Source organism: Nicotiana tabacum, chromosome 20 (genome assembly GCF_000715075.1).
Source record: "Nicotiana tabacum cultivar K326 chromosome 20, ASM71507v2, whole genome shotgun sequence".
Lineage (NCBI taxonomy): Eukaryota > Viridiplantae > Streptophyta > Magnoliopsida > Solanales > Solanaceae > Nicotiana > Nicotiana tabacum.
In genome coordinates this window covers 21,434,170-21,578,348 of record NC_134099.1, presented here as the reverse complement: position 1 = coordinate 21,578,348, position 144,179 = coordinate 21,434,170, and the positions used below count along the sequence as shown (strand labels likewise).

The window sequence follows — 144,179 nt, the reverse complement described above, 5'->3', positions numbered from 1 at the left end:
AAAGTCCAATTTCTCAAGCCCTAGCTCTCAAATTTTAGGCTTAGTTTTCATGATTTTCTAGGTGGAATTCACATAATAATCGAGTATTGAGTTCAAAAATCTTACCTCCAGGTGTTTCCCCTTGAATCCCTCTTCCATTAGCTCTCCCAAGCTCCAAAATCGCTCAAAAATGGAGGTTCTTAGCCTCAAAATCGCGGAATAGCCTATTTAAAACATTATGCCCAGCACTCAAAAACCTTCTTCGTGATCGCAGCACTAGCCACGCGATCGCGTAGCAAAATTTTTAAATTCCCCAAAAATACTCTATGCGAATGCGACAAAGGGCCCTGCGAACGCGATGCTTCAACCCTTTACACTTACGCGAACGCGATCTCATCCACGCGAACATGATGCACAAAGACCCTCAGACCCCAAATTCCTCTACGCGATCGCGATACACAATATCCAAGCCTTCTGCGAACGCGAAGGCTAAATTCCTTGCCTTCCAAAATCCTTCTACGCGATCGCGATACACCCTACGCGATCGCGAGGGGCAACTTTCTCTGCAACCTGAACCTGCATTTTCTGCAATCTTTTAAGGCACAAAGTGGTCCGATTGACCACCCGAAACTCACCCGAGGCCCTCGGAACCTCAATCAAACACGCCAACATATCCCATAACATTATTCAAACTCGTTCCAATCATCAAAACACCTCAAACAACATCAAATTACCCAAAACTCATCGAATTCAAGCCTAAGTTTCCAAAAACTTCCGAAATATACTTTCGATCAAAAACCCGACCAAACCACATCCGAATGACCTAAAATTTTGCACACACGTCCCAAATGACATAACGAAGCTACTTCAACTCTCGGAATTCCATTCCGACCTCTATATCAAAATCTCACCTATCTACCGGAACACGCCAAAATCACACTTTCGCCAATTCAAGCCTAAACCTTCCATAGATTTCCAAAATGCATTCTGATCACGCTCCTAAGTCCCAAATCACCTAATGGAGCTAGATCAATCATAAAAATTTCGATCCGAGATCATATACAAACAAGTCAAATCTTGGTCAAACCTTTCAAATTTCAAGCTACAAACTGAGAACTGTTCTCCCAAATTCATTCCGATTACCCTGAAAACCAAAACCAACGATTTACATAAGTTATAATACATCACACGGGGCAAGTCATGCCCAAGAACTGGCGATCAAAATGCAAAAGCTCAAAACGATCGGTCGGGTCGTTACAGTTCAACAACTACCTAAATATGCATTCTCTCCCGAGTAATACACACTAAATAGGCACAGTCGATTGAGAGCTCTTCAACCAGCCACAATATAAACGTAGTTGAACAAATAGAGAAAAAGCTACAGCAAATCTATATTAACGTAATAGGAAAATCATCCTTTAATAGGTTCCATCAAAACCCTAGATAACAAATTAGCTATTCATAATAGTATGCATAACTATAATATTAGAATTCATAACCAATAATGGAAATAGGAAGAAGGAAGTGAAAAACTCGTAGAAGAATTCTCCGCCTTGCTCCTAGTGTGTTCTTGCCTCCTTAGGTCGAATCCCCGGTCTCCTGTCGGTCTCCCTAGCCTCCTTAGGTCTCAATTATGTCAAAAGTATGTTCTCGTCCTTAAAATAGCATTTTTATATGTATTTATACCAAGTAGAGTCGGGTCTATATGAAAATACCTTCTCCCCTGCGAAATAGGACTCTGGCTCTGTAAAATATGTACAGGCGTGCCACATGGGGCAACGCGCCACGCGGTGTTCTTGTGGGGAACTATAGAGAGCTGATTCTAACAGGCTGTAGGAAATTTCCACAGGCGCGGCGCACCGTGGTAGTGGGAATTCGGGAAAACGTAAAACATGAAAGTTATACCACTTTTAAATATCTTTTCAACGATATATTGTGGAACCCAAATGGAGTTCTGAGCGAAAGGTTATGTGCATTTTACTAGAGAATGTGTCGTATACCCGCTTGATTCTCCGTTTCGTTCTTAATTAACATATGTTGATCCCCAAACACGATCCCAACTTGATTTTTTGGGCTTTTATTCAGACTTCAAAACTCCAAATCACTTGAATTCATTCCATAATATCTACGTAGTTCGGAATCACTCCTACAAGGCATAAAATACACAATTTAGTGCAAAACACTAGCGAATAAAGCTCAAACTCAATTAAAATGCAGTACATTCGAGTATAAAAAGCGACTAAAATACGTAATTAAAACTTATCATCAAAACTCTCGATAAATAAATTGATCTTAATAGATATTGGTTTTTGGTTTCAAGTTTGATGAATAAGAGGAGACAAATTTAACTTTTCAGTGTAATGATTTGTTACTCTAATTAAAATATTTCTAAGTTCTTGCAAATAGGGTTGTTCATTCGGATCGGATATCCGAAATTCGAACCGATTCATTCAATTTTGAATTTCGGATTGAATCGAATTTCGAATTGTATTTTTTAAAATTTCGGATTTCGGATCGGATTCGGATTGGTATATTTTAATTCAATCCGATCCGAAATTCGAAATTATTAGGGCATGTATAAATACTACATTTTAATTTCGGATAGTCAATACTTCCTTTACATCAACCTCCAAGTTATTACCTTTACAATTGGTAGATTTAGCTATATTGGCACCATATATATATATATATATATATATATATATATATATATATATATATATATATATATATATATATATATATATATATATATATATATATATATATATATATATATATATATATATATATATATATATATATATATATATATATATATATATATATATATATATATATATATATATATATATATATATATATCCGATCCAAACTTTAAAATCCGATCCAATCCGATATAATTCTGATCGGATTCGGATTGCATTTTCAAGCATCCGAAATCCGAAATTCGAATCCAAAGTGTGCTAAATCCGATTCGATCCGTACACAGCCCTACTTCCAAGAACTCTATACCTCCTCCCTCCCCGTCTTAGAATGGCTTATCCTCCATGTGAGCACCTAATTTTTGATAATATTTAATTTTTTATCACTTCGTCTATGTAAATATTTTAGGGGTTTTAACCTACAATTTTTAGCTTTGTTACACTTTTTATTATAGGGTAAAAATATAAAATTTAAAAGGTGAATTATTACTATTAATATTATTTTATTTTTAATTTTCAGGAGTGATTTAAAAAATAAGAAAAAGAAAAGTATTGAATAAAAAAGAAAAATAAAAGTAAAAGTAGGTGGAATTCTCTTTTAAAAAGTAAAAGCAAGTAGAAAACTAAAAAAATAAAAGTAAAGTTTTGCGGAAATTTTAAAACAATTTAAAGTAAAAGAAAGTTGGAATTAAAAAACAAATATAAAGGTATCTGAAAATTAAAAAAAATTAAAGTAAAAGAAAGTAGCATTTTTAAAAGAAAAGCAAAAGAAATTGGATTGTTTTATTAAGAAAAATTAAATAAAGTGGAATTCTCTTTTAAAAAGTAAAATAAATGGGATTTTAAATAAGATAAAAGTAATTAAAGTTGGAATTTAAAAAATAAAAGAAAAGAATGGTGGGATTTCTTTTTATAAAAAAAATAAAAGCAATTTGTAAGTGAGATTTCTTTTAATTAAAAAATAATAAAATAATAAAATATTTTTTAAAAAAAACAAAATCTGAAAAATCTCGAAAATTTTTCTATAAATAGAAGAGAAAATTTAAGAAGAAAAAGAAAAAAAAGAAGAAGAGAAGGGGAGGAGAGAAATTTAGGTTGACAATTTTCATTAAATTTTTCTTTCAATAGTTCGGGCCTTGAATCTTGGGTTTGAAGAAGAGTTGATAGAGATTTTGTTGTTGATGTTGTATTGACTCTACAACTTTCAGATTTTATTCATTTGAATTCACTCTCTTGTAGGTATGTAATTCAAGCTCTTGAGTTAAAAAATTGTTGGAGCATCTTTATTGAAGCAGAAGCAAATTGATTTGGTTCTTTTGATAAAGTTTCTTTTGTATTTAATCTGTTCGCATGAATGATGTTTCTTTGATTGAGTGAATTGAGATTTGCAAATGTTAACGTTATTTTAGTATGTTCATGACTCTGTCTCGTTTTTTTTTTCTTTTTCTTGGCTCATGACTTGTAACCAGCATGTATTGTTTTGTTTACATTTAGATTTCAAGCTCATGTAGCACCATGTTCATATTTTGAAATTTAAAGAAGTATGGGAAGTTGAACAATTTGTCAACATTAAGTGTAAAAAAAAATAGATTGCGTTAGTGGAAGGATCTTATCTTCAGTTTATGTTATTGGCTGCATATTTTCTTAAATTAACCATGTGAAGATTCAACTTCCTCTGCTTCAAAATGGTACTGTAGAAGTTATAGTGGTGATACTACAACTTTCTCTTTAGCATAGTGTTAAATAAATTAATTACTTTAAGTGTTCTTTGTTAAAATCAAGTTTAAAATGCATTTTTGTATGTCCATGTTTGTTTTGTTCTTTCTGGTTCATCCGAATAGTTCTCAGCATGGTTTCTTTTTTCTTTTTGTGCTCATATGGTCATTTAAGATTCATTATTTTGTTATAAAATTTTGTTAGTTTCTTTCTAGAATTTGAAAACGAAAGTCGGTCTTTTGAAGATGATATGGAGATGAACCCAAAGCTGGCACCTGTCTTTTGTTATTTTCACATAAATGTCAACTCTACCTTTCTGAATTGTTGTATGCTATTACAAAAGGCTCCAGTGATATACATGTAGCTAACCCATTTCTTTAGGCCTTTTGTACTTATCAATTTATATCACTCCATCCACAACAAAACATCAAAACTCATGGCCCTCATTTAATTAATTTTAAATTCTTAGAATTCGAGGCATGCCATTTAGCGAATTTTCTATGGCCCTCGCAAAGTTGAAAAAATGCGTAGTTACTTTAGCGCATAATTTGAAATTACCTTCCTAAACTCGGGTGTGCATTTCATGTGACCCAAATCCAAATTCCAACAACGTTAAATAAAATGTGTCGTGGACCGCGAGTGCATTTATGTGACGTGGTTCAAGACATATTTTAAATAACGTTGCAATCTTCCTAAAAATGAATAAGAGCGATTAATATGTTAAAATTGAACCATAGGCTAAAACATGTATTAAAATCAGATAATAGACCAATTTAACAGATGAGCGACCGTGTTAGAACCACGGAACCTGGGAATGCCTAACACCTTCTCCCGGGTTAACAGAATTCCTTACCCGGATTTCTGTGTTCGCGGACTGTAAAACAGAGTCAATATTTTCCTCGATTCAGGATTTGAACCGATGACTTGGGACACCATAAGTTATTCCAAGCGACGACTCTGAATTTTTAATAATAAATGAATCCCGTTTCGATTGTCACTTTAAGTTGGAAAAAACTCTCTTATACCCTTTCTAGGGTGTAGGAAAAAAGGAGGAGTGACAGCTTTGGCTACTCTGCTGGGGACGAGAACCCAGAATTTTTGGTTCAGGGTTCAGAATTCGAGCTTAGATGAATTGTTATATTTGGCTTTATTTATTATCTGATTTTATTCACATGTTTGGGCCTGGTATGCTAAATGTTGCTTTTACCACTTTGATATTTGGTTGAATTTTATATAAACTGTTACGAAACCCTTCTCTTCTCATCTTCGGGGATGTGCTCGCTGGTTGAGACTCCCTATTTTGTTAGTGTCATACCTTGAATTAAGAAAGAGGATCGGACAAGTTACTAAGCCGGATGGCCTTTTGGTTCCCGGTATGTAGCCCCTCCTCGGCTCGAGTTGTCCGCTCGGGTACACAGTCTAGAACACATACCCAGGTTTTGAACCTAGAATAACTCAGCCTCATGCCGGATCCCTAGTAGGAGCGCTTGTTTGCATCATGTGCATTTTGACTTTGGGGACTCAACACAGGGGTTGGGTCCGTCTAGGACAGGTATACCCAAAATAACCGACCATCTTGATGCATCCTATGTGCTACATGTTGCATCTATTCAGGGGTAAAAGGGTCATTTGGCGGACCAATGATAGTTGAGGGCATATGAAAAAAAGAGAAAAGAAAAAGAAAAAGAGAGGGTGAAATGTGAAGATAAAGCGAGTGGGGCCTAATTATATTTTCTGTCACATTTTTGTTAAGAAAAAAAGAGAGCTTAAAAATTGAAAGAAAAAAAAGATTTTGCACTTTTTTCATTATTTTTCGAAAAATCAAAAAAAAGAAGGAAAAAGAAAATCCAAAAAAAAGATGTTGCATGTTTCATCATTTTCAGGGAAAAGGAAAAATATATATTCTCTAAATTAGTTGTTTTTGTTTTAATTCTCGCCCGTATCCAATTTGCCCGAACTACGCAAACCTAATTCTCGTCTTTCGGGGCAGGATACGTAGGCAACCTACATAGGGTCCGATCTTCCTAGTAAATCTTAGGTTCTTGGCTTTGCGGGTCATAGCCAAATTTTGCACTTCTAGCCACCTTTTGGCCAAATAAGTCAGTTTGCAAAAATAGCCTCAACCATGTCTTCCATGTGTCCAGTAGGGAGTGTTATTGTCTCACATAGTGTTGATTTAAAGTTTTCTCATACAGGTGTGGATTTATTTACCAAAGTTTGAACATGACAGATACCCCAGGATCACTGCATTCAGGAGCTGCTCGAGGAGCCATTTTATGTTTTTGAGTCAATTGTTTTTATTTATTTTTCTAGTCCTATATAGTAGTATTTAGTATTTTAGGTAATGTTAGAGTTTGTATTGTCTAGTTAAGTTTGTATAGTCTTTTGTTACTGTATTTCTTATTTTGCATTTGGAAATGTGTTACAAGTAAAAATCCAAAAAAAAAGAGATGTTGCATTTTATATTTCGTTATAAATTTTCTTTAGAATATTAATTCTAGAAATGAAAAAAAAAATTCTTTTAATACTTCTTTAAAAGCTTTCTTTAAGGTGTTAATTCCAAAATCTAAAAAGATTTTCTTTTGAGGTGTTTCTTCGGGAAATTAGTGAAAAATGAAAAAAAACATCTTTTATTTTCATTAGAACTTTAGGATATTGTACAAAAAAAATACTTTATCTTTTGTTTATCATTGGAATTTTTCCTTTAGGCAATCAAAATTGGAATCCAAAAACATTTTGTTTTATCTTTTTCATTGCTTGCTTCGAGATCTTGCGTCAGGATATCAAATGAGAATTCAAAATGTCTTTCTGTGGTTTATTTCTTAGATTTCCTTCAAAAAAAAAAAGAACCAAAAAATATTTTTCTCTTTTAGGGGGTTTCCTTGATAATTTCTCATAGAGTACCTGTTTTAAAAAAAGAAAAGAAAAAAAAGAAAGAAAAGAAAAGAAAAATGGAAGCGTTAGTTTGTTTACTTTATTCCCGATCTTCCCAGAACTATGCAAAGATCTGATTCATGCGGGGTCATGATACTTAGACAACCTACATAGGATTCGATCGAATCATTTTTTTATTATTATTAAAAGAAAAAGAGGAAAAAAGAGGGGGGGAAGGAAAAAAGGGGAAACGAAAAAAAGAGGTGAAGTCATGGGATGTGAGAAATGAGAAGGAAGAAAAAGAGCGATAATCAGAAAGAAAAAGGGAAAGGAAAATGAGCGAGCTAAGAAGTGCGAGGAAAGAAAAGAAAAGAGAAGATTCAAATGAACAAATTGGGATGATGCCAAGTGACCTTATGACCTTCGAAGTCATTCTAGAATCATTAATTGTTGATAGGTGCATTGCACGCAATGTGATATTTTTGTTGTTAAATGCCCTAACGTTAACGGGATGACCCCATTTTGTTCCTTTTGATATCTTCATAGCAGAAAGGTGGTTGATTTATGGTTCTCGAAGTAGTAAATCCTCTCCACAGCATAAAGTCAAAAGGCAATGGTAGACAACAACAAAACTGAGTTGGTTGATACAGGTGCCTAAAAGCAATTGGTTGAACATGACAATGAGTTGGTTGAAGAGGTGAAGATGTTAAGACAACATATGACGGACATGTATCAGGCCTGGATGACTGGGAAGGCACCACCCCCGCCACCACCTAGCTTCTTAAATACTACCCTTACCCAAACACCGGTCACAGTACCAGATGATCCCCCATACTCTCCAGATCCACCCGCTTATCATGGCTTTCCCAACCACCCTAGTAGCTCCATCACTCATCTTCCAATTACCTTTCCCAAAAATTGCCCTCTTGTCTTATCCACCATCCCCAATAATGAACACCCACTCAAAGCTCATGATGCCCAATATTACCCCTAAGAGGTTGCCTACAAGGTTCCCAACTCATACAAACAGGGCCCGCGAGATGAGCCTCATGTTGAAAATGAAAAGTTCACAGGAAGAAAAGGGCGAGATGGGATACCCAGGAGGCTGAAAGGCATAGAACAGTCCTTAAAGAACAAGCAAGGAATGGGAGACCAGGGTAGCATGGCTTACAAAGAACTGTTTGTGTCCCCTGACGTTCGTCTGCCCACGGGGTTCAAAGTGCCAAGATTTAACTTGTATGATGGGTGTGGAGATCCGGTAGCCCACCTGAGGGTTTATTGCAGTGAAATGAGAAACGTTGGAGAGAAAGATTACTTGTTGATGGCATATTTCAGTAAGAACCTGACTGGGGCAGCTTTGGACTGGCATACTCGTCAAGATGTTGGTAAGTGGCCTACATTGGTGACATGGCTCAAGATTTTGTTCGATACTTTCAATACAGATCAGGTGTTACCCCAGACCGCTCCTCCCTATCTGAAATGGAAAAAAGCTGGAGGAAAGCTTTAGAGAATTTGGACTCAGATGGAGGGAGCATGCTGCTCGAGTCAATACCCCGATTGGGGAAGAAGAAATGGTTGAGCTCTTCCTAAAAGCTCAGGGGTCCACCTACTTCACTCATTTGATCCGGCCTTGGGAAAACCTTTCAATGTTGTGTTAAAAATGGGGGAGATGGTAAAAGAGGGAATCAAATCAGGTAAAATCATGAGCTGTTTGAAAGACATTTAGAACATCCCAGTAAGCTCGGATGGAAGAAAGAGAAACCGAAAAGATGTCCGATGGGCTTTCCCGATCAACACTTCTAGCCTCGACATCGTCCCCGGGGATATCCTTATGCACCAGATGATCCTCCCCAATGCCACTTCTCTCCACAGAACTCCCAAAATCATACATCACTCTCTCAGTACCCAGCTCCACAAAATGCCTATCCACCCCCACGAGCCTATCGAAAACCCTCTGGATCAGGTTTCTGCCCCAATCAAGCATTTAAGAATGAGAGGTTGCTGAAAAAAGAAAAAGCTTTCACCCCATTGGGAGTGTCATATGCTAGTTTGTTCCAAAAGTTGAAGCAATTGGACATGTTGAAGCCGATTCATATAAAAATGTCAAACCTTCTGTCAAAGAAGTTTGATTTTTCTCAAAGGTGCGCATATTGCTCAGATGCCCCGGGGCATGACATAGAGAAGTGTTAGAATCTGAAGAAAGCAATTCAGAAGCTTATTGATGCAGGTAACATTGTCGTGCAAAATCCAGATGCAGCAGACACTACCCAAAGTCCATCGCCTGCTCGCAATGAGACGCATATGGTGAGTATGATTTGTTTTGAAAAGGAATATGAAAATTCTTTTGAGATCCTCGAAGGTCCACGCACAGTAAAGTTTTCAGTGCTATTAGAGGCTGATCTTAAGAACGAGCCAGCAAAGAGAACCCAAAAGCAATTTGTTAAGAACAATGTGATGGAAGTTTGTGAAGGTCCTAGTAATGTTGATGCAGAATTCAGTGGCTAAGATGCCGAGCTTGGCAATTGGAAGGACGCTCCTGTCTTGGTTAGCCAGGGGGACTTTTGGTGGTTTATTTTGTCATTTCTATTGTCCGGGTTATTTCAGGGTTGTAATCCAGATATTGTCTTGTGACTCAAACCCTTCTATCTTCTTATTTTGCCTAGTTTGTTTAGTCTAGTAGCCTGCTTAGTGTTTTCTAGGTTTGTTCTAGGGTTGTAACCCCAGTCTAGTTTGTCTATTTTGTTGTCCAAACCCTTTCGCCATCTGTCTAATGCAAGTTTCTGTTTTCTGTTATTTCTAGTCATTTTTGTTTAGTTCTCTTTTCCTTTTATAGTCCTTTTCCCGTTGACTCTAGTGACGTGACATGCACGCATAATTCTCAGTCTGGTTTTAAAAGTCAGTTTAGTCACGAAGCAATGAAACAATGTTGAAGATGTAAGGACATTTGAGGGAAATAAGTAAAGGCATTTTGAGATCACTTCAAGCCCGAATTGTGTGAAACTAGGGCAGATAGAACCTAAAACCCCTATTGAAATGCATCCTGCCGCATCAATTTGAAGATAAAAGTAAGTTTGCCCCAAATTTGTAGGGGCGTTCGCGGTAATGAGAGTGAGAGTGTTGTCCAATGGTGCTTTGTATATAACAAATGTAGAAGGCGAATGTGTGGGTACGGTCATCAAGTCTGCCGCAACCAAAAAATGTTACGAATGTTTTCCTTGATTTGTTTAATTTTGTTGTTTGTACTTGGCAGGTTTTGAAGGTTGGAATGACGAAGGCATTTTGTTCCTCTATCTAAATACTTTATCTCTCGTCACCCCTTTTGAGCCTTATTTATTTTCTTTCATACTCCTCTTTTGGAATCAGTAGCGAATATTAGAAACACAAGCATGAAAGATAAGAAAAGGAAGAAAGAAAGAGAGAAAGAAAAGGAAAGAGAAAGAAAGAAAGAAAAAGAAAAAAAATAAAAAAGAAGGAAAGAGAAAACAAGAAGAAGAACAATAAAAAGAAAAGAGAAAAGCAAAAGAGAAAAGAAGAAAAAGAAAAAAGAGGAAAAGAAGAAAGAAAAAACAACAAAACAACAAAAAGAGAAAAAGGAAGAAAGAAAAGAAAAGAAAAGAAGAAAAAGAAAAGAAAAATCACAACAACAGAGCAATTCCTATGTCATGAACTACGTTCGACCTGATTCCTTTTAAGGATACGTAGACAGCCTCACGGTTCGGTCTCATCAAAATAAAAATCCAAAAGTCCCCAAGCTAAGAAACTGGGGCAGAAGTGGTGGTTGTGGTAGGAAATCTGATTCCGAAAGTTGTAATTTTGAACCCATTCAAATTGTTTTGGGCCTTTGATATCCTTTCTTTCTAACCCTATCCAAAAACCCATATTACGGTCCAAAGAAAGACCTTCCGATCAGTCTTCGAGAGATGCCAAGTCAAGGAAGTGGAGGATTCATATCAAGGGCAACACTCTGGTCCAAGCAGAAAATATTGAAAATGAGAGTCTTATTGGTGAAAACCCTCACGGGCACCGTAAGGATACGGGAGCTGAGAGAAATAAAAAATGAGAGAGTCTTATTGGTGAAAACCTTCGCGGGCACCTTGAAGCGACAGTGAGTTGAGAGAAAGAACAAATGAGAGAGGCTTGATGGTGAAAACTCTTCGGGCACTACAAGTCGAATAAGGATTGTGAATCAGATTGGATAATTGGAGCATTGAAGCCCAGTTTCACGTTTTAAAGGTACAACAAGAGTCGAACATCAGACTTGCTCAACATAATAGGCTACAGGTGCATGTCACGGTCATTAGAGTTGGTATCCATATCTGATAGGTTTCTACTTTGTAGTTTTCTTGTTAGGAGTCATCTCTTTCCTTTGTCCTTTACTCTGTTCCTTTTGTCTTGTTTACTTCCTCCTCCTGAGTCTGTTTGGTAAAAATAAGTGAGAAATGACTTCAAAATTTGCCACCAGCTTCCCAATCGCACAAAACGGGATCTGGCCAGCACAACAAAGTGGCATAAGTTAGGAAAGAACAACAAGCGCATTGAGTTAGTAGCAATCAACATGATTTGGGGTCCATGAGGAATACAAAGGTTTGGTATATTTCAATTCGTGAACAGTGCAATAGATAGAGGATGTTGGGTAAACGAGTCAAAGGTATTCTCTGTGATGAGATCAACAAAGAAAGTGGTTAACCAGTGACAAGCGAGGTCTTCCAAGCAGAAATCAAAGTTATCGTGATGAGTGAGGGAACAATAGACTTCAAGGCCAAGGCAGTGATTTAAGTCAGGAAAGAACAACATGCGCACTAAGTGGATGGAAATTAACGTGCTTTGGAATTCATGAGAAACACAAAGGTAAAGTACATGTCAACACAAGAGCACGATGCAACAGATGGAGGGTGTTAGGTGGACGGATCAAAGGTATTTTCTGTAAAACCCAAAGGTTGGTAAATGTCAGTTCATGAGTAGTGCAACAGATAGAAGGAATTGGGTCTGAACAAAGAAGGGGCATTTTCGGTGATAAGGATGACAGAGAAAGTGGCTAGTCCATAAGCAAGCAAGGTCCTCGAGGGGAAATCAGTTATCATAGGAAGCAAAGGAGCAATCGCCCGCAACGTCAAGGCCACAAATCAACCACCACATTTTAAACTAACAAGATTTTTCTTTGATTGAAACAGGGGCAGAAATGTTTGTTTGTTTCGGAGAAACCCTCCGTGGAGAAAGGCAGTCACCAAACAGGTTTGATTTTTGATTTTCAGGACCCTCCTGGAAAATGGGACCTAGTTCGAAGTTCAGAAATAGTATAATCTAGCATAAATATATCCCAAAGGAATATAAGTCGGTTTAGAAGTTTGCATGTTCGATATAGGACGCAATTAGGAGTTTTCAGGACCCTCCTGGAAAATGGGACTTAGTTTAAAATTCAAAATACACGACTGAGTAGCAAGATCTGGCATAAATGTACCCCAAAAGAATATAAGTTGGTTTCAAAATTTTCATTCTGGAGATAGAATTTAGTTAGGAGTTGTCAGGACCCTCCTGGAAAATAGGACCTAGTTTAAAATTTAAAACAGTCATGAGTAGTAAAATCTAGCATAAATGTATCCCAAGGAATAAGATGGTTTTAAAGTTCGCATGTTTAAGATATGATTCAATTAGGAGTTTTCAGGACCCTCCTGGATAATGGGACCTAGCTTTGAGATCTCCATTAGATAACAAGGTTTAGCATAAGTTCTTGTTGTAGGGTAATATAATTTAGCCGTAGAATTGTCACTCTTAATATAAGACTTGATTTAAGAGTTGTCAGGGCCTGCCTGGATAATGGGACGTAGTTTAAAACTGGTTTGAATAACAAGATTTAGCATAAGACATACCCTTCAGTATCTATAATTTAGCTCTAACATTGTCTTTTAATTAAGAATTGTCAGGACCCTCCTGGATAATGGGGAGTAGTTTAAGACATCCTTAGATAACAAGATATAGCTTAGATTTAAAATCGTCGTTTAGTTAAGAGTTGTCAGGACCCCACCTGGAGAGCAAGGGAATACAGTTCAAGTATTGGCAATCAGGAGCCCACCTGGAGAACGAAGGGAAACAGCAAGGTTCAAAGGAGTTCAGAAATCAGGAAACCACCTGAAAAACGAAGGGAAGCAGTTCAAGTTTCGAGGAAAAGCAGCACAAGTGTTGGTAATCAGGAGCCCACCTGGAGAACGAAGGGAAGCAGCAAGGTTCAAAGGAAGACAACAATCAGGAGCCCACTTGAAGAACAAACGGAAAGCATCTCAAAATGCAATTCAAGTCAGCAACAAATGAATCTCACTCAGAGAGTACAAGTCAGCAGGGCAGCAGAAACTGCAAGTTCAAGATATAGATATGATTCTTGTAATTCGTATATCATAGTTTAGTCTGGCTTCTTTTATTTTGTCACGGTGTAATAAGGAGTTCAGTAAGCAGAAACATCAGCAATAGCAGCAAAATCACAGCTCTTCGGTAGTACCAGCTACCAAAACTTCTTGAACTACGCAACCTGATTCCCCTATAACCCGGGATATGTAGGCTGTCCAAAACCAAGACTCGGTTGCACCCTTTCTCTTTTCTCTTATCCTTATTTCTTCCCTTTTGAATAAAAATATGTTCAAAAATTAGTCACATGGCTCACCTTATCTTTGCTTGAAAACTCTTCATGTTTCCAAACAAAGAGGGGTAGCTGTGAGCACCTAATTTTTGATAATATTTAATTTTTTATCACTTCTTCTATGTAAATATTTTAGGGGTTTTAACCTACAATTTTTAGTTTTGTTACACTTTTCATTATAAGGTAAAAATAAAAAATTTAAAAGGTGAATTATTACTATTAATATTATTTTATTTTAAAATAATAAAACAAATCCGAAAAAATATTAATTTTTTTTTTAATTTTCAGGAGTGATTTAAAAAATAAGAAAAAGGGAAGTATTGAATAAAAAGAAAAATAAAAGTAAAAGTAGGTGGAATTCTCTTTTAAAAAGTAAAAGGAAGTAGAAAATTAAAAAAATAAAAGTAAAGTTTTGTGGAAATTTTAAAAAAATAAAAAGTAAAAGAAAGTTAGAATTAAAAAACAAATATAAAGGTATCTAAAAATTAAAAAAATTTAATGTAAAAGAAAGTAACATTTTTAAAAGAAAAGCAAAAGAAAGTGGATTGTTTTTTTAAGAAAAGTTAAATAAAGTGGAATTCTCTTTTAAAAAGTAAAATAAATGGGATTTTAAATAAGATAAAAGTAATTAAAGTTGGAATTTAAAAAATAAAAGTAAAGAAAGGTGGGATTTCTTTTTATAAAAAAAAATAAAAGCAATTTGTAAGTGGGATTTCTTTTAATTAAAAAATAATAAAATAATAAAATATTTTTTTAAAAAAATCTGAAAAATCTCGAAAATTTTGCTATAAATAGAAGAGAAAATTTGAGAAGAAAAAGAAAAAAAAAAAGAAAAAGAGAGGGGGAGGAGAGAAATTTAGGTTGAAAATTTTCATTAAATTTTTCTTTCAATATTTCGGGCCTTGAATCTTGGGTTTGAAGAAGAGTTGATAGAGATTCTGTTGTTGCTGTTGTATTGACTCTACAACTTTCAGATTTTATTCATTTGAATTCACTTTCTTGTAGGTATGTAATTCAAGCTCTTGAGTTAAAAAAATATTGGAGCATCTTTATTGAAGCAGAAGCAAATTGATTTGGTTCTTTTGATAAAGTTTCTTTCGTATTTAATCTGTTCGCATGAACGATGTTTCTTTGATTGAGTGAATTGAGATTTGCAAATGTTAACGTTATTTTAGTATGTTCATGACTCTGTCTCGTTTTTTTTTTCTTTTTTTTTCTTTTTCTTGGCTCATGACTTGTAACCAGCATGTATTGTTTTGTTTACATTTAGATTTCAAGCTCATGTAGCACCATGTTCATATTTTGAAATTTAAAGAAGTATGGGAAGTTGAACAATTTGTCAACATTAAGATGTAAAAAAAATAGATTGCGTTAGTGGAAGGATCTTATCTTCAGTTTATGTTATTGGCTGCATATTTTCTTAAATTAACCATGTGAAGATTCAACTTCCTCTGCTTCAAAATGGTACTGTAGAAGTTATAGTGGTGATACTACAACTTTCTCTTTAGCATAGTGTTAAATAAATTAATTACTTTAAGTGTTCTTTGTTAAAATCAAGTTTAAAATGCATTTTTGTATGTCCATGTTTGTTTTGTTCTTTCTGGTTCATCCGAATAGTTCTCAGCATGGTTTCTTTTTTCTTTTTGTGCTCATATGGTCATTTAAGATTCATTATTTTGTTATAAAATTTTGTTAGTTTCTTTCTAGAATTTGAAAACGAAAGTCGGTCTTTTGAAGATGATATGGAGATGAACCCAAAGCTGGCACCTGTCTTTTGTTATTTTCACATAAATGCCAACTCCACCTTTCTGAATTGTAGTATGCTATAACAAAAGGCTCCAGTGATATACATGTAGCTAACCTATTTCTTTAGGCCTTTTGTACTTATCAATTTATACCACTCCATCCACAACAAAACATCAAAACTCATGGCCCTCATTTAATTAATTTTAAATCCTTAGAATTCGAGGCATGCCATTTAGCGAATTTTCTATGGCCCTCGCAAAGTTGAAAAAATGCGTAGTTGCTTTAGGCGCGTAATTTGAAATTACCTTCCTAAAATCGGGTGTGCATTTCATGTGACCCAAATCCAAATCCCAACAACGTTAAATAAAATGTGTCGTGGACCGCGGGTGCTTTATATGACGTGGTTCAAGACATATTTTAAATGACATTGCAATCTTCCTAAAAATGAATAAGAGCTGTTAATAAGTTAAAATTGAACCATAGGCTAAAACATGTATTAAAATTAAATAATAGGCCAATTTAACAGTTGAATGACCGTGTTAGAACCACGAAACCCGGGAATTCCTAACACCTTCTCCCAGGTTAACAGAATTCCTTACCCGGATTTCTGTGTTCGCGGACTGTAAAACATAGTCAATCTTTTCCTCGATTCGGGATTTGAATCGGTGACTTGGGACACCATAAATTATCCCAAATGGCGACTCTGAATTTTTAATAATAAATGAATCTCATTTCGATTGTCACTTTAAGTTGGAAAAAACTCTCTTATACCCTTTCCGGGGTGTAGGAAAAAAGGAGGTGTGACACTCTACTGAAATCCGAGGATATTGCCTCTCTCAGATTCAACAAACAACAATTGGAATGTCTCTAAGGGATAGTGAAATTAAGAATGTCATTTTCTCTTTCAAGTCTTTCAAAGATCCTTGGCCAGATGATCTTCACCCTTTCTTCTATCAAAAATACTGGGATATAGTGGGTAAGGATGTCACCTTTTTCTGCAAAAACTGTTTCTCCACATCAACTATGGACCCAGTCATGAATGAAACCCTTCTATGTCTCATTCTAAAGTGCCCTCAAACCACAATGATCAAAAATTTCAGACCCATAGGCTTATGTAACACTGTCTATAAGACAGTAACAAAAATCATTGTCAATAGAATCAAGTCTTACCTATCTCACATCATTGGGACTAGTCAGGCCAGCTTCCTCTCCAAAAGGAAAGCTTCAGACAATGCCATCATAGTCCAAGAGTACATCTCCCACTTCGGGAAAATGAAGGGAAAATCCAGTAGCATGATCCTAAAGATTGACCTGGAGAAGGCTTTTGATAGACTAGAATAGTCTTTCATTAAGCAAATCCTCCATACTTTCAAATTTCCAAACACAATCATCAATCTTATCATGTCATGTGTCAGCTCCTCCACCATCTCTGTAATTGTCAATGGAGAGCAAACCACCCCTTTCTTGCCCACTAGGGGCATCAGGCAGGGTGATCCCCTTTCCCCCTACCTGTTTATCATGTGTATGGAAAGGCTTTCAAGAGACATTGACAATAATGTCCTCCAAGGGAAATGACACCCAATCAGCATTAGCATAAGTGGCCCTAAAATATCCCATCTCTTCTTTACTGATGACTTAACTCTTTTTGCAACAGCTAACCATTCAAGTTGCAATACAATCATGAATACTCTTAATTCTTTCAATCTGGCATCTGGGCAAAATATCAACCTCTCTAAGTCCAAAGTATGCTTCAGTGCTAACTGCCAACCTCATCAAATGGAGCTCATTTCAAACACTCTCTCCATAAAAGCCTCAATAAACTTTGGGAAGTATCTAGGGTTTCAAATTTTTCACAAAAGACCCACTCATAGTGATTTTCAGTTCATTATTGACAATCTCCACTCAAAAATGGCAGGTTGGAAAACAAGCATGCTTAACATGACTGGAAGGACCACTTGGGCAAAAGCATCACTAAACTCAATCCCAAATCATATCATGCAATACATCAAGCTGTCATAAAAAACAACCAAAGAAATTGATAAAGTTCAGAGGAACTTCATCTGGGGCACTACTACTACTAAAAAGAAAATGCACCTAATATCTTGGGACACAGTTACAAAGCCTAAGGATAAGGGGGTGGGGGGATCCAGAAAGCTGAATTGAAAAATAAATCCCAGCACTCAGGCCTTGCTTGGAGACTATACCTAAAACCCCACAACCCTTTGGGCAAAAACTCTTATTGCAAAACACTGCAATTGGAGGAAACCTCCCAAAAAAGCAAAGTCCCACACCTGGCAATGTACCTAAAAGGATGGGAAACATGCATGCAAGCAAAACGATGGGTAGTTCATTCAGGAAACAGAGTTAGCTTCTTGGATAAACAACCTCCCTACTATAAGGTCTCTAATTCATGGTCCTCTGACAAGAGAAGACATGTCCAAAACAGTTGCAAATGCTCACCAAAATGGTATTTGGAATCTCTCTACTCTCTCTCTCTCACCATCCCCCAAAATTCCATCTACAACACTTTCATTCCATCCAACCCAGTTAAAGAAGATAGAATGATATGGGGAGCCACACCAAATAGTCTCTACTCCACAAAATCTGCCTATTCAATACTGGACCAAGGTCAGAAAACCATGACCCATAATTTTGCATGGATGAAAACTGAAAGTACCCAAAAAAAATCTAATCCTTCCTCTAGTTACTTTTCCATCAAAGGCTCCCCACTGGAGCCTATCTCCATCATGTTGGGGTACAATCAAACCCCATTTGCCATCTATGCAACCAGGCTAATGAAACATCAGCACACATCTTCTTTGAATGTACCATTTCACATACCTTCTGGCAAGACATCATCTCCCTAAGCAATAGGGAAACCAATGCTCCTATTCCTACTTTCACTACCACAGATTGGCCAACCACTTGGGCATCTCTAAAGAAAAAAGCTTACAACAGCATCATTACTTGAGAAGAGCTTCTCCCTTTCTGCTTTTGGCAAATATGGCTAACAAGGAATAACAACCTTTTCAATAAAAAAAAAGATAAGCAAATTCAAAATGTGCAATAGCTAAGGCCACTGAATATGTTACAATGATGTTGGATAAAAAACCCAAAAACATAAAGAATATTTGGGTAAAATGGGAGCCACCAAACAACAACTCCTACAAGCTTAACACTGATGGAGCTGCAACAGGGAATCCTAAAAAGGGAGGATTGGGGGGAGTCTTCAGAAATGCAAGTGGAAACTAGATAGTGGGCTACATGGGCTCAATCCAATACACCACTAACACTCAAGCAGAACTACTAGCTCTCCTAAAAAGACTGCAAATTGCAGAAGAAAGACAATTCACACCATTGGAAATAAACATTGATTCAATAGAGGTAATTAGAATGTTAATCAATGGAAACCTCTATTTGACTCACTTATTCATGAATGCAGGTCAATCGTCCAAAAACTAGGCGTCGTGGTGGTGAAGCACAATTACAGGGAGACCAACAAAGTTGCTGACATGCTGGCGAAGGAAGGGGCAAGGAAAACTTTTTTGAAGATGTTTTTGTAACAATAGTTCCTCCGGTGTTTATCAATCATATATTTTGGGCAGACATCGCAGGAACTGTGTTTGAAAGGAAAACAATGGATTGTAATATTGCTAACAATAGCATGCTAGATGGGGGTATCATCTACCCACCCATAAACACTCATTTTGTACACTCCAACGGGTAGTTTGTTTAGATATAATATGCATCCGCTTAACCAAAAAAATTCAAAATATTTAATCATTGGTATTTGAAATCTATTGATTGATTAACCCGAACCACTAACATGGTAAATCTCTAGTTAAAAGGTAGATGGATCCTAACTATCCCGCCACACCTCTTGGCAGTCAAATTAATTTAAAATTATTTTCTTTTCCTATTTACCTTATGCTAAATTTCAATTAATTTTCTTATTCTAAAAGAACCTAATTAGAGTAAAAATAATTAGAAGAGCTTTTGGAAAATTGTAAATTGAAATCTAATTAAATATTGTTAAACTCTCTTTCTGAATCGTAAGAAGAGGAATTCTAGTTCCAAATATGACTATCCATACGGACTACAAGAAATTATGCTGGAGCTTTACGGGACCATCCGTTTAATTTTAACCTCGGTAAGATAAATTTCAGGAGAATTGCCTTCGTCCAAAATTTTGAAAGTACGTTTGGCGATTGCCATATTTTATGGCAAATTCTAGTGATTCCATATGAAAATTTCTGGCGATTGTCATATTTATGCAAATTCTGGTGATCTCCATATAAAAAAATCTGGCGATTGTCATATTTTATGGCTAATTCTGATGATTACCATATCAAGAATTTTGAAGATTGCCATATTTTATGACAAATTCTGATAATCACCATATAATAAATTTTGACAATTTTTAGGAACACTTCCGAAAAATTTAAGCGAAGACTATTTTCTCAAGACTTTTCTTACCGAGGTTAACATATAAATAATGGCATGGAATAGGAGTGGCAAACGGACGGATCGGGTCGGATGTGGTTCGAGTCGAAAACGGGTAATTAAAAAACGGATCAATTATCCGACCGATCTATATTTAATACAGATAAAAAACGGGCTAACCGACAGATAATATGAGTTGCTCATATTATCCATGACTTCTTGTATATGATCACTTTTGGGAGAATTCTTAGTCTCCATAACTTGTGGAACCCCCAATTTGAGGCTTTATAAATGTAAAAGTTAGACTCATTGGTTATCCACTGGTTACTCATTGGTTATCCATTTTCTAAATAAATAATATAGTTCTTATCCATATTTGACCCATTTTAAGAAGTTCATTATCCAACCCATTTTTAATGGATAATATGGGTGTTAACTGTTTCATTTTAACCATTTTGCCACCCCTAGCATGGAATGATCGTATTTGTGCAAACCACCTACGGACATGGCATGGAATTATCCTATTGTGTAATCCACCTACGGACCTGCAAACCTTTTGACTAATTCTTTTTTTTTTTTAAATTACAAAACTAGTGTTCAACTTCTTTTACAAAGAATTAAATATTTTTATGGACGACAATGATGGAAGAAACTAGAAATGGCCACTTTTAGCCTCTGTTATTAGAGTTTAACCAATATTTAAAAAGTTATTGTAAGCACGTGATTTTTGCCCAATATGAGAATTACTCTCAAAAAATTTTAAAAATAAAACAATTTTCTTTGGTGTGCAATTTTGTGATATTTTTGTAATATTTTTGAATAATTATTTGTATTTGTCTGTGCATGTTTATTTGTTAAATTATTAAAAATACAAAAATATGTCGCATTTTGCATGTAAGATTTAATTCTACAATAGTTAGTAATTAAATGTGTTTTACAAAAATTAAAAATTACAAAAATAGGCATCGTTTGCATTTTTAGCATTTAATGTCCAAATATACAATTTTATGCTTAATTATTATTTAATTGTGCGTTAATTGATATTGGGAGTTAATTTGCGCTTTTATAACTTAATTTAGTTCTTAATAATAGTTTAAGTATTTTTATAATTTAGTTTTAGAGAAATAAAAGAAGAAAAGAGAGCGAAAATATAAAGAAAGTCGGAATTGGACCTCTTTTTCAAATTCAAGCCACAAGCCCAAAAACTGGCCCAATCTTCCCTACGACCCAGTCCATTTCGAACTGGGTCGACCCAGTCCATAACCCAAAAGACCCAAACCCCCTTTGTCTTTCATTTTTTACAAAACAAAAACAAAACAAAAAAGGGAGAAGAAAACCCTAAACAAGCATAGTCATCCGCCCCCTTCCTATCTTCTTCTTCTTCCTCAAGCTTCACCAAGCTCCATCAATGGCTGCCCTCCTTCTCCTTCTCCAAAACACACACATACTTACACACACACACAGAAACGCAAGCACACACACGCACGTCGTCTCCAAGTTGCCCTCCCATGAACGACCTCAAAAAAAAACCAAGAACAACCCAACGCGAAGCTCGTTTCAGCCGCGTCGCCACTGCTGCTGCTCGACACGCCATTGCTGCTGCTGGCACGCGTCGACACTGCTGCTGCTCGACACCCCACTGCTGCTGCTGTTCGACGTCGACCAAACGCTATTGCTTCACCATAGTCCGTTGACCAAGCTCCTTCGTCGCCGCTACTTCTCCTCCTTCCTCCGCCGCTGCTTCTGCTTCCTACGTCGCGCCGCTGCCGGGGCATCTGCTTCATGCTGCTTCTCGACGTCGTGCTGCTGCTGCTCGTCGCAGCAGGTGTTGGACAGACTGCTACGGCTGCTCGTCGCGGCAGTAGCTGCGGGCTGCTTCTATTTCTTCTTCGTCTTCGTCGTCCTTCGTTCGAGCTTTGGTCGAGGCTCGGACAGATTTGTTTACAATCAAAGTTCGCCGTTGATTCATCTCCGGTTAGTTGTTTTTGAGTTTTATTTTTGTCCATATTTTTGTTTGATATTTTTCGGATCCAAAATCGTTAAAGAATTCAATTCTTGTTTTGTTCGTTGTTCATCGTTGAAATCATTTTTCTAGTTTGTTCATGTTCATGTGCTTTGTTAAAATTAATTTTCAGATTTCAAAATAGAAGTTTAATTAGTTGTTTTCATATTCATTTCATGTTTGTATTATTGTTTAAGTGAATATTTGTTAGTTTGATGTTTGTTAGATTCAAATTGAAATTTAATTAACTATTTCTTCAATTTGTTTCATGTGTTTATGTATTGTTAGAAATTGTTAATATTGTTAAGTTCAAGCTTAAGTTCATAATTGTTCCTTCGTCGATCTTGTTATTTGTCTAAAAAGAATTTAGTTGTGTTAAAGGAAATATATTGATTTAATCGTTTGAATCCGTCATGTTTGTTGTTTAATATAGATTTCATTCATGTTCATACTTTGTTTGTTTGATCTTGAATCCGAAATTTGTATAGTTTGATTTTTGTTTACCATTTATGATTATTTCTTGAATTTGTCTCATAATCTTGTTTAAAGTTTAATATAGGAATTGTTGGTTGTAATGTTGTTAGAGTTGATTTTAAGTTCAATATGATTGAATTTAGAAATCTAAATATACTTGTTTGTTGTTGTTGTTGAATCCGAAAATAGGATTGTTTGTTGCTAAAATATTGTTCAATCAAATTTTAGTTGTTCTTTGTTGTTCAATTTGTGTTCATGTGATTTGTTGTTGAAATGTTGAAGAAATCATGTTCATGAAATTTGTTGTTTGAACATTGTTAGAAATTAATCATATTGTCTATATTTTGGTTAAGTTTGATTAATTGATGTGTTATAGCTGATGGGTAGTTTGGTAATTTATAGTACTTTCGGGGGTAAAATAGTAATTTGCAATAGGGTCGGAGGGGTAGTTTAGGAATTGTACATTTTGTAATTGTTTATATGAAGCATGGGGGACAAAATGAAATGGGGTGGGTTGTGATATATTTGTTTAATATAAATGGGGGACAAGACAAAATTTAGTGGGGGGAATCTTGTATTATTTTATGTTAGGCATAGGGGACAAAATATAATGGGGTGATGTGATATGTTTATTTAATGTAATGGGGATGAGTGAGAAGATAATGAGTTGGGTAGAGAAAAAGTATTGATTTTAATTAATTGAAAGATTTATGGGGTGAGTTATAAGAAGTCTTGAAATCAGAATAGAAAGGGAACGAGAGAAAAAACACACATACAGATAGAGAGAAAAAATGGACAGAGAATAGAAGAGAGAAAAAAGGGCTGAACATTTAAGAGAAAGAAAAATTTCGAAAAATATTTAAGCTTTCAAAATAAAAATAAAAACTAAAAAAATCTTCTGCTTTCTTTCTTTGTTTGAAAATAGTATTAATGGTTGTTGTTTCATTCAAAGCTTAAAGCTTTTGTTTTTGGGATTACTACTCCACCGGTCTGTTACTGGGTTGTTACTGTTGCTGGGCAGTTGTTGCTGTTGTACTGTTATTACTGCTGCTGAGTCTCATCTTCATTTTCTTTTGCTTCCAATATCAGGTATATATTTTAGACTCATGTTGTGGAAAGCATCAACATTGCCAAATAAATGAAGTTCGGAACTATAATTATGTCTTTTACTCGTTTAAATGTATTAGTTTATATTTCAGTTTTGTTTCAGCTGGTTAATATAGTAGCTTACATTTGATGTGAGAACTGTTAGTTAATCATCCTTTGAAATTCGCATAGGCTTTGTAATAATGTTATTTATTTCAGAATTTCATTAAGTATAGCTATATTCAAATTATAAGATAGGGAACATGGCAGAAAGCTAGCCATTAATTAAATCTTATGATATTGTTGGCTAAATATGGAATAGTATGGAAGTATCAAGAAACTACATTACTAGCATATTTTGTCACAAAAGTCCGATTTTATTTAAAGCTAGATTGATGAAATTTGTATGTTGTTCGTACATGGCGTGATAACAGTTACATGTATAACCATAAGTGAAAGGTGAGTTGATATAATTCGTTACGAGTTTAGAATATTAGGAATGGTTCAAACGTACAATTATATTGCATGTGATGCAATTTTGTTGAATCAATTTGTATAATAGTTCTCTTTCTTATCAACTTGATTCTTATCTACCATTGTAAACAAATTAACCAAACAATTATAACTTTGGACTAAAAACAAGTATATGAGAAGGATATGAGATTTATAAGCACGAATTGCAACATTTTATGTCAAGGATATGTAGAAATAGAGTTCGCATTAAATATAACAATAAAAATTCTTCAGAAACTATTAATTTGTTTATCAAATTAATTCTTTTTCCAGTTTTATATGCGATTCGATTTTTGGATATATTAATGTTGTATCCACGATAAAAATTGTAGTATTTTTAGTTACATGTTGTTTGTTTCTTTTTCATATCATTAATTCTTTAAAATTTGAATAGTTTTGAGGTATATAATTCATACGCGTAAAATAAGACTTGTAGCAACGCCTAATAAATTTTGAATTCTTTGTCAAGAAATTTGGTGGCATCCCAATCGGTGATTCTCCATGACTCTTACATTTAAAAATAGATGGAAGCAATAAACATTTGTAGAGAATTTATATTACTGTCAAGAATATTTGCATAATTAAGGATGCGTTCGTGTGACTTGATTATACTTCTAAAGGCAATTCGGATTATGCGTTCGCGCAACTTCGAGCAAATTTTTATTAAAAAGAGATTCGTCGGAGGATCTTAAATTAATTTCATATAACCCGAGATGTGCAGTTCGCTATTTAATCATACAAGAGCGACAGACATTCTTAATTTTATTTTAAGCACAATTTCGAACTTAAGTCTATTTTTATAATAAAAAACAATTTCGAAAAAATAATTATTATATTATCAATATCATTGTGTATACGTACGCGTGACACGATTTTTCACGTTAAAAATATATATAATATATAAAACGGATACACGTATGCGTGATTCGATTCGAAGAAGGGTCTTTAATTATAAACAATCTAAACAGAAGCGATAACAAAATCATGCAATAAAAAATGTAAAATCGAGATAATTAAGCCAAGAATAAAAACAGTTAAGCGACCGTGCTAGAACCACGGAATTCGGAAATGCCTAACACCTTCTTCCGGATTAACAGAATTCCTTACTCAGGATTTCTGGTTCGCAGAATAATAAACAGAGTCATATTCTCCTCGATTCAGGGATTAAAATTGGTGACTTGGGACACCTTAAAATTCCCAAGTGGCGACTCTGAAACAAACAAACAAATCCTGTTTCGGTTGTCCTTCAATTGGAGAAAACTCCCCCACGCACCCTCGCCGGGGCGGAAAAAGGAGGTGCGACAACTCTGGCGACTCTGCCGGGGATAAAATTAACCCAGAACCACTGGTTCAGGGTTCAAGAATTCGAGCTTAAAATAACTGTTATAGTTGGCTTTATTTATTATCTGATATATGCCTAATGTGCTAAATGATGCTTTTACCGCTTTAATATTATTTGAATTGTGTATATAAAACTGCTACGAAACCCTTCTTCTTTCTGAGTCTTCTGAATTTATGGTGTACACGTGCGCGTGGCCCACCTTTCTGTTAGAAGTCATACCAAATGAGACGAAGTTGAGACAAGTAACTAGGCTGGGCAGACTTTCGTGCTCCCGGTACGTTGCCCCCACTTCGGCTCAAGCTGTCCACTTGGGTGAGCCAGGGCTAGAACAATATGCCTCAGGTTTTTTTTCACTTAGAATAACTCAGCTTCATGCCGGATCCCTAGTAGGAGCGATTGTTTGCATCACGTGCATTTGACTTTGGAGGCTCAACACAGGGGTTGGGTCTGTCTAGGACAGGTGTACCAAAACAAAAAATGAAAATGACCATCCTAATGCATCTTACTTGCTGCTACTTGCGCATTTATCTGATCCGGATTTGTGTGTTGACTGGCTTTTGAATATCAGGAATAAAATCTTGAAATTAGAAAAAAAAAAAAGAAATAGCGGTTAGGGAATTGATTGTTTATTTTTAAAAAAAACAATGCCCAAATATTGTCAAAACTCTGCCAAAATTTCGAGAAAATAAAAAAAAATGTTTTATGAGTTTGTTTTACTAAAAAAGCAAAGGAAAAAAAATAAAATAAAAAAAAGTCGTTGTTCTGTCTTATTTTTTAAAAAAATAAATAAAAAATATAAAAAGAAAAATAGTTTGTCTTCCCCTGAAAATGACAATGAAAAAGAGTCTTACTTTTAAAATAGTTTTATTTATTTGTTTCTGAAAAATTCAAAATGAAAATGAAAAGAGTCGTGCTTTGAAAGTGGCTTTGTTATTTGTTGCTGAAAAAAAATCCTGTTTTAAAATAGTTCGGTTAATGGCCCGAACTACGCGGGTTTGATTTTCACCGGATGTGAGATACGTAGGCAACCCTCATCGGGTCCAACCCCCATTTTTACTAAATAGCCAAAAACCAATAAATAAATAAAAAACATGTCAAAATTTTAATTTTTTCATAAATAAGTCGGGCGGTGTCCAGCCTCCACTTTTTGCTAAAACAAAATAGCCAAAAAAAATATGTCAAATTTTATTTTTGTCATAAAGAAGTCGGGTGACGCTATTTTATCAAGACATAACCGAATGTTCCCGAAAGGGACGCCGGAAGGCTGACTTTGCATAAACAGCCACCTTTGGGTCATTTTTTAAAATTTGGTTCAGTTGACCCACACAGCCTTAAAAAATCTTCGTCCCCGAGGCGCTGAAGGGCCGTGTTGCAACACCTGGTTTTTATTGTAATTTGAAAAAAAAAACAAAGAGTCAACGGTCAGGTGAATTTTTTTTTTTAGTAAAAAATAAGCCGAGCTAGCTTCGACAGTGTCTTAAACCGTTCTTGCCGAAATAGCCTTAGAGTATCTTTCAGTTGTCGAAAGTCTATTTTCGTAAAAGAATGGACAAGTTTTTAAAGTGTCATAAAATAATCCTCTCCGGTCTCAAAATTTGGAAGGGGCCACATTTGCAAAAATAGCCGTTTGGTTGCATTTGTCAAACGGGGAAAGGAAGCTGGCCGTTTATTTTTGAGTTTGTAAATCTTTTGATTAAAATATGTGGGTTGTTTGATTTTCGAGTTTGTAGGTCATCTTCAAACCATTGAAACCCAGTTTATTTTAATATGAAAATTGAAAAAAAATGATTAGTATTGTTCATCTTTTATTGGTCCAAACTACGCAAGGTCTGATTCATGCGGGGTCATGATACGTAGGCAATTTCCATAAGATTCGACCACAACAAAAAATGAGAAAAAAAAATTGAAAAAAAATCGAAAAAAAAAAGTAAAAAGATGTTGCTAGTAATAAGAACCGACTGAGTCCATTCTAACATGTTTTGTTTTGAATTGTGAAGAAAGTTGAGTTGGTCGGTTTGTTCAGAGGGTTCAACAAGAGTCTACTGTGCCGGGAAAAATAGAATACTGAAACAGCAAATGACCGGAGGGTGTCAAGCATGGGCCAGTGGGCAAGGACAGCCTCGTCATGAGTCACAATTTGCGACACAACAAGAGCAGTACCACTCTCCTAAGTACCACCCGTACTCGTTTGATCTTCCTGCAAAGATTGAAGAGCCTGCCCGAAAAGATGGTACAAGAAGAAATGACCCAAAGAGTGAAAAACTTAGAACAATGGTTGAAAAATAGGCAAGGGTTGTCTGGTCAAAAGAGTGTTGCCTTCAAAGATCTATGTATGTTCCCCGATGTCCACTTGCCGCCTGGTTTCAAGACTCCCAAATTTGACAAGTACGATGGACATGGAGATCCCATTGCCCACCTGAAAAGGTATTGCAATCAACTGAGAGGTGCGGGAAGAAATAAAGAATTGTTGATGGCTTATTTTGTGGAAAGCCTTACGGGAGTAGCTTCCAAATGGTTTATGGATCAAGACACGTCTCGCTGGTATGTCTGGGACGACATGGCACAAGCATTTGTCAAACAGTTCCAATACAGCATCGACATTTCCCCAGACCGCATTTCCCTTTCAAACCTAAAAAAGAAATCAAGTGAAAGTTTCAGGGAATATGCCATTAAATGGAGAGAACAAGCAGCTCGAGTTAAGCCACCCATGGATGACCACGAGCTAATAACTGTCTTCCTTCAAGCACAAGAGCCAGATTACTTTCAGAACATGATGTCCGCAGTTGGCAAATCCTTCTCGGAAGCAATCAAAATGGGAGAAATAATAGAGAATGGTCTTAAGACAGGAAAAATTATAAGTCAAGCAGTTTTTAAAGCTGCAACTCACGCTGTCCGGGTTGAGTCTAATAATTTTTGCGACACAAATGAGAAGATTGAAGAAATCATGATGACATCAGGGTCAAGAAGAGGTCCTATGAGAACATCTCGAAGGTATGAGCAGCCTCCTCAAGTTTTCTATGAATCCCCTGAGCAATATTATCCCCCTCAGAACCCACAGCATTCTATTGTTCCACCTCAGTATGTTGCCCGGCCACCAAAACACCCCAGAAGGCGAGCACGAGCGTCACAAAATCTCCAGAAGCCTCCACATAACTTTCAGGTGCCCTATAACCCACATCCAAGCCAGAAGTATAAATGGGAACGAAGGTTGAAAGATAATTTTACACCAATAGGAGAGTCCTATGAAAGATTATTTGAGAGGTTAAAGCATCACGACATGATTGCATCTATTCCTCCAAATCATGTAGACCCACGTGCAAGAAGCTTTGACCCTTCTAAAAGGTGTGAATACCATTCCAATGCCCAGGGGCACAATGTTGAAAGTTGTCGGGATTTGAAAAGAGAAATAGAAAGGATGATCCAGGAAAATCTGATTGTGATCCAAGGTAATGACACCCAGAATATCGCGCAGAATCCTTTACCTGCACATCATGATGCACACTTTATGGGGAGGATGCCTGGTGACATGGGATTTTAGAGTCATCCCGGGAAGCCGCTAACTGATGATAATGATATTGAAGTTGGTAACGGTTTTGGCAATGATGATGCAGAACTTAATGGCTAAGACACCGTGTTGGGCAATTGGAAAGGCGCTCCATCTCCTGGTCAGCCAGAGAGGAGTTTTGGTGGTTTATTTTGTTGTCATTTCTGTCGTCCGGATTATTTCAGGGTTGTAATCCGGATATTGTCTTGTGGTCAAACCCCCTTATCCTTTTATTTGTCTAGTACCTAATGTGGTGTTATCTGGTTTAGTTTTAGGGTTGTAACTGTTTATTTTGTCATTTAAACGGTTCTACCTTTTGTCTAAAAGCAAATTCCGGTCTTTTTTCATCTTCTTTGTTTAGTTTTCTTTACCCTTTTGTTTTGCTTTAGTTCAATGCCGATTCTAGGGACACGACATGCACACCCAGTTTGGGCCTAATCTTAAAAGTTAATCATAAAACCCTCGGAAGGTAATCGAAGCATTTAAAGGAAATAAGAACGGTTTGAAATTACTTGAAGCCTGAGTCATGTGGAACTGGGGCAAGTAAAACATAAAGAAAACCATTAAATTCAAGATTCGCCAAATTGGCATAAGGGTCGTTCATGAGAATGAGAGTGTCACCCAGCAGTGCTTTAGAAATGACAAATAAAAAGCAAGTGTTTAACATAATTGTCAAGACTAGCACCGTCGGAAGAGACTATAAATCTATGTTCAATTGTGTTGTTTGCACTTGGCATGTTTTGAAGACTGGAATGACGAAGGCATTTTGTTCTGCTACCTAAACACTTTATCCTTCGTTACCCCTTTTGAGCCTTATTTATTTTCTTTCATGCCCCTCGTTCGGAATCAATAGCAACGACTAGGAAATACGATCTTGGAAGGTAAAAAAAAAATCAACAAAAAACGAAAAAAAAAAGAAAAGAAAAATGATAACAAAAAAAAAACACAAAAACAAAAGAAAGTCAGAAGAAAATAGAGGAATTGGGAACTACGTTTGACCTGATTCCTCAAAGAGGATACGTAGGCGCCTCACGGGGTGCATAGTGTGCATAGTGTGCATGGTGTGCATAGTGTAACAAAAAAAAAATTAAAAAAATATAATAATAAATAATCCCCAAGCAAGAAACTGGGGCAAGGGTTGCGCTTGTTGTAAACAAATATGATTTCGAAGGTTGTAATTTTGAACCCCAAATTGATTTGTTTTTGAGCCTTTAATACCCTTTCTTTCTAAGCCTATCCAAAAAACCCACATTACGGTCCAAAGAAAGACCTTCTGGCCAGTCTTCAAAAGATGCCAAATCAGACAAATAAGAGTCTTACCGGCGAACATAACATTCTGTTCCACAGCAGAAAGAACTCTAATCTCCAGCAGAGAGAGTCATACCGGCAACACTCCAAATCCCCAGCTGGAAAGTGATATAAATGAGAGAGTCTTATCGGTGAAAATCTTCACAGACACCATAAGGCGATGAAAGCTGAGAGAAAAACCAAAATGAGAGAGACTTGATGGTGAAACCTTTTGGGCACTACAAGTCGAATAAGATTGGGAATCAGATGGAGGATAGTCAAGGGAAGATCTTGAAAGACGATTGACGACGGAGGATAGGCCACATATGCATGTCATGACCATTAGAGTCGGTGTCTGCGTTTGATAAGTTTTTATTTATAATTTCTTTTGTTAAAGAGTCATCTTTTTCCTTTGTCTTTTATTCTGTTCCTTTTTATCTTTCTCCTTTCATAGAAAATTCCCCAGTAGAGTCTGTTTGGTCAGAACCAGTGGGAAATGACTTCAAAATAGGCCATCAGCTTTCCAATTATGCAAGATGAGATCTGGCTAGTACATCCAAGTGGTATAGTCAGCAAGGAACGAGCATAAGGCCAGTGTCAAGAAAGATATCCCTAGCAAAAGGGAATTGACAAAAGGATTGACGAGTGTCAAGAGGGATATCCTTGCCGAAATCAAAGGTTATTAAACCTCAAGGCCAAAGCCCGTGGACAAATCAAGGAGACCAATGAACATGATTTGGGAAATTCATATGAGACTAAAAGGTCAGGAAAATGCAAGTTTCTGAGCCATGCCACGAAAGAAGAGGGATATCCCCAGCAGAAAAGGATTATCCCCAGCAAATAATACCATCCCCAACAAGTTTTGGAACCCAGAGCATGGAAGGAGAAAGGGAAAACCAATCCCAGTAGGAGTATCACAACCAACCACCGGGTTTTAAACTAACAAATTTTGTTTGATTTAAAACAGGTAAAGAAAATGGCATTGATGACAGAAATGCATGCCATAAGGAAGACTGTCAAACTGGGGCAGAAAATTTTCATTTCATTTAGAAAATTTTCTGGAAGTCAGGTACCCATTCGAGGGAGAATAAAGATAACATCAGTCTCAAGGGAAGTGGTGTTTGAACCAGTGTTGCCCCAACATAATAAGTTTCAATGGAGGAAGTATTCCCCAGCAGACAGAACAAATGGATGACATTTGTGCTCAGAAAAGCAAAAACCATTATCATCCCCAGCAGCTTCCAGAAGAATGAAGCATCGATTTGAAGGGATAAAATTCCCCAGCAGCGTTATCCTCAACAACGTTATCCCAAGAAGATAACACTTTTATCCCCAGCAGTGTTGAGAGAAAATAAATTCTGAAAAAAAAAAAAAAAAAAAAATTTGAAGGAGGGGAAGAAAGGAGACTCCCAGAGTGGTATTATCCCCAGCAAGCAAGAACAAAGCAGAGCGAAGGAAGGAGAAAAGAAAAGAAGAAATTACGAAGGTAAGTTTCTCAAATCATTGATCTTTACATTTTCCTCTTAGGATAAAAAGTCCTAATCTGATGAACTTCCCTCCCGATACAATCTTGGTCCGATGAAATTTTTCTCCCAAGATAAGATATCAAATCTTAGTCCGATGAATTTTCTCCTAAGATAGAAATCTTGGTCTGATGAAATTTTTCTCCCAAGATAATATAATAAAATCTTAGTCGGATGAATCTTTCTCCTAAGATCACAACAAAATGGACCTAGTCTGACGATTTATCTCCTAGAGTCAAAATCTTGGTCTGATGAAATTTTTCTCCCAAGATAATATAATAAAATCTTAGTCGGATAAATCTTTCTCCTAAGATCACAACAAAATGGACCTAGTCTGACGATTTATCTCCTAGAGTCAAAATCTTGGTCTGATGAAATTTTTCTCCCAGGATAATATAATAAAATCTTAGTCAGATGAATCTTTCTCCTAAGATCACAACAAAATGGACCTAGTCTAACGATTTATCTCCTAGAGTCAAAAAATCTTGGTCCGATGAAATTTTTCTCCCAAGATAATATAATAAAATCTTAGTCGGATGAATCTTCTCCTATGATCAAAATCTAGTCTGATGAATTTTCTCCTAGATTAATTTGAAAAAAAAAAGTTTGAATTGAAAAAAAATGGTTGAAGTCAGGAGCCCCCCTAAAGAATAGAATGGCGATTCATTGGTTGAAATCAGGAGCCCCCCCTGAAGAATAGAATGGCGATGTAATGGTTGAAGTCAGGAGCCCGCCTGAAGAAAGGAATGGCGATTTAGCGGTTGAAGTCAGGAGCCCGCCTGAAGAGAGGAATGGCGATTATTTTCAAAGTTGTTGTTGAAGTCAGGAGCCCGCCTGAAGAGAGGAAAGGCGTTTTTAAAAATTGTTGAAATCTTGCCAACCTAAAGAAAGGAATGGCGATGTATTGGTTGAAGTCAGGAGCCCGCCTGAAGAGAGGAATGACGATTGTTTTCAAAGTTGTTGTTGAAGTCAGGAGCCCGACTAAAGAGAGGAAAGGCGTTTTTAAAATTTGTTGAAATCTTGCCAACCTAAAGAAAAGAATGGCGATGTATTGGTTGAAATCAGGAGCCCGCCTGAAGAGAGGAATGACGATTATTTTCAAAGTTGTTGTTGAAGTCAGGAGCCCGCCTGAAGAGAGGAAAGACGTTTTTAAAAGTTGTTGAAATCTTGCCAACCTAAAGAAAGGAATGGCGATGTATTGGTTGAAGTCAGGAGCCCGCCTGAAGAGAGGAATGGCGATTATTTTCAAAGTTGTTGTTGAAGTCAGGAGCCCGCCTGAAGAGAGGAAAGGCGTTTTTAAAAGTTGTTGAAATCTTACCAACCTAAATAAAGGAATGGCGATGTATTGGTTGAAGTCAGGAGCCCGCCTGAAGAGAGGAATGGCGATTATTTTCAAAATTGTTGTTGAAGTCAGGAGCCCGCCTGAAGAGAGGAATGGCGATTTATTTTCAAAAGTTGTGGTTGAAGTCAGGAGCCCGCCTGAAGAGAGGAATGGCAGTTTATTTTTAAAGTTGTTGTTGAAGTCAGGAGCCAGCCTGAAGAGAGGAATGACATTTATTTTTAAAGTTGTTGTTGAAGTTGGGAGCCCGCCCATAGAACAGAGGCATACATTTCAGTCTTTAATTTTCAAGTGTTGAAGTTGGGAGCCCGCCCAGATAACAGAGGCATACATTTCAGTCTTTACATTTCAAGCATTGAAGTTGGGAGCCCGCCCAGATAACAGAGGCATACATTTCAGTCTTTAATTTTCAAGTATTGAAGTTGGGAGCCCGCCCATACAACAGAGGCATACATTTCAGTCTTTAATTTTCAAGTGTTGAAATTGGGAGCCCGCCCAGATAACAGAGGCATACATTCAGTCTTTACATTTCAAGCATTAAAGTTGGGAGCCCGCCCATATAACAGAGGCATACATTTCAAGTCTTTAATTTTCAAGTATTGAAGTTGGGAGCCCGCCCAGATAACAGAGGCATACATTTTAAGATTAAATCAGAGGACAATAAAACAGAGGGTTACAATAGGAATCCCCAGCATGAAACAATAAAATTCCCCGGCACCGGGAAACAGAAGGTTGCAACAAGAGGTCACAGTACAAACTCAAGTACATCTGTCAAAAGAGGAAAAGCACCGGAAGAAATGCAAGCAGACAAGGAAGCAAGGCAACAAAAACAAATTGTACTCTAGCCTAGCTTCTTGTTTTCTTTTAAGCATGGTGTAACAAGGAGATCGGTAAGCAGTGGTAATAGCATGCAACAACAGTAACATTACAGTCCAACGGTAGTCCCAGCTACCAAAGCTTCCCGAACTACATTGGCCTGATTCCTGTTTAGCCCAGGATATGTAGGAAACCTTTGAAGCAAAGGTTCGGTCAAATCTTTTTCAAAAAAATGCTTCACACGGAGTACTCGGATGGGCAAAAATCGCTCGCTTTATCTTTGCACGAAAACCCTTCGTGTCTTCGGGCAAAGAGGGGCAGCTGTAAGCACGTGATTTTTGCCCAATATGAGAATTACTCCCAAAAAATTCCAAAAATAAAATAATTTTCTTTGGTGTGCAATTTTGTGATATATTTGTGATATTTTTGAATAATTATTTGTATTTGTCTGTGCATGTTTATTTGTTAAATTATTAAAAATACAAAAATATGTCGCATTTTGCATGTAGGATTTAATTCTACAATTGTTAGTAATTAAATGTGTTTTACAAAAATTAAAAATTACAAAAATAGGCATCATTTGCATTTTTAGCATTTAATGTCCAAATATATAATTTTATGCTTAATTATTATTTAATTGTGCGTTAATTGATATTGGGAGTTAATTTGCGCTTTTATAACTTAATTTAGTTCTTAATAATAGTTTAAGTATTTTTATAATTTAGTTTTAGAGAAATAAAAGAAGAAAAGAGAGCGAAAATATAAAGAAAGTCGGAATTGGGCTTCTTCTTCAAATTCAAGCCACAAGCCCAAAAAATGGCCCAATCTTCCCTACGACCCAGTCCATTTCGAACTGGGTCGACCCAGTCCATAACCCAAAAGACCCAAACCCCCTTTGTCTTTCATTTTTTACAAAACAAAAACAAAACAAAAAAGGGAGAAGAAAACCCTAAACAAGCATAGTCATCTGCCCCCCTCCTATCTTCTTCTTCTTCTTCCTCAAGCTTCACCAAGCTCCATCAATGGCTGCCCTCCTTCTCCTTCTCCACACACACACATACTTACACACACACACAGAAACACAAGCACACACATGCACGTCGTCTCCAAGCTGCCCTCCCATGAACGACCTCAAAAAAAAAACCATTAACAACCCAACGCGAAGCTCGTTTCAGCCGCGTCGCCACTGCTGCTGCTCGACACGCCATTGCTGCTGCTGGCACGCGTCAACACTGCTGCTGCTCGACACCCCACTGCTGCTGCTGTTCGACGTCGACCAAACGCTATTGCTTCACCATAGTCCGTTGACCAAGCTCCTTCGTCGCCGCTACTTCTCCTCCTTCCTCCGCCGCTGCTTCTGCTTCCTACGTCGCGCCGCTGCCGGGGCATCTGCTTCATGCTGCTTCTCGACGTCGTGCTGCTGCTCCTCCGCCGCTGCTTCTGCTTCTCGACGACGTGCTGCTGCTCGTCGCGGCAGTAGCTGCGGGCTGCTTCTATTTCTTCTTCGTCTTCGTCGTCCTTCGTTCGAGCTTTGGTCGAGGCTCGGACAGATTTGTTTACAATCAAAGTTCGTCGTTGATTCATCTCCGGTTAGTTGTTTTTGAGTTTTATTTTTGTCTATATTTTTGTTTGATATTTTTTGGATCCAAAATCGTTAAAGAACTCAATTCTTGTTTTGTTCGTTGTTCATCGTGGAAATCATTTTTCTAGTTTGTTCATGTTCATGTGCTTTGTTAAAATTAATTTTCAGATTTCAAAATAGAAGTTTAATTAGTTGTTTTCATATTCATTTCATGTTTGTATTATTGTTTAAGTGAATATTTGTTAGTTTGATGTTTGTTAGATTCAAAATGAAATTTAATTAACTATTTCTTCAATTTGTTTCATGTGTTTATGTATTGTTAGAAATTGTTAATATTGTTAAGTTCAAGCTTAAGTTCATAATTGTTCCTTCGTCGATCTTGTTATTTGTCTAAAAAGAATTTAGTTGTGTTAAAGGAAATATATTGATTTAATCGTTTGAATCCGTCATGTTTGTTGTTTAATATAGATTTCATTCATGTTCATACTTTGTTGGTTTGATCTTGAATCCGAAATTTGTATAGTTTGATTTTTGTTTACCATTTATGATTATTTGTTGAATTTGTCTCATAATCTTGTTTAAAGTTTAATATAGGAATTGTTGGTTGTAATGTTGTTAGAGTTGATTTTAAGTTCAATATGATTGAATTTAGAAATCTAAATATACTTGTTTGTTGTTGTTGTTGAATCCGAAAATAGGATTGTTTGTTGCTAAAATATTGTTCAATCAAATTTTAGTTGTTCTTTGTTGTTCAATTTGTGTTCATGTGATTTGTTGTTGAAATGTTGAAGAAATCATGTTCATGAAATTTGTTGTTTGAACATTGTTAGAAATTAATCATATTGTCTATATTTTGGTTAAGTTTGATTAATTGATGTGTTATAGTTGATGGGTAGTTTGGTAATTTATAGTACTTTCGGGGGTAAAATAGTAATTTGCAATAGGGTCGGAGGGGTAGTTTAGGAATTGTACATTTTGTAATTGTTTATATGAAGCATGGGGGACAAAATGAAATGGGGTGGGTTGTGATATAGTTGTTTAATATAAAGGGGGGACAAGACAAAATTTAGTGGGGGAATCTTGTATTATTTTATGTTAGGCATGGGGGACAAAATATAATGGGGTGATGTGATATGTTTATTTAATGTAATGGGGATGAGTGGGAAGATAATGGGTTGGGTAGAGAAAAAGTATTGATTTTAATTAATTGAAAGATTTATGGGATGGGTTATAAGAAGTCTTGAAATCAGAATAGAAAGGGAACGAGAGAAAAAACACACATACAGATAGAGAGAAAAAACGGACAGAGAATAGAAGAGAGAAAAAAAGGCTGAACATTTAAGAGAAAGAAAAATTCCGAAAAATATTTAAGCTTTCAAAATAAAAATAAAAACTAAAAAAATCTTCTGCTTTCTTTCTTTGTTTGAAATTAGTATTAATGGTTGTTGTTTCATTCAAAGCTTAAAGCTTTTGTTTTTGGAATTACTACTCCACCGGTCTGTTACTGGGTTGTTACTGTTGCTGGGCAATTATTGCTGTTGTACTGTTATTACTGCTGCTGATTCTCATCTTCATTTTCTTTTGCTTCCAATATCAGGTATATATTTTAGACTCATGTTGTGGAAAGCATCAACATTGCCAAATAAATGAAGTTCGGAATTATAATTATGTCTTTTACTCGTTTAAATGTATTAGTTTATATTTCAGTTTTGTTTCAGCTGGTTAATATAGTAGCTTACATTTGATGTGAGAACTGTTAGTTAATCATCCTTTGAAATTCGCATAAGCTTTGTAATAATGTTATTTATTTCAGAATTTCATTAAGTATAGCTATATTCAAATTATAAGATAGGGAACATGGCAGAAAGCTAGCCATTAATTAAATCTTATGATATTGTTGGCTAAATATGGAATAGTATGGAAGTATCAAGAAACTACATTACTAGCATATTTTGTCACAAAAGTCCGATTTTATTTAAAGCTAGATTGATGAAATTTGTATGTTGTTCATGTCGCACCTCCTGTTTGCCGCGCCCGCGGGGGCGCGTGGGGAGTTTTCTCCAATTAAAGGACAGTCGAAACGGGATTTGTTTATTTGTTTCAGAGTCGCCACCTGGGAATTTTGAGGCGTCCCAAGTCACCAATTATAATCCCTGAATCGAGGAGAATATGACTCTGTTTATTTTTTTTCTGCGAACCAGAAATCCTGAGTAAGGAATTCTGTTAATCCGGAAGAAGGTGTTAGGCATTTCCGAATTCCGTGGTTCTAGCACGGTCGCTTAACTGTTTTTATTATTGGCTTAATCATCTTGATTTTATTAAATATATTGATGTTATCTGATTTTACTACCGCTTATACTTATTGTGATTGAGAACCCTTCTTTGAATAGAATTGCGCGTACGTATATTCGTGTTATAAATTAAAAAGATACGGAATTGTGTCACGCGCACGTGTACACAATTACTTTTGACAATATATTTATTAAGCACATTTTTTCGAGATTGCGTTGAATCAAGAATAATTATTTTTCTTGAATAATGAACCGTACATATCGAATTTTTATAAAATTGATTTAACGCCTTTAGAAAAATCCTTTTATTAAATATTCGCTCGAAATTGCGCGTACGCATAATCCGAAATTTTGCTTTTAAAAGTATAATCAGGGTACGCGAACGTATCCCTAATTGCGCAACATATTTGTAATGATATTATGGAATTTCCAAAAAAAATGTTTGTTATATCACGAGAAATCTCGTTTTAAGATATTCTTTAATTTTTGGAAAATAATCCACAATTTATTAAATATTGACCATTGATTATAATTTCCGAATATAAATCATATTCATTCCAATTATTCAAATTCAAAGGACAGAATAAAGATATGATTAATACTAACTTTAAAACAAATATGACATATATATATATATATGCCAAGAAATAAATTACATATGAAACTGAAAATGAATGATTTATAAAGGAAGGAAATATTTTCCAAGAATTTTCATTATTACTTAATGCAAATTCTATTTTAATTACCATTGATTTAAAGTGTTGCCATTTGTGTATATACAACTCAACTTATTCTCATATACTCGTTTTAATCTTAATAGATGAAATTAACTTACTTAGTTATGCCTATGATTGAGTTAGGATAGATATAGATATAATCAAACCAATTTGATTCTCAATCTATGTGAATTATTACTAACTATTAATTTTCACATTGTATAAGTTCCTAAGCCCTTTATTACTAAGAAAGAGAATAAGTCTTGTTGACTTAATAAAATGATATTGCATACAATATATTACTTACTATATTTGACACTTTTGAACATACGGATTATACTAATACATCTTTCAACTATAAATTATGAACACCACCAATGTTATGCCAAAAGATGGCAAATTGCAGCTAATCATCATCTAGCTTTAAACAACAACTAATTAACTAACAAGATAAACTTATAGCATATTTTCTTTGATAATGCTATATTATGCTATACCTATCTAACAACACCATGAAGTGTAAATAAAAACCAACTTTCTGCCATGCTTCTTATTTACACAACTCATAGATAACTAAACTAATGAAATTTGACATGGATAACATTATTACAAAGTTTTATATGAATTTCAAAATAAGACAATTTAACTCATGGCTATCAAATTGAGTTCACTACTAATTAATTAACATAAAAAATGAAAATAATGAACTTGGACAATTGGAAATAGCATTTCAATTCAAGCTTCATTGATGGGTCATGCTGAAATCTCTTTCCAACTTAAAATTTAAAAGATATATATACCTGAAAATGGAGGTAGAAGAAGTAAGTTTCAGCAGTTACAGCAGTAACAAATTCAGTAGAATATACTGATAACCCAGTAAATCTGAACAAGAATAGGATTCGAAGAGCCCAGATGCACAGTAAAGTACTTTTAAGAAACACTTCGGATTTTAACTGAACAGTGGAATCACATAAAGTTGAACAGATTCAACAAAAGAACAACATTTCAGATTTCAGTTTTTCTTCAGTTTCAAATTCAGTTTGTTTCTGATTTTCTGTTTCTGCTGCTGTATCTGTGTGTGAGTGTGTATGTGAGTGTTCTATTTTCTGTTTCCTTCCTTTAAAATCTCAGCCCTCAAAATCTCTTCAAAAATTCTCTCTTAAAAATTCTCTCTGTCTTCCCCCCTTATTCCTGAAATCTGCCCCTGTATTTATACAGGTATGCCTCCTTCCTTTTTGTGCTGCCTGGACCCCCTTTTATCTTTTAAAAATAGAAAATCATATCTAAAATCTGCTTTTAACTACTTTAAATCCCATTGAGTGAACTTTTTCCTGATTTCCAGCATTCCATTACCCTTTGTTTCCCATTATCTCCTAAATTATAACCACTAACATTCCATTATAAGCACACTATTATTATTATATTACCCTACTGTTTCATTTCTCAAATAATCACTGAAAATCCCTTAATACTGTTGTTATTACTGCCCCAGACCAAAATTGCTTAAACCTTAACCAAATTATCTGAATTAAACCTGTTTAGCAGCTAATAACCAAGTCCTAAATCAAACAAACATTCTGTCTATTCAATGATAGCTAATTGATCCAACACCCAATGTCTAATAGCTAATGAACAAAATTAAATTCAGATTTGAACACTGAACTTGTACACAAACATTTTAACAATACGCAGAACTTAACAGAACAAAATCTGAATTGAAATTGAATTTAGCATAAGTGCAGGGGTATTGACAGTATATGCATTACCTGAAACTAACTACCCAGAAATCAATACATACACAACATCCATTTGACGGACTCACTGATTTATAAACAAACATGATTTAAAAGACTAATTAACTAACTATCTATAACAATTGTCAACAAACAATAGGTAGATAAATTGTTTCAATTAGTATTTATCATAAACGAGAATTCATAATATAACTAATCGACGAACTTAATCGAGTCGATTACATACATTGTAAATAATCACAACCAATAGAAACAATTCACATTCGGATCAAGTAAATAGGTAGGAGACAGAAATGACAGAATTGATCAAAACAAATATGAAAAATCAAAAAGCTATTGACACAGACAACAATACACTTAGAATACACAAAAATAATAGAAAAATACCTCTGAATTTTAATCAGACTCGAACTCAACTCGGCTTCGGATTTTTGTTTGAAATCAAACAGACCTTAGTCGAAGTATTTTCCACTGAAAATACTTTGACTAAGGTCAATTGAACCTCAATCTTTTACTTGAAATCGGAAAAATTCCAAGATTGGAAATTTTTAGGGTTTCAGGTTCTTGGATCTTAAATCCGAACATTTCTGGGCAGATTTGAAGGGAACCAAACATGATACAAGGGTGAGGGTAGCCTAGGGGTTATTTCGTGTTAGTTTGAAATGGATCTGAGTTTGTTCTTGTTTGGTCCGAATCTTCAAAAGAAGATTCGAGAAGTTCCGGACTGATTCGAACCAAACAACCAACAGATCCATACTCAGGATGACTAGGGGAAGCTATGGTGTTAACTAGGTGTTGTTTGGTTTAGATCTGAACTTGGCTCGAATCTTCAAATGAAGATTCGAGAATCTTCAGGGAGATTCGAACCAAGCAGATAACATATTTGGATAGAGGAGGCTCAGGGGGTTCTGGGGTGTTACTTTGGTGACCGGCGGCGTTGATGCCGCCGGGTTTTAGGCGGTGGAATCCTAGGGCGGCTAGGGTTAGGAGTGGGGGTTTGGGATGATGATGAACAGTGTAGGAGAGGGGGGTGTTTAGTTAGGGGCCGGGTAAGGCTTGGGGACTTATATAGGGGTGGGGTGGACTGATGTTATCCGTCCGATCAAGTAAGATTAAGGGCCAGGATTAATCCACTAATCCGAACGACGTCGTTTGGTCTAAGTTCAGGGTCGGCCTGTATTGGGTCAAAGGGTCGGGTTACGGGTTTCGGGTAAGGGTAGAAGATCTCGTCCGTTGATTGGATTTGATCGAACGGTCCATGCTGAGCCATGACTAAACGCTGTCGTATTGACTCTTTTCGGACTGGACCGGACCTGGGCTAAAGGGGGGTAATTTGGTTTGGGCTGTTGGGGTAATTAGTTCACTTGGGCCTGGATTTTAATCCAGGTCCAATTTTCTTTCACAATTACATATATTTTCTAATTTTATTTAAATTATAAAAAATCCTAATAAAAATTATAAAACAATTTTTAACCTTACACAAAAATATTAATTACTTCATAACAATTATTTAACACGTAGTCAAAACATCAATCACCCAATGAAACATTTGAAATAGAACCAATGCATATTTTTGCGATTTTATTTAAATTATCTCTTAAATGTATAATTAAATCCTATATGCATGCAACATGTATTTTATTTTATTTTTCATTTTGTCATGACAAAGTAAACATTTACGAACATAAACAAATATTTAACACTACGCAAATTCAGAAATTACACAGTAAAAGAAATTTATTTTTGATTTATTTTGGAGTAGTTTTTCGTAAGGCAAAAATCACGTGCTCACAGTTCGTACATGGCGTGATAACAGTTACATGTATAACCATAAGTGAAAGGTGAGTTGATATAATTCGTTACGAGTTTAGAATATTAGGAATGGTTCAAACGTACAACTATATTGCATGTGATGCAATTTTATTGAATCAATTTGTATAATAGTTCTCTTTCTTATCAACTTGATTCTTATCTACCATTGTAAACAAATTAACCAAACAATTATAACTTTGGACTAAAAACAAGTATATGAGAAGGATATGGGATTTATAAGCACGAATTGCAACATTTTATGTCAAGGATATGTAGAAATAGAGTTCGCATTAAATATAACAATAAAAATTCTTCAGAAACTATTAATTTGTTTATCAAATTAATTCTTTTTCCAGTTTTATATGCGATTCGATTTTTGGATATATTAATGTTGTATCCACGATAAAAATGGTAGTATTTTTAGTTACATATTGTTTGTTTCTTTTTCATATCATTAATTCTTTAAAATTTGAATAGTTTTGAGGTATATAATTCATACGCGTAAAATAAGACTTGTAGCAACGCCTAATAAATTTTGAATTCTTTGTCAAGAAATTTGGTGGCATCCCAATCGGTGATTCTCCATGACTCTTACATTTAAAAATAGATGGAAGCAATAAACATTTGTAGAGAATTTATATTACTGTCAAGAATATTTGCATAATTAAGGATGCGTTCGCGTGACTTGATTATACTTCTAAAGGCAATTCGGATTATGCGTTCGCGCAACTTCGAGCAAATTTTTATTAAAAAGAGATTCGTCGGAGGATCTTAAATTAATTTCATATAACCCTAGATGTGCAGTTCGCTATTTAATCATACAAGAGCGACAGACATTCTTAATTTTATTTTAAGCACAATTTCGAACTTAAGTCTATTTTTATAATAAAAAACAATTTCGAAAAAATAATTATTATATTATCAATATCATTGTGTATACGTACGCGTGACACGATTTTTCACGTTAAAAATATATATAATATATAAAACGGATACACGTATGCGTGATTCGATTCGAAGAAGGGTCTTTAATTATAAACAATCTAAACAGAAGCGATAACAAAATCATGCAATAAAAAATGTAAAATCGAGATAATTAAGCCAAGAATAAAAACAGTTAAGCGACCGTGCTAGAACCACGGAATTTGGAAATGCCTAACACCTCTTCCGGATTAACAGAATTCCTTACTCAGGATTTCTGGTTCGCAGAATAATAAACAGAGTCATATTCTCCTCGATTCAGGGATTAAAATTGGTGACTTGGGACGCCTTAAAATTTCCAAGTGGCGACTCTGAAACAAACAAACAAATCCTGTTTCGGTTGTCCTTCAATTGGAGAAAACTCCCCCACGCACCCTCGCCGGGGCGGAAAAAGGAGGTGTGACAGTTATTAGCAAAATATTTGGATAAAAATTGCCTTAGCTTAAACACGAAAAACCTCCAGAAAAAACTACTGGACTTTGAACATTAATAAGTTCAAACTTCAAGACTTCTGGAATTGGAAAATTTCTATGTGACAAACCCCAACACCATATGGCGGAGTTCATAAATTTTAAGGGTGAAACTCTACTGGAGTTTAGAAATTCAAAATATCCTTCTCTGTTAACACACTTTACTGTATTCAAATGTAGAAAGCTAAATTTCAAAACTTTTAAAGGCAAAAAGTCCAATACCATATCATGGAGTTATTGTTGGAACCATTATTTCAAAGCTTCCACCAATGAAAGAAGTTGGAGTATCTGAATCTGAATCTATCTACCAGCCAACCGGAATTCAAATGTATTTATTTTGTGTCTGTACAAAAAATCTGTTACCTCGAAAATACGAGTAACAATTAAATTTGATTTATGATTTTAAAGATATGTGATTTAGTTCAAAACCAATTAATAATCAAGAAATATGAAATAGAAATGAAAAAGACAAGTGAATCAAACCAATGTTACCCAACAGCGGTGACCTCGAGGTGGGCTTAGAACAATAAGAACAATTAAACAAGAAAAGTAAAGTAAGAACAGTAGAGCTAAAAGATAATTCTGATGAACGGTAAGAGAGAAAAGTAGAATAGTATATTCTTGCTAATGATAAAATGATATTTACAAATGGTTGGAGTCTCTTTTATATAATAGGGGAACCCTAAATAAGGTATATTTCTATTTACAGTAAGGAATATTCTTGATACATCTGTCTAACCGCCTAGTACGGAATCGTACAATCCCATTCCGGGATTTGCGCCATGATCTTGGGGACGTGGCAGGAATCTAGCTCATTCTGTTACAAATCCATAACGGTATTATTTCAGGGTCGAGCATACTTGGCTCCGTTGCTCCTCGAGCACTTAGGTCTTCGAGCCTCTTATTCTACCTTCGAGCCCGAGCTTGGTCTATATCGAACTTTTGTTCTCGATGCAACTTCTCGAGCCTTCAAAATTGGAGGCATATGATTTTGACCGTACGGGCTCGCTCTTAGTCTATTTCGATCTTGCTCTTGAAGTGACCCTCGAGCTCACGAGATCGGGTAGCCTCGATTTTAACCGTATACAAATAGTCCCCGCATTTTTTGGAGTATAACGATAAGAAACAAATTGAGTCCTTGATCTTTTATCCCGATTTGCCACGATATCATCATCGTGACATAAGCGACTGAGGAAACGAAAGCTTGGAAGTTGGCCTTTCTCGAGGAAAACTCCGAGATCTTTTAGCGAGTCCGGCGGAAGGTTCCGAGGGCGAAGACACTTCGGTCGATGAGGACCGTGCCGCTTAGGTTTCATGCTCTTAGTAATTTTTTTGCTTTTGAGGCTGATCGGCCCTTGCGAGGAAATCTTGATTGTGACCTATAGCTCTTGTAAAAGGTTTATACAAAGTCTTTTTCCTTCCATGGCTTTTGAATCTGTTACTCTTTTATGCGGGTCAAAGTGACTTATCATAAAATTTCTTTTTGAATGTTCAAAGTTTGAGATGGTAATGACCGATAATAAGTTCTACCCTCAAACGTTTTTGATCAATGGTCCTCGAATGACCATTCGAACTTGAGTTTGAGTAGCTCTTAGGCTCAACAGTCGATGAGGTGAGGTAAGCCTTGGGCTTGATAGTTGAGTGAGTGTTGCTCGAACTTGAAATAAAAATAGCCCTTAGGCCTTATGGCCAAGTGAGGACATGCTCGAACTTGAGATGAGGTGGCCCTTGGGCTCGAAAGATAGTCCCCTAGTGAGAATTTTCTCGAACTCGGGTAGCCCTTAGGCTTAGTAGTCGAGTAAGTACTTGCTCGAATTGGAAATAAAGTTAGCGCACAGGCTTTATGGATAGTCCCCGAGTGAGAATTTTCTCGAACTTGGGTAGCCCTTGGGCTTAGTAGTCGAGTGAGTACTTACTCGAACTCGAAATAAAGTTAGCCCATAGGTTTTATGGATAGTCCCCGAATGAGAATTTTCTCGAACTCGGGTAGCCCTTGGGATTAGTAGTCAAGTGTGTACTTGCTCGAACTCGAAATGAACTTAGCCTATAGGCTTATGGATAGTTCCCGAATGAGAATTTTCTCAAACTCGGGTAGCCCTTGGGTTTAATAGTCGAGTGAGTACTTGCTCGAACTCGAAATGAAGTTAGCCCATAGGTTTTATGGATAGTCCCCGAGAAAGAATTTTCTCGAACTCGGGTAGCCCTTGGGCTTAGTAGTCGAGTGAGTACTTGCTCGAACTCGAAATGAAGTTAGCCCTTGCTTTATAGTCGAGTGAGGATTTGCTCGAACTCGAAGTAAAGTTAGCCCTTAGGCTTTTTTATTGGCCCTTATACTCTTTTAGATCAGCCCTTAGGCTCTTTAAGTTGTGCTAGTTCGTCCTCTAAGACGACTATAATTTTTCCCTCTTTTTGGCTAAAAGACTTAGTGAAAATTTCTTTATGCCTTAACATGTGTTTTTTGTACCCGTTGGGTTTTCGAGGGCTCACTCGATCAGAACCTGTTCGTGTTAATAACTCTTGAGGATTTTTCGAAGGCTGATGTTATCGAAGCCTTAAAATTATACGAGGGCTGATTTTATCGAAGCCCATTTTGCTTTTGCCGAGGGTAGCCGAGCTTAACCGTTTTTTCGAAGTATTTGAAGGCCTTTAATTTATGACGAAAGTCGGACGTCTCCGAGCCACATTATTTCGGCCGTAGCCTTTTACACGACTATAGTCATTAATATGGCCGTAGCTTTTCAATATGGCCGTAGCCTTCGGGTATGTTTCTTGGACTTGTTTCCCCATAGCCTTTCGAACTTGTCTGAAAGGTTAGTCCCTGAGTATGATAACTTTGGACCATATATCGGGGGGGGGGTGCCTCTTTGAGGTCTAATGATTTCGAACTAGGATAGCTCGAGTAGGTAGTCACCGAGTGTTCGAGGTATGCTCGCGCTTGGGTTAAGAAAGCCCGTGGGATTTTATGATCGAGTGAGGATTTACTCGAACTCGAAGTAAAGTTTGCCCTTAGGCTTCGTAGATAGTCCCCGAATAAGAGTTTGCTCGAACTCGGGTTAAGATAGCCCTTGGGCTTTTGTATTTGTTACGGATTTCGAATGCTCCCGATCCGCATTAACTTGGTTGTAGCTTTTTTAGTTCGGAACTTGCCCTTTGGGCTTACCTTCCATTTTACTTCAAGCTTGACCGAAGAGTCAGTCCCCGAGTAGGGTGGCCGTGGCCCGTAAAATCGAGGATCGCCTTTAAGGTCTTATTGTCTCGAAATGTTGGCAGTTTGAACTTCTGTTGTGATCGACCCTCAATCCTGTTTACATAATAAATCAAGAGTATGAAATAGAAAATTTTTCTAGAAGCATAAGATATCGTCAAGGGAAGATATTTCTCTCAATAGACGATTATACATGTGCGCATGTTCGATGATAGGGATTGAGTAACCTATATGGGCACGGCTCATCTGACCGTTTGACCCTTATAACATTTTCCTATTGAGGCCCCGTTGTCACAAAGTAACTTCCTTAAAATAAAGCGGATACTCGAGGGTAATGCCTCCCAGATCTCAAGGCTTATTTCAGGGAACCTCGGATACCGTTGAACTCCCCTAAGTCAGCACGAACAATGGTTGCCTCGTTAAAAACCTTGTCGGAAAAATCCATTTGGGACAAAAACCAGTCCAAGGAAAAAAGAGTGCAACGCGTGCTTTAAGATTCAAAGCTTCGTGCCGATCCTTATCGATATCTTGTAGTGTTAGTCGAAAAATAGAGAGAATCGGAATGGGGTCGTACCTTTATTCGGATTTTGGATATTTAACGTGATCTTCCTCGGCATCAAGCCCTCGTAAATTTTGACCTCGACCCTTTCTCCCCTCATTTTTTGCGAAGCTTCGCCCAGACTCGGTGCCTCTATGGTCTCTGTTGTACGGTTGATATCGATCTCTATTTGACCTCGACTCTCGATCGACGTCCCTTTTGATCCTACCCACGGGCCTGCTAGGATAAACGGACCCCGAATGAGTCCCTAATTGATCATCTTCGACTCTAATCTTCGACTGGTACCGATTATGTACATCGAACCAAGTGACATCCGGGTATTCGAGCAAACTTTGCTTCAACTGATGTGAAGCTATAGAACTCCGATTGTTGAGATCTTGAGTGAAAGCTTGAACGACCCAGTCATCGGTGACCGGAGGCAAATCCATTCTCTCCGCTTGCAACCGAGATACGAATTCCCTGAGAATCTCGTTTTCTTTCTGTCATACCTTGAAAAGGTCCGACTTCCTCGTTGCAATTTTTATGGCTTCGGCGTGTGATTTTACAAAAGAATCTGCAAGCATAGCAAAATAATCAATAGAATTAGGGGGTAAGTTATGATACCATATCAAGGCACTCTTGGATAGAGTCTTCCTGAACTTCTTCAGCAGTACGAATTCAATTTCGTTGTCTTCCAAGTCATTTTCTTTGATGGCACACGTATACGAGGTGACGTGTTTATTCAAATCGGTTGTCCTATTATAATTGGGAATCTCGGGCATACAGAACTTCTTAGGAATTGGCTTTGGACCGCACTGGGGGGAATGGTCTTTGCACGAACCTTTTAGGATCTAGTCCTTCTAAGGTCGAGGGTGCCCCCGATATTTGATCAACGCGGGAGTTAAAAGTCTCCACTTTTTTGTTATTATCTTCGATCTTCTTCTCCACGAACTCGACTCTCTTGGTGAGTTCCTCGAGCATCCTCATAATTGTGGGGTCAGTCCCCAAGCCATCTCCGTTTGATCTCTCTGGTGCTGGTTCAGCACATCGAGTGTTCCCCGGTTCAGCTATACTCAGAGTTTTATTCTGACTCTTGAGTTGGACGATGGTAATCTGTTGAGCTTGCAGCATCTCGAATATCACTTGGAGGCTGACTCCCTCATCTCCTATTCTTTGTGTTCCTTGGCCACCATATCTGACTTTCCTGCGTACACTTCCTCCGGGGTTTATCGGTGGTACACCGACCCCTACATTATTATTTTTCCCACAAAATCCAAGACTGACATCGCTGTGTGCGGGAGCATTTTGTGAGTCTGACATGTTTTAACCTGAAAACAAAGAATCTCTGACAAGAACAAGTGTAAAAATAATGCGTGTTATAAGAATCAGTACTGAAATAATCACTATTATCTTTGGCCCCACGGTGGACGCCAAATTGTTTACCTCGGAAATACGAGTAACAATTAAATTTGATTTGCGGTTTTAAAGATATGTAATTTAGTTCAATACAAATTAATAATCAAGAAATATGAAATAGAAATGAAAAAGACAAGTAAATCAAACAAATATTACCCAACAACGGTGATCTCGAGCTTAGTGACCTCGAGGTGGGCGTAGAACAATAAGAACAATTAAACAAGAAAAGTAAAGTAAGAACAGTAGAGCTAAAGGATAATTCTGATGAACAGTAAGAGAGAAAAGTAGGATAGTATATTCTTGCTAATGATGAGATAATCTTTACAAATGGTTGGGGTCCCCTTTATATAATAGGGGACCCTAAATAAGGTATATTTCTATTTAAGTAAGGAATATTCTTGATACAAATATCTAACCTCCTAGTACGGAATCGTACAATCCCATTCTGGTATTTGCGCCATGATCTTGGAGACGTGGCAGGAATCTAGCTCATTCTGTTACAAATCCATAACGGTACTATTTAGAAGTCGAGCATACTTGGTCCCGGTGTTCCTCGTACTCCTACCTCTTCGAGCCTCTTATTACACCTCTAGCCCGAGCTTGGTCTATGTCAAACTTTTGTTCTCGATGCGACTTCTCGGGCCTTCAAAATTGGAGGCATATGATTTTGACCGTATACATCGGGCTCGCTCTTAGTTTATTTCAATCTCGCTCTTGAAGTGACCCTCGAGCTCACAAGACCGAGTAGCCCCGATTTCTACCGTATACACAATCGAAGTCATCAATAATGACAAAATTATTCCTAAGCTTGCGCAACATTTAGAAAAGGCAAAAAATAATGAGTTTGCAATAGGTTAAATACAGAGATAAAGACATCACTACATGATCAAAGTTATAACTAAGTACATTGTATTAGAGTTTTACTTGTCAAAATTTTAAAATACAACAACGATTATTGAAGCTGTTATGTATTTTAGGGGTGCTTGTCGGGCAGATCGGGTGGATAATACACTTAACAGTTCAGCTTATCGGTTATCGGTTTTTAAATGTACTAATCTGTTAGCTAACCAATAAGATAGAGGCAGTTCGGTATCAGATTAGTAATTATCGGGCGGTGTATCAGTTAAATCTAAGACTAAGTGAGAATGAAAATTAAAATTACATGTAGTCCAACTTCAACAGGCGAAATTAAAATAACATCTTCTAGTATGAAAGTCATTCTCGCATCTGTAACGTAGGACATCATTCTTATTTAAAATTACCTATTTTTGACTTTAATGGGATAATCATTTTGCCAGACCATCTTATTTCATATTTTTAAATTGTATTGTTTGAAAATTTGGTATATCTACAACTAAAAATTGTACCATACATTGTCAGCTAATACAAAATATATTTGTAAAATTAAAAGAGGCTAATAATAAAGAGTGAGGGTGAGGTCTGCGTACATATTACCTTCCCCATACCCTACGTATGGGATTATACTGGGTTGTTGTTGTTGTTAATAATAAAGAGTGGAAGCCTCATTTCAGATCATAATATATTTCCTTTGGTGGGTGAAAAATATGCAAGATTTATTATTATGCTTTGAATTGCAATTATATAAATCTCACTTGTAAAAAATTTAATGAGATTAAATCTCATTGCAATTATTTTTCAATGAGATTAAATCTTGTAGCATAGAAAAAAATTTAATTACTTTTCACCATATGCTGCAAAACCTTATTTAATAAGAATTAAGAATAAGAGGGAAATAGTATAGCGAGAAATACCTCCAAAAACTACTTTGCTAATACATTTGAAAAAGCTGAATAAACTTTAAAATTGGCCCAAAAAGTGGCTAGCCCACCTAATTTTTTCTACAATAACCTATTTCGCTTGTTTTGGACATTATCTAACCCAAATGCAATATATTCCTAATCGAGTCCACAAATACATTGCTTCTTTCCAAGTTTTCAATATGTTTTAATTCAATTTTTTAAGTTACCAATTTTAATTTTTCGTTGGCTACCTTTTCAAATACCAGAAAATTAAGTAAAAATAGCACGGTATAACCAATTTTCGGACTGGTCATTCAAAAATAGCCAGCGTTTACCAAGTCAATGAAAAATAGCCACTATTTTGTTGCAACAGAGACCGGTCCAGCATAATATAATGGAGTTCGGTGCACCTGTGTATGAACTCCAGCATATTATGCTGGACCAGTATACTTTGCTGGCTCCAGTATAATATACTGGAGACTGGAGCATCAGTGCTCCAAACTCCAGTATATTATGCTGGACCGGTATACTTGCTGGACTCCAGTATATTATGCTGGAGTTCTAGTATACTTATGCTGGAACTCCATCATATTATGTTAGAGTTCCAACATACTTATCCTGGAACTCCAGTATAATATGTTGGAGTTCAATATACTTATGCTGGAACTACAGCATAATATACTGGCGTATTTTTTCGGATTTTGAACTGTGTTTTCACTCAATATCTTTACATAAATATGGCTAAATTTCGATTACTTTTGAGACTGGGCTACTTTTGAACGACCAGTTGGAAATATGATTATTTTTGAATTTCACCCAAATTAATGTATATGCCAGAAAATTATAATTAATACTTAATTTTTTTATCATATCTTTGCATTCTTCATTTGACCTTTAAACTAACAAAACGTATCAATATGTTCTCGTATGATACATTAAGAATGGTGTTCCTTCTCTTTTTGACCTCTTTTCAAGACTTGTTTTCCTTTTATTCTCTTTTCTTTTGATTTTCTTCATCCTAAAAGAATTATAGAAAAATTTGGGAAAAAATAATATTTGTATATTTTCTAACATATTATCTTTTATAATAGTATGTTTTTTCACTCATAACCTAGTAATGGAGATGGCTAGGTCATAGACAATATTTCATAATATGTGAATGTCAAACAATGACGGGGAAAATTAACCCTTAGGGACTTTTCGCTTCTCAGAATAGTACCCCATCGCTGCTCCAAAAAACACCCATATTGTTGCTCTGAATAGAAGCAGAAATTAATCCTAAAACCATAAACGAAATGACCAAATGGGTGCCTACAATGCTCAAGTAAAACGTTATTTAGAAAATATTTTTTATAATAATAAAGGTGATAATAACTTTTAGTTAAGAAAAGATTTATGACTGTATAAAATGATTTCGAGACTTAAATAGTAAAGTTTGAAAATTCTAAAACACGTAATTCAAGGCAACAATATGATAATTGGTCTTGACTCAAAAAGTATAGCTTTTTTAAAAGAACTGATTTGAAGACTAATTCAAAGTTCTTAATAAAAAGTGCTCCTTTATGTGATAAAAAGAAGGTACTTTGTTGTTTAAAAGAACGATCCTAAGTGAAAAGAAAAAAGAACTTCACTGTTAATCCTATATCAAAAGTAAGTTTCAATAACAATCCAAAAAAAAGCTTGAGATAACCATAAATAGAACAAGTGATAAAAGAAAATAGACGAAAGATGCCATAAGTAAGACTCTTGCAAACAAAAGCAAAAGATTAAAAAAAAACTCATTAGCTTAAGAACCATCTGAACAGACATAAGTAATACTTTTAAAGAAGCATTTAAAGCATATTGTCAAGCAAGAAGCTCAAACTTATAAAAATCCATGGCCGTTCAAGTTTATGCATCACCATAAGAGTTCAATTTTGAAACAGATGACAAGACTACTTAAGGAACACAACTAATTATTTCACCATATGTCAGAATACATACCAAAGTTTTAAGTAGTTCTAACAGGTGTACACTTACTTTTATATAAAAGATAAAATAGAAAAACTCAAGAAATCTTCATATTGGAAGTGTAAGTCCTAAAGACATGATGTCTAAGTTAATAAAATACACCCAAAAGAACAAGGAATAACTGCCACTCGGTTGGACGAACAAATTTGATAAGAACGACTTAAGGCTTGAGTTCTAACACCAAAATATACATGTGTATATAGACAGAGACAGAGAATTTTATTAGATGATAATCCTACGAGTAACAATATTCTTTAATGGAAGGTCAATAAAGTCACGCAATGATTCAATGGTTGAAAGGAAAGGAGGCACTATGACTTTATTATGCTGATGGACCACTATGTCTTAACCTACATTCATAGCTAACTCATTATTCATGCTAGATGATCTTTGAAGATTTGGGAGGCATCAGTTAGTTGGGACAAACAATATACTTTCCTTTACACAAGAGCCTTAAAACACCATTTACAACGTGATCTTTGAACCACTAGCATGTCCTCATTCCAAATCAACTCAAAGAAATATGTGTGTCGTACTAGGATTTTGTGAGAAGTGACAGAAACTCCTTAAACGTATCATTAACACATCTAGAGATGGCCATACTTATAATATAGAATGTGTACAATATTTGAACAGATAAAACAATAAGCAATTTCTTCACACATACTACTTCAGCACTTAAGAAAATTCTTCCACATGGTCTCTAGAACAACTATCCATTACGAAACTTCAGAAACCAATATAATTAAACCTTAAAGTACGTTTTCTAACAAACAACTTTATAGTCATTCTAAAACATATTTTAGACGATGCGCTACACATAAGATTCACAACATAAAGTAAACAGAGTGAGGTTGGATTTACCTTCCACGGTGCAGTGAACTAGAACTTTGAGATTTCAGATCTACTCCCTCCACGTAGCAAGATCGACACTCTATTTTAGCGAACTAAATAGGACTTAGATTACAGAAAGGAAGAGAGTTATTTGTTGACTCGATTTTGCCGTGTTCTCACTATTTTTCAGGATTTCAAAGATCATCTTTCGGCGGGAGAGTTGAGGAGTATTTATAGGAGAAAACTAGGGTTTTAGAAGTGGGGATTGAAAGATCCGTTTGAAATTCAAAATACCCATCAAAATGTGTCAGAAAGAAGATCAACAAAGTCTTCCTCTTACTTCAGAGTTACAACGATTTGGTATACCAAAGTTTTTGGCTTTTCATTTAACTAGTATAGTACCCGTGCGATGCGCGGAAAATACGAAGAAAAAAATATAATAAATTATTAACTTAGTTGCTTAACCATCTCATATTTTTATAACTTGATCAATCGTAAAATTTAAACCATTTGATCGATTCCTCATTAATTTTTGATTGGAAAAGAGGCAAAACAATTGTAAAGTATTACTATACATAAGAATTACATATAATCAAGCAAAGAGCGTAAAGTAATGTGTGTATTCATGTTTTTCCTCTTTTAAGACATTGGATATGTCATTAAAGTTGCATTATTTGAAGGAATAAGTTTGCGTTATTCCATTATGTAATTTATCTTATCTAATGCTCTTAAGAAAAATAATAATAATTAAATGACAGGTAATGTTGCAAATCAATAAAAAACTTTCATTAATTAAATAAATTACAGGTAGTCGTAGAGACGGTTCTCCCACTCTGCTTCAAATTTAAGGACATAAACCCAAAAAGGTCCACTTGGCCACACCTCGTGATAAATATCAGTTAAAATACTACCTAAAGGTTGTCCAAGTGAATCTACTAAAATTGACAATGCTTCCCAATCAGATAGTATAATTTTGTCTATAGCATCTATTAGTGCATCTCTCATAAGCTGATAATTTGCAATATGTAGATCTAGTGCAGGCCTAAGCTCTCTAAATTTCTTTTCTTTTTCCCTTCGTTCAGCCCTTCAATCTCTTAACTTATTTTGTATAGCCCTTGGGACATTCCTGATAATTTCAACATTATAGGAATAAATGTTGCGACGATGTATCTTTCGACGTTGTCCCCTTCGTTGAATTTGAGCACTCGTAGTTGGAGTAATTTGAACGTGTCCTTGTTCATCCATATCTGAAATAGAACTAAAGAAAGAATAAGAATAGCTACAACATGTCAATGAGATAACATAGTACATGCATATTATTTTGAAACTTGCTCCTTAGTAGATATAGCTCAGGCAGTAGCATCTCAAAGCACTCACAAATTTGAGAGACAATGATGTTATTTCTTGAGAGGACTGCTAAAAGGATAGTGAATGCTAATAGAAACATTTAATTGTTGAATTGGATAGAATAATGAATAGAGGATACTACTATTTAAATTAATTCCAATATGAGTATTTAGAAACGCATCCTAATTTCAGTTAGTATACAAATAAGTTGACAACACCAATAGACTTGTACATACTAAATTCCAATAGATCACACAAAATTTAGTATATTCTTGTCGGTGATACTATACTATATTGCAAAAAAAAAAAGTAATGAAAGCGAAAAAACAGTGTTGATTTTGATTGCTTAATTTATAAACTATTCCATTGGAATTACGTGAGCCTTTGAGAACCAATTGCCCTGAATAGCTAGAAAGCTAAAGAAAGCAGGAAAAACCAAACGAAGTCTGCCTTTGAGAACCAATTTTCCAGATTGATGAAGTATTATTAATTTTGAGAGTAATCAAAATTATTCAAATCAATATCTTATTATTTCTTCAAATTATAAATTTATTCAAATTAAATTTTACTGTAAAAGTTAACCAAAATCAAGCGAAAATAACTTGTGACAAACAATATTGGAAACGAAGAATCCGAAAAGCATTCACTTTTCCGGCAGAATTGAGGCTATGTTGAATTTGCAGAATATTTTTGTTTGCGTAATATTGTCGGACTCTCCTCTGTTCTTCGTTGTTTTCTGAATTTTCTTGTATTAACACCTCCCTTATTATGTCCTTTTATAATATCATGTGATTAGTATAGTGGGGAAGTGGTTATAGTGGGTAAGTGGGGAGGATTTGTGAAGGGATATGTGAAGTAGAGGGTTGAAAACATGGGGAAGTTGAAGGTGGACGACTGCACGTGTATGAAATGGTTGGATGTGAGGAGTTTTGTGTGGGAGTGGGAAATCATGGGGATAATGGCCGAGTGTTGTAAACTTGTTGCTGAAAATGGGTGCAAAATAAAAGTTGTTTACTGTATTCGCCAAAGGTATTATTTCCTGAGATTGGTTTAAGACACTTGATATGGGCAGTCTTGAATTTCCAGCGACTGTATCCTCATTTGGAGAAGGAAAAGAAGCTGTTGTAAAATCACTGCTATTTTACCTTTATTAGTCTTTGTCCTGTTTTTCCTCAGATCAGTAGTTGCTAATGCTAATCATTATATCCAAATCTAATGACTATGATATTGAGGATGATCAGTCATTATTTCGATATTTTAACACCTCAAATGATAAGGTTTGTGTTACGCAAAAACTGGTTTTAGAATAAATAATTGAATTTGTATTTTAGAGCAATCTGATTAATCCAAAGTGCGTATAATGAAATGAAGAACAATAATGATAAATAGACCGAAATTGAGATTAAGATAAAATAAATCTAATTGAGCCTCGGCCTCGGATGTGGCTATCCTGTAATGAATTACAAGCTTTAATGGATACAATGAATGACCTCTACATTCATATCAGAGATTATAAAACTTACAGATATAACCTTAAGCAACCGAACATGACAAAGATTCAAAAACACTTGCTGCTTTCAGTTGAAAGTTTGGCACTGCAACTGTGACCCTATGCGTTTAATTTTTAAGTCAATGAATTTTACCCTGTTGCGTGTATACAAATTAACTCTTCATAAAATGTCAAAGCTTGGATGGAGTTAGAAGTACCCGCTGACAATTGAGTAACCAACATTCTGCATTTTAATAATCGATTAGCTCTATATGAACTGATTTTCTATCAAATGTTCGTTAACTACTTGAAAGTGTAATATTTATGCGACGTCCTTTGAATTAACAGCTATATTTCAGTAATTCTATCACATTTTGAAAGCTTATCTAATTGTAAGAGTAGTATGTCCAGACGTTTATTTAAAGAAGCTAGTACGTAGTGCAAGGTTGTGGTAAGAGGAAGGCCGTACGTGGTGCAAGAATCCAATGAGTCAGACGCAAGGCAAAGAGCTAACACATGGTAATATTCAGCATGAAACTTGAGTTCTTTATTAGTGAGAGGAGAGAGGTCTAGATCATAAACCTGGAGAAGCTAAGACAAGCTAATTAAGCAGTGAATCTTAAAGTGTTTACTGGTGTCCAAACATGATTACCAGTGCTATTGAGGGGAAAGATTGAATGCCGATAATAAAACATGAACATAAATAATTTAAACTGCAGAAATTCTATATGAAGTTATTGATGGTCTGCCATCTAATAGTATAATTCAAAATGTGGAAGACGTAGCTGGGGTAGCAAATAGTTTATTATGACGCAGAAGTTATGCTCTATCGGAAAAAATCAGACCCTCTCCTGCAACTTTCTGCTTGGAGGACTACCAAGATTTTCAGCAGTGCTGTCATCTATCCCCTGAACCTCATCAATCTCAGTTTGATGATTAATTCTGTCATATGATATGTTAGCTGGATCAGGATGCAGCTCAGAATCTGTGGGAGGCTCTGAGATAGAGGGCTGGCTAGCAACTGATGGCTGGTCGATTAGAGGCCATTCCACATCGGTTGAACGATGCTGCACCAGATAATCCCAGAGTTTCGATATACATCAGAAACATTGGATGTATGATTGTCAGAAAACTGATTTTGATGTGATGCACCAGACGGCAGCCCTTGAATATGGTTTTGGTGGGCATTGGCATTGTGGTGAGATACATTAGGTACACTCGGCACTTTTCTCTGCGGCTTAGCCATCTTCACAATATCAGCCATGGAAACTTGACCTGGCACCCCGCCCCAAGTAGGTTGATATCCAGAAGAATGCTGTGAGACTGATGAAAGACCATCAACTGCTGCTGGTTTTGTCTTTTTACTTTCATTTGCAGCAGCATCACTGTGAAAAAGCATTCAAAGAAAATTAAAGGCAGCATTATGCAACTGCTAAAAGAGCGCTGAAAGTGTGCTTAGTCACATGCATCTGTAAATAGCTTACATTGCATGATTATTGAAGCGAATGAAAAGAATTTGCAACTTAAATAAGCCAATGCAATGACTAATGGTCTGAGCTATTAAGTTTGTTAAATTAATGGCAGACACTCAGAGGCGGAGCTAAAATTTGAAGTTTGTGGGTTCGAGATTCTAAATTCTTTAAATTACTGGGTTCTAAATTAATAATTTATACATATTTAATAAATTTTTTAAGACATACATGATTTGCACCAAAGCCACTGGGTTCGGTCGAACCCATATCTCCTACTCTCCCTCCGCTCCTGCAGACACTTCAACAGAAAGAAACATACTGTGGGTAAAGGAATACCCTAGTGGAACCAACAACACGAGCATCTAAAACCAACTGATGACCTTTTGAAAGAAACTAAACCATTACCGTGGCATTACTCATTGCATTCATCCTAGCAGCAAGCTCACTCGCAAATGACTCTTCAAGTGCCCTCAAAATCTGGCTATTCAAATAGAGTGGCATGAAAGCATCAAGAATCTGAGCAGGATGTTGCTCAAAGTCTAAATTACGCAACTCACTTTCCCTTTTAACCCTGAAATGATCCCTCTCAACAATCATTTTCCCCTCCTTAGTAGTCAACATAAAGAAGTCATCTTTATCTACATCAAAAATTTTCCCATTAACATCAAGACTTCTCCTTTCGACGAAATTAGAAGCAACGTATGTATTACTGGATCAGATTTAATCAACGAAACAAATTTAGCATACAACGGATATGGAGTAATGATGGAGTATGCTGGAGTAATGCTACAGAAGTACTTGTCTTTTTCTTTAAAAGGATTAGTACACCTGAAAAAGCAGAAATTTGTCTTTAGTTATTATCAAAAAAACAAAGAGCATTTATACATATGTGTAATTCACATTAATTAAGACATCAGATTTTGTTGTATTGTACTTTGGATCAGAAGTGTATAAGAACATGAGCAAGTTTCCGAACCAGTATATGAGAACATGAGCAAGTGAATAGGCAACTTAATGGAGAAAAAATTAGACTGCATAGTTAGCTGGTCAGAAGCAAACCTTACACATCATAAGAATTTTCATTGCATGTTCACCTAGCAGCTTCTGAACCTCCACGAGATCTGAACCGTTACTAACAAAAGAAAACGCAATCATGTCAATAAGATTCGGAACTCCCCAATTTAAAATGTCATCCTTGTCTTTATCTGTCAATGCTGGCAGATCCACAATTACTCACCGGAGATTGAAATTATTTGTTTCGCCAAGAACAGCAGTGTTCCCACAGCGGCATCATACCAAACCGTTCTCTTTGTCACAAGACAAATCTGTAAAGGTGATTGTGCCATCTGCACAGATGATCACACTTTGTGGCTTTACATCCTATGCTAACTTTTTGTAGCTCATGCTTATCATACTCTCATCAACTTTAATGATGTAATAAGTTGAGATTGTGATCTCCTGACCCTATTTAAGTTGAACAGGCTTAGCATATTTTAAAAATCCTGTTCCAATTTCTGGACCGTACAAGATAAAAATGAAGTGTCAGAACTTTCACATAAAAAGGTAAAGGCAAGACAGGGCTAGGCAATCATATATTATATACTTTTTAATAGGCGTAATTCTGGCACGTCGGCGAGTCTTGCTGCTGCAGAAATCAAAGATTTTATAGCTTCTCTACATCCCTCGGGACATGTCCGATAAACAAAATTACCCAGAATGAACGAACAAGTGGTAAATCATCTTGTATTGAGAAAGGGAAAAAGATAGTCGAAATCAGTTATGAAAATTTTCTGCACAACCTTTGTATAAAGCAACAATCATTATAACTAACAGTAATATATCAAAATAAGCCATCATGAGAATAAAAAAGTTGACCAAATATTTAATTACCAGTATATCTTATGGGAAGCTGTAGAAGCAAGTTGTAATTTTCTACCTGTGTGAATATAAGAACAACTCATGTGCTCTGTGCAGAGTTAATGATAAGAAATGCAAAATATGATGGTTAATGCAATGCAACATTAAAATCTAAATGATGACCTCCACAGAAGTTGCTTTAAGTGAAGCATTTGACAAAATGTAAATGCATTGGCTAAATATTGAAGATTAAATGGTACCTTGATTCTATCGTATGATGCCCATTCGTTAAATACTTCTGGCTCTACTCAAACTACTTCTAATAAAGAGGAATTAAAGTTATCACCTGCAATGTTGCAGCAGTGATCAAAGGAGGCACCATTTAGCGAATCCATAAGAGAAAAGTTCTTTATGTGCTTACCAGAGACAAAGCACTGTGCAACAAATTTGAATTTGGCATAAACAATCTCAATTTTCTCAGGAGTTATGTATTCAACTTGGGCCAACATGAAGATAATCTTCTTCTTATTCATAATGAGCATTCAGAACATTGACATGTACAATAACATTGACCAATTGAAAAAGTGTAAAATTAGTAATTATTATAGACAATATAAATGAAGATTGTATAATAATTAATAAATGTCATGGTCTATCTAAGATATAGCAATTGGTATTGTAATAATGTGAAGAAATCAGATTATTTCATCAACAATAAGTGCAGGACAGTGGTATGACTTTTTAAAATGACATACTGACAGATTTAAAACTATCACCCATTGTATGACATTTTAAAATCACATATTAGTTGAATAGATTGACTGCATATATAGATAGAAAATACAGTTTTTAAATAAAAAGAGGATATCTAGTTAAACAAATTGGAAAAAAGTGCAAGTGTCATAATAAGTTCAAGAGTATTTTCCGAAGAAACAGAACGAAACAGTAAAATTATTATACTGATAAAAGCCCTCATCCTTTTCAGTTTCATAAGCAAAGAAGTACCTTTAGTCAATAGTACCGACAAAGTGCAAAAATAATTCATTTCTTTACAATGATGGGAGAGCAAGAAATTACACTGAAACTCTTTTAGCTAAGTAAAGAAGTCCTTAAAGATTATATAAGTATCCAGATTATGTTCGTTATATAATTTAACTATTAATCCAAATATTTTAACAACAAAAAGTGAATTGTTGTAGTATATTGAAATCTTCTACAACCAATCGAGGAAGTAGGTTTAAAAATTTGTGAACAGCATAACAACAATTGAAGATTTGGCTATTTAAAATTAAAGACGCAAAATACTTGTAAGTAAAAGAAATTGATTTGTAATACCTTTTCATCTTGTAGAACCAATTCAATGGAGAAATTAGTGTTTGAATTGGAACAATCTCGGGCTTTCCATAGACGAACAACCCGACATTTAAACTTCTGTTGCATCCTCGAAATTGTTATGTCCTTAATGAAATAAAAATCAGTAGCCATATTTTGCATCAGCCCTAAGTTAACTTGAAATCAAATGACATCATTAGGAAGGATAGAATTGAAGTAGCGTATAATATTGGAAGAAATATAACTTTGCGAGTTATTTGTTAGTAGATGTAAACATTAAGAAGTTAATAGTTAAAAGTGACTGAAAATAGTAACAACAAATGATGATGAGATAAAAGTTAAGCTTACCAATTGAAGTTGTCAACTGTTGTTTCTGAACTTTATTTTCAATATGGTTTAGCAAAGACAGAAGCATGAGAACCAAAAATGTTGCGAAAATATATCAGATTTGCTATCATTCTCCAAGTAAATTATGGAAAACTTCTTTGTAAACCACATTTTTTGCTTCATTTGAAATTTCTCCATCATCGTCATAAACCAAAATCTTTAATCCCTTTCTTTTTGTAACCCGTGATAGAGTAACGTAAAGCTGGCCATGTGTGAAGACCGGTTTTTCAAATATAACCCAACATGAGATAAAGATTGTCCTTGACTTTTGTTTATCGTCATTGCAAAGGATACAACTATTGGAAATTGTCTTCGTTGGAATTTAAAAGGTATTCTTGCATCAGATGGAGTTAATGACATTCTCGGAATGAAGACCTTTTGTCCAGCCATATTTCCCGATAAAATTTTTGCTTCGATAACTCGAGTCTAGTGATGATTAATCTTGTTCCATTACATAGCCCTGAAGATGGGTCTATATTTCTCAAGAACATCACTGGGACACCCACTTTCAAAGTGATAACATGATTTGGAATTCCAGAACACTTAATAGTGTTTAGGAATTCAGGTGTATGTATGTGTTCCAAACCTGTAAAAGCATCGTCTGACATGCAAATTGTATCGGAACTAAAAAATGTTTTTGGTTGACTTTGGTTTAGTGAAACAATGTATTCGTTGATCGATTCAACCATGTCAAGAGTGGGAGCAAGAATTCCTCTTTGTTGCAGGTATGTTAAATCACTGCAATGACTTAAAAAATCTGGATATGTACTTTCCACAATCGCAGAAATTGGATCGCCACAATTATTTATGATAAGATCATGGATGTGAAATTTATTGATACCATCAACAGAATTTCCAATCATACCATCACCTATTGCTAAAATCCAATCAGAAAATTGTCTTAGATCATTCAAATGTGAATCCACCTGATTTCCTTCCAACCTCATATTTTTTGTTAGCTTTAACACTTGACAGTGATTCCACAAATATGAAGAATTAAGGGTAGCATTAACAATATCTTGTCTAGTACCTTTTGGAATGACTGGAAGTATTTGTCTAAAGTCACCACCAAGAACAACGGTTTTTCCTCCAAATGGACGATCTAAATTGGATGCATCTTTAAATCTAAGAATATCTCTTAGAGTTCTGTCTAGAGCTTCAAAACAATATCTATGCATCATTGGTGCTTCATCCCAAATAATTAACTTTGTCTTGACAATCAATTTTGATAAAGGAGTACCTTGTTTGATATTACATGTTGAATCTTCAGTTGCATTTAGTGGGATTGCAAATCTCGAATGAGCTGTTCGGCCTCCTGGTAACAAAAGAGATGCAATTCCGCTGGATGCAACTGTTAACACAATATCTCCTTTAGGTCTTATGGCAGATGACAAAGTCCTCCAAATAAATGTCTTCCCGGTTCCTCCATGACCATATAAAAAGAAGAATCCACCTTTGTCCTCATGCACTGCTTTGATAATTCTGTCATAAACTAACTTTTGCTCCATTGTCAATTTAACCAATAAATCTTCATGTTCCCCAGACAAAGAGCACCTATTATAATGCATTTCTTCACAGATTAGTGCATTCGTGTTGTCAATTTCCTCTTCATTGAAAATCGGTCTTGGCATTGTTGGAAAATCGTATAACGTTCTTCCGCAACCTTTCAAAAAAAATTCAACTTTTGTAGACAACGATTCTTTAGTTCATCATTTGTTAGCTCAGCCTCTAAAATAACAAAAGTATATAATTAATTAATTTATCATAAAAGTATATAGTTGCCATGAGTCATATAAAGATAAGATCAAAATGATTTCCTTCGGAAATAATAAAAGAAAATTAATGTAACCTTAATTCGTTGGAAGGCGACGTCAATTATGTCTTTAACAAAATATATTAATAATTAATCGCTCATAATTTGCAAGCCTAAATGTAGATCGTAGAATAAACTAAGATTTAATTTGTATGCACAAATAATGTAAAAATAATTTAACAATTTTATAATATTAAAATCTTAAATAGAAGGTCGAATTGTATACCTGGATTATCCAACATTCTTCTTTCTTCATGTAAGATATCATCTGATAATAAAATCCATGTTGCCTCCCAAACATATTCTGGTCGTGACATTGAATTGGATAATAGTAACATAGCAAATAATTACCTAAGATATGATGACATTCCCCAGTTACTTGCCTCCTTTATGGCATCCACATACTCTTTGTCATCATCTAATAAACCCATTGCATAACATGCATCTCTAAAAGTTAAATGGTCGTGATTGTTGATTCTGCGTAAATCCTCATAACACTTAGGTCCTTTAATTACATTCAACAACATTCGAAGGTAATATTGCTCTCCACTTCCAGGTGGTACAAAGAATATTCTTCCTATTGAAAAAGCTGAATTTCTTCTTTTTTCCCACTTTTTTAGTTTTTTATTCCACACAAACTTAAGAGGAAATTCTGCATATGTTAATTCTCTTGCTTCTTCATATGTATTATTTGCCTCGAACCAGCTTAAAAACTTTGATTCCTTTACACTTGGTCTATTGGCAACATGATCAATTGGAACATCATCAGAGAAAATAATTGTTTGTTCATTTGGTAGATGAAAGGAAAGTCTTTCTACCGAAGGTTCTCTATGCTGAATTGGAAATTTAAAAATTCTCCAAGCAGCTTCACAGGTTGATATGTATTGACAATCATAATACATTTTTATTTCATCAATAGCCGATGAGTCTTCCTCATGCACACTTTGAGAAAAAGCTGTTGTCACACGATCATGACCCTTATTAACGTACTTAAATAAGTACTTGATTGACCGAGATTGATTGCACCATTCAACATTTATATGTGCGTCATACTTCAACAATAAATATCTATTGTGTGGCACCACGTACCTGTTATCCAATTCAATTCCTTCTTTCTGGATAGTTCTACCATTGTCCCTTCTTTTATATACAGGATATCCATCTTCATCAATTGTGGTATTTTCTACAAACTTCTTTGGAAAGTGTTTTGTACATCTACCATTATGCATGCAAGGAGAGGATTTTCTAGCAGAACCGCACGGGCCATGCATCATGAAATTCTTCACGGCCTTATAATAATACGGATCGACCGATTCATCAGGTATTTCAGCAAAAATTATTTGATCTATATCTCCAACATTTGGATATTTATTATGAAGAAAGAGCAATATGTGTGCATGAGGCAACCCCCGCTTTTGGAATTCTATAGTATATATCACTGCAAAAAATAATAATTTGCGATTGGGGTAAGTGGTTGTAATTTATATGTAAGACAAAATGTTTTATTAAATTACATTATAAATCTGATAAGAATTTATTAAAAAAGATTAAATATATACCTGATTTAACTGATCCAAAAATTTGTTTCTCTTTCAAATCCTTTATTAAACGATCCAATTTGATTGTGAACACCCTAGCTAAAATGCCTAGGCGATCTTCTGGTTGCAAGCCCTTGCTCTTTACAAATCTACTAATTTCAGGCCACTTTGGGTTGCAAGTAAATGTGATGAAGAGATTTGGATATCCAGCCCACTTGCAGATTGCCATAGCATTTTGATAATTTTGGATCATGTATCTTGCACCTCCTGTGAAGCTGGATGAAAGAATTATCCTTTTACCTAGAGAAGAAGGATTTATCTCTCCATGTAAAACTGCATCTTCTAATCCTTTATACATATGAGCTCGCAATTGTTTTGATGAGTTATGATATACTTCAACCGAGACGATTCAACCATTGTAAATCCATCGACCAAGAATTGTTGAAATAATCTTCTTGAGTTAACAATTGTTGGTACTTCGCCTTTTCTTTCTTGAATTTTGTATGCAAAATATTCACGCATGCTAACAAAATGCCTTCCTCCAGTTGTTTCGTCATTTTCATTTAAAGGAATGTCTTCCCTATAACTATCTTCACCGAAAGGAAACAATAAAGGATACTGAAGACCTAAATAGACAGCATTCAACTCATTTATCCTTTGTAGATGTCCAGATTGGGTTTCAACTATGATGTCTCGGTCACATCTAGATACATCAAAATCTCCAACAACCAAAGCAGCAACCTCTGAAATTGATGGTAAGTTGTATCTTCTTCCATCATAGTTCCGTTTTCCTATTAATCTGAGTCTAAAATTGGAGTGAGTTTCTTCATGAAATTTGCCTCTCACCATTCTAAATGACTTTGTCAAAACATTATGCTCATCAAGCATTTGTTTCGGATCTTGAACAATTTCAGCATGAAATTGGTTTATTCTATCACCACGACTGCATTAAAAAATGTTTTATAAAATTGATATAAGTTTTGTTTTTGTTAGATTATTCATGCATATATAAATTTGGAATAATTAAATACTAACCCCAGTGCATGCATTCTATTCTGAACTTCGTTTTCTGTGTCGCATATATATAATTGTGCAAACTTGGGATTGGATCCTTCGGGAGGCAATAAACTACCGATTTGATGATAGTTTTGTCCAGATAACTTGAAAATTCTTGGCCCCTTTGTTTGGTTCACAAAAGCATCAACTTTTCCTCCCATTGAGGTAAATGAAAACATTGAGTTATAACTTCTAATATTATCTCTGAAATGGTTACTTTTTGGACCTACATAAAAGTATTTGTTGGTGAATAAAATTTTTTTCATATATTAGAAGATACTATTGAAGTATGGTAAAAGTAGATTTTCTTGTTACCTGATCCGAATAATAATTGTTTTAAAATTGTGGGAGGTTCTTTTGGCTTTGGTAAGAGTATCTTTCCATGATTACAACACAAAGAGAACTCTGGTTTTTTAGCTTTGTGATTCTTGTTGATTCTTTCTTCGTACCAGAAGTAAGCACCACAATGTTCACATTCACATGTAGGATCACCTATATCCCAGAACTCTATGAATAAAATAAGCAAATGTAAGATTAATGTGAAGGTGTTATATTATGGTTAGCCTAATTATTGTATATACATATAGAAATAATAAATATGCATACCTTCATTGTCAATAATTGCATATCCAACATCAGGCTCTAAATAGTATTAAAATCATATTAAGTTAGCCATATAAATTGAAAAGGCGGACATGAATGAATCATTGTTTGTGATAAGATAGACATACCTTCATACTCGTCTTCATCTTCAGTTGCATCATTATTTTCTGCGATTGGTTTTACGTATTATTACGTTAAGTATTTAATCAAACTACCATTATTTTGAATATTAGTATAACTGTAGTTTATTTGTGTAATTTAATAGATAAAAATTTGATTGATTAAAAACATACCTGGTACATCACCATCAATATTGACATCCTCAACTTCTAATAATAAATTATAATAAAATGCCATTAATATAAATAAACTATTCATGTTATATTAATTTATTTATTTATAACACGAACCTGGCAATAGGGGTAGCTCATTTAAATATGGTAGAAGATAATTTGTCAGCACATTTGAATTTGACAAACCAAATTTCAAATGTTCCTGTCGAGGTAAATTTGGATATCGTGCCTGAGATTGAGACGATGAAGCGTGTGCACAACTCTCTAAAGTGTGTATAATGTTATCGTGTGAAATGTTGACGATTGGTTATGTCTGTTAAAGGTTGTGGTGCCTTTTGTTTTCCAAATGCATCCCCTGTGATAGTAACAGGACAAATAAAGTATGCAAACCATAAAACATACAAATCAGCTTAAAAAAAAATTGGAATAAAATATCAGCAATATGACGTTACACCAACAATTGCTAATACAGCCATTCTTGACACTCATAAGGGACTGTAAATTTGGAGTAAATGAATGCCTAAAATATATAATTGAATAACTTTGATATTATAAACATATATACTAATTTTGTAGCGAAACCTTTGTGTACACAAGTAGATATAAAGAAATTTAATTAAATGTCGTTGGAGTTGCACGCTTTAATTTCTCAATCATGTCACAAACTAATGTCCATATTATATTGAATTCCTAATACTCTGGTAAAATATACGTTATAAGACAGTATTGATTCAAGTAATTTCACTTTTGACCAAACCATAAAAGCAACTTGTATCCTAGGTTAGCATACCTATTTTTATTCAAAATATTTATAGTTTTCATATTTAGAGGATTATTCTTTTATAAAAAGCGTTTACATCCCATACAATAATAACAAAAGGATTATTAGTTTGTTAAATAGATGAAGAACCTTGCCATGTTACAAAGCGTAGTTGCTGCAAAGTACAAATCAAGGTAGGAGAAAGAAACTTAATGATTTAATCTTAAATTTTAGATAGAATAAGCAGGCAGGTACAAACACAAAAAAAAACTATAAGCACCAACCGCTAATAATACAAAGGCAGAAGTTAAATAATTCAAAATGATTAAAAGCCTAAAAAATTTGAAGAATGGCGAGTTTAAATAAGCTTGAGCTATTAATAAACAACAAAAATAATTTTTTTTGACTTTGCTGGACACAATCATCAGTTCAATAGGAAGACATGAAGGCATCTAATTTAGTGGTCACTATAAGAAAGTCAATGTGCAAAATGATTCACGATATTAGCCTGTAGAAGTAGAACATGAATTTTCTATCCTATCAGTCCGTAAAGCTGGAAAATATAAGAGCAAAGATCAGACATCATTGGCAGATCTAAGTAAGTAACTTATAGATTGTGATGTAAATGCTATAAAGTATAGGTATTGCATCAGTACCAGGAAAGAGATAAACTTCACTCAAATGGTATGCCTTTTTGACAAAGAAAAAAAAAATGCAATATCATTCACAGAACTTATACATAAAACTAACATCTCATGGATATTAAAGTGCGAAGAATACCTAAATGCAAATGCTTAAACCACTCATAACACATCAGTTCTAAAATAATCCTACTACATGGTAACAATTGTCAACTTTTGTAATTTAGACAATAACTAAGACGAATTGCCCTTGCTTTCACTGAACAATGGAGGAAAATTACAAATTTATATATCTCTTAGGTCAGAATTATAGTCTTGAAAATGGTAAGAATATTGGCAAAAGAATAAAGTAAACACTATCTCCAAAAAAAATAGTGGCTGCCCAAAAGTTTGCATGGTAAAATATGAGATTTGCAAGTATGTTTATGTAACTATTAACTTTCTTCATTCTTTTTTCCTGTAGCTACACCAGAAAATGATCATAATTCACAAAACAAATAAGCATCGGACAAAATATTTCACGTTTATTTTTATAGGGAAAAAGTGTTGAAGTTTGGCAAAATGCCAAAGTCCCACATTGGTTGGGAGTTAAGTTTGGGGGGATTTTTCCCCTATAAAAGAAGGCCTAATGTTTAGGATTGAAACACACCTCTCATTTGCCTTCTCATCTGTTTAAGGCATTTGTATCTTCTCTCTTTAGTATTATTTCACTTGTATTTTTGGAGTGAAATAAAATATTGGTTGTGTCCGAGGAGTAGGCAAAATTAGCCGAACCTCGTAAATTGTGGTGTTCCCTTTATTGTTGCTTTATTGTCTTATTTATTATTTGGTGGCTGTCATAATTTTGGTATAGTAGTTGTGACTTATTCACACTATATACATTTGGCTTCCGCAACAATTGGTATCAGAGCCAAGGTACTGTCTAAGTATGCTCTGTGGTTGCAGCATAGTCTGATCTTCCACATCAGAAAAGATTTATCTTGGTAACTGAGTCAAGGTTCTGTCTGAGTATGCTCTGTAGTTGCAGCTTAGTCTGATCTTCTACATCAGAAAGGAAATAATCTTGATTTGTGTCGTCAGCTATTAAATAATATTTGTGTCAAATATGGGGGACAATAAACAAGAAGAATCTACATCAAGTGTCAACAATACGCCATCATTGGCATCTTCGCTTATGACAAGAATTGTGTCAAATGCGAAATTTGCGGTAGAAATTTTTGACGGGTCCGGACATTTTGGGATGTGGCAAGGCGAGGTTCTAGATGTCCTTTTTCAACAAGGGCTAGATCTGGCCATTGAAGAAAAGAAACCAGATGTTATTGGAGAAGAAGATTGGAGAATTATCAACCGTGTTGCTTGCGGTACCATTCGATCCTACCTTGCTAGAGAGCAGAAATATCCATACACAAAGGAAACTTCTGCAAGTAAATTATGGAAAGCACTGGAGGATAAATTTTTGAAGAAAAACAGTCAAAATAAATTGTACATGAAGAAGAGACTGTTTCACTTCACCTATGTTCCTGGTACCACGATGAATGAACATATCACCAGTTTCAATAAGTTGGTCACAGATTTGCAAAATATGGATACAACTTATGATGATGGTGACTTGGCCTTAATGTTGTTGGCGTCACTTCCTGATGAGTACGAGCACCTTGAAACTACTCTACTCCATGGAAATGACGAAATTTCTCTCAGAGAAGTTTGTTCAGCTTTGTACAACTATGAACAAAGAAAGCGAGAAAAACAGAAGGGCGGAGAAGGAGAAGCACTGTTTGTGAGGGGTCGTCCTCAAAATCAAACGAGGACAAAGAAGGGAAGATCCAAGTCAAGATCCAGACCCAGCAAAGATGAATGTGCCTTTTGTCGAGAAAAAGGGCACTGGAAGAAAGACTGTCCGAAGTTGAAGAATAAGGCCAAACATAACAATGGAAAGGCTATTATGGATTCAAATGTAGCTGATTGTGATGATTCAGACTTCTCATTAGTTACAACAGAGTCATCAACATCATCAGACATATGGTTGATGGACTCGGCTTGTAGCTATCATATGTGTCCCAACAGGGACTGGTTCGTGGAATTTCAAGAAGGAGAATATGGAGTCATCCACACAGCGGATAACAGCCCTCTTACCTCATATGGCATTGGTTCAATACGATTAAGGAACCATGATGGAATGATCAGAACATTGATAGATGTTCGATATGTACCGGATTTGAAGAAGAATCTCATCTCTGTGGGAGCCCTAGAATCAAAAGGGTTCAAAATCATTGCAGAAAATGGAGTGATGAGAGTATGCCCCGGTGCACTAGTGGTAATGAAGGCTAATCGGAAGAATAGTAATATGTACCGCTATCGTGGCAGTACAGTTATTGGGACAGCGACAGTAACATCCAGTGACGACAAAAAGGCAGAAGCAACCAAGCTATGGCACATGCGCTTGGGACATGCTGGAGGAAAATCCTTGAAAACTCTATCAGATCAAGGATTGTTAAAAGGAGTAAAGGCTTGCAACTTGGAGTTTTGTGAGCATTGTGTTAAAGGGAAACAGACAAGGGTTAAATTTGGTACATCGATCCATAATACTAAAGGCATTTTGGATTATGTACACTCTGATGTTTGGGGTCCTTCCAAAACACCTTCATTGGGTGGGAAGCACTATTTTGTAACCTTTGTTGATGATTTTTCCCGAAGAGTATGGGTGTATACAATGAAGAGCAAAGATGAAGTGTTGAGAATTTTTCTCAAATGGAAGACGATGGTGGAGAATCAGACAGGCAGGAGAATCAAGTGTATTCGCACAGACAATGGAGGTGAATACAAAAATGATCATTTCAATAAGGTCTGTGAAAATGATGGCATCGTCCGACACTTCACTGTTAGACATACACCACAACAGAATGGAGTGGCAGAACGTATGAACCGGACCTTGCTGGAGAAGGTACGGTGTATGTTGTCCAATGCTGGCTTGGGCAAAGAATTTTGGGCTGAGGCAATTACATATGCATGCCACCTCATTAATCGTCTACCATCTGCTGCTATTGATGGCAAAACACCATTTGAAAAATGGTACGGAAAACCTGCTGTAGATTATAACTCTTTACACGTGTTTGGCTCAACTGCATATTATCATGTGACGGAGTCAAAATTGAATCCAAGGGCAAAGAAGGCTATTTTTATGGGAATTACTTCTGGAGTCAAAGGATATCGCTTATGGTGTCCTATGACAAAGAAAGTAATATTCAGCAGAGATGTTACCTTTGATGAATTTGCTATGGTAAATAAGGTAACAGAAGATACCAAACAAAATGAAGGTGCTTCTAAGCAGGTGGAGTTTGAGGGAAAATTTATTTTTCCTACACAAGAAGCAGAGGAGGAAACAAATGAAGATTACCCTCTGGAAGGAGAGCCAGTAGAGGAAATTCCAACTCAGGAATCTCAACAACAACTTGAATCAATAGCAACCAGCAGGCCAAAAAGAACAATAACGAAACCTGTTCGTCTCATAGAGACGGTTGCTTGTGCAACCTCAATTGTAGCTGATGATGTTCCTACTACTTATAAAGACGCTGTCCAAAGTTCAGAAGAAGATAAGTGGAGGATTGCCATGAACGATGAAATACAGTCCCTTCATCAGAATCATACATGGAGATTGGCCAATCTCCCGAAGGGAAAGAAAGCAATTGGGTGCAAATGGGTATTTGCAAAGAAAGAAGGATTTCCTAACCAATTAGATGTTCGCTACAAAGCAAGATTGGTGGCCAAAGGATATGCTCAAAAGGAGGGAATTGATTACAATGAAGTGTTTTCTCCAGTTGTAAAACATTCCTCCATTAGAATTATGTTGGCTTTGGTAGCACAATTGGATTTGGAACTAGTTCAGATGGATGTAAAAACTGCGTTTTTACATGGAAACTTGGAGGAGGAAATCTACATGACTCGGCCAGAAGGATTCAAAGTTGCTGGAAAAGAAAATATGGTGTGCAAACTTGAAAAATCGTTGTACGGATTGAAACAATCTTCTAGACAATGGTACAAGCGATTTGACGAGTTTATGTTGCGGCAAGGGTACAAGAGAAGCAAATACGATCATTGTGTGTATTTGCACAAGCTTAAAGATGGTTACTTTGTATATCTTCTCCTATATGTTGATGATATGTTGATAGCTTCCAAGAATTTGGAAGAAATTGATAAGTTGAAGATTCAACTGAAGAAAGAGTTCGAGATGAAGGATTTGGGTGAGGCAAAGAAAATTCTTGGCATGGAGATAATTAGAGATAGACGTTCAAAGAAACTCTGTTTATCTCAAAAGGAATATTTGAAGAGAGTACTTCAACGTTTTGGCATAGATGACAAGACTAAGCCAGTTAGTACTCCACTTGCTTCCCATTTTAAGCTAAGTACTACTATGTCGCCAATGGATGAAGCTGAACGAGAGTATATGTCAAAGGTACCATACGCAAATGCTGTTGGTAGCTTGATGTATGCAATGGTTTGCACAAGGCCTGACATTTCACAAGCTGTTGGAGTTATTAGCAGATATATGCACAATCCAGGGAAGGAGCATTGGCAAGCTGTGAAGTGGATTCTACGGTATATTCATAATACTGTAGATGTCGGGTTAGTTTTTGAGCAGGAAGACAATCAGTCTGTAGTTGGATATTGTGACTCAGATTTTGCGGGTGATATGGACAAACGAAGATCTACTACTGGTTATGTGTTTACTTTTGCAAAGGCACCAGTTAGTTGGAAGTCTACTTTGCAGTCAACAGTTGCTTTGTCTACAACAGAGGCAGAGTACATGGCTATTACAGATGCTGTGAAAGAGGCAATTTGGCTTCAAGGATTGCTAAAGGAGCTTGGTGTTGAACAAAAAGGTATCACAATTTTTTGTGATAGTCAAAGTGCTATTCAATTAGCGAAGAACCAAGTTTATCATGCAAGGACGAAGCACATTGATGTTCGGTATCATTTCGTACGAGAAGTCATAGAAAAAGGTGGAGTCACGGTGAAGAAAATTCATACTACAGAGAATCCTGCTGATATGCTGACAAAGGTGGTGACTGCGGTCAAGTTTCAACATTGTTTGGATTTGATCAACATTGTTGAACACTGAAGATTGAAGATGAAGACACAACCAAAATTTGTTATTGAGAGAGAATTGAAAATGTGGAATTTTGCCAAGGTGGAGATTTGTTGAAGTTTGGCAAAATGCCAAAGTCCCACATTGGTTGGGAGTTAAGTTTGGGGGGATTTTTCCCCTATAAAAGAAGGCCTAATGTTTAGGATTGAAACACACCTCTCATTTGCCTTCTCATCTGTTTAAGGCATTTGTATCTTCTCTCTTTAGTATTATTTCACTTGTATTTTTGGAGTGAAATAAAATATTGGTTGTGTCCGAGGAGTAGGCAAAATTAGCCGAACCTCGTAAATTGTGGTGTTCCCTTTATTGTTGCTTTATTGTCTTATTTATTATTTGGTGGCTGTCATAATTTTGGTATAGTAGTTGTGACTTATTCACACTATATACATTTGGCTTCCGCAACAAAAAGAAGCAAGACAATGACTCATTACAGGCTTAAGTATTACATGATGGATCGCCGGCTTCCTTGAATGCATAGAGAAACTGTTAACCCAATAACCTGATACCAATAACCCAATAAGTTTTTTTTAGGTTCGAGCTACCAGCTTTATCCTATATATGCCCAGCCGTACATACAACTTTAGAAATAGACTAAAAAAAAAAAAAAAAAAAGGCGTGTTCTTTCAATGAAGGAAGGGTGCGTCCTGATCTAATGAAAAAGCAAGAGTCCCCTGTGGAATTGAATGTTGCAAAAGTTGCAGAGGGCATAAATGATACAACTGAAGCCCATAGAGAGAAAACGTGGAAAAGCGTAGAAAACAATAAGCTTAGAGGTTTTGCAACAGTATTTTGCTGGAAGTCTCAAGGATGCTGCGAAGAGTCTTGGTGGTATGATGTTCAAATTATCTAGTACTAACCAATACAGTTAATATACAACGCAATGCGCACAATTTCAGGTTTAACGGAGTCTCAGGACATTAGTGCGACTCAAAGGAAATTTGCCCGACGAAAATCATATATAACCGAAATGTGGTATTTGTAATCATTAACCACAGAGTCTGTTTCAAGAAATAGTGCATAAAAGTTCATACCATTATTATCCGAACAATATTTCGGCCTTTTCTGCTTCAAGGTGTTCATCCGATTTTTTCTTGCGAGCTTCTTCTCCTCTTCCATGTCAAATTTGAGTAGAAACTGTCTTAGGGCTGAGAAGTTGTAAAGGAGTGTCTTTACAGTAGACGAAACAGGGGCGCCTCTTTTCCGCTTTTAATGGGGTATTTTTATTTCATCTAATTTTTTTTAACTAAATCAATATTTTAATATAAATCCAAGTATTTTCTTCTTCCAGATCGGTAATATTGAATTTCAGTTTTGGTATGTAACACAACGTAAATAGAATTAGATTTGTCTACTTATTTTGAAATAGTGTATTTTAAAAAGTTGTGTTTCTTTTGCTTTATCCGATATACCTTAACATTTACTTCTGCTAATAGGTGTTTCCCATAATATTTTCAAATCAATTGCGTTTAAACATGGGACAATAGTCTAATTTATTTATATATTAGTTGAAATCGAGCAATTTTGTTCTTGTTTAGACTCTTGGTCAAATATTATCCGCCTCTCGCTGAGGGTATTTTTAAACTCATAATAAAAAGGTGAAAAGTAAATTTGTGGTTTCGTCGAGCAAGTATGAGATAATTTGCTAGAAAGTATATATATACACACACTCGCGCGCACAAGCGAATAAAAATTATTAATAAAGGGGTGAAAAATGCAATAATCATTTAAATGCTTCAATTTAATATCATAACTAACAGTTCTTTGTAGATAGTATTTTTTTTGCTTATGTTCCTTTCTGACAATTTGGTTGGTTCGTTACGGCCAAAAACTCTTTTTATCGACAATGATATCCCTCTACACCATGCAACATATGATTTTTCATGTTGAAAATATGTTGCGGCAAAATATTGTCCAATATTTGAAAAATATGATATTCCTTTAACTTTTCTTTAATATGAGAAGCTAAACTTTTCTCCTCTAGTACCGGACTCGTAGTAGTGACCCTCGCTTCGCTGTCCGGGACTTTTCTGGTTTCTTTTGCTCCTGACCCGATATCGCGAAGTGACCCTGGCTTCGCTGTCCAAGACTTTTCTTGTCTCTTATGCTCCGGTGCCGGTTTCACAAACTGACCCTCGCTTCGCTGCGTGATTAACAAATTTGCTGCCCAAAATGACTCAATATTAACATTTTCTCTTATTTTATTTACGTTTCAAATGTTTGTATTTTTTTTCCTTTATTCTTCCTCCTTTTTAATGTTAAAGTTTAAAGGTTATATGTAAACTAATTAAAGAAATGAATTTAATTTCAAGTCTAGTTGATGAGGCGTGGCTATGTGACCAGAGCGTGATTAACAGCCTTCCATGGCAACTTCTGGCCTTGTAGCAGTAGAGGATTGTTCTCAGTCCAAACCTTTTTGGCAAGAGTAGGGATGCGATCAATCCAGCAACTATACTTGCTTGACTATTTACTGAAATATAATTACATAAACAGTAATGTGAATTCTAATAGCAGAAAGTTGATAAACAGTAATGTGTCCTGCATTATATGAGTATTGATCATTTAAGAACTTCCCAATTTTCCATGTTCTGTGATTGTTGCAAATGGCATCTGGCTTTCTTTTGCATTAACGTAGCTATCAACTAATAAGGTAATGTGAATTCTAATAACGTAGTTCAGTTGGAAAAGTTGACAGCCTATGTGGAAAATGGATATAGTTCCATCAATGCAGTTAAGAGATTCAAATTATAGGTAATCACTTATATATATAGAGTAAATCTCAAGAATGGCTATTGTCAACTATGACAAAAACTCAGCATAACTCATAGAGTTGACTCTTAAGTACAAATAGCCAATTTCTACAGATTTTACTTCTGAAATTGTGAAGCTGGCTCTGACATTGAAATGTCCAAGGGACATGGACAATTCATTAGCTTTATAAATTGTTGAGGATGAACTCTCATATATAACAATTCTCTTATCTTACCCTATGTACTCAATTCTTTCAGTTTTGTTTGGTGCGCTTAAAAAATGCATAATCCAATCCCCATGATACATATTCTTATCATGTTTACTCAAGTCTTTCAGTTCTGTTTGGTGCATAAATAAGCATAATCCAATCCCTCATTACATACTGCTTGTCAGGTATAGACATTCCTGAAGAGTAGTAATAATATACTAAATGAACTCATAAAATAGTTCTTGATTTCTCCAACTGTAACATTCCCAAACACATTATGTTGTTTTCTTCTTCTTAAATACTCTCTTCATTTTATTTCCTGACAATTGTGCATTCGGATCTTCTTCAACCATTGTTGCAACATTAGTTATACCTATCTGGTCAGGTGTATGTGCAATATCGGTTGTATCGTTATCTTCAGTGGAATCCTGCATATATAAAATAAAAATTTAGTGCAAAATTAGTGCCTGCAGTTGTTACTTACCAATGCATTTTTAGTAATTGGGTTTTATATACAGATGAAGTGGAAGACGATGGGGCTCTTCCTCCTCTGGCGACCAAGCGTCTAATCATGGGACTGATGAGAAGCTCACAAGGTCCCAGAGAAAGAGGCTACGACGAAAGAAGCTTAAGGAAGCTGCCTCTTGCCGCCAGAATATAATTGGGCCGTTATTGCCTACAGCAGAGAATGATGGGAGGGGTGAAAATGTGAGTACAACGGAAGAGATCCAGAATATAGTTGGTCCGTTTTTCCCAACCGCAGAGAATGATGGGAAGGGTGAAATGTGAGTACAACAGAAGAGGAAACACAAGATTTTCGACAAATTGCCAATGAGCCAGGTATGATTTGAGGAGTAAAAAGTAGCAATAGCAGTAGTTTTCTGGTTTCTCTCCATATTTTCACTTCACAGTTGTTTATATGTATTGAAAGTGGAAATAAATTTATACAGAGGCAGTATAATTAAGCTTGCTTAACAGGTTTTCTTATCTTATTCTATGAAATATTAATACTGTGTTCATAGATTCCCATAGAAAAAACAAAGTGAACATCTAGAACTTTTAAAGTTATAAAAAAACTACTCCAAATCTGAAAAATTTTCAGAAAGAAATCCTTCAAGATATGTAAGTCGTTTTAATGTTAAAGGACAAATTAGTTATGTATTTACCTCGCATTCCTTCTCTCCATCTAAGACTTGAATATTATTGAAGTCAGGTTCCTATCAAAAAATAATAAATAAATGAGTTTGAAATTATGATTCAAATTATGCAATATAAAAGAAATTTGCAATCTAAATATGTTATGAAGTTTGTGAAGAAATATGACATACAGTTAAGTCATCTGAAGGTTGAGCAGGACTATATTTGTTTATCAGTTGCTCCTCATCCGTAAGCTTAACAATACTATAAACTTCCTTTTGCTGGTGAATGTTCTTTGTCTTGATAATAACCTTAAACATGAATTTTCTTTGGAGAATATTGTTCAGCTCTACTGGATAGGGATACTTATCAACAGCACCAGTATTCTAGAATGAAATTTTAAGTTAGAATTATGCAAATAACAAATATAAACTTAATTAGTTGATATACCTCAAGAAACCCTTCTTTCAATTCTTTTGCTGATTTGCCTATAAGAAACCTGGTTTCACGGTCCCAGAGCAATAGGGAAACAGATCCAGTAGTATCCATTACTCTAACCTGAAGCTTGTACCTAATTGCACAGTTGATTTGAGATATAAATGTAATATTTTGATGGATTAAGGAAATAGAGCTGCTGATTTTACCTAATAACTGCCGAGTAATCTTCATGTTTACATTTGGGGTTTGGGCATTAATAAATGTTTCCTAGTTTATCCACCTTCTTTTGACACTTCTTGCAGCTAACGTACGACCATCCTTTTTCAAGTTCTAAATTTTCAATACTTGCGACAATCCAACATGGACCTTCCTGTTGAATAAAGTGATAAGACAATTGTTGAATAAATTGATAAGACAAATGTAATGAAAAGACATAGAGAATATGGTCAATCATAATATCAAAGAAATAACATAAATGTAATTGAAGAATTTTTCATCTTCCAAATGAGGAAACACTCTTTAAAACCATAAAATAAGAGGACTAAAGGCCAAAAATAAACTTCATATGTAATGTAAAGACATAAAAAAAATGGTCCATGTGGCGACTCAGTGACATGAGGAAAAGATAGGTACATATATGATATGGATTAGGATTTAGAGGTACTGTGCCAACATGCCGTTGATCGCAAGGAACGCAAATTAGTTTATATCAGTTAAGAGTTCAAATATAGATAAATTGAGCTATAATCTTCTTTCTGGTTGCGATGATTTTCTAGATAAGTCGAATTGTTACTATTGTGCGATTTTCTTCGCATGTGGCTTGCTGCATTATACATGTAGGAGACTGAGGTTCTGAGATCATATGAGGTCTATATAATAATGTAGTAATCTGGTAGATGGTCTACTGGGGATTACATATTAGGCTAGGTAGTTGTTTATTAGGAATCTATCCCATTAAAGATGACAAAGAAGATTTGAACTACTTCTAGTCTTTAATTTGTGTGTGGCCTCTAGTCAGTTTATCTAGCTATAACTTAAATGGTGTTAGCATAGTTGACTTAAGGAATACATAATCTATATCTTAATTTCAATCCTGCTATACTACTGCTCAATCATTTAGCATGTAGATAATGAACAATTACTTGTTCTTTTCCCTCTATTTGTCTGCTAGAGTTTCTTCATTGGTTGTTCACTATCTTCTGTGCATCTTTACCTAAATTTAAAAACTGCCTTTTTCAAACCATAAAATGAGAGAAACAAAGATGTGCATTTTTGCAACTTTTAACCTGAAACAACAGTTAAATTAATACTACAGAAGTTACGTCACTCACTTGCATGGACTCCACTAATTAGCCAATTGTTTTAACTTGAACAATGCCCTTCTCCAACTCATCCGAGACAGAGTAACTTTGTTGAGAGATGATTTGAGTCAGCCTCTCGGAGTTATTATCCGAACAGAAAGTAATCTGTATTTATGAATAACTAAAACAGTTAGATGTATACTTGGAAAATTTGATTTGAGTATAGAAGCAGTGAAATCTTATATATATATATATATATATATATATATATATTTGAGTATAGAAGCAGTGAAATTTTATATAAATAAATCAATATATATATATATTGAACCGTGTTTTAAATTCATCAGATTGAGGAAAATTTGGATTAATCCACAGCTTTGATGCATTCCATGTATTGCGCACAGAATATGAATCTACAAAACAACGTTCGTGTAAGATATAATGAATAACTTTCACAAAGTAATGTTAAATTGAGTAATTGTATTTTACCTTGATATTTATTGGCTTTTATGAGCTGCATAACAACAATAATAGGCTGGTTGTTAGCACTTAGTAGATGAGGAATAATTTCATCAATAAACTCCCCCCAAAATGTAGCAGACAACTTCTTCCTCCTGTCAAATAGAAATAAGAATGTAATTTTAGCATATGTAATTATCAAATCAATCCTTAATTAGTAGATGAATGTTTATTCTTACTCGTCATCTTCTAGTTCAATATCCATAAACTTCCTAGAAATTCCACCTTGGTTTTGCGTTTGTACCTCACTGAAATTGACAATTTCTCCGATGACATCTAAAGAAAAAGAAATTGTTAAAATAAATAGTAGATAAATTCATAATTAGAAAATTAACGTAAAATCTTTATTTACCAAATAATTCAGCCTTGTTCACGTCAACCTTATTTATCAATTGATCATATGGTCGCAAATCAAAGATATTGATTGGGAAAAGTGAATCAGTTGTTTCAGCCATTGTTGTCCGTTGAGTAAACGTCAGCCTCAACCTATGTTTCGTGGTGTTGAACTTCTCCTTATTATGACAAACAATAAAGTTCGCCATATTATATAATCCAAGCTCAGTAATTTGTGTTTTGAAAAGATGCAAAACTGACTTGCCAGTAGAAGCACTTATGCGATCGCCCTACAAAAAAAATTACATTACATAATAGACTGAAGCATAGATTGATGTTTTTGGCAGTATTAAACAACGTGATGAGTACATAATGTTGCATCGTGTTACATGTCTTCTGGTGCAACCTTTATGCCGACTATGCAATGTTATGATTTGTATTAATGGTAATTTATATTAACTATTAACTATAGTCGTAAACAGTAGAGTTAAACAAATTAATTAGTTGTAGTAATAGAGAAAAAAAATCAGATTTGCAAGTGAAACTTTTTTTGGTAATTCGAAAAAAACGCCTATACATGACAGGAGATCCCCTAACTCTTGGATGTGAAAGAAACTTGATGGCATTTTGGACTTGATCCTCCCGAACTGGTTCTGAGTTTACAAATACAGAAGTTAAAGAGATCCCTCTTATAGCCTCAGGCTTGGAATCCTGATTATCTTTAGCAGATGGTGCAAAATCACTAATATACCAGGAGATTTGATATGCAAATCTGCTGCATAGTAGCTGAGTTGTAGTAATAGAGAAAGAAATCCATTTTTTGCAAGTGAAACTGTTTTTGGTAATTCGAAATAACTTTAGTTCGAAATAAATTTTTTTCAACCCCTTCTGTCCCCTGTTTATATTTGTACAAATGTTTTGAGGACGAATACAAAACCGAGAAACAGAGAACCAAAGGAATTAGTTTATATTTTTCATGAAAAATTTGAAAAAATGTACTGCATAGTAAATTTGAACAAATCTATAAATATGCAGCTCATATGCTCTTCAGAAGGGAGGATAAACAGTAATGTGAAATATAATTACATAAACAGTAATGTGAATTCTAATAGCAGAAAGTTGATAAACAGTAATGTGTCCTGCATTATATGAGTATTGATCATTTAAGAACTTCCCAGTTTTTCATGTTTTGTGATTGTTGCAAATGGCATCTGGCTTTCTTTTGCATTAACGTAGCTATCAACTAATAAGGTAATGTGAATTCTAATAATGTAGTTTAGTTGGAAAAGTTGACAACCTATGTGGAAAATGGATATAGTTCCATCAATACAGTTAAGAGATTCAAATTATAGGTAATCACTTATATGTATAGAGTAAATCTCAAGAATGGCTATTGTCAACTATGACAAAAATTCAGCATAACAAATCTATAAATGTGCAGCTCATATGCTCTTCAGAAGGGAGGATCATTTGAAGAAGATGGATTTTTCTGGCATTGCTTTCGAAAACTACTTTGCTGCAGAGTGCTGCCTAAGTCATGTATAATTTAAATCGAATTAGCAATTTGGAGGTGCAAAACAAATATATATATAATCATATAACAATTCCGAAAATCAAATCGAATTAGCAATTTGGAGGAGCAAAACAAATATATATATATATAATCATATAACAATTCCGAAAATCAAATCGAATTAGCAAGGTAATAACATATGTAAAATACCTTTTCTTCTTGTAGAACCAATTTAATCGAGAATATAGTGTCTGGATTAAAACGATCTGGTACTTCCCACATACGGACAACACGAACTTTCAACTTCCATTGCATCTTCGAAATTGTTATATCCTTGATGAAATCAATGTGAGTAGCCATCTTTTGCATAAGCCGTAAGTTTTCTTGAAATCTTGATAGAAGAAGGAACTTTAGAATTGAAGAACGTGTAGTTGAGGAAGAAATATAAACTCCTCTACGCTTGAGCAGTTGATACCCACTATACGATACGTGGGTTAAGCAGTTGAATCCATCGTGCTTTTGAAGAGAAAATATAGGTTAAGTTGAAGGTAAAAAGTAATTACCTAATATTGTGGAGTAAAAGGTTTTAACAAATAAATTGATTTAATAATTTAAAAACATTAAAAATTGAGATAATTGAAGAGGAGTTTGAACGGTTTAGAACTGCAACAGGGGCGGAAGGCCAGTCCTATTTTTGAGGAAGCGGGCTGTTTTTTAAAAATACCATGGTTTTTTCCAAATACAATGATTTAATATTAACAAAACTGCACAGAAGTGTTTACGGTTTTTTCATGAATGGTTTGAATTTTACTTCCTAATATTTAGGAGCAATGTCTTAACATGCCATGTATCATTCTATTGTTCTGTGCTTTTGTCTTCTGCTTTTAATTATAGATAGATATGAAAGAGAGAATGAGACTTTTCTGAAAATGGCGAAGTTTCAAAGTTAAAGCAAGCTGGAATTTTGTCAAAGAGAGGTAAGGGGGTGGGGCCGACTGCATGAGATTTCAAAAAGTACCCTTACAAGTCTACATATTATTAGATCTAAGTCTTAAGAAAGGAGGACCATTGGATCGTTTTAATTTTAATCCTACGGCCAAGATAAGAGCTTCTGGTGATTCTTTTAAATGGTCTAGGCGGATTGGGCTTCGGTTGGAATTAAATGAAAATCTAATAAATTATATTTGGGCTCATTAGTCTTCAAAAGGAATTGTATTACATGGGCTAATCATTTTGGCAGACCTTGGGCTCATCTATAAAAATGGGTTATCCTTTGAGCCTAATTTGATGGCATTTTCTTTCTTCCTATTAATTTCTTTGAGCTTCCTTTGTCTTGCTAATTTGGACATAATATAATAATATGATAGACATAAAGATTATTCAAAATATGTAGTTAGTTTATATAAATAAAATATTATACTTAAATACTAATGACAATATCACTAATAATAATTATTATGGAATTAATAATAACTACCGCAACTAGTAATAATAACAATAATAATAATTAGTAATAATATTATTAACAGTGATATTAATCCTACAAGTAATATGATTATAATAATGGTAATAATAACCATAAAATAAATAATAATACACTATTAGAGCATTAATGACCAGGAAGCACAAGGAAATTAAATAGAAAAAAGTGGGACAAAATTGGATGTCAACAACAACAACCCAATATAATTTCACATGTGGGCTCTGGGAATGGAATTTGGGAAGGATAGTATGTACACAGACCTTACAACTTGATCAGGTATTATGAGTGTCAGGGATTGTGTGGGCGGGATTAGTGCTCGTTTTAGGCGTGTGTTAGGGTGTGTGGTGGGCCTATGGATATGTGTGTGGCTTTCTCTCTTGTGGTTCATTGTGTTGGTCTGACGCCCTAACATGGCTTTGTAAACTCCCGTTAATTGGGTTTGTGCTAACAGGCCCATTTCTAGAGTGTTGGCCCTGTTCATGTGGGCCTGTCCAATTCTTGCCCCGTGTTCCCCGAGGACAATGAACTTATTGGAATCCAGGTTGTAGATCTTGGTCACTGTTACGTCGTCTTTTACTACCAAATGCTTCTATTTTTGGCTCTTTGTTAGTTTCCCTTACTGCATGTTCTTTTGTCACGACCATTTTCTGAATAAGCTGTGACGGGCACCCGGTCGTTAAACTTGAACGAGCAAACCATCTGTACTTATCAAAACTATTATAACCTCAAACTTTATATGCAACAAAGGAAATACTTTGACTAAATACTTTTAATTAATTTAAATATTTAAAATAAACCAACTTTAAAAATTTATTCGTAGTAACTACTGAAATATTGCAAAGTTATTATTAAAAACACTTGAATCTTAACCCACTACACTTGAATCTTAACTCACCGACTGTGTCTATGAAACCTCCACTGATAAACTGACGCACTACTCAGGAGATGAGATTTCTTGGCGAGTTCTCTAAGTAAAAAAAGAAATATCTAAATAATGACGACTCAAAGAAGTACTCCACGAACAAAAGTGGAGCTCACCAATAGCAATTGAAGTGAGGGAAGTTCTAACTCGTAGCCTGCTCGCCTGCAAAACCAGTTCCTACGTTGTACCGCAGACCAACGTAGGTCCCCAAAAGAGAACGTCGGTACCATCCATTGTACTCAGAGAGTCTCAACGACAGGGGATGAAACTTTAATTAAAATATACATTACGAGCAAAGATTCTAAATATTGAAAAACATAAAGCTTATAAGAACGATTCTAAAATAATTGCATAATATGAGTTTATGAATATTCTAAAAGAAATTTTTTTCTTTCTTATAAAGAAAATATTCCACTTTATACTTTGGGAGTTCGAACTATCCTGACTAATTTCTGTCTTAGTCACCGTATGATCGGTACGAGTTCGATCCCAACCTGATCGAATAGGTCCAATCCACGAGGTGTCCCTCGCTTCATGGTTCTCGGCGCTCATGTATCATACCTTAGCCTGGCTAAGTAAATTCTCAGCAACGAAGACCTTCGGCTCGTGTGCTCCCTACTTTGGCACAAGTATTCAGGAAGTTAACACCTTGGTCAGAAACCTCGGCCGGGATGATAACGATACTCCCAAAAATCTTTTCTTTCTAAAACTTCTTCTTGTGTCAAGTCTCTATCTTTTATACATACTCATACTGTTATCCTTAAATGTAAGGCATGTCATAAGAATAAAATAAACATTCAAAAGTATTTCTAAAGATTCTTGCTTCTTCATATATTTTTTTTCAGCATGAAAATGACATATAAGAATTACACAAAAATCTGAAATTTTAAGCACATATATCAGAATAAATCATCTAAACTTTAACTAGAATAATTCTAAGCTAATAGGTACCCACTCACTCCAATTAAGTACATATTAACTCTTTTAAGTAATTCATCAAACCCCTTGTATGCGTACTTTTGTGAGTTAAACCACTTTAGTAAAGGATTATATCAACTCACCTCAAAACTCCTCGAGCCAATATGTAGGCTTCGACCCAATTTATACATATCGACCAATCGATTCTACAACAACCAGAGTATCTTAATTAATTTTAAAGTTTCACACCTGAACATTGAACTTAATATTGATACAGAAAAAGAAAGAAATTAACTATTCAATTCTTATATTGTAGGATAATTGAGCATATAAAATTTATATACCTTAATTCAAGAATTAGTAATTTGTAAAGAAACCTAGAATTTTATGCTTATGGTTCTTGTCAGTAGAAGTCTCTGCCTTTTTTGTTTTGGTTGTTTTGTATTCTTTGAAATTTTACTGGCCACTCTTTCGTCCAAGGCTTTATGCCTTTAGCTTACAATGGAATCTATTAGTATATGGGCTTTAAGCCCTATTCTTAAATGTCTTATTTTGCTTTTTTTTTTTTTGACTTATTAAGTATTTAACGATACCCACTTTTAGAGGGTATTTGGCTAAGCTTATAAGTTGGTTAAACTGACTTATAATCACTTTTTGGCTTATCTATGCGTTTGGTAAAATTAAAAGTGTTTATAAGTTAAGTACTTATAAGCCAAAAATAAGCAAAAAGCCATAAATTGGTCTCCCTCAACTTATCAAATTTCAGCTTATAAGCACTTTAGGTTTAACCAAAATATTTACTATTCTATCCCTAAAATAATTCTTTTTAAACAAAACTCTTCGTATACCTAGTTCTTCAGTTGCTTATTATTAATTTCAGCACTTTTATCCAAACACGTAACTGCTTATTTTTTAAATAAGTTTCAGCACTTAAAAGTGCTTTTCAGCAACTAACGATTATCAGTCCCTCTAAATCAGCTAAGCCAAACAGGCTCTTAATAATTAATAATATTAAAAGTATTAATATTCCTCTAATTGTATATTCAATTATTTAAGTATAATTTTTTTTTGCACTCAAGACAATATTGAAAAAAATAATTTTATATTTTAGCGTGTCAAAATAATTTTATTTTTAGCGTGTCTTGAAACTTTTATAGATAGAAGGTGTGTGACATCTTTCTGGGGAATTCAACTATTTTCCAGTCTTGTAGACTCGATGGTTTTTGACTACCTGTTATGGATTCCGGCTACTCCGGTGTGCTTATGATTATTTTTAAGGGCATTTTCTTGTAGATATGGTCAATTCACCCACACTCTTCGCAGATAATACACACTATGGGTTGTTTGTGATCCCCAATTATTACTGATGCTTGAAGCGGTACCTTTGTTTGCACCTGAATACAGATCCGTGCGTATCTACCTCTTAAAGTAGCAGAGGTACACATATCTATCTTTAGGAGTTTGCGAATTCTTTTACCCACTTTTTCTAGAATTTTATTGTCATAAAATTTGGTGGGTAGACATGGATGTGACTTATATTTTTATGTTAGCAGGAACAAAGTTGGGTTCCCAGTTCTGAACAGATAGAAAATGACCCATGATGAACCATGATCCTCCGTGTAGTGCACTGATCATATTTTCTTCCTTCGCAAATCTTACTATAAAGAAGCCCTATCCTAGATCGATAAGAATGAACTGTTCCATTGGGGTCCAGAGTTGTTGGAGCTTGGTCCGCAGGAGGTGGTGGGGGATTTTTCTTCCAAACACCTTGATGACAAACAAACAATAACAACATCCCAGTATAGTCCCACAAGTCCAATATCAAGGATCGAGAATTTCCATGGTTGGTGAATTTTGAGTTTTTGCTCCTGCGACAGTGAGACCATACTAAGGGGAAGGGGATTTAAAAATTATAGAGATTGGTTAGGCTTTCTCTCTCTAACACCTTCACGAACTGTGTTCCATATATTTTCTTTGAACTTGGGGTTAGGGATGTACTTTTTGTGACTATAAAAGTATCCCTTTAAAAATAAAGTGAGAAGTCTTAATTTATATATTATTTTTTCATACAAACAAATTAGTTTTTTTATACAAACTAATATAAAAATAGTATCATATAAATCGTGTTTGGAGGTTGTTAATTGGATTCTAACAGCTAAAGTTAAGTACCTCCTTTCAAAGGGAATGCTAGTTGCAAAAATAACCACCCATAATGGTTATTACTGCTCCCCCCTTTGCCATTAATTTATCTCTTCTTTTCTCTGAACTAATAGTAGCAGTCAACTTCTTTACAAAGAAGTAAGGATCTTCAAGCTACTTTTGTTATGTTGGGCTTATATCCAGCCCAAACCCAATATACCCCTAATCGAGTCCATAAATTGACCGCTTCTCCATTCTCATTATCTTCTAAAAACTATGGCATGCAAGAAGGTGAATTGCAGACAACCTGTTTGATTAAATTCCCAAAGGAGCGGATGGTTACTCCAGTGAGCCGTGCTAGCTTTTAATCACGCAAATGTCCATTTTTGAGAAGTGGGCCTGTTGTAATTTCTATTAGCAAGTGAAAATATTTGGGAAACTTACGGTAAGAATGACAACTATGGCTCTGGGTAATGTTTGTTCGCTACAAATAAAGACTTGTGAGCTCTTTGGAATTTGTGTAAATCACTCATATACCCTTCCTATCCAAAATAAAAGTAAGTTTTTTGTCAATTGTTCTAAAGTTTATAGCTTTTCATAGTTTTTTTTTTTGGTACTGGAAATCCTTTTCTGCTGTGTACTTAGCTTTCTATATTATCATTTGTAGGCTTAGAAATAAAGCCATTGGTTATTCAAGCCACAGCTAAAGCTAATTCTCGAACTGAGAGTGCTAAACTTCGAAATAGACGAATTCGAAAAAAGGTACGTATGTTGTAAAATTATGCTCTTGATATTTTTCCCCAGACATAATTGAGGAGATTGGTTTTTATGACCGGTTACAAATTTTCTTGTAGTTATATGGATTTTTCACAGGAGATCAGTAAATTATAACACATGAAATTGGTAAATAAAACACATGAGATTCTTTATAGCCCCAATTATGTACTACATTTGGCTGCACTAACAGGTAATGTTAGTGAACATGAATCATGTTACATGATTCGGTGCTGATGGGTTTAATTACAATTTTTTGTGTTTGGACAAGAGGGAGAAACTAGTTTAGGAGAATATAATTGGGAATGATGCATTTAGTGCTTTAGCTTGGAAGAGATAAACTGTAACTGGGCTTTAAGATCATACATTGTTGAGCAGAAATTAGTCATTTTTCCTTAGAACAAAACAAGTATAGAAAATTGAATAAGGTAAATGTAAAGAGTTTACTTTTATTCTTGGCATATTTTTGTATAGAAGTAGCCAACGATGACTTTGATTTTAACCTAATGGATTGCTGTTTCATACATTTCCCGGTTACATAAGGTCCGTCAGGCTTTGACAACATAGCTCTTTTATTAGGATACTCATATGTCATTTTTACTCACACATTGACATTTAAAACATTGCATATCTTTATGTCTAGTGGAAATAGGTAGAGCATTTGTACTTTTGCCCTTGTCATCCTTCTATCCATTGCCTTTGTAAACTTGTAGCTTAAGCTTGCTTCTCATCTTCGGGCGTGTTTCAAGTTCTCTGCAAATGTCTTTTGGCTTGTCCCATGTTGATGAAGTTTATTTGCCTTTTTCTTGATTTGTTCTACCATTTGGCTTGCCAAATGCAATGCTTAATCTTAATTGTTCTCTAAAATCATTTCATGAACTCTCTCTCTCGCACAAACACACACAGCATATATGTATAACTTTATTGATTCACTGTAATCATTAAACTTCTTCTCGGTCTTGGCAGTTTAATGGAACTCCTGAAAAACCAAGACTTTCAGTCTTCTGCTCAGAAAAACAGTTATATGCTACATTGGTGGATGACCAAAATAAAAAGTCTTTATTTTACGGGAGCACTTTGCAAAAATCAATCCGGGGTGATCCACCATGCAGCACTGTAGTGAGTATCTTTAGCATATTAAGACATAATTATAAATATGTTGGTGCAAATTTTATAGTGAGTGGTATTTCAAGACTGCTTAATTTGAAGATGGGATCTCAGTTTTCTATGTTTTCTTGTTCCAATGCATTTTGGGATTTTCAAGTCATAGCATCATCCCTTGACTTTGTCCCTCTCAATCACAGGAAGCAGCGGAACGTGTTGGTGAGAAACTTGTGCAGACTTGTGTTGATCTCAACATCAATGAGATTTCATCTTATGATTGCAATGGTTTTGCTGGAGGAGAAAGAATGCAAGCGTTTGAGATTGCCATTTCTCGCCATGGTTTCCTGTCCAGATAGTTTCTTCCTTCTTTTCTATGTGAATTATTTATAGCCTTCAGAAGTCTGAAGCTTTCTCATAGGGGCTAGGGATGGCAATAGGACAGGGCAGGTGAAGCATTGCCCTGCCCCAAATTCAACACGCCCTGCCCCAAATTCAACACGCCCTGCCCTGTTTAACAGTGTTTCTCTTTTTCAACCTGCCCCGCCCCGCCCTGCCCCGTTTAGCTTTTTTGTTTCTTCCTTTCTTTTAAGTTTGGAACTGTAACTATTCATGTTATTATAAAAAGAAAGATGAATATGATTTCCATGATAAATCTGATAACGGTATGGCTTCGGTTTACATGACGTAAAATTACTTTATTAAAAACATGTCATTAAGGCTAAAATAGAATGATGTCTTTCTTTTGACAAGAGATTAAAAAGGAAAAGAGTGTAGTATAAAATAGAATATCATATCTGTACATGCAAAATTAACATTTTGACGTGGAAGACAGCAAACACAACGCTTTAATCAAAAGAAGTTCAGAATCATAGACCGTACATCTACTGACATAGTAAGTACTAATAGTTGTACCCAACAGTTGATTGACTTCTTCTAATGTATGTATGTGTATATCTACCTAAAGACCTGGAGCAATAAACCCTTCAAAAACCACTGGAGTTCACTGTAGCTGCACCCTTGCTCTTGCTTCATTTAACATATTCACAAAATATCTCCCACCCAAGATCCACCAATATTACATAACCAAATGTTTGCCTAGAATTAATAACAAAATTGATCTCCAAGATCCTAACCACCAGATTGCAAAGCGTGATGGGTGACCTCATAGATTATAGCCAATCAGCTTTTGTGCCCGGGAGAATGATAAGTGACAACATTATCTTAAGTCACGAACTAGTAAAAGGATAGGGAAGAAAAGGGATTTCTCCAAGATGTATGCTAAAAGTGGACATGCAAAAAGCATATGATTCACTAGAATGGAAGCTTATTGAACAAGTACTGATACATATGAACTTTCCTAATTTGTTCATACAGTGGGTCATGGATTGCATAAGTTCAGTTTCATACTCTACTGGCATTAATGGATGGCCTACGGAGCCATTTGCAGCTAAACGAGGATTGAGGCAAGGGGATCCTATACCCCCCTTCCTTTTTGTTCTCGCTATGGATTACTTTTCCAGAATGTTGAAAGGACTGAGTGAACAACCAAATTTCAATTATCATCCCATATGCCAGAAAATGAATTTGATACAATTAGGCTTTGTTGATGACCTACTATTATTCTGTAGGGGTGATTTAATATCTGTTCAGATGCTTTATGACTGCTTCCAGGAGTTTTCTCAGGTATCTGGTTTGATAGCAAATAAAGAGAAAAGCTCTATCTACTTTGGAGGGGTGAGAGATGAGACACAAAGGGCTATAATGGAGATGATTGGGTTCAGTAAAGGGGAGATACCATTTAGATATTTGGGTGTACCATTCAGTACAAAAAGACTGTCAATCAACCAATGCCAACCTTTAATTGTTAAAAGCTAGGAAGGATTACAAACTGGACATCAAAGTTCCTTTCCTATGCAGAAAGGGTTCAGTTGATAAAAAAATTTCTTTTCTCCATTCAGATTTACTGGTCACAGATTTTTGTTCTGCCTACTAAAGTGATAAAGCTGATCGAAGCTACATGTAGAAGATTTCTTTGGACCGAAGGAGTGGAATTGACAAAGAGAGCATTACTTGCTTGGGAGAAAGTATGTTATCCTGCTAGTGCTGGTGGACTTAATATCCTAGATATAGCTATATGGAACAGAGCAGCGATTAGCAAGCTATTATGGAACCTATGTTGTAAAAAGGATAAACTCTGGGTTAAGTGGGTTCATAATTATTACATCAAGGGTGGACAAATTTGGGGTGCAGTACCTAAACAAGCTTCATGGGTAGTGCAAAAAATTGAAAAGATGCAAAGTTATGTCCAGCTAGCCGGGATCGTGGAAGAAGACTTAAAAAGCATGACGGCCTTCTCAATCAAGAAGATGTATCTAATGATGAGAGGTGACTTTCCAAAAGTTCAGTGGAGGAAAATGGTTTGCAACAACTATGGATCTCCCAAATGGATCTTTATTTTCAGACTAGCAGCTCATGGGAGATTGCCCACAAAAGATAGATTGATGAACTGGGGAATTGTTGACAATCAAATATGTCCGATATGTGCTTTTCAGACAGAAAGTATATCCCACCTATTTTTCCAATGTAAAGTTTTTGCACAGATATGGAATAGTTTGTTGCAATGACAACAAATTGCGAGAAAAAATATGAGTTGGCCAGAAGAACTGAAGTAGGCAGAAATCCACGCCAGATATGGAATAGTTTGCTGCAACGGTAACAAATAGCGAGAAAAAATATGAGTTGGCCAGAAGAACTGAAGTGGGCAGAAATCCATGCCAATGGAAGAAGTCCTGGTGCTGAACTCTATAGAATGACCTTGGCAGCATGTGTATACCATCTATGGATTGAAAGAAATCAAAGGGTCTTTCAGGCTAAGCATACTGGCCATAGGAGCATTGTTAGAAGAATCATCCAAGAAGTATTCTATCGAGGATCGCAAAAGAGCAGACTAATTAAAGAACTCGATAAGCTGAATTTTTATCCTTAATAGCTTAGTCTGTGGAGAGTAATTAGAGAAGATTGGTTGTTATAGTTGCTAGGAGTGGCCTGTATTCTTTTTTTTTGTTTTGTTTTTGGAGTGAGAATTCATCCCTAGACTTTCCTTATTATTTGTACTAACTGCCTTTGGTAATAAAATCTTTTATTTACCAAAAAAAAAAAATTGTGGACAACACTTTATATATCTACCCCCGACCAGAAAACAACAAAAACAGAACATCTAAACATAACATAGAAAAAAGACAAACCTCCATCCTATGAAGTAGGCAAACGCAAGTAAAAGAAAATTCTAATTTCTTTGTTGACTTTGCAGCTAAAATCCTGCCCAATCCCTGCCATGTCCCATTAACTATTTCTTCAAAGCGTGTTTTGACCCACCCTGCTTGCCCGGCCTTATTAAGACTTTGCCTTGCTCTGCCCCATTAAGGTTTTGTCCCCGCCCTATTTGTCATCCCTAATTGGGGCGTCAAGTAGAAGCATATGTAACTACCTTAATAGTAAATTTCATTATGGATAACTTATGGTCACTTATTTTTATGCTATCAATGTATTTGAACTTATTTTATCATGTAATTTACATTATTTTCTAGGCTACCAAGTTAGACTACAGGTTCTGTTGTAGTTCACTTTAACTTGATGGAGAAAAAAGGTTTTCACTGTCATGGCACATAAATTTGAACTCTTTTATCATTTTGCGGCCAAAAACTTTTTGCGGCCAAACGCACACGCAAGTATACGGGTCGTCAAGTAATAAAGTGACTAAAAGTCGGATGTCGAACCCACGGGGACTTGTGATTAACTATTAACTAAATTAGACTATCCTAATTATCTAAACAAGAATTAAACCTAGAAATATTCGATTCAAACTAATTAAATAAAGAAATATAAATAATGAACTTTGAACAGAGAAAGAGCAGATTTTTATGATATCAATGTAATGAAAACGATCTAGGGTGATGGGCTATCTAACAATCCTATTATATTCTTCAATTGAATTGACTAAATAATTTGTCTAGTTTATTGGTTAACATGGTTAATATTGCTAATAAGAATCTGTCGAGTTCTTACTCGCCTATTCAAGCTAACCTAACGTCTATATGTCTATGGAGTTAGAATCAGCAAGAACGCATTTATAATTCCTGTAAATCAACCAAGCAAGACAATTAGGTATATGTCTATCCTAACCGCGAATCTATTCCCCTATGCTCAGGTTCAAGAACTTGCTCAACTCAATCCTATATGCAATCTAGAATTTCCACTTTCGAGTTCAATTCTAGATTTGTAGATAGTATTCAATTGGTGATCAAACAATCAAATAATTAAGTGCGGGATTGAATAAATAAACCAATATGATAAACTAAGAAATCAAAATCAATATCCGAATAATAACAGTCATGAAAGAACCACAACCCTAGAACGTGAAGTTTAGCTCCACATAGATATGGTAGCCAAACAATAAATCATACAAAGAAACATAAAAATTACTAAGTTTTGAGGAAGAAAGATGGAACTTGATGAATTCCGACCTCCACGGCGGCTCTGTGCTTGTGTTTTATTCTCAAAAAATGTTCTCCCCCTCCAAAATAAGTTTGAGACCCCTTTTATACGAGTTAAGGTCGTGTAGGACTGAAATAACATTGTCCGCGCCCAGCGCTGACCGTGGCGCTGGAGGCAATGAGCTTTTCGTTCAATTCCTTCACGTTAATTTTCATCCATTGCATTTAGAATGCAATTGCATTCTATATCTTTCTTGTGTTGTTTGTCTCCACTTGGGGGGACAAAAGTCAAAACCAAAGGGTGTCCTCTTTTTTTTTATTATTTTAATTTACTTTCTTTCTTTTTTTTCCGCGTTTTATCTAATTTTATCCCAAATTTTTTCATCTTCACACCGCTTTATTCCTATACAATTAAAATATAATATTAAGCAAAATAATATAACTAATACTCAAATGACGATTAAAAGTACCAGAATATAAGATAACAATGGGTAAATATATGCATTTTTGGCCGAATATCACATTTATCTTGTAATTCGTTGATTGGAAATGACCACCATTATAATTAGCAGTGGTCTAGTGATAGTCCAATAATAATACTAATTCTTTTCGATTATTGAGGTCTATATTAACAGTATTGGAAGGAACATATCTAAATTCATGTAAATCAAATATGTTTTTGTTGTGCTCTTTGAGTAATCATAGCAGTCATTTTGCCTTTTCCCAAAATGATTTATTTTTAAAAAGTAATTAACGAAAAAAAGTAACTACCGAAATGAGATTGCAAATTTTGAATTTGAGAATAATAGTTTACGGGTGGCAACCATTCGAAACCAGTTAGTTACTTAACGTTAACCAAATTCAAAAATTGTTGATGCCGTTTAATTTATCTACCCCAAAACTATAAATAAACCAAAAAGTACATCAAATCAAGTATCCAATACTCCAAACTAATTCATCATCTTTGACTGAAAACTTCATTCGTGATCATTATTCTTCTTTTTTTCTCAATCTTCAACCCCTCTAAATCTTCTCAATTTTCTCAAAAAAATGGAGCAAAGTACTGAGGGAATTGGGATCAAAATCTACAGTGCATCAAAACGTGCAGATACAACAATATACCCTACTAATTTACCACCAGATAACGATGTTCCGATCCCTGAATTGCCTCAACCAGCAATTGGTGGCAAAAAAAGAAGAGCAATGGCTAATGGGGTTCAAAAAACTCTCTCAAAAACTTCATTGCTTGTCAATTTTCTACCAACAGGCACACTTCTAACTTTTGAAATGGTCCTTCCATCAGTCTATGGCAAAGGCGATTGTTCACCGGTCACTACATTAATGATTTTAACACTACTTGGCCTTTGTACTTTGTCTTGCTTCTTCTTCCATTTTACCGATAGTTTTCGTGGACCCGATGGGAAAGTTTACTATGGATTTGTGACACCAAGAGGGTTGAAAGTTTTCAAGTCTGGACTAGGTGTGGATGTGCCAAAAGATGAGAGGTAATATTTGTGACGGAATAGATATGATAGACAGATCGTCTGTCACAGTTTTGTAACAGTTTTATGGCAGAATTCATCCATGTGGGTTGATATTTGTGACGATTTTATTCTTTCGTCACGAACATTATTTTTCTTGTAGTAAGTTGATTTTACACTTCAAAGCCGTTATTTCATGTTTTAATCTATTGTTTACTTTTTCTAACAGGTACGTCGTGGGATTTACGGATTTCGTACATGCAATGATGTCTGTTTTGGTATTTGTGGCGATTGCATTTTCGGATCATAGAGTGACGCTTTGTCTATTCCCTGGACATGCAAAAGAACTTGATGAAATTATGAGGAGTTTTCCTTTAATGGTGGGAGTTATTTGCAGTGGACTTTTTCTTGTTTTCCCCAATACTAGATATGGTATTGGATGTATGTCTGCTTAATAATTAGGGCGGGTTGTGCTTTAATTTTAGGTTGTTTTTGTTTTTCGATTCTCCTTTTCCAATTGTATATGTGAGGATTTTTTTAGTTAGTTCTCTGTGGTACTATTTGATGTACTGTAATTTAAGTAATTACTACTCTGGTTATTGTTTAGATCTATGGATCAATTTATTAGGAGCCTTTTTCTATCAGTTGTTAATGTTTATTAAAAGAAAGGCATGGTTATGGTAGGAACTTCAAATTATTTAACTTTCTGTAGTATTTCGGATATTGATTCCTTAATTTTATTCAATATTTGATTAAATGTCTCTCTGACTGTTGGCACTAAACATGAGATGTTGAAAGAATTTCAATGAATGAGTATTTTTTTTTTTTTTTTAGAATTAAGTCATGGTAACATTTTTAGTAGAAGCCTTGATTATATCTTCTTCAACTTTGTTTGAATGAGGCAAAGTTAATGTTAAATTTGGCATCATTTAATGTCGATTGGTTGTTACAAATATATTGGATAAGTACAACAAATTCAAATTCTACTAATTATCCTAACAATATCAATGGATAAAACAGTAACACGCTAGCAAAGTTTGACATTTCCGCTCAATTCAATTCTAAACAGCTCAATATTTCTAGAAATTAGAATGGACTTTGCTACCTAAATTGTTAAAATAGCACGGTATAGCCAATTTTCGGACTGGTCATTCAAAAATAGTCACCGTTTACGAAGTCAATGAAAAATAGCCACTATTTTGCTGCAACAGAGATCGGTCTCGCATAATATACGGGAGTTCGGTGCATCTGTGTACGAACTCCAGCATATTATGCTGGACCGGTATACTTTGCTGACTCCTGTATAATATACGGGAGACTGGAGCACCGGTGCTCCAAACTCCAGTATATTATACTGGACATTAGGGGTGTACATAGGCCGGGTTGGTTCGGATTTTGCAATTACCAAACCAAACCAATTATATCAGATTTTTAAATCTATAGATCAAACCAAACCAACAAAAGTCGGGTTTTTCAATATCGGGTTTTCTCAGATTTCTCGAATTTTTCGGGTTTCTCGGGTTTTTCGTTTCGATAAACTTGTGCTCCAAACTATATATAGCTGCCATCATAAAATTCTAATAAATTCCTGCAGCTATCTTGGAGTACAAAAAAGAACAGGAGGACCATGCAAATATAAAAGTCTAAAATTATACACCAAAGAAGGATCATGATAATAACACCTTGTGGGGTCAGGATCAATCTTATACGGGGCATTTTCTTGAATGAGCATGTTGTAACATGTTGCTTGAGTACAACAGGTCTACTTGAATGACAACCATGGTGGCTATTGTGTTAACCAAACAATGAATGGCAATAGGTGTTAAGGAAAAATTACTCCTTACACAATGCACATGTCTTTTTTCCAGCAAATATTTTAGGACAATAATTGCATTTTGCCCTACATTTACCTCCTTTAGCAGTAAATTTGGAGAAGTGATTCCAAATCTCGGACGTCTCTCTGCCACTATTCCCAGATTTAGATTTTTCTGATGGAGTCGTTCTTTTTTGCTTCTTAGGAGGAGTGCGTCGATGAGGAGTGTCTGCACTTTGTTTTTGAGCTGTCACTGGCGAAGGATTATTGACAACCACCTCAGCATCTGCTCCAGAAGTTGTAGTTTCCATTCTTAGAAAGAGTTCCTGCAAATAGAACATATCCAGTTACTATTTAACTGATGGAATTTACCTTCGCATTGTGACAGCAAATGACAGATCATTGGACTATATTTATAGAGGTCATTTTATGTTGAAGTGAAGCCAAAGAAGGTTCAATATATTTATAGAGGTCATGGACTAAGCAATATAAACAGAAGGCTAGATTCTTCAGAATTAGCTGGATTGCGAAACTTCTTGGGCAATAACAGGATCACTGTCTAATCTTTCTACATTTTTTAATATGGGGGGGGGGGGTTGTTATATTGAAAGCATAAAGCAGGGAGGGTCCAGAATATGAGTTTTTAGATTCACCACAATCATAAATTTGGGGCTAAAGTAAAATTAAGGTTGTTATAAAAGAATCCAACTAGGATGAATTAAAGGTATTGGAACAACATTCTTGAGAAGCTAAGCATCTTTTTTCACTTGTTTCCCTTATATCTGTATCATTACTTCTACTTTGATCTTTTGATAAAGGACCAATGTAACCACTTGGACTTGAAGCTAGCTTGCCACATCTTAGTTAATTGGGGAAAAGCAAGGTATATGTATGCAGCTAAAAGAAAACATGTAAAATGAGAGCAAAAGAGCTTTACCGATGAGAGCTTTACGATCGTAGGTTTTTTGCCTTTGGAGAAGAGGCAAGATGATTTCAATTGTTTATGTGTTTCAGAACACCTTTTGGACGATCTATCTGCTTTTAAGATTAGGTTTTGGTTTGGGCTCAATTATTCTTTTATGGGCCAAACAAAAACAAATATTTACATGGGCTATAATACCAATTTAAAATATTATGCTATATAAAGAAATTATAATAAAAATTAAGAAATAATTATAACTTACATTCTAATAAATATTTTTATCTATCTAATATATAAAATAAGTATACATATAATGTCGGGTTGGTTTGATTTCGGTTTGACTTTTTTTAGTTAATACCAAACCAACCCTATTGTGGTCGGGTTTTATTTTCCAATACCAAACCGAGTCAAACCAAACCACTAGTCGGGTTTTTTTCCGGGTTGATTCGGATTTTCGGGTTGGTTTGTACACCCCTACTAGACATTTATACTTGTTGGAACTCCAGTATATTATGCTGGAGTTCTAGTGTACTTATGCTGGAACTCCAACATATTATGCTGGAGTTCCAGCATAGTTATCCTAGAACTCCCGTATAATATGCTGGAGAAGTACTCCAAAGGTGCCAAACATATGGAATTAAAGTAATTTACCGTCAAGGAGGAAGTTCAGAAACAAATAGTGTCACTTGAGCATATTAGAACAGATCCCATGATTGCAGATCCGTTAACGAAAGGTTTACAGCCAAAGATATTTAAAGAACATGTACATAGAATGGGTCTTGGCTGTATTTATGACTGATGTATTTATGATGTTTTGACACTCTGAGCTCATTTATATGTTTCTGATATACATTAATGATTTCTTGCTTCTCATAATGGTGTACACATTATTGTTTTGAGATATTACAGGATAAGTCTCAATGAGACATTATTGTGGACCATAATATTTTATAGCTTATGGACCTGGTACGATGAGTTGCTAATGTTGTAGTATATGGAAGGGAGTATGTAGACAAATTATATATAACCGCCATAACTCACATTTAGTAGCTTATCGTATTATGGTATTTATGATGGACATTATAGAAGAGATTTGTTTAATTTAATTAATAAGCAAATCTCATATGTCCGATCAGTTACTTGATGGAATTATCGGATTAAATGAGAACCTCTATAAATTGGTCCTCTCCCCACCCATTAGGGTTACCGTATTTTATTTCTCTCTTCCATCACTAAAGTCGGGGTTAACGAAAGCTAGGGCAAGGGGCGAGAAACCAATTTCGATAAACGCTTCCGCTTCACGATAATGACTTACGATTCAGGTATATTTTCTATAATAATTTTATGTAAGATTATCATGTTCAAAATCCTGATATAAATAAAAGTTTATGCTTACAAAGGAAACTGCCATGGGCAAAGGTAGACACTTACCTGCAGTAAGTGTTTACGATGTGTCATAATTAACTTTAGTTTAGTAATAAGAATGATATGTTAAGATATTTGTTATATATTTATTGAATTGATGTAAACATCAAATATAGTATGGTTATGTTTGTATCATTGTGACATGGGTGGATTTTGCTATCATAATATTCATAATTCATAATAACTAGGAGTCTGTTTGGATTGGCTTAAAAAAAGTAATTTTTCAGCAGAAATAGCTTTTTAGTCAAAAAACAATAAGTTGTGGCTGCCCAACTTATTACTTTTGGCTTGTTTTAAGCAGTTTTTAATTTATTGTAAACACTTTTTAACTTTGTCAAACATTAAAAAAAACTAAAGAAAGCTTAAAAATTAATTTGACCAGCTTAAAAGCCAATCCAAACACCCTTTAGAATAAGTTTCGTTTAGTAAACTAGGTAACCTTCTCCTTTATGCAGAATTGAGTTGATTATTCAAAATTCATATATACTTTGTTAAATCTATACATGTAGAGCAAAGTTTTACCAATAAACAGAAGCGGTTAAACAACTTAACAATCGATTTAAAATTGACAGGTAATTAAAAAGAACTTGACATAAATAGTGAAACAAAAAGGAAAGAAAAAAGATCAGAGTGGTCCAGTATCACCATTTGTGTACGTAGTATACTTATGCTGATCTGCACAATAACGTATGGTTTATAATACAAATCCCTCTTTCAATGTTAAGTTATGATTTTGCAGGAAGATTACAACCATGACTTTTGATGCTAGGTAGAGACCTAGAGTTCAAGTATTTATGTTGAACAAACGGTTGAAATGAGGGAAAGGTTCATATTGGACAACCTCCACCACACATCAAATCTATCACTTCAACAAGATAAGGTGTTATGGCTTGCACATTAAAAATGCTAGCTAACGCCTGCCTAATTTTCCTGTGTCGTTCCAATTTTATCAAATGTTTTCTTGATGCAAAAAACATTGGTTGAGATAAATACACGGTCATCGAGTACTTAGTCATTTTAGTCATAGCTATGGATATGAAGCAAGTATTAGTCCCAAGAGTTAAGCTGAATTCTGGTCATGAAATTCCTCTTATAGGCATGGGAACAGCACCTTCACTACCACCATTGGATGAATTAGTCGCCACATTTGTAGGTGCCATTGAAGCCGGGTATCGACACTTTGACACGGCAGCTGCCTATGGGTCTGAGGAGGCACTTGGCCTAGCAGTGGCGGAAGCGGTTCAACGTGGACTAATTATGAGCCGAAATGAAGTGTTCATTACCTCCAAATTATGGTGCACCGAAACACGCCACGACCTTGTTCTTCCTGCCCTCAAAAGATCTCTAGCGTAAGTCTTCTTTTATAGAGAGACAGATTCAGAGTATAAAAGACAGTAGATTCGATATTATTATACTTCACATATTTTATCAAATATATATATATATATATATATATATATACACACACACATACACGGCACACCCCACTAATGATATTGTCCTCTTTAGGCCTAGGCCCACACGGCTTAAAAACGCGTCACTAGAGTCTAAGGCTTCAATGGCGGAGCCACATTCATCCAACGGGTGTCAATCGACACCCCTTCGTTAGAAAATTACATTGTATTGCTACACAAATTTTTCTGTTTTATGTATATTTAATATATGTTGACTCCCTTACACTTTTCGGTGTATCTATTTTTTTATATCTTGACACTCCTTGGTGAAATTCTAGCTCCGCCACTGTAAGGCTTGTTTACTTATATACCCAGCTTCTCTTCCGTATTTTATTGATGTGAGATTCGCCTAAAATATCATAGTCGTCGTTGGAGCTAGTTTAATTTTAAGTTTTCTTTTTCCGTCTAGTTTCTACCGAATGAATGTCAAAGATTTCTATATTGTCAATGCAGCTAATTAAATGTGTACAGCAAGTTAGTTATCACTTTTACTAAGTTGCTAATTAGTACTCCTAATTCATATGTAATTACCTTATGAGTGACCGGATTTTGTAAATAATTTTTACACAATCATTATGTATAGAACTTAAGCACATGTGAAAAATGTTTGTAGGACTCTGGGGATGGATTACTTGGACTTGTACCTAATACATTGGCCAGCAACGATGAAAAACGGCAATGATGAAGAGATAAAGTTTGCAAATGAGGATGTAATTCCATTTGACATGAGAGGAACATGGGAAGCAATGGAAGAATGTTGCAGGTTAGGTTTGGCAAAGTCAATTGGTGTATGCAACTTCAGCTGCACAAAACTCTCTCAACTCTTGCACCATGCTACTATTCCTCCTGCCGTTAACCAGGTATGCTTGCATTAATCGAGATGGATCTAGGATTTTAGTTCTATGAGTTCAGCATTTAAAGTTATGGATGTATATCTACTATTTATTGTAATTCTAGTGACTTTTTACATATAAATTTATACTTTAAGTCGAAAATACTTAGCTCAGTTAAACCCGATAATTCTATGATGCATCCGCTCCTGCTCGCACAGAATTCTAAAAAGTTCATAGAATAGGATCAAATGAGCACAAACATGAAAGATGGGATACCAAATAGAATAGCCCATTAAATTAATTTACAGAAAGAGTTAAGCTATAGTATACATTAAGTGTAAAACAAAAATTTCATTATTGGTGTGGTTTAACCTTTTACAGCATGTTAGTTCCTATTTCAATCAGGTCATAAACTAATGCTTATTACAGTATAATTATCTTATAATTGATATGATTGTGTTTTTTATTCAGTATATAGAACTTTTAACTCTAATTTGTGCTACATAAAATGTTCAATTGTTTTGAAGTGTATTTATAGGAATTCTCATCAATGAAAGAATATTAGAAGTAGGGGTGGCAAACGGGCAGGTCGGATCAGATATGGGCGGATCGAAAACGAGTAACTAAAAACGGATAAATTATCCTACCTGACCCATATTTAATACGGATAGAAAATGGATTAACTGGCGTATGATATGGATATCCATATTATTAATGGCTTCTTGAATATGATTACTTTTGGGAGAATTCCTAGTCTCCCAAACTTGAGGAACCCTCAATTTGAATCTTTACAAATATAAAAGTTAAACACATTACTTATTCATTTTTTAAGTGGATAATATATCTTTTATCTATATTTGACCTGTTTTTAAAAAATTTATTATCTAACATATTGTTCAGTAGATAATATGAATGTAAAACTATTTTTTAACTATTTTGTCACCGCTAATTAGGAGGGTAAGAGAAATGATTAATATTAATTGGCAGGTGGAAATGCATGTTACATGGAGGCAAGACAAGATGTTAGAGTTTTGTAAGGAGAAAGGGATACATGTAAGTGCATGGTCTCCACTTGGGGCAAATGGGATACCTTTATGGGGTAACCATGCTGTTATGCAAAGCCCTATCCTTAAGGAAATTGCCTGTCATAAACAAAAGAGCATTGCACAGGTATTTTGCTTCAGCTTTTTCTTTTTCTCTTGTTAGTACATTTGACTTATAGTTTGTTTGGCTAAATTTTTAAAATCAAATTATATTTTAAAATATATTTTTTATCAAAAATGCTTTTCAAAAAAGTACTTTTGATGAATAGTAATTTGTGTTTGGCTGGAAAATCACTTTTCAGCAGTAATTAGTGTTTCGCCAAGCTTTTAAAAAAATATTTTAAAGTATATTCTTATGAAAAATGTTTTTTGAAAAAATATTTTTGGGAAGAAGTTACTTTTTCCACGCTTTTAAAAAATTGTTTCTGCTTCTGCTTTAAAGCACTTTTTTTTTCTTTAAAGAACTCGGCTAAACCGGCTATTAGTCCTTATCTAAATATCTAACATGATATTTAATTGTAGGTTGCATTGAGGTGGGTATATGAGCAGGGAGTTATTGTATTAGTGAAGAGTTTTAACAAGGATAGGATGAAAGAGAACCTTCAAATTTTGGATTGGGAACTAAGCAATGAAGAAATCGCTCGAATTCAAGAGATTCCTCAATGCAGAGGATTCAAAGCTGAGGTTTTTGTTCATCCAAATGGACCATACAAATCCGTGGACCAATTCTGGGATGGCGAGCTATAATAAAAGTTTCCAGCCTTCCTATTATTTATTTATTTGCAATTTTTTGTTGTTTACAAAGGTATTTGAGAAAAATCGAAAATTCAACTAAAACAAATTTGATAAGAGATGATGTAGTCTTCAATTTAGTATGGTTTGACATGCAACTGTAATATATTGAGTATTTTATTTGATTTGGCTTTGAATTTAAAAAAAATTATTTATTGGTGAACAAAATCATATTGGAATCGGCAGCGACGGGCAACCCGTGTTCCCCAAGTAATGCAGGGTTCGAGTTATAGTAATGCAAAAAATTAGATATACAGGAATTAATCATTCTATTTGCTACTCCACATAAAATAATACATAATTTACTCATAACTTGCCTGTTTTATTTGTGACATTGTAAAATGATGACCAAACAACGCAGTCCGTGTGCTGATTTTTTTTTACAAAGCAACTAAAAACTACATTAAACATGTAATACCTGTTTTATTTATGTGACATGTAAATTGATGACCAAACACCGTACTTCGTGTGCTGAATTTTATACGAAGCAACAAAAAAACTACCAAACGTGATATATGAACAACTTTCTTCCTAACCAGCAACCAAACAACCCCTTAGGATTGCAGTAGCTTCAAGATACAAGGCAGACAACTCCAATGTAAAAACATACTGTAGTATATATCAATGCTCTCCATTTTACTCGAGAAATGGGTACGAGAGATCGTGTGATTTACATACAAAATAATCACCGAACATAGTTTACCCGCTCTCTATACAATGTATAATGCCCCTCCATTTAGCCTCCTCTTTATAATACAGATCCCACCATCATAATCAATCTTCTAGTACTATGTTTAACAAGCTAATCTAATCACCTACTGATATCAATATGCTAGGAACTACTCTACCTCCTTATACAACAACGTGGTATTGCTCAAATAAGCATGACCTTTGCCTCTTCTTCCCGTCCTAATTGGTATTCCACCTCAAGTAGATATCCTTGGTCAGTTAGTAGAAAAGGTCAGCAGGATTTTTGTCAAATCTTAGTAATAGAAACTTACGAGCCTTCAAAACTCGGAAGAAAAACTAATTTGTATTACTCGCCACAACATAAAGCCCGTTTTTTCTCTTCAATCTTTTGCCAAAGACAGAGCATCTCTCTAGGGCCTTGGTAATGTGCAATAACATAACCATCTCGGCAACCTTCATTAAAAATCCTCTCTTCCTTTTCATACTTCACTTCCAACCCTTTCTTATTCATTTCTGAAATCCAGATGCCCATAGCAACATCTTCCAGCTTAAACATCTGCATTTTCAGCGGACTTGTAACTTTTAGAATTAAATGGGAGATACAGGTCAGGGGCCGCTGGATATTACACTTTCAAATGTAAACTTCATTCACTTAAATGACAGTTGAATAAGTAGAGAGAGACAGTGGTACATTTTACCTTTAGGCGGCCTTTTCTCTGTTTTGAGCTGATTGTTTTTGCTATATCACTGGACACAACATAACCCGGTCCATGTGCCCAAGGAGGGTAAGTTTCTTCAGGCCATTCCTTTACATCAACAAAAGAACAAGATTCAATACGTATAAGAGCTTAAGATCAACTATGTGTTATTCTCGTTTCATGATCAATTGCTAAGACAGATGCCCTTCCCCATTGATGAATGCTGAAAGAGAGCAAGGGGTGAAATTGTCTATGAACTATGAGAAATGAAGATATTCACCTCTGGACTGATAAACCACTTGCTGTCTGGACTCCTATGAGGATGGGAATCTGAGTTGATAAGACCATACAGCAATCCACGAGTCACGTTAATCCTCTGCATAGAAGACAAGATTTCATCCACTCGAACAAATGCGTCATCATCTGTCTTCATGACAAACTTTGCCGAAACGACATCGGTCTGTGCAATAAATGAAGTCAGCAAGGCGTGCACGAGATACTCCGTGGATTAGGAAGGTACAGGATTTTACCCCAAAAACACATATGGCAATGGTCTTCCAAGCGATAAGACTATAGTAATCAACAAAAGGCATCAGCTGGATGTCCATATATGTCCTAGCCTCATTCCAGAGCTCTTCATTCACCATTTGGTTTTTATGCTACAGCAGATACATAACACAGAATTATCATGTCAAATGAAGTTTCACATGCTGAATTCTAATATGTGACTTCTACTAAGAAATTACATAATCCTATCTACTTTTTAAAATAAGATGCTTTCAGGATGAATAAATAATGGAATATCTTCTGGCTCTAACTGGGCAGCCCCAAGATCCAGTAATTAGGATCAAATAAGCATCAGTATTGAACACTACTTAGATCCAATGGTAGTTTCACAGTATGGAGTGCAAAGAAAAGAAGCACTCACCAAGCCAACAAAAAACCGCACCGCAACTTGTCCAGATCGCACTGCATCATATTGCATCCAAGTTCTCCGGACAGCCATTCTGCGCTTAAAATTATTTGCGGTAGAAAATACACCAACAAAGAGATCTAGTCTTTTCCGAGGAGGAAGAGGAGCTGCTTTTAGAGCTTCCAAGTCACTTATATGGTCTGAATCCTCAGATGTTGGCAAACCACTTGTGACAACAGAAATTAATTTTATGTCTCCGGATATCCTCACTTCACTTACAAGCCACGGTTCCAAAGTCTGATAAGACATACATAAAAAATTAAAGGAGATTCTGGGGAAGCAGATAACCATTATGATGATACAGAAATACAATAAAATTCAGAGGAACAAGAGGAGAAAAGGAGAAACAGAGGAAAAAAATTACTTCACGGAAAGCAAAAGATGTTATGTGTTTTCCATCAACTGTCATCTGAATTCCTTCAGATCCTACTCTCAGAGTTGCGACAGAGAGATATCCTTGCTTGAAAGGAAAATATTTTCTTGATTTAGACCCGTCCTGAGCCAGGCTAGATTTATTTGTTGCAATGACATGTCGAGTAGCCATGACATTTCCCACCATGTCATTGCATTGTTCCAATTCATCCACTGGCAAAAAGGTAACTAATGTTAGTTAATAATGCAAAGGATGATACAAGTGAGGAACAGGAGAACATTATGATGAACCCAAATTTAGATAGTCATATAAACCTGTTATATCTCTTGGAAAAAAATAGAGGTGCAAAGGAGATGATGCAATTATATGAGACCAACCAGCTTTTAAGAAATTGGAGAAAAGGTTTGCAACATATCTCTTGAGGCTTACGCAGCAATGGGAGGGGACAAAATTGAGGGAGACAATATCAACAGGAAAGATACTGAAACTCAACTAGGCAGGCAGACTTTGAAATAGTGAAATTAGGGAATCTATATATATCTAAAATAGCAAAAATTGCCATGAAGATAAACCCATTTTCAGAATGTTTAGTATAATATCAGCACACAAAGAAATCCCAAATGCTTGCAGGATCTAGACCTCAAGAGATGACATAGACTTCAAGGGTAATAAGTTTATTTCGAAAAATGGCATGCCCAACATTATGACTGCAGTTACTCAATTGAGCACACATGAGGATGCAGCATCACTTCTAGAGCATAGAAAGTAGCCAAATCATTGAAAGAATTGAAAGGAATGCTGGTAAATGAGCTTCAAAGCTATGGGCTTCCTTTTGTGAAGAGGGAAAAAATTCTCTTACCTTTCTTACTCTTTTCATCCGATGGTAAGGGACAGCGCTCCTCTTCACCCCAGTCATGTGCAATTGTCCAGGTGTTTTGTACAATTACGGGATCCTCAGTTATTTTATCACCATGGAGCCTAACATTGTAATGCAGAATAACAGGAGGATCTGGTTCACCTGGAAGTGGTTCACCAGTCAAATCTATCCGAAAATTCCCAAGAAGACCATTTGGAATGCCAATTATTGTGATGGAAGAACCCTGAGTCAGACCACAAGGAAACCGCAACTTAAAGCCACTGGCATCAATTTCTGTAGCATTGGTTTTGCTGAGAAAATGAGGGCATTGTTTCTGTTTTCCTGTCTTAACTGAACTATCATTTGCATCAAGTTTTTCCCTTTCTACTGCAGTCATGAGGTTGTTCCAGGCGATACTGGCTTCCTTAACTGCATCTATAGCATTAGGTAAGACTTGATCATGAGTAACTAAGCGTTTCAACTGATACCATGTAGACAAAGATTGTTGCTCCTGAGCTGACAGGTTCCTCTTAATAAAGAGATCAGAGACAACAATTTCTGCAGATATAACTTGAGTAATTTTTTCTGGCTGGTGAGCTGCAGGTGGAGCCATAGCATTTATCCACTCAAGAGGATTTGTCATGTTGAAGTAGACAGAACTTGTAACATAACTTTCCTTGACAGGTTTCCTCATCACACAGTACCCCAGAACCAAAAACATCAACAAAGATGTTGTTAAAACACCACCGTACCATTTCTTCATTTTTATTCTCAATAAAACTGTTTAATCATTTAGGATTCAATTCGACTAATGCCAGACTAGAAGAGCTCCAGGAGTCAAACACAGTAACACCCTCAATGGTAATGCCCCGATAAGTCATAGAACAATAGCACCTGCAACAGTATGCCCAGATATGTCAAAAAAACAGCTTATCTCATGATCTGCATATGCTAATGAGAAAAAGAACCATAATTAACTTGAAGAACAAAATTGAATCTTGATCATGTGAGTCCATTGCTAGATACAGTGCAAAAGCCAAAAGGAAACGATACCCATTTCTTCATAACACCAAATAAGAGATGCACTTTCACATTATTTCCCCAGATTGGAAAGTAGTTGCAGATGAAAATCATGCCTAAACATGAGATTGGAGATTTAAGTGCACTGCTCAAGAACACGAAAAACCTAGTTGACTGGCTGATGATCAATTTAGGGGGCAAGTTCTTGAACATTAAAAGATGTAGTTTGAATTGAACACCTAAAGGACCTACTGCTGCTTTAATACTAGTCCTGTCAGCAGATAAGAGATTGAACAGAGAAAATGGTTTTGAATAAATATCAAAGTGCTCCGAGAGGAAGATCGCAACTTGAACGCAAAAGAGCAATATAGTCCTAGCTATATTGAAATAGAAAGGGCAGCAGCCAAGAAGCAGTGTCTGCAGCTTAAATAACACGGATAAGTTTTACTGGTACCTTTATATCAATGACAAGAAAAAAGGCGAAGTCGATGAAACATATTCAACCAAGTCAAGAGAAAAGATTCAAAAATTATAACACAAGCACATAAATGTCCAATTTTCCACCTTATACTCTTAGTTTGAAGCATAAAGGGATAGAAACAAGCTTTGAAGTTAAATGACTAAACACCTATAAAACCTGCCGTTTGACGATCCCAAGCGTAGTTAACTTTTATTAACAGGACCGGTAAAAGAAAAAGAAAAAAAAAGATTGCAGCTGCCAGGATCATGTACCAGTGGAAAGAAATTGGAAGAAACATTGAGACCGATCAGGACAAAAAATAGTATTATACTTTATCTGGAGCATGAAAAGCTGAAAATGCTCTAAATAAGCATACAACAACAACAAAAAACTCAGTGTAATCCCACAAGTGGGGTCTGGGGAGGGTAGTATGTACGCAAACCTTACCCCTACCTTCGAGAAGGGAGAGAGGCTGGTTCCGAAAGACCCTCGGCTTAGGAAAGATAAAAGGAAAGGCAGCAGCAATCATACCAATTCCTGAAGCAAAAATACAAAGATACAAAACTAAAACTGAGTATTATAATCAGAAGGCAGAAACAAAAGCAACGACTAGCGAAAAAATTGAGAGATTAGAACTATTTTAAAAATATGATATACTAGTTTCTTGCCCTGTCTTCTGAGAAATTAAAATACTCATAAACTATTTCACATATTTTAGACACTGAGATGCTATACTAAATTCTGCTTAGTCTTCAATATATTAGTATTTTATAACAGCTGTGCGACAGAAGCCAGCAAGCACCTGAAGTTACAGAATAAACAATTAAATTTAAATATAATACACAAAAACAATTTAGATCGGCACAAGGCGTGAGAACATTCAGTACTCAACTGTGACCAACTACAGATCTCAATCTCAACTTCAAACACAACATAAAAGAAAAAGAAAGAATAAATTTTGAAAAAAATACTGAAGTCGGGAAAAAAGGAAACAAACTTAATCAAACTCATAGTTTTCACAAATGTCCAGTTCCTCCATAATTTCCACAAGAAAAACCTAAGAATTTGCTTCTCGAACCTTCGGAGACGCCACTGCGGTCTGCAAATTCACACCAATCGAGCAATTAACCTAGAATGCGGCGTTTTCGTCAATATGAAGCGCAATGTACAAATCGAACAGCTTAAAACTGCAAGCTAAACAGAAGAAATTTCGGAAAATCACTCTTAAGTTCAAAAAATTAACCAGCAATTTCTACTTCCATAAACCGATGTTAATTAAAACGAAGCATACCTGATTATGCCGGAGAAGTTAAGAAATAGAAGAAAATTCCGAAATGCACAGATCGAAGAGCTTTGAACTGTAAAATAAGCAGCAAAACGAAGAAATTACAAACATAATTAGAAAACTCACACTAAAATTTGAACACAAAAACACGAAGTGTAGTTCGAGAGTATTCGCGAAATGTACAGATCGAACCGCTTAAAAACTGAAAACTAAGCAGCAAAACTACAAAATCAAAGTTAAGCTGAACATTTTCTACTATCAAAAAAACGAGAGAGAGAGAAAAACCGTACCTAGAGAGTCGTGACTAGTGAGAAATGATGTATGTTGAAAAACACTTGGATTTTGTACCAGAAATGAACATGAAGAGTTAAAAAAATGTAAAATAGAGAGGGAAAGATGATTTATGTATGGGCCCGTTGTTGCTCTGTCGTTGTCGCTTGGACTGAACTTCAAGTCTACGCCTAATTAAGAAAAAACTGGAATTGAAACGCGGAGGGAAAATACTGATTTGATTAGTTTCTATTGCAAGTTAAATAAAGTTAACGGAAAATGTGCAAAAATATTCTTGAACTATACGAAATATCTCGAAAATATCATCTATTTATTTTTTGTGCCAAAAATATCTCTATCGTCTATATTTTGGCCCAAAAAAGTCTCTAAACCATTATTTTTACAATTGAAGCTGACATGGCAGTCCAACTGGGTTAGAATTGCTTATATGGTCGTCCACCTAAGCAATCCATATGTGAAAATTATTTTTTCGAAAATTTTATTTTTTTAGAATTTTTTAATAAAATACAAAATCAACACTTATTCCGAAAAAAAGTAAAAAATTTATGAAAAAATTATTCTTGATTGGGGTTTATGATTTGATTAAAAAACCCCAATCAAGAATAATTTTTTAATCAAATCATATACCCCAATCAAGAATAATTTTTTCATAAATTTTTTACGTTTTTCGGAATAAGTGTTGATTTTGTATTTTAATTAAAAAAATCGAAATAAATATTTTTTTCGAAATTTTTTACTTTTTTCAAAATAAATGTTGATTTTATATTTTATTAAAAAATTCTGGAAAAATAAAATTTCTGAGAAAATAATTTTCATATATGAATTGCTTAGGTGGACGACCATGTAAGCAATTCTCACCCATTTGGACTGCCATGTCAGCTTCAATAGCAAAACTGACGGTTTAGGGACATTTTTGGGCCAAAACATAGACGGCAAGGATATTTTTGGCACTAAAAGCAAACGAAGAATATTTTTGAGCTATTTCGAATAGTTCAAGTACATTTTTGGACCTTTTCCGTAAAGGTAATGATACTCCAACCAACTGTCAAAACGAGGAAACCGTACTACTATTTGTTTGTTGAAAAATGACTAAAATGAGATAATTAGAGAAGACATCATTTTATTATTAATTACATTAATTTTCTCTTAATTATGTAAAGACGTTCGTGAGTAATAAAATATTGACGTGGCCAGGGGCGGATTTATAGGTAGGGATGTGCATTCGATTTATCGATTCGATTTTGACCCTTATTGATAATTACTTATCGATTATCGATTTGTACATATGCTTATCGTTATCGTTTCAATAAGGTTTCAATTTCGATTTATCGATTTTTGGGGCTTATCGATTTGGTTATCAATTACACCAATAAGAAAATTCGCGGGATTCAACGGAAAGTTTATTGCTATAAACACGCCTAACTAATATGGACAAAAAGAAGCTAAAATAAGACGAACACCGTTTATAACATAAAAATTGTGTCAACAAGCACAAGCAACGAAACTAAAGTAAGGGATCAAATGTATGTCACCAACACTCCAACGGTATATAAAAAAAATACATCATCACGGCTAATTCTATTTTTCATTAATTTGAACTTCATTCCCTTGAGCTTTAAATATGATCATTCCTTAAATGTGGTCGATGAAATAATAGGATTAGAGACTTATGGTAAAGGAAAGGGTATTATAGAACAAGGGTAAAAAAAAATTTAGTATATCTTGTCAGTTTATCGATAAACCGATAACCGAAGAGGATAAAATCAAAATCGAAATCGATAACTCGATAAGGAAAATTTCGAAATCGAAATCGATAAATCGATAAACCGATAACAAATAATCGATTCAATTTATCGATAAACCGATTCGAATGCACACCCCTATTTATAGGTGTATTTACGGGGCACATGAACCCATAGGCTCTTTGTAAAATTAGATATTTTATGTACATATTTTCTAAAATTGGTATAATATTAACTGCTGGCACCCTACCCAAATAAGGTTGAACGGTCCACTTGGTTGAAGGTTGAGTTATTTATTAAGAGGTATCAATTCTCACTAGATACATTTTTTCTTACTTTTTATTAGTAGTGTACTCCATATACTAAAAATCCTTGATCCGCCTTTGAAGATGGCATATACAAGTGAAGGGTACGAAAGATAGGGGCAGCCCGGTACATAAAATATTCCGTATTTATGCAGAACAATAGTAAATGTTCACACTGGACAAAATAGTCTTTCCATTATTTTTCTAATATTTAGAAATATGTTATAAATATATTATATTATGGATGTTCATTTAGTACTCCGTTGTAAATAAGCTTCCTGAAGAAGCTTATCCATATGGGACTCCACCGTAAATATGTTTATCTATTTAGTACTATATTGGAAATAAGCTTCCTGAAGAAGCTTATCACTTCGGTACCCGGTTATGGATAAACATTACCCCCAGTATAAGTTTATCCATACCGGGTATAATAGGCTTATCTTTTCAGTACCCAGTTATGGATAAACATTACCCCCGGTAAAAGATTATCCATACCGGGTATAATAAGCTTATCCATTCAGTACTCTGTTATGGATAAATATTGCTCTCAGTAGAAGATTATCCATATCTGGTATAGCAGCAGCTTACACAGCAGCTTGTAGTAGCAGCTTACACAGCAGCTTATAGTAGCTTACACTGCAGCTTGTAGTAGCAGCTTACACAGCAGCTTGTAGTAGCAGCTTACGGAGCAGCTTCCTTTCTTCTATAAATAGAAGAGATTTCAGTTCATTATGTACATCAGTTTGAATTCGAATAATATATCAGTTTCTCTATATACTTGTCTTTACTTTATAGTCTTTATTTTATAACACGTTATCAGCACGAAGCTCTACCATCTCGAGCAAATATTTTGAAAGTATCTGAGGTAAGAACTTTCTTTTCCTAAATAATGTCAAATCTTTCTAAACTTGAATTTGTAGCCCTGGATATATCGGGCAAAAGCTACATGTCTTGGGTACTTGATGCTGAAATTCATCTTGATGCGATGGGTCTGGCAGACACCATCAAGGATAAAAACCAGGCATCAAACCAAGACCGTGCCAAAGCAATGATATTCCTACGCCATCACCTTGATGAGGGCCTGAAAATGGAATATCTCACTATTAAAGATCCAGTCATACTGTGGAATAATTTGAAAGATAGATATGACCACCTGAAGATGGTCGTTCTTCCACAGGCACGTTATGATTGGACTCATCTAAGGCTACAAGATTTTAAATCTATCAGTGAGTATAATTCTGCTATGTTCAGAATTATTTCCCAATTAAAATTATGTGGTGATAATATTACTGATCATGATATGTTGGAGAAAACTTTCACCACTTTTCATGCCTCGAATATGCTCCTGCAGCAGCAATATCGAGAGATGGGATTTAAAAAGTATTCTGAACTTATCTCACATCTTCTTATAGCAGAGCAACATAATGGGCTATTAATGAAAAATCATGAAAGCCGACCTATTGGTTCTTGTCCATTCCCTGAAGTGAATGAGACGAACTTCCACCAAGCTAAACGTGGAAGAGGTCATGGCCCCAGTCGTGGTCATGGCCGTGGTCGGGGAAGAAACCCCAATCATGGTAATAATAATGCACCAAAGAAGCCTCCTCACCACCAGCAGTGGAAAAGGAAGGAACAAAAGCATGAAGCGGTGCAAGCGCCAAATGCAGAAAATGCATGCTATAGATGTGGAGGAAAAGGGCACTGGTCACGTACTTGTCGTACGCCAAAGCATCTGGTTGAGCTTTATCAAGCCTCCCTGAAGAAGACAGAGAAAAATGCTGAAGCAAATTTTATTTCTGAAGATAATTTAGACTTCATGCATTTGGATGTAGCTGATTACTTTGCACTCCCAGAAGGAGAAATAAGTCATGTAATCGGTAGTGAATCTGTAGAAATGTAAATATTTTAATTTGTGTTGTTTGTAATAAATAGTATGGTTATGTAATTATTGTACATAAATAAAAGTTATGTTTTGATAATGATATTTACTATAATATATTTTATTTATGTTATTTTGAAGAATATGGATAACCCTCAAATTATGTTTGGATCAAAGACAAATCATGAAGATATGTGTGTTATTGATAGTGGAACAACACATGCCATATTCAACGATCAGAAATACTTTTCTTATTTGCATAAGGAAAAAGCAAATGTTTCAACAATTTCTGGTAATATAAGTTTGATTGAAGGCTCCGGAAGAGCCATAATATTTCTGTCTAAGGGAACAAAACTTATTATAGACAATGCATTGTTCTCCTCCAAGTCCCGAAGAAACTTGTTGAGTTTTATAGATATCCGCCGAAATGGGTATCATGTAGAGACAATAGATGAAATGAACAGGGAATATCTTTGTATTACAAAGAATATTTCTGGCCAGAAATGCATTGTAGAAAAGTTACCAACTTTATCTTCTGGCTTATACTATTCAAAAATTAGTACAATTGAAGCACACTCTATCGTAAACCAGAAGTTTACGGATTCAAATACTTTTGTGCTTTGGCATGGCCGTTTGGGCCATCCCGGATCAATAATGATGAGACGAATTACTGAAAATTCGAGTGGGCATCCATTAAAGAACCTGAAGATTCTTACAAATGACGAATTTTCTTGTGATGCTTGTTATCAAGGAAAAATGATCACTAGACCATCACCAATGAAGGTTGATATTGAATCCCCTGCCTTTTTAGAGCGTATACATGGGGATATATGTGGACCTATTCACCCACCAAGTGGGTTGTTTAGATATTTTATGGTCCTAATATATGCATCTTCAAGATGGTCTCATGTGTGTCTACTATCATCTCGCAACCTGGCGTTTGCAAAGCTATTAGCCCAAATAATTCGATTAAGGGCACAATTCCCAGATTATCCTATAAAGGCTATTCGCCTTGATAATGCTGGAGAATTCTCATCTCAAGCTTTTGATGATTATTGTTTATCCGTTGGGATAAAAGTTGAACATCCTGTAGCTTATGTTCATACTCAAAATGGCCTTGCAGAGTCATTTATTAAACGCTTGCAATTGATAGCAAGACCACTACTTATGAAAACAAAATTGCCCACTACTGTTTGGGGTCATGCTATCTTGCATGCAGCATCACTTATCCGTCTTAGACCGACACATTATAATAAATATTCTCCGTCACAATTAGTTTTTGGTCATGAACCAAATATTGCCCATCTACGAATTTTCGAATGTGTTGTATATGTGCCAGTAGCACCACCACAACGTAGTAAGATGGGACCACAGAGAAGGATAGGAATATATGTTGGGTTTGAATCACCCTCTATTATTCGCTATCTTGAACCATTGACAGGAGATTTATTTACTGCTCGATTTGCAGATTGTCGGTTTGATGAAACAAATTTCCCACAATTAGGGGGAGAGAAAAAGGAAATCAAAAGAGAAATTGTGTGGAAAGTTTCATCATTATCTCACTTTGATCCCCGTACCCCTATATGTAATCAGGAGGTCCAGAAGATCATCATTTACAGAATATAGCAAATCAAATGCCAGACGCATTTACTGATTTGAAAAGGATAACTAAGTCACATATCCCAGCAGAGAATGTGCCTATCCGAATTGATGTCCCAATGGGACCATCTACTAGCATGAGAGCTAGTGAACCTAAAGCACGCCTGAAGCGTGGTAGGCCTTTGGGTTCTAAGGATCGAAATCCTCGAAAAAGAAAATCGACAAATGATCAAAACGATACTATGAAAGGATCCCCTGAAGAGACCCAAAATCTGATTAGTTCTGAGATTCCGGAAGAAATCAATGAACCTGAAGCTCATGTGAGTGAGGAACTTTTAATAAGTTCGAACGGTGATGGGATTAATTTAAATCGATTTGAAATAGTGGTGGATAATATTTTTGCATATAATGTTGCACTTAATATTATGCAAGATAGTGAGGATCTTGAACCTCGATCTGTCGAAGAATGTCGACAAAGATTTGATTGGCCAAAATGGCAAGAGGCAATTCAATCGGAATTGAAGTCACTTGCTAAAAGAGAGGTCTTTGGACCAGTAGTCCAAACACCTGCTGGTATAAAACCAGTTGGTCATAAATGGATTTTTGTGCGAAAAAGGAATGATAAAAATGAAGTTGAAAGATACAAAGCTCGCCTTGTTGCACAAGGATTCTCACAACGACCTGGAGTCGATTTTGATGAAACATATTCACCTGTTATGGATGCCATAACATTTCGATATCTCATCAGTTTAGCACTACATGAAAAGCTTGAAATACATCTAATGGATGTAGTTACAGCTTATCTGTACGGTTCACTTGATAATGAAATTTATATGAAAATTCCTGAAGGATTTAAAATGCCTGAAGCAAAATCTCAGGAAATGTATTCAATCAGATTACAAAGATCTTTGTACGGTTTAAAGCAATCTGGGCGCATGTGGTATAATCGCCTTAGTGAATATTTGCTGAAAGAAGGTTACATAAATGATGTTATTTGTCCATGTATTTTTATAAAGAATATGGCATCAGAATTTGTTATACTTGCTGTTTATGTTGATGACATAAATCTTGTTGGAACTCCAGAAGAGCTCCAAAAGGCAATTGAATATCTTAAGAAAGAATTTGAGATGAAAGATCTTGGAAAGACAAAACTTTGTCTTGGTCTGCAAATTGAACATTTAGCAGACGGGATCTTTATCCATCAATCTGCCTATACAGAAAGGGTCTTAAAATGCTTTTACATGGACAAAGCGCACCCATTGAGTACACCAATGGTTGTTCGATCACTTGAAGTGAATAAGGATTTGTTCCGACCTCCAGAAGAGGACGAGGAACTCCTTGGTCCCGAAGTACCCTATCTCAGTGCAATTGGTGCACTAATGTATCTTGCTAATGCTACAAGGCCTGACATAGCATTCTCTGTTAATTTACTAGCAAGATATAGTTCTTCTCCTACACGGAGACATTGGAACGGGATTAAGCATATATTGTGATATTTAAAGGGAACTCTTGATATGGGTTTGTTTTATGCTAACAAAGATAGTGCAGACCTTGTTGGTTATGCAGATGCAGGTTATTTATCTGATCCTCATAAAGCTCGATCTCAAACCGGCTACGTATTTACATATGGAGGTACTATCATATCATGGCGCTCCACAAAGCAATCTATTGTTGCTACTTCTTCAAATCACGCTGAGATAATAGCTATTCATGAAGCAAGTAGGGAATGCGTATGGTTGAGATCAATAATTCATTTTATTCGAGAAAAATGTGGTTTGGAATGTGAGAAAAGACCCACAATTTTATACGAAGACAATGCTGCATGCATAGCCCGATTGAAGGGAGGATTTATAAAAGGAGATAGAACGAAGCACATTTCACCAAAATTATTCTACACACACGATCTTCAGAAAAATGGTGACATTGATGTGCAACAAATCCGTTCAAGTGATAATCCAGCAGATTTATTCACTAAATCTTTGCCAACTTCAACTTTTGAGAAGATGGTATACAAGATTGGAATGCAGAGACTCAAATATTTGAAACAAGGTTTTCATCAGGGGGAGTAAAATACGCGATGCACTCTTTTTCCCTTACTAAGGTTTTTTCCCATGGGGTTTTCCTTATAAGATTTTTAATGAGGCACCTAACAATGCGTATTACTAAATATGTGTACTCTTTTTCCTTCACTAGAATTTTTTTTCCCACGTGGTTTTTCCTAGTGAGGTTTTAATGAGACACATGATCTTTTAATGAACATCCAAGGGGGAGTGTTATAAATATATTATATTATGGATGTTCATTTAGTACTCCGTTGTAAATAAGCTTCCTGAAGAAGCTTATCCATATGGGACTCCACCGTAAATATGTTTATCTATTTAGTACTATATTGGAAATAAGCTTCCTGAAGAAGCTTATCACTTCGGTACCCGGTTATGGATAAACATTACCCCCAGTATAAGTTTATCCATACCGGGTATAATAGGCTTATCTTTTCAGTACCCAGTTATGGATAAACATTACCCCCGGTAAAAGATTATCCATACCGGGTATAATAAGCTTATCCATTCAGTACTCCGTTATGGATAAATATTGCTCTCAGTAGAAGATTATCCATATCTGGTATAGCAGTAGCTTACACTGCAGCTTGTAGTAGCAGCTTACACAGCAGCTTGTAGTAGCAGCTTACGGAGCAGCTTATAGTAGCTTACACTGCAGCTTGTAGTAGCAGCCTACACAGCAGCTTGTAGTAGCAGCTTACAGAGCAGCTTCCTTTCTTCTATAAATAGAAGAGATTTCAGTTCATTATGTACATCAGTTTGAATTCGAATAATATATCAGTTTCTCTATATACTTGTCTTTACTTTATAGTCTTTATTTTATAACACAGCATTGATTTTGTTTGTGAAAATCCTTCTAAAGTGTCAAGTTTTTTAATGAATAAAGACCAGTTGTCTTGAACAATTTTCATCATGAATTTAATATTCGTTCAATTACTCTTCTTTTTACTTGACCAAAAAAAAAAATCAGCATGTCCAGGTTCGAACAATTGAAACTTCGTTTTGACTAGTGGTAAACACAGAATGGTCTTTTAGCCATCAACATGTCCCTACACAGACTTTTTCCTTCTTTATTTTTTTATATGCAGTGATGTTAATTTTGCAACAAGTTTTGTTTGTGATGATATAAGATGTTATACTCCATGTAAAAGTAATGGTGTCTAACGGGCCGGGTCAATCCGTTTCCGAACCAGCCCAGACCGGTTGAAACCGGAATCGACCCGGACCGGTACAAAGGGGGGCGGGTGGGCTGGATTAATGGGGTAAAGGGGTTGGTCCGTTCACCTTCGTTCAACCGGTTAATCGAACCGGTCAAACCCGGTCAACGAGATTCTCTATAGAACCGGTTAACCGGCCCAGTTCAGATCGACCCAAAACGGTTAACGGCTAGTTGTTTCAAAAAAAAAAAATTAAATGACTGTTACCGTTGGCAACGGTCAGCTGCGCTAACGGGTCGCTGCCCAACGGCCGTTTTGCACAAATAGCCCTTTTTAGGCTTTTTTTTTTTAATTTGACACTTTTTGTAATTACTAATTTAGCCATTTGAAAAATTATAAATACACTCCTCTCTTCTTCATTTCTTCACTCATCTCTTATTTCTCAAACTCATATTCTCAATTATCATTCTCTCATTCTTCACCTAAAGTGCAATCAAGTATTTGGGTCTCATTTTTTTGGAATTTAATTGATCGTGTTATTTACTATTTGAAGTTTGAACAATTGACGTTTCTTCGTGGTAATATTGGAGTTGCGAAATCATCAAGTGTTCAATTCATTGCCGAATTCGGTGCACTCCCTCCAACTCTTTCTCTTATTTACTATTTTATTTGCATATTTAATTTTTGCTAATAGTTAAATTTTCACAATATGTTTAATACTGCAAAAAAGAGTTTGTAATAAGGTTACTAATCGGAGAAATAGAAAAAGAGGTACTATTTCAGCATCTGGTAGTAATGTAAATGACTCTGAACATATTTCTAAAATATTACCTGATAATAATATAGATTATGAATAATTACAGGAAGATTTCGGTATAGAGGATAATGAATTAGAAATTGAAGATGAGACACCACTTACACCTAGTAATATTGGGGTTGGTAGCAGGGGTGGTGGTCGTGGTGCTAGTAGTAGACCACATGTGGCTCCGACTATTAATCGGAAAAAAAAGAAGTAAGGTTTGAAATTTTTTTGACGAAATAGTAGGTACTGATAGAGTTAAATGCAAACTTTGTAATGGTGATTTTAAACATATGACTGGAGGACAATTAGGGAGGACTAAGACACTTAGTAGACATATAAGAATTGAGCATCCTATAGAATGGGGCTCTGATGGAGATGAAAATCAAGCAACTCTAAAACATATGACTGGAGGACTTATGAAATATGATAAAATGAAGTATCGTGAGGAGTTAGCAAAAATGATTGCTTTGGGTTGTCTACCTTTTTCTTTTGCTTCTTCATCATATCTTATTATATATATTCAAAGGATTTATAATCCTTTGTTTAAAGGTATCCCTAGAAGTACTTGTAGATCTGATATCTTTACACTTCATGGACAATATCAAACATATATACGTTATTTTTTTAGCCACCTTCCTTGTAGAGTTTCTCTAACTTCTGATATTGGCTATGCTGTTAATGGAAATGATTATTTGACAATTACATGTCATTGGATAGATGATAATTATTGTATGCAAAAACATATTATCGCTTTTAAATATGATAAAGATCAGAGTCATACTGCTGTGTTTATAAGTACTACTATTTGCGAAGTTGTTAAATCTTATAATCTTAAGAAAAAAAGTATTGTGTATGTCTTTTGATAATGCTTCTAACAATAATGCCGCAATTTCAGTATTAAAATTGAATTTGCAACCACCACTTGACGAAATTTTTCATGTTAGGTGTGCATGTCATGTTTATAATTTAATTGTTAAAAGTGCCTTGATTTATTTTCAACTGAGATTACTCATGTTAGAAGAGTAGTTGGTGTTATTCAAGGAAATAATAAACAATCTAGAATTAGGGATTTTAAGAATAAGTGTACTGAGCATAATCTTAAGCCCAGATTCATGCCAGACGAAATTGTTACTAGATGGAATTATACATGTATATTTTTAAAATGTTGCTACAAATATAGATTCCCAATAACTGAAGTTGCTAATGCGCATTGTACTGATCCAAACCGTATGTTAACAACTACTACTTGAGAGGCCATTAATGATGTTGTTAAATTTTTACATAAATTTTATACAGCTACTGTTGAGTTTTTTTGGAGTATATTACCCTACTGTTACTATGACTTTAGTACATATAGCTGGAATTTCTTTTCTACTCTTTGAATTTAAGAAGAAAGAAAAATATAAAGATGTTGTTGAAATAATGCAAGCAAAATTCAAAAAATATTTCTTTGCAATTCCTTCGATTTACTTAATTGGTGTTGTTTTAAATCCTTCTATTAAGATGTCTGATTGTCACCAATTAATTAATGATTTATATACTTATATGGAGATTGGACCAACTGAAACTCTGGATATATATGTTTGTATGAACAAGCTAAATGATTCTTTACAACAATTATATAATTATTATGAAAATATATTTGATGATGCTGCTCTTAATGAAGGCAATGTTAATCCCATTATGCATTGTACCACTTCTACTACTGTGGATGATGATGAAGGCCTTAATAGTTTTAATATTTTTTCTACATTTTCTAACACTCAAACCAGTAGCAGGAACATTGATGAACTTCAATTCTACTTGCAAAAGCAAAAAGAGACTCACACAAAGGAATTTTCACCATTGGGATGGTGGCATGAGAATGAAAAGCAATTTTCTGTTCTTTCCGCTATGGCTCCGGACGTGCTGAATGTGTCAATTTCAACTGTTGCATCAGAGAGTGCATTTAGCCAAGCAAGACAACAACTTGGAGACACATGTCACTCATTGGGAAGCAATGATTTGGAAGTTTTAGTATGTTCCAGAGATTGGATTCGATCGGAACGAAGAAATCAAGGACGTGAAGATGTTGATAGTCCAGAAGACAAGGAACTTGGAGATATATTAACACATGGTAACCCATATTAATTTAACACTTCAGAAGAAGGTCAATCAGTTCATATTGATTATGAAGAACTTACTAAGGCAAGGCAAAACCTTTAAATTTACTCTTTTTCGTTAATTTATTTGTTGTTAATGTAAACCTTTCAATTTGCAAGTTTGAATTTTGAAATAAATGTAGCACTTGCAATTTATAAGTGCAAATTTTTTTCCCATCTTCATTGTATTCTTTATATTTTTACTTTATATTAATATAAATTACAATAGTTATACAAAATTAAAAAAGATAAAAAAAATTACACTAACCCGGCCCGACCCTTTGTGTTTCTTTTTTTTTGAGAAATTTTCATAAAGCACTATCTTTTAGTGGTAATTAGCTATTTATAGATACCATTTGCTATTTTACGGATTGTAGATATGTTTTCTGTTGTTATAAGATGTATCAGATGTATTTAAGCTACTGTATTCATGAATACAATAGCAAAAATAGGCGTAAATCAAGGAAGTCCAGCTAATCAGTTGTTGTATTCGAGTATATTCGACTGTATTCATGGCATTGGGATAATCGTACCACAAATCAACAACCTGAAGATTCCCTTTGGTGTTATTCATGAAGAGAATCGAGTGGAATTGTTTTCGCCATGGTGTAGGAATTGGGTCGCTCGATTTTGAAGCATTGATTAAAGTGAATCAAAGAGAAGATGTCGTTAGAAGAAGGAGAAGAGCGAAAATTTTAATGGGATGGGGGAAGAGAATGACATGTATCAAAATAGGAGAGAAAGAAAATAGTGTAACTGAATAGCGTATTTAGTGGCTTAGGGGTAGGAGGTAACCAAAAGTAGATATTTTGCTATAAATATTAAAAGGTATCTATAGAATATAACTTTTTTAAATGGTATTTATTTAAAATAAATAAAGTGTTAACAGGAGGTAAAAATTCCTTTATTTTTTACCCGGATGGACCCGGACCCGTTAAGCACGGTAAAACTTAACTCGTAACCGACCCGGTTCGAAACCCGCACGATTTCAACTTTTCTCTACCCGGCCCACCTGTTTAACACCCTTATGTGAAAGTACAAAATTAACATGCCCTTTGGAATTTTTTAGGGTAAAATATAAAATTGGTTGGTCGATCGAAACTAATTATATTCTATCGGCTACTATTTTTGAAAAATGCTAAAAATGTACATTTCTCAAATTTCTAATCTGAGTAGCAGAGTAGGTTAGGACTTAGTTACAATGAGCAGAACCCTGATTTTAAAAACTTTTAAATTAAAATCGCACACTTCTCTTTTTGATTTCATACCCGGTATCCAATACCCGCATTAGAACCCGACTATATTCAAATTCGCGCCGCGTAGGGCCCCATTCGGGGAAAGCGCTCCCTACCAAGGATTTTTCCATACCTAAGGCTCGAACTCGAGTCCTCTGATTAAGGGAAGAGCAGTCTCATCCATTGCGTGAAATCGCACACTTCTCATTGTCGTGAAAAAAGAGATTAATTCATAACTCATGTTTTCATTTTTCTTTTTTCTTTTTTTGGGAGGATAAAAGAGTATCAAAGAAGATTTTTTTTATTTTTTATTTTTTATTCAACATCAAAGAAGAGACTTGAAAATAAAAGCAAGGAATCAAGATGGTGCAAAAGCACCAATCACTGCCTCACTGGGACCGGTAATATGCATAGGTACATATATTCCAAGGTGAAAATGTTATTACACTTCTCCAAGAGAAAAAAGAAAGTAATTTAGCCAAAACATTTTTGTAATATTCGATTTCTTTGTGGATAAATTTGGATAGAGGAATTTTTAGCTCGTATTTTACATTTATAGATTTAAATTCTTTCTGCCAATTAGGATATAACTAAGAAATTATTGTAGGTTTAACATATTAATTCAACCCACCATTTTTTAAGATTCTTTTGAAAGGACACTTGAAAATATGTCACTGTTTTCCAATGAAAACGCGTCATTTTAAATTCCAAAAGAAAATTGAAATCTCCTCATAAATTCATTCAAATAAGTAAGATTACTAATTACGCTCATTGCTGCTTGTGAATTAAGAGATACCAAATGTATGCCAAAAAACTCATATTTTTCTGTACATTTCTTTTTTTTTTTATCAGTTTTCATAACTTTTTGGTTATTATAGTGCAGTTCACAATATTGCTTACGAATCGAACTATATAATTATAGTGAATATTTTTTAAAATATATTTAGTAAACTTGCAACGACTATCCTTAAGATGTTACGAATTTGATATTTCATAAATTACTAATTCAAATCTTTTGAAAATTTAAATTTGTGCATGCAACACATGCACCAATATATTTTGGAAAAAATCAAATTAAACAAGAAAGGCTCCCACATGATGTTCCTAAAAAAGAGAAAAAGAGAAAAAGAAAAAGTAGGGAAAACGAAAACAAGAATAAAGGAGAGACAATAAGAAATTGTATGCTTTCACATTAGTTGTGACTGTGCTTTCTGGATAACGAGGCTTAAGTTAGTTCTATGCCTTGTTTGGTAAAACCTTAAATTGAAAGCAACAATTACAAGCCATAATAGTATTAATTATTTAGGTTTAAGTAAGTTGTTTCTTTTTTCTTTTTTGGTAGTGTCGTTATTGTGGGACAAGATGTGTCGGTCAAAATGATAAACAACGATACAAATATTCTAATAACTTTTCGCACCGTAACCATACCATCGGAATTAAAATAAGAACAGCAATTACAACATGAATTATAATAATATTAACAATTATCATAACAAAAGTTAGCTTGAGAATTCTACCCAAAAAAAAAAATTACAAGAAAATACACTTGACATCACATCATAACAAAAAATGGCTCATGTTTTTAAGTTTTACCCGACCTAGCCCATATTGTACATATTTTGAAAGTCCTAACAAATTCAAAATCTATGGGGTTAAATTTGTGTTCTCACAACCATTACTTTCACTCTCTTTTCTTCTCACATCTTCTACATATGCTTCAAGCCATCCGCCATTACTGCTTTTCCCCCTGTGTTGCCTGGTTGCAACGTAAGAAAATTAAAGAGTAGAAATCCACCATTGAAGGCTATTCAAAGCTTTGCTTTCGAAAATAGAATTTTTTGAGTTTGTTAGTTGTTTGAATTGGGTGTTGTTCCAATTGATTGAAAATATCAAAAGGAGTTCAAATTTTGAATTTGAGGTGATTTTGAGTAGATTTGAGCAAGATTTGAGTTATATTTCAGAAAAGACGCAAGGAAGAAGACGAAGTCAGTTTTTTGTATAATTATGTATAATCTTGTATAATAGTGTATATGGGTGTATAAACACATCTTATACACTATATACACTTTTATACAAGCGTATGTAGACGAACTTCTTCCGTGATTTTCAGTTGCAATTCTTGTTCAAAACCACTCCAAATCTCTATTAAATGACTTCAAATTTTATTTACAACCTCCTTTTACTACTGCTAACAATTCTAAATAATACCCACACCAAATTTCTCACAAAATTAAATCCGGAATCTAACCTACATATTTAGGCTTGTTAAAAATCTAATTTTCACAATTCAAATGGATTTGATTTGTTGAACTAATATTTGAGTTATAGTTGCTGATTCAAAAATTAATTTAAAAGCTTAAGCAATCTGTTTTAAAAATTAAATAGTAATTTCTAGAATTTATTGGAGCTGGATGTTAAATCTTAGCCTATTATTTTTAGACTAGTTGATTGCAAATTGAAATATGGGGTACAAAATTAAAAAGATTCCAATTGTTCTTATGTGAAATTTTCCAAAAAAAAAAAATAGCAGAAAAGAAGTATGTAGAAGCTATAAACTAATAGCATGTTTGGCCAAGCTTCTCAAGACAAAAAGTGTTTTTTTTCCCAAAAGCACTTTTTTCCCCTAATTTGAGGTGTTTGGACAAGCTTATTTGGGAAAAAAGTGCTTTTGGGAAGAAGCAGAAACAATTTCAGAGAAGCAGAAAAAAGTAGTTTCTTTCCAAAAGTAGAAGCAGAAGCAGTTTTGGCTTTTCTTCTTACCTAAAATACCCTTAACAAAATATAGTATATACCAAAATAACCCTTAAACCTAATACTTAGGATATTAATTTATAAATATTTCTTCTTATTTTTAGGAAACTTTCTAATATATAGTGTCTTTAGGGGTGAATGCTTTTATATTTGTTGAAGGAATTTTAATATATTTAACTTATATTAAAAGAATTAAGTACTTTTTAATTTTATTTTCATATTTTACTTAAATAAAATGATTTTTTTTAATTATTGCATGTAATAACAAAATTTTGATATTATTTATTTACTTATAATATTAATTATTAAGTAAATTTATTCATGTCCTTATCCGTAATTTGACACTTAAATGCACTTTCTAAAAAGCTTGGTCAAACACAAATTATTTCTCAAAAGTGTTTTTCAGACTGATTAGCCAAACACAAACTGATTCTCTCAAAAAGTACTTTTTTCAAAAACACTTCTCAAAATAAGTTGATTTCTCCCGCTTGGCCAAACAGGCTATAAATTGGATACAACACGTAAGTATGCGAAAGTACCTTTCCTTTTTGGATTTTGTATAAAAATTAGTCAGACAAGTCCTAAAACCTAGTAGAGTAACTAGAGTTATTAAAAGAGTACTATGTAGAAGAATATTTTCATGTACCCTAAATTTACGTTAGTAAGCAATTGAATATAAAAATAAAGACTACTAAAATTTCTCCACCTTTAATCAGAGGTCTCAAGTTTAAATCTTATTATTATAGAAAAAATGTTGATAAAAAGTGGCCTGTCCTTTAATAAATTTTATTCGGCGTGAATTCAGATCAATCGGGATCTAATACTAATACTTGACAATAGGACGGAGACCAAAAAAAAAAAAGAATTAAGGGGAAGCATTTAAAAAATTAATACTAATAGTTGGTTTAACTAACACTACAAATGATTGTCGGTGGGACTATTAAACTAGACGTATCATCTAACGACGACTACAACGTAAACCGTTGCATTTATTTAACTTTAATTTTCATTTATGTCATAAATCCACTCCAACCAAACCAACTCCTTAAAAAGCAAAAAAGTCCTTAGAAAATAAAACAAGAAAATCGAATTATATGAAGTTAGTGTCCTTCTTTATAGCTCGCGTTACAAGAAAATTATTATTTGTACATGAGTTTTGTTTTTCGAACTTATAGGAACAAAAATAAATTTTAAGAGTTTCACAGGTGACAAGAGAGAAAAGAAACTCAAATTAAACGACACTTTGGGTGCAAACTGTGATTTCTTGATTATTAAGTTCCTCGGTCTTAGAAACAAATTATTTAAGGGTGCTTCTAAGACATGTTACATATATCACTTAGACATTAGTTATCTCTTTTTGTTACGAATTAACACATTCCAAAACTCGAGATTTTTAATCAGATCTCTTTTAGTTACCTTTTCAGAAAATATAGTTATTTCCCAAATTGAAGATTTAAAAAATGTTAGAATGACAAATTTACTACCTATTTTACAACGTTCGATTTACATCTATTTTTTCTTTCATTTTCGACTTTATCATAGAAAACATGAAATAAAGAAAAAAAGGAATAGAGCATTTAGGAGTGCTGCTTATGATCGCTAGGTCAATTATTGTTTTTAAACTGTACTAAACAACTAGCTGAACTGTTAAGGGGTCGTTTGGTATGATGGATAAATCAAAATAATCCCACAATAAAAATTTAGGACTGCTGCCTTATTTTATGTTTGGTTTCTAATTATGGGATAGGATAGCATCGGAATAACTTATTCCTGTCAGAGGGTGGAATAGTAATTCCAGAATAAGTTATTTTAGGATAAAATAGTAAAATTAATAATCCCAAGAGTAATAGTACAACATACTCTTGGGATTGTATCACTAAGAAATTATATCAAGATAACTAATCCCAATATAATTTCTCCCAAACATAAATTTTCTTCAAACCAAATGACCTCTAACAATCTACGTAACTAAGCTCATACCACTAGGGTATCAAATATCGACAGCATAATTACATGTGTCGTTTGTGATTTAAAGTTCCTTGTTTTACCCGTAATTAAAGTTACGTTGTCTATTATGATTTGATAATTCAAAGTTCATTTAGACTTGTAACCCTATGTAGCCTTTGTTGACGACAGGTGGTGGCGAGGACTAGGCAAAGTTGGTGAGGATTATTCTACCTTTTTATTCTTTATGCATTTTAGCTTTGTAATTAATTACCTCATAGTAAACAAGTCATCAGTAGTTAATAATCATAAGCACGGGAAATAGATCCAGGATTTAGACGCTCCGGGTGCCACAAATTTAGAACATAGCCATATTACAATTTATATTATTTAAATAAGGGTATAAATTTAATCGGTTTGGTTTATTTGGTTCAGTTCAAATTATTCGTTTTTAAGGTTAATATAGACAAATCGATCAAGTAAAAAAAATATAATAATTATAATAACTAGAAAAAAAGCATAAGATTCAACTAGAGTATGCATTTTGTACAAAAAAACGGTTCATTATCAATTTATATTTGGATACTCAAGGCAAAAACTTATACTAATAAGTTAAAGTATTAAAACATAAGTAAGTTTACAGATATTATTCAATTTACTATTTTTTATAAAAATTAAACTCACTTGATATTATATACAATTGTCCTACTTCAGAGCATTTTGATAGCAAAATAAACTTTCATTCTTGATTAGAACCGTAACTTATTTAAGGATTTATATTTTATGAGTTCATCAAATAGTTTATGGAGTTGTGCTCTTGGAGAAAAATATTAATTTTTTTATCATCTATTCAAAAATCATGGAGGAGTTGGAAAAGTGCAATAATGGGGGTTTTTTTTTTCACGAGGAAAGAATAGATTTGTGAAAGAATTTTTTTATATTTTATATTTTAATGTTTAAAGTTAAAAAAAAAAGAGAAAATAAATTTTAAAACGAACTAATAAAACCAAAGAAGAAACAAAGGAATTTGTAGCGGTTAAATGAACCAAAGAAAGGCTTCTAAAAAATTTGTGCCAAGCTGGACTCAATCTCCCGCCGCAGGGGTGGAAATGACAGTACCTTTCCAATGGCACCTTGAATCATTTTGTTACTGGGGTGCCACTTAAATTATTTGTATACATTCCTTCTATATATACTACTATTGCATAGTCTTGGCCAAACTTTGTGGGCGTACCACTCCATCCCTTACACATAGATCCGCCCCTCAACACATTTATAGTGTTTAACTTATACAGTCAGACTTCTCTATAACATTCTTATATAATAGTCATTCACTATAAAAACCGAGTTATTACGGGAACCGAATATTATATTATGTTAATATATGTTCTCTATAACAACACTTCACAGCCAAAAAAATTTCGAAACAAACGAGATTGTTACAGGTTTGATTGTAGTGTACTTGTTGGAAAATTGTTATTGGGTCGGACGGGATGTTAATTTGCCCATTATGTAGTCATCCTCCTAAAATCCTACTACTAGCCTAAATAAACACCATTAAATGGGTTGAAAATGGACTCTTTTCACCGGACCAGAGACGGCTAGGATTGGATATTTGTGCATTCATCGAAGGGGATTTGTAGGGATTTAATCCGTCTTGTGAAATTTCCAACTAGTAATTCGAATCGTGGTTGCTACAGACGAGTCCACGTCCGCAAGACAAAACTCGTAAGTTTCGTAACTAATATTTATGAGTTAAACACTTGAAAACTTTTTTTCGTTTTCAACATCGGTTAAATCCCCAAAAGTCCAAGAACTACAAAAATTTGGATCCAAGACAAAAGTAAAAGGAGAGAAAAGGTGAAAAACAATGTGGAGAGTCTTTCGGAAATGGCACAGCAAAAGGTATTTTCCTCTTGTTCTAATTTTCATGAAAATAATTACTATCAGCCTTTTCTCTTTATTCTTGTTCTAGAGAGGCAGTGAACTAGTGAATAAAGAAAATGGGAAGAAAGAAGAGGAATGGCCTTGCCAGCTTAACTTGACATAATTTGTATAGGCAAGGGTAGAGATTGAATTTGTGGGGAGTATTGGTCTGTATCAATTGTGATAGGAATTAATGGAACGTGACAATATATATGATGAAGGTTTATTCATCTGAAACTGCACGCCTTATATATATGGCTTGTTTTGGGTATTAGATTCTTTTTCTCAAGAATTAAATAAAAAATAATTGACGAATGTATAATATAAGTTAATTTATATATAATATATGTATAACTGTATATAATCAATATATAATCTATGTATACAGGCTAGAAAAAGTAAATGGTTAATCTGGTCGGTTTTTTCTATAAAACTTTTTTGAGGGAGTGTGATGTGAATGGGTTAGGTCCATGAATAACAGGGAAAAGAAAAATAGGATAGGTTTTTTTGGCGGTATTGAAAACCATGGTCCTAAGATTTTGTAGGCGTTTGGACATAAAAGTTGAAATTTAAAAAAAAGAAAGTAGAAGTTAAGTTGAAAAATGATATTTAGAATTCAAAATTGTGTTGGGATATGCATTTTACTTAAAAAAATATTGCAGTTTTGTGAGTGGGGAAAAATATATTTTGGAAATTTTGAAAAAGTGGTCAAAACCATTTTGTAGTTTTTGAAAAATTCATTTTCGAAAAATATTCAAAAACTTATCAAATTTCATGGGACAAACACATTTTTGAAAAAAATAATCAAAAACAGGAATTTTTTTTATAGACAAACGCATCCTTAGAGTTATGACGATTATCAATAAACTGTATTTTTCTCTTCTGGATATACGCTTGATTTTTATCTACATTATCAAGATTTTACTATCCCCATTTCCTATATAACATACATTTTTTTCTTTTGAAATTGGGAACAACAAAAAAACAAAAAGAATAAGGTAATTAATTCAAATATACTTGTGTCCACATTAAGGATTTTTTTTTTTTGGTTAAGCTGGATGCATATTATAGACTAAAAAAACAAACTACCCGTTAGGGTGTACAGACAGAATGTTTATGGGTGGATACATGAGATCCCCCATTACCACGCTATTGTTAGCAATATTACAATCCATTGTTTTTCTCTCAAACACAGTTCCTGCGATGTCTGCCCAAAATACATAATTGACAAACACCGGAGGAACTGTTGTTACAAAAACGTCCTCAAAATAATTTTTGTTTGTGCCCTCCTTCGCCAGCATATCAGCAACTTTGTTGGTCTCCCTGTAGCTGTGCTTCACCACCACGGCGCCTAGTCTTTGGATGATTGACATGCATTCATAAATAAGTGAGTCAAAATGTAGGTTTCCATTGATTAGCATTCTAATTACCTCTGTTGAGTCAGTGTTTATTTCCAAAGGTGTGAACTGTCTTTCTTCTGCAATTTGCAGTCCTTTAGAAGTGCTGGTAATTCTGCTTGAGTGTTGGTGGTGTATTGGATTGACCCTATATAGCCGAGAACCCAGTTTTCGCTTGCATTTCTAAAGACTCCTCCCAGCCCTCCCCTTCCAGGATTCCTTGCTGCAGCTCCATCGGTGTTAAGCTTATAAATATTGTTTTTTGGTGGCTCCCATTTTACCTAGATATTCTTTTTATTTTTGGGTTCTTTATCCAACATCATTGTAACATATTCAGTGACCTTTGCTATTGCACATTTTGAGTCTGCCCTATCTTTTTTATTATTGAAGATGTTGTTATTCCTTGTGAGCCATATTTGCCAAAAACAGAAGGGGAGAAGCTCTTCCCAAGTAATGATGTTGTTGTAGGATTGTTTCTTAAGAGATGCCCAAATGGTTGGCCAACCCCTGGTAGTGAAAGGAGGTACAAGAGCATTTTTTTTTTGTGTTTTGGGAGATGGTGTCTTGCTAGAAGAGATTTGAGTTAGTGCATTCAAAGAAAATGTGTGCCGATGTCTCATTTGCCTGGCTGCACAGATGGCATATGGGGTCTGCTTGTATCCCAACATGGTGGAGATAGGCTCCAGTGGGGAGCCTTTCATGGAAAAGTAACCAGAAAAAGGATTGATTTTTTTTTTGGGACTTTCAGTTTCCAGATCCATGAAAAATTGTGGATCATGGTTTCCTACCCTTGATCCAAGAGTGAGTAGGCAGATTTTGTGGAGTAGATTCCATTTGGTGTGCCTCCCCAGATCATTTTATCTTCCTTAATTGGGTTGGATGGAATGAAGGTGTTGTAGATGGAATTTTGAATATCTTGGGGGATGGTGATAGATAGAGTAGAGAGATCCCAAGTTCCATTATGACGAGCATTGGCAACTGTTTTGGTCATGTCTTCTCTTGTCAGATGAACCTGTATTAGGGACCTTATAGCATGGAGGTTGTTTATCCAAGGATCATTAAAAAAACTAACTCTGTTTCCTGAATGCACTACCCATCTGTAAGCACGTGATTTTTGACCCACCCCGGGAATTTTTACGTTCTTAGCTTAAAATATTTAATTTAGGACTAATATAGCTATTTTGACTAATTTTACTTTATTTTCTCGCAAAAGAAAAATTATAAAAAAAATATATATAAATTTTAGTTTATGTATCCCTCATAAACTTGAAAAAATCAAAAATTGCACTTTATTTTGGTACTTTATATAAATTCGAAAATTACAAAAATATATAGTTCTATTAATGTTTGCAGTCATTATAATTTTGAAAAATACAAAAAATATTACTTCATATTTTATCTTAATATTTAAAAAAAACGAAAATTACAAAAATAGTTTTATTAATATTTTGTAGCTATTTTAAATCTTGAAAAAATATTTAAAAAGATATAGTTTTGTTTAAATACTAGTCTTATTTTTGGTAGTTATTTTGCTTACATAGGACTAGTTAAGCAACGTGTTCCTATTTCTCGGGGCCGGGCAAAAGGATAATATTCGGGTTCAAACTACCCGGTTTTAGGCCTAATTTTCGGACCTAGCCCATAATAAACCGAGTCCAGGACACATGGGGAACCCCACCGCGCGTGGGGGACACAAACCTTGAACCCCACCACGCGTGGGCTCATTTTTCTGGGCAAAGCCATGTCAAATACACGGACTAACATTTGGAAAAGGGGGACTTTTGAATTTTTTTTGGAGAAAATCACTGTTGATGCTTCTTCTTCCTCCTTTGAAAACCAGAAAAACCTACGAAGCCCAGTCCCCGGTCAGCTGAACCCCCGTTAACCACTCCGTCACCCCCCAGCTCCGCCATCGTCGACCACTGACCACCAAGCTTCTAGCGAACCTCCATCAACAAACCTTCAGAACCCATCACCTTCCCCCATCGTGACCCACCTCCAACCAGCAATCACCCATCACCAAACGACCACTCCCTCACGTCCAAAACCAGCCGCGACACCCACTCCTTCGCGTCCGTCGACCACCGTTCACCATCGTCTTCCTCATCGTCGCAACCTCAGCTCACGACCACTCTTCCATAACTGCCCAAGACACCACGACCAGCAGCTCCCCCTCCTTGTCGTCAGGCAACCACCCTCCTCCTCCTAGCCCCATACACATCTCGTCCACCACCCAAATCGTCGCAACACTCGAAAACCACCCGTCCGTCGAACATCACTGAACACCACGTCCAAAACCACCAACAAACCACCTGCGTCCGACTCCCTCACGTCCAGCTTCCCCCCACGTCGTCACTGTCCCTCAGCCTACGTCCCAATGCCACCACAGACGACGCCCAGCTCCTGCTGCATCGTCACTGCCTATACGACTACTCCATCTCCTCCAAGCTCCATCACAACCGGAGGAACGAACGCAAAACCCTAACCAAACCCTACCCCAAACCACCTGCTTCACCCGTTCCAACCAACATCTCGAAAAATCCAACAGCAGCAACAGTTTCTTGGTCCGAGCTCCCTGCTTCCATCGAGGTCGTCGTAGTTCGTCGAGGTCCGTCTTGAGTTCCATCGGGGTCGTGTTTGTCATTCCGAGGTTGCCGAGGTTCAAAGGTTTGTTCTTCATCCTTGTTTCATTTTGTTCGTTTCGCATGTTATGATTCAAGGCAAATGAGAGTATTTGATATTGATGAATGTCGACAATGCAATTTTGTTGTTTTGTTAAAAAATGTTTATTTTTTTGGATAGTTACTGCATGTTTAAAGTGAATGTTAGAATGTATGAACGGTTTGCGAATCATCTTGGTTGAATCGCTTTTTCATTTTACCATGGATATTATTATTTATTAGAATCGTTGTTTTCATTTAACCTCAGATGACGTCATGGGTAAAAAATCTTAATTATTTTTAGGCTTGCCTTTAATAAAAATGAGACGAGCCTCGAAAAAATGCACAAGCTGCGGGGCCCTCACAGATATATGTATCATAATGAACACTTAGATTCTGGGACGAGCCGTTTAGCAAATTTCACGGCCTTACCCAAAATAATAATGCGCTAGTTGCTTTAGGCGCGCCTTTAATAATGTCATCTCCCTAAACTCGGGTGCACATTTATGTGACCCAAATCCAAATCTCAACGGAATCGAAATGTGCCTCTAATCACGGGTATATTGATTATGGCGTGGCCCGAGATGCATTTCCATGACGTTGCAAATTCTTTAATAATAAATGAGACGAGCCTCGACAAACAAATGTACAAGTCGCGGGGTCCTCTGAATGTATATATATTAAAACACTTAGAATTCGGGACAGGCCGTTTAGCGAATTTTACGGCCTTCCCCAAAATAACAATACGCTAGTTGCGTTAGGCACGTCTTTAATAATTTATCTTCCGTAATTTGGGTGCACATTTATGTGACCCAAATTCAAATCTCAACCGAGTCGAGATATGTCAATAACCACGGGTGCATTGATGTAACGTGGTTCGAGATATATTTTCACGACGTTGCAATTCTCGTAAAAAATAATAATAAAAGCGGTCAAAAGTTTAAAATTTGCGCATAGGTCCAACATGTATAAAATCAGATAATCAAGCCAAATATAATAGTTGAGCGACCGTGCTAGAAACAAGGAACTCAGGAATGCCTAACACCTTCTCCCGGGTTAACAGAATTCCTTATCCGGATTTCTGGTACGCAGACTATAATATAGAGTCATTCTTTTCCTCGATTCGGGATTAAAATTGGTGACTTGGGACACCCTAAAATCTCCCAAGTGGCGACTCTGAAATAATTAAACCAATCTCGTTTCGATTGTCCTTTAATTGGAAAAAACCCCCTTGCACCCCCTCGGGTGCGGAAAAAGGAGGTGTGACAGCTCTGGCGACTCTGCTGGGGACTTATAACCCAGAACCACTGGTTCAGGGTTAGAAATTCGAGCTTAGATAAATTGTTATTATTTGGTTTTATTTATTATCTGATTTTTACATGTTTGAGCCTAATGTGCTAAATGTTGCTTTTACCGCTTTGATATTATTTGAACTGTATATAAATTATGCCGAAACCTTTCTCTTCTTACCTCCGGGGATGTGCTTACTGGTTGAGACTCCCTATTCTGTTAGTGTCATACCTTAAATAAAAGAGGCTCGGAAAGTTTCTAAGCCGCCTGGCCTTTTGGTTTCCGGAAAGGAGCTCCTTCCTCAGCTCGAGTTGTCCGCTCGGGTACACTGTCTAGAACAAATACCCAGGTTATGAACTTAGAATAACTCAGCTTCATGCCGGATCCCTAGTAGGAACGCTTATTTGCATCATGTGCATTTGACTTAGGGGACTCAACACAGGGGTTGGGTCCGTCTAGGACAAGCAACCTGAAAATAATAGACCATCTTTCGGCATCCTATGTGCTACATGTTGTATTTAGTCAAGGGCGAATGGGTCATTTGGTCATTTCCAGCATGGTGTTATTTTAATCAAAGCATGGGGAACATTTGTGGAATCCAAGAAGCCTTGGAATTCCCTATGTCCCCCACGCTTGCTTTTTGGGAAAGCACATGGGGAACATTTGTGGAATCCAAGAAGCCTTGGAATTCCCCTATGTCCCCCATGCTTCATATGTTGAGAAAAGCGCATGGGGAGCATTTGCGGAATCCAAGAAGTCTTGGAAATCATTATGTCTCCCATGCCACATTTTTGAAAGTAATAATAAATATAAAAAATAAAAATATATATAAAAATAAAGCATGAAAATTCAAAAGATTGTGTATGTTTTCATCATCATCCACAAATTAGAAAATAGTGAAAAAGAGGAGAAAATAACAGTGTAGAGATGTGACTACTTATTGTTAGGAAAAAAAAAAGCAAATGTCCAAGTAGTGTCGAAACTCTGCCGAAATTTTGGGAAAATAAAAAAAAATATGTCTTATTAGTTTGTTTTATTAAAAGCAAAGGAAAAGTAGAAAAAATCATCATCGTGTTGTCTTGTTTTTCTAAATAAAAGAAAAAGTCTTGTTTTTAAAATAGGTTTATTTTCCATTATTGACTTCTTTAGAAAGTCTTTCTTATGGACTTCTTTAGAAAGTCTTTCTAATTGTTTTTTTTTAAATAATAATAAAAAAGAAAATCCGAAAATATTTTGATTCTTCTTTCAAAATTGAAAAGAAAATTCAAAATTCAAAAAAACATTTTGAGAAGCATTTCTTTTATTAAAGGTAAAATTCCGAAAAATATTTTCTTCTTTTCTTTAGAATAAAAAAAAACGAAAATTCAAAAAATATATATCTTAGAAGTCTTTCTTTTAAAAAAGGAAAATCAATCAAAAAAAAAATACTTCCTTCCTTTCTTCTTTTAAAGTAGTCCTTTTGCAAATTCAAAAAAAAAAGAAGTTAGTTCATCTGTTTATTCCTGATTGCCCGAACTACGCGGGTTTGATTCTCACCGGATGTGAGATACGTAGGCAACCCTCATCGGGTCCAACCCCACCTTTTGCTAAAATAGCCAAAAATCAAAATTTTAATCTTGTCATAAATAAGTCGGGTGATGTCCAACCCACCTTTTTGCTAAATAGCCAAAAACAAATAAAAAGAAAAATATGTCAAAATTTTAATTTTGCCATAAAGAAGTCGGGTGACGCTGTTTTATCAAGACATAGCCGAATGTTCCCGAAAGGGACGCCGGAAGGCTGACTTTGCATAAACAGCCATCTTTGGGTCATTTTTTAAGATTTGGTCCAGTTGACCCACACAACCTTAAAAATCTTCGTCCCCGAGACGTTGAAAGGTCGTGTTTGCAGTATTGAGTTTTCTAATTTGAAAAACGATAAAAGAGTCGTGAATAGGTCAGGTGATGCTGTTTTGTCATAAACAGCCGAATGTTCCCGAAAGGGACGCCGGAAGGCTGACTTTGCATAAACAGCCACCTTTTGGGTCATGTTTAGGATTTTTTGTCCAATTGACCCACACAGCCTTAAAAATTTTCGTCCCCAAGGCGCTGAAGGGTCGTGTTTGCAACACCAAGTTTTTATTATAATTTGAAAAGAAAAAAAAACACAGAGTCGGCGGTCAGGTGAATACCGTTTGAATTTTGTCACAATAAGCCGAGCCAGCTTCGGCCGCCTCATAAACCGTTCTTGCCGAAATAGCCTTAGAGTATCTTTCAGTTGTCGAAAGGCTATTTTCGTAAAAGAACGGACAAGTTTGTAAAGTGTCATAAATAATCCTCCCCGGCCTCAAAATTCATGTGAAATTTGGAAGGGGCTACATTTGCAAAAATAACCGTTTGGTTGCATTTGTCGAACAGAGAAAGGGAGCTAGCCTTTTGTTTTTTGAGTTTGTAAAGCTTTTGATTAGAATATGTGGGTTGTTTGATTTTCGAGTTTGTAGGTCATCTTCAAACCTTTGAAACCCAGTTTGTTCTAATATGAAAAAATGTTTAGTATTGTTTATCTTTCAGTGCACGAACTACGCAAGGTCTGATTCATGCGGGGTCATGATACGTAGGCAATCTCCATAAGATTCGACCACAACAAAAAAAAAGAATGAAAAAAAGAGAATGAAAAAAAAAGAATGAAAAAAAACGAAATGACAAAAAATGAAAAAATGAAAAGAAAAAAGAATGAAAAAAAAGAAAGAAAAAAAAAAGAAAAGATGTTGTCAATAATGAGGACCGACTGAGTCCATTCTAACCTGTTTGTTTTGCAAATAAGTTAAGGTGGTTGGTTTGTGGTAAGCCGGACAATGACACCCAGAATCCTTTACTTGCACCTCCTGATGCACACTCTGCGGGGATCAGGCCTGATGACGGAAGCATTCGAGTCCTATTGGGAACTTATTGACTAAGGGTAATAATATGGAAGTTGGCAATGGTCATTGCAATACTAATGCAAAGCTCAGTGGCTACGATGCCAAGTTTGATAAAATGGGAGGACGCTCCGTTCCTTGGTTAACAAGAAAGAAGCAGTTGGTGGCTTATTTTGTTGTCATTCCTGTTTGTTCGGATTATTAGGATTGTAATTCGGATTTTGTTTTATGTCAATATCTTTCCGCTTATCTTTCCGTTTTGTCATAGCGGTTTGTTTAAGTTTTGTCCAGGTTGTTTAGGATTTTATTTCGTTTGTTTGTTATTCAAACCATTTCACCGGTAGTCTAGCACAAAATCCAATCTTTTATTATTTCCATTCACCTTTTTGTTTAGTCTTTTTATCATTTTTGTTCAACGCCGATTCTAGTGACATGACATGCGCACACAATTTGGGCCTAATCTTTAAAGTTAATCATAAAATCCTGGAAAGGCGATCAGACCATTTAAAGAAAATAAGGACGGTTTGAGATTATTCAGAGCTCGAGTCATGTGGAACTGGGGCAAGTTAAACACAAAGAAAACCGTTAAAGAAAGATTCGCCTAAATTGGCATGAGGGTCGTTCATAATAATGAGAATGAGAGTGTCGCCCAACGATGCTTTAGAAGTGACAAATGAACAAACAGATGTTGAATATAATTGTCAAGTCCAGCACCATCAGAAGAGACTACAAATTTAAATTGTGTTGTTTGCACTAAGCATGTTTTGAAGACTGGAATGACGAAGGCATTTTGTTCTGCTACCCAAACACTTTATCCTTCGTTACCCCTTTTGAGCCTTATTTATTTTCTTTCATACCCCTCGTTCGGAATTAGCAGCAACGAATAAAATACGCAAGCATGGCGGGTAAGAGAAAAGAAAGAAAAGAAAACAACAAAATGGAAAAAGAAGAATAAAAGAAAAAGAGAAAAAAAAACGACAAAAGAAAGGATAAATGAGAAAAGAAAAGAGAAAAGAAAAGCAAAGTGATTCAAAAAAAAAAAAAAAAAGAAAGTCAAATGGAGAAGAGGAATTGGGAACTACGTTTGACCTGATTTCTCAAAGAGGATACGTAGGCGCTTCACGGCTCGGTCATAGTTTTGAAAAAAAAATCAATTAAATATCCCCAAGCAAGAAACTGGGGCAAAGGTTGCGTTTGTTGTAAATAAATCTAATTCCGAAGGTTGTAACTAATAACCCAAAATTAATGTAATTTTTGATCCTTTAATACCCTTTTTTTTCTAGCCCTATCCAAAAACTCACATTACGGTCCAAAGAAAGACCTTTTGATCAGTCTTCAAAAGATGTCAAGTCAGACAAATGAAGAGTCTTACCGGCGAACATAACATTCTGCTCCACAGCAGAAAGGACTCTAATCTCCAACAGAAAGAGTCATACCAGCAACACTCCAAATCCCCAGCTGGAGAGAGATATAAAACGAGAGAGTCTTATTGGTGAAAACCTTCACAGGCACCATAAGGCGATGAAAGCTGAGAGAAGAACCCAAAAATGAGAGAGACTTGATAGTGAAAACCCTTCGGGCACTACAAGTCGAATAAGATTGAGAATCAGAGGGGGAATCGCCAATTGAAGATCTTAAAAGATGACTGACGGCAGAGGATAGGCCACATACGCATGTCATGACCATTAGAGTCGGTATCTGCATTTGATAGATTTTTATTTATAGTTTCTTTTGTAAAAGAGTCATTCGTTTCCTTTGTCTTTTATTTTGTTTCTTTTTATCATTTTCCTTTCATAGAAAAATCCCCAATAGAGTCTGTCTGGTCAGAACAAGTATGAAATGACTTCAAATATGCCATCAGCTTTTCAAGATGAGATCTGACTAGTATATCCAAATGGTATAGTCAGCAAGAAACAAGCGCGAGGCCAGTGTCAATAAAGATATCCCCAACAAAAGGGAATTGATAAAAGGATTGACGAGCATCAAGAGGGATATCCTTGCCAAAACCAAGGTTATAAACCTCAAAGACAAGGCCCGTGAACAAAGCAAGGAGAGCAGTGAGCATGATTTGGCGAAATCCATACTAGACTAAAAGGTCGGGGAAATGCCAGTTTCCAAGCTATGCCACAAAAGAAGAGGGATATCCCCCAGCAGGAAGGGATTATCCCCAGCACATAATATCATCCCCAACAAGTTGTTGAACGCAGAGCAAGGAAGGAGAAAGGGAAAGCCATCCCAGTAGGAGTATCACAACCAACCACCACGTTTTAAACTAACAGATTTTGTTTGATTTGAAACAGGTAAAGGAAATGGCATTGATGCAAAAACGCATGCCACAAGGGATATTATCAAACTGGGGCAGAAAATTTTCCTTCCATTTAGAAAATTTTCTGGAAGTCAGGTACCCTCAGCTGATAACATTTTACCCCCAACAGGTAAGTAAATAATTCCTCAACAGTGTTATCCCTAGCAGTTGCGAGGGGTCCAACACAAGGTTGGAAAGTCGGTATCCTCAGCGGTTCCTTTCGGGGAAAGGCAAAACGACTCTCAAGGGAGGTAGTATTTGAAGGAAGAAGCTATGCAAAAAAAAAGAATAAAAAAAAAAGAATAAAAAGATAATAATGAAAAAAAAAGAATAAAAAGATAATAATGAAAAAAGGGGTAAAAAGTCATCCCCATCTAAATAATCCCCAACAGTTTCGAGGGAGGACAACACAGGTAAGTAAATAATTCAAAAAAAAAAAGAAAGCGAAGGTTTCATTAATAGGAGACGCACTTCCTAGTTTGAAATCATTAGAGTTCTACCCATAGGAGATGCATTTCCTCCTAAGTTTAAAGTTTTACCCATAGGAGACGCATTTCCTCCTAAGTTTAAGTTTTACCCATAGGAGACGCATTTCCTCCTAAGTTTAAGTTTCACCCATAGGAGATGCATTTCCTCCTAAGTTTGTTTTTACCCATAGGAGACGCATTTCCTCCCAAGTTTATGTTTTACACATAGGAGATGCATTTCCTCCTAAGTGGTTGTTAAAGATATAAAAAAAAACAAAAATGACCTAGTCTGATGAACCTTCTCCTAGGATCAAAATCTTAGTCTGACGAATTTTCTCCTAAGATAGAGACCTAGTCTGACGAACCTTCTCCTAGGATCAAAATCTTAGTCTGATGAATCTTTCTCCTAAGATAACAAACAAAAAATGACCTAGTCTGATGAACCTTCTCCTAGGATCAAAATCTTAGTCTGACGAATTTTTCTCCTAAGATAGAGACCTAGTCTGACGAACCTTCTCCTAGGATCAAAATCTTAGTCTGATGAATCTTTCTCCTAAGATAACTAACAAACAAAAAATGACCTAGTCTGATGAACCTTCTCCTATGATCAAAATCTTAGTATGACGAATTTTTCTCCTAAGATAGAGACCTAGTCTGACGAACCTTCTCCTAGGATCAAAATCTTAGTCTGATGAATCTTTCTCCTAAGATAACAAACAAAAAATGACCTAGTCTGATGAACCTTCTCCTAGGATCAAAATCTTAGTCTGACGAATTTTTCTCCTAAGATAGAGACCTAGTCTGACGAACCTTCTCCTAGGATCAAAATCTTAGTCTGATGAATCTTTCTCCTAAGATAACAAACAAAAAATGACCTAGTCTGATGAACCTTCTCCTAGGATCAAAATCTTAGTCTGACGAATTTTTCTCCTAAGATAGAGACCTAGTCTGGCGAACCTTCTCCTAAGATCAAAATCTTAGTCTGATGAATCTTTCTCCTAAGATAACCAAAAAAACAAAAATGACCTAGTCTGATGAACCTTCTCCTAGGATCAAAATCTTAGTCTGACGAATTTTTCTCCTAAGATAGAGACCTAGTCTGACGAACCTTCTCCTAGGATCAAAATCTTAGTCTGATGAATCTTTCTCCTAAGATAACCAAAAAAACAAAAATGACCTAGTCTGATGAACCTTCTCCTAGGATCAAAATCTTAGTCCGACGAATTTTTCTCCTAAGATAGAGACCTAGTCTGACGAACCTTCTCCTAGGATCAAAATCTTAGTCCGATGAATCTTTCTCCTAAGATGCTAAAAAAAAAACATTTTGAAAAAAAGAGTCATTTTCCTAAATTCAGGCGCCCACCTGTATAACGAGAGGAATACATTTCAGTATTTGCATTTCAAGTTCCAGGCGCCCACCTGTATAACGAGAGGAATACATTTCAGTCTTTACTTTCAGGTGTTGAAATTGGGAGCCCGCCCATAATAACAGAGGCATACATTCAGTTTTTACTTTCAAGTATCGAAATTGGGAGCCCGCCCATAATAACAGAGGCATACATTCAGTTTTTACTATCAAGTGTTGAAATTGGGAGCCCGCCCATAATAACAGAGGCATACATTTCAGTCTTTATTTTTCAGGTGTTGAAATTAGGAGTCCGCCCATAATAACAGAGGCATACATTCCAGTCTTTAAATTTCTTGCCAGGCGCCCACCTGTATAACGAGAGGAATACATTTCAGTCTTTTTCATTACAAGTGTTGAAGTTGGGAGCCCGCCCATAGAACAGAGGAATACATTTCAGTCCTTACATTTTAAGCATTGAAGTTAGGCGCCCACCTGTATAACAAGGGAATACATCCTAATCTAGTGTTTAGTTCACTCTCAGCACAGCATCAGTAGTATCAGTGGGCTACGATTTTGCTAACGACTCACAAATCTTCCCAGTGCAAACTGGGTTAGGAAATTTTGTTTGTTTTGTTTGTTTTGATTGTCAGGGACCCGCCTGTAGAACGGAGTTTGTGGTATGTCAAAGATCGAAGAAGTCAGGAGTCCGCCTGTCAAAGATCAAGCAGTGACCCACTGGAAAGCAGAAGGATTACAACAGAAATCCCAAGCATTCAATGCAAGTTAGAAGCTCGCCTCAAGAACACGAATCAATAGTCTGGGATGATCAACAGAAGTTGGTCACAAAAACAAAACAAAAAAAAAACAAAAAACAAAAAAAAAAAAAGAAGAAAGAGAAGAGCCCAAAATACAAAAGTGGAGAACAAATGTGGTATGCTCAAGAACTAGCACCTACAACTAGCAAGTATCAAGGTTCAGATCCAAAGTCTGTATGAAGCACCATTCAAGACTCAAGACCAAGTTTCAGAAGACTTAAGAGATAGGAATCCTTGTAACTAGTAGCTGATAGGCTTAGTTAGTCTTTCTCAGTTTTCATTTTTGTTGTAATGACAGGACCGCGGACCGGAACCTCAACGGAACGGCACCTCGATCGGCTCTCCACCTCGGTACCCTCTACCATCTCTCTCATATCCGAACTACACGTGGCCTGATTCCTGTAAAACCATGGATATGTAGGCAGCTCAGATACCAGGGCTCGGTCACATTCCCTCCCTTTCCTTCAGTGTAGTCCGTCCAAGTAATGGTCGGGTCAAAAACACGTCTAGTCGTTCTTTGTCGGAAAACTCTTCGTGTTTCCAGTCAAAGAGGGGCAGCTGTAAGCACGTGATTTTTGACCCTCCCGAGAATTTTCACATTTTTAGCATGAATATGTGAAATTGGGTCTAGTATAGCTATTTTGACTAATTTTACTTTATTTTCTCGCAAAAGAAAAATTACAAAAAAATATATATATAAATTTTAGTTTATGTATCCCTCATAAACTTGAAAAAATAAAAAATTGCACTTTATTTTGGTACTTTATATAAATTCGAAAATTACAAAAATATATAGTTCTATTAATGTTTGCAGTCATTATAATTTTGAAAAATACAAAAAAAAATATTACTTCATATTTTTGTCTGTATTAAAAAAAACGAAAATTACAAAAAAAATAGTTTTATTAATATTCTATAGTCATTTTAACTTTGAAAAATACAAAAAATATTACTTCATATTTTATCTTAATATTTAAAAAAAACGAAAATTACAAAAATAGTTTTATTAATATTTTGTAGCTATTTTAAATCTTGAAAAAATATTTAAAAAGATATAGTTTTGTTTAAATAATAGTCTTATTTTTGGTAGTTATTTTGCTTACATAGGACTAGTTAAGAAACGTGTTCCTATTTCTCGGGGCCGGGCAAAAGGATAATATTCGGGTTCAAACTACCCGGTTTTAGGCCTAATTTTCGGACCTAGCCCATAATAAACCGAGTCCAGGACACATGGGGAACCCCACCACGCGTGGGGGACACAAACCTTGAACCCCACCACGCGTGGGCTCATTTTTCTGGGCAAAGCCATGTCAAATACACGGACTAACATTTGGAAAAGGGGGACTTTTGAATTTTTTTGGAGAAAATCACTGTTGATGCTTCTTCTTCCTCCTTTGAAAACCAGAAAAACCTACGAAGCCCAGCCCCCGGCCAGCTGAACCCCCGTTAACCACTCCGTCACCCCCCCAGCTCCGCCATCGTCGACCACTGACCACCAAGCTTCCAGCGAACCTCCATCAACAAACCTTCAGAACCCATCACCTTCCCCCATCGTGACCCACCTCCAACCAGCAATCACCCATCACCAAACGACCACTCCCTCACGTCCAAAACCAGCCGCGACACCCACTCCTTCGCGTCCGTCGACCACCGTTCGCCATCGTCTTCCTTATCGTCGCAACCTCAGCTCACGACCACTCTTCCATAACTGCCCAAGACACCACGACCAGCAGCTCCCCCCTCCTTGTCGTCAGGCAACCACCCTCCTCCTCCTAGCCCCATACACATCTCGTCCACCACCCAAATCGTCGCAACACTCGAAAACCACCCGTCCGTCGAACATCACTGAACACCACGTCCAAAACCACCAACAAACCACCTGCGTCCGACTCCCTCACGTC

General features: G+C 35.3%; 7 protein-coding genes, 1 long non-coding RNA gene and 2 pseudogenes across 24 annotated transcripts; 4 read left to right on the top strand and 6 right to left on the bottom strand.

Moving 5' to 3' along the window:
* Positions 1-21,434: 21,434 nt before the first annotated feature.
* Positions 21,435-23,908, top strand: LOC142174937 (uncharacterized). Its single transcript, XR_012704081.1, has 2 exons — positions 21,435-22,065; positions 23,657-23,908. It is a non-coding gene; the product is annotated as an uncharacterized LOC142174937 (long non-coding RNA).
* A 33,016-nt stretch (positions 23,909-56,924) lies between these two features.
* On the bottom strand, positions 56,925-60,084 carry LOC107797253 (uncharacterized; annotated as a pseudogene).
* Positions 60,085-60,892: 808 nt separating this feature from the next.
* Positions 60,893-63,108, bottom strand: LOC142161674 (uncharacterized; annotated as a pseudogene).
* Positions 63,109-63,300: 192 nt separating this feature from the next.
* On the bottom strand, positions 63,301-66,224 carry LOC107807403 (uncharacterized). Its single transcript, XM_075241091.1, has 2 exons — positions 65,993-66,224; positions 63,301-65,903 (listed from the first exon to the last, which is right to left on the bottom strand). The coding sequence occupies exon 2, from the start codon at positions 64,355-64,357 to the stop codon at positions 63,431-63,433; it is 927 nt and encodes a 308-aa protein (XP_075097192.1). The 5' UTR covers positions 64,358-65,903; positions 65,993-66,224; the 3' UTR covers positions 63,301-63,430.
* A 9,711-nt stretch (positions 66,225-75,935) lies between these two features.
* Positions 75,936-79,164, bottom strand: LOC107807402 (uncharacterized). The gene is made up of 6 exons (XM_075241240.1): positions 78,980-79,164; positions 77,855-78,018; positions 77,661-77,781; positions 77,402-77,596; positions 77,240-77,290; positions 75,936-76,501 (listed from the first exon to the last, which is right to left on the bottom strand). Exons 3-6 carry the CDS (start codon positions 77,757-77,759, stop codon positions 76,349-76,351), a joined length of 498 nt encoding a protein of 165 aa, XP_075097341.1. The 5' UTR covers positions 77,760-77,781; positions 77,855-78,018; positions 78,980-79,164; the 3' UTR covers positions 75,936-76,348.
* On the bottom strand, positions 78,868-81,853 carry LOC107763922 (replication protein A 70 kDa DNA-binding subunit A-like). Its single transcript, XM_075240069.1, has 6 exons — positions 81,528-81,853; positions 79,824-80,094; positions 79,651-79,747; positions 79,442-79,566; positions 79,281-79,365; positions 78,868-78,934 (listed from the first exon to the last, which is right to left on the bottom strand). Exons 1-6 carry the CDS (start codon positions 81,684-81,686, stop codon positions 78,868-78,870), a joined length of 804 nt encoding a protein of 267 aa, XP_075096170.1. The 5' UTR covers positions 81,687-81,853.
* A 3,947-nt stretch (positions 81,854-85,800) lies between these two features.
* LOC107807408 (uncharacterized) lies at positions 85,801-89,309 on the top strand. Of its 4 annotated transcripts, XM_016631773.2 has the most exons (6): positions 85,813-86,077; positions 86,194-86,483; positions 87,071-87,336; positions 87,447-87,541; positions 88,520-88,672; positions 88,858-89,309. In XM_016631773.2, exons 3-6 carry the CDS (start codon positions 87,231-87,233, stop codon positions 89,011-89,013), a joined length of 510 nt encoding a protein of 169 aa, XP_016487259.1. In that variant the 5' UTR covers positions 85,813-86,077; positions 86,194-86,483; positions 87,071-87,230; the 3' UTR covers positions 89,014-89,309. The 4 variants fall into 4 exon arrangements, with proteins under 4 accessions (XP_075097149.1, XP_075097150.1, XP_016487259.1 ...); XM_075241048.1 differs by having other exon boundaries at positions 85,801-86,077; positions 86,194-87,336; XM_075241047.1 differs by lacking the exon at positions 86,194-86,483.
* Positions 89,310-94,079: 4,770 nt separating this feature from the next.
* Positions 94,080-95,272, top strand: LOC107807404 (protein DMP9-like). The gene is made up of 2 exons (XM_075240881.1): positions 94,080-94,655; positions 94,861-95,272. Exons 1-2 carry the CDS (start codon positions 94,201-94,203, stop codon positions 95,084-95,086), a joined length of 681 nt encoding a protein of 226 aa, XP_075096982.1. The 5' UTR covers positions 94,080-94,200; the 3' UTR covers positions 95,087-95,272.
* Positions 95,273-99,418: 4,146 nt separating this feature from the next.
* On the top strand, positions 99,419-103,081 carry LOC107807409 (rhazimal reductase 1). Its single transcript, XM_016631774.2, has 4 exons — positions 99,419-100,140; positions 100,859-101,105; positions 102,066-102,248; positions 102,644-103,081. The coding sequence occupies exons 1-4, from the start codon at positions 99,821-99,823 to the stop codon at positions 102,866-102,868; spliced, it is 975 nt and encodes a 324-aa protein (XP_016487260.1). The 5' UTR covers positions 99,419-99,820; the 3' UTR covers positions 102,869-103,081.
* A 429-nt stretch (positions 103,082-103,510) lies between these two features.
* Positions 103,511-109,698, bottom strand: LOC107807407 (beta-1,3-galactosyltransferase GALT1). Of its 14 annotated transcripts, none has more exons than XM_075240629.1 (11): positions 109,559-109,698; positions 109,275-109,341; positions 108,981-109,177; positions 108,431-108,520; positions 106,507-107,397; positions 105,639-105,859; positions 105,230-105,511; positions 104,832-104,960; positions 104,582-104,761; positions 104,302-104,409; positions 103,511-104,159 (listed from the first exon to the last, which is right to left on the bottom strand). In XM_075240629.1, the coding sequence occupies exons 5-11, from the start codon at positions 107,264-107,266 to the stop codon at positions 103,950-103,952; spliced, it is 1,890 nt and encodes a 629-aa protein (XP_075096730.1). In that variant the 5' UTR covers positions 107,267-107,397; positions 108,431-108,520; positions 108,981-109,177; positions 109,275-109,341; positions 109,559-109,698; the 3' UTR covers positions 103,511-103,949. The 14 variants fall into 14 exon arrangements, with proteins under 14 accessions (XP_075096730.1, XP_016487248.1, XP_016487250.1 ...); XM_016631762.2 differs by having other exon boundaries at positions 108,437-108,520; XM_016631764.2 differs by having other exon boundaries at positions 108,426-108,520; positions 109,062-109,177.
* Positions 109,699-144,179: the final 34,481 nt, after the last annotated feature.

Coding starts and splice junctions, on each gene's coding strand:
- LOC107807403 (XM_075241091.1), bottom strand. CDS start 64,357: ATGATGCATGGCCCGTGCGGTTCTGCTAGAAAATCCTCTCCTTGCATG.
- LOC107807402 (XM_075241240.1), bottom strand. CDS start 77,759: ATGGATACTACTGGATCTGTTTCCCTATTGCTCTGGGACCGTGAAACC. Junction 77,291..77,401: donor AACCTTCAGATGACTTAACT/GTATGTCATATT, acceptor ATTTTTTGATAG/GAACCTGACTTCAATAATAT. Junction 76,502..77,239: donor ATGGAGAGAAGGAATGCGAG/GTAAATACATAA, acceptor TTATATATGCAG/GATTCCACTGAAGATAACGA.
- LOC107763922 (XM_075240069.1), bottom strand. CDS start 81,686: ATGCAAAAGATGGCTACTCACATTGATTTCATCAAGGATATAACAATT. Junction 79,748..79,823: donor GAACAAGGCTGAATTATTTG/GTAAATAAAGAT, acceptor CTTTTTCTTTAG/ATGTCATCGGAGAAATTGTC. Junction 78,935..79,280: donor TCTGATGAATTTAAAACACG/GTTCAATATATA, acceptor CTGTTGTTTCAG/GTTAAAAGTTGCAAAAATGC.
- LOC107807408 (XM_075241048.1), top strand. CDS start 87,231: ATGACAACTATGGCTCTGGGTAATGTTTGTTCGCTACAAATAAAGACT. Junction 87,337..87,446: donor CCTTCCTATCCAAAATAAAA/GTAAGTTTTTTG, acceptor TATCATTTGTAG/GCTTAGAAATAAAGCCATTG. Junction 87,542..88,519: donor ATAGACGAATTCGAAAAAAG/GTACGTATGTTG, acceptor CGGTCTTGGCAG/TTTAATGGAACTCCTGAAAA.
- LOC107807404 (XM_075240881.1), top strand. CDS start 94,201: ATGGAGCAAAGTACTGAGGGAATTGGGATCAAAATCTACAGTGCATCA. Junction 94,656..94,860: donor GATGTGCCAAAAGATGAGAG/GTAATATTTGTG, acceptor TTTTTCTAACAG/GTACGTCGTGGGATTTACGG.
- LOC107807409 (XM_016631774.2), top strand. CDS start 99,821: ATGGATATGAAGCAAGTATTAGTCCCAAGAGTTAAGCTGAATTCTGGT. Junction 100,141..100,858: donor GCCCTCAAAAGATCTCTAGC/GTAAGTCTTCTT, acceptor AAATGTTTGTAG/GACTCTGGGGATGGATTACT. Junction 102,249..102,643: donor AACAAAAGAGCATTGCACAG/GTATTTTGCTTC, acceptor ATTTAATTGTAG/GTTGCATTGAGGTGGGTATA.
- LOC107807407 (XM_075240629.1), bottom strand. CDS start 107,266: ATGAAGAAATGGTACGGTGGTGTTTTAACAACATCTTTGTTGATGTTT. Junction 105,512..105,638: donor CATCTTTTGCTTTCCGTGAA/GTAATTTTTTTC, acceptor ATGTCTTATCAG/ACTTTGGAACCGTGGCTTGT. Junction 104,410..104,581: donor AGTGGTTTATCAGTCCAGAG/GTGAATATCTTC, acceptor GTTGATGTAAAG/GAATGGCCTGAAGAAACTTA.